Below are 143867 nucleotides of genomic sequence, written 5' to 3'. Positions count from 1 at the left end.
GTTTGAAGCTTATTTCTCACTGCAGATAAGACTTCTTGTTTACAGGCTGATCAACAGGGGCAAGCTGAGCCCTGCAGATAAGACTTGTGTCCTTTCATGATAAGCTTTGGAAGGCATGAATTCCCTCACATAAAGCATGAAAAAAAAATGTGTTGGAGAAGAACATTATTACCTGAAATCATTAACTTGTCAGTAAATGTGCTGTTTATCTGGGGGGGGTTTTAAGCGAGTACCTTATATTAAGGCAAAGCAAAGGCTTAGACTGTGAAAGAATGGAATCAGGAGTGAAGAGTCATCGGGAAGTTTTGGAAAAAACTTTTCAGGCGGCTAATACATCCCATAATTTCTTAATGAGAAAATATTACAGCTTAGGAGAGAACTACATCAAATTATTGACATGAAATAAACATTATAATCATCATTTTACAAGAATTATAGTGTCCCTTTTTTAGAGTACGGTAAGTTGCTTCTTTTATCCACAAAAAATTTAAAGAAACAACTTTCAAATCTATCTTTAAGTGTATATTTAGTGTAATTTATCATCTATCTGCTGCTTTTAATGGAGCTATGGTTAACACAGGCCATTTCCTCTTTGTGGGATTAATCAAGATTTTTTCTGTTCCATCCTATTCATATCACAGAAAAACGTATGCGTTTGAGAGGTTCTGCTACACTTTCAAGACAAAAATGCAAAAGAGTTGACAGTAAAAGAAAATGATTGTAGAAAGAAATTGAGAGGAAGTGAAGGGAAGGGAGATCGGAGACAAATTTGATGACAGATGGCGAAGGATCCCTCCACACCAGTTCATGTTTATAGAGCAACATCCAGACAGAGCGACACCGTCAGGTTCGGTGGAAGAGACAGGAAAGCAGGGAACTGTCTGGAAAACTGCAGGATCCAGCGTCTGTGCAGGAAATTCGGCCAAACTTCACATCCAGGATAAAAACAGCAACTATTCTAGGAAAGTTTTTGATAGTCTGATAATGCAGACACAAATCTTTATTGTCTTGTTGCAGTGGAGCTGATTTTTCCTTCGTTTAGAGAGGGGAAGGAGTTTCTATAATATATACATTCTATAATAAAAGCTAATTAGTTCACAAACTTTGATTTGAATGTAAACATTTGTCTTCTTGCTAATACATACAATGTTCCCTCACTATAACACAGTTCACCCTTTGCTCTTTTGCTCATTTCTTTCAGTGCAATTTTGCTTTTTTTAACAACACAGTGTTCTGCATCTTAATTGGCCGTGGACCTTGTCAATCATTCTCTTCCATGCTGTACCTCTTACACAGAGTGCGTTTGGCTCACCAAATCTACATAAATATTCTATCATGATCAAAAAACTGGATTCTTTTTTTAAGAAGGTTTGAACTTTGAGAGTTTAAACAAGAAAGAAAAGTGTGAAAATGTTCATGTCTGTCTTAGAAAAGTGTACAGTGAGGGGTTTTGCAGCCTTAAAACCTCTGTGCGATAGGTGTGGGTTTCACCTATGGAACAAACCCACGACTCACGCTTTTCCTTCCTACCTGGCCATGATCATTGTCGCACGACTGTTATGAAACACCGTGGATCCGTTTTTCTGCTGGGAATGATGAGATCTTATTTGGCAACCGGCAAACGCGGTCCAGGAAACCTTTTAAGAAAGAAAGACCAAAATAAAGCTTCAAAACAGAGCTTTCTATTTAGGTTAGACAGGAAACACAGACCTGCTGTACCTGTGCTAACTTTCCACACTCTGATGGAAGACGCGTCATTGGGATTTTGAGGGGGTCTTCCATCTAGAATTCACAGAGTGGTTAGTCAAGCGCGTTACAGGTAAGAACCATTGACTGTAAATGAATACTAACAAACAAGTGTGACATCACCCACAGAAAATGACCTGCTTCCACTTCCACAGAAATGCAGTCAATTCAATCGCCATTTTTTCGAGATACAGGGAAAATTTTACAGCAAATAAAAATTAAAAATAAAACAAGAAGAACAACTTGCGATAAATGAAGAATATAGTGAAAAAATTAGGATTAACAAGAATATGTTAAAAAAGGTAGCACAGTAAGAATGGTTATCCTGACAGATATAATGACTCAGTAACATCTGTTTATTTCTCAGTAGAAGTCCATGGGATTTCAGCTTCTTGAAACCAGGGGGTACTTCCTGTTTGAAATGTCGGAGTGGGGTTTCGCCACTCAGTCCAGTTTCCATATCCAGTCAATGGTTAGAACTAAGGTTTTATGACACATTTTCAAACATGCAGCTGCAACAAATGGAGAATGCAAAGATTCTGATGTCCAAAAAAAAAAGTTTGTTTTCAAGCAACGTAAAAAGTCTAAGGGAGCAGCTGAAAGCTTCATCAACCACCAGATGATGAAGAAATTATCAACACATGAACTGCTAAGGTTATAATTTAGAAAAGCTTCATCATTTCTTGTTCTCCATTTCACAAAAGAACTATATAGCTGCTCTGTTTAGTTTAATTGTAAAGGGAAATTTCATTTGTAGGCTGTGGACAAAACAACAAAAAATATCAGATAATCTGATTTGCTGATAAGGGGTTTTCATAAATGCTGTTAATGCCCCATCATCTGACTTTCTACAGAAGAAATAACCCGAAAAATTACCCATCCATCTTTAAAACCAGCTATATCCCTTTAAGAGCTGCTGGAGCTGATCAGAGCTCCTGTTGGAAAAATACCGGGGTACAACCTGAAAAGGTCTGCAGGGCCACACAATCACGCACACTCTTACGCACACCTAGGGACAATTTAGTGTCAGCAATTAATCTATAAAGCATTTTTTTTTTTTGGAGAGTGGAAGGAAACCGGAGAACCCAGAGAAAACCCACGCATGCACACAGAAAGGTGCCAGCAGTGATTTGAACCAGGGTTTCCTCGCTGTGAGTGCCATCCACTGCACCATTATAACAAATATCAGAGATTTTGAGGAGGAAAAAGTGTATAAATACTAGTATTTGTGGGGGGGGGGGGGGGGGGGGGGGGCATTCACACAATGCAAACAATGGAAAACTCAACAACAAAATTGTAAATATACCAAGTTATCTTTGTCAACTACAAATGGAATAGTGAGGGCTCTTCTCCTCTGCATCATGGTTCAGGGGTATGGGGGGAAAGCACCACAAGAGCACTAGAAGAAAAGAGAAGACGGCTTTGTGAAGGCTTTCTGTGAGACAAATTCTAAGACTGTGTGGCTGAAAATCAATAACAATAACAAACGCAGTCGGTTTAAAGACAGGTACTTTAAACTTAACGAAGATGTGATCCAAACATGCAGATTCTGGAGCTCTCCATGTCAAAAACATTTAGGATAACTGTTGGTGGCGCTTATGAAATAAAATAAGAAAACTGAGAAGTTGAATATCAAGCATTTTGACAACCAACATGGCTAAAAATTAAACTAAGATTGGTTAGTTTTGGTCAGCTGATGAATTATTTAAAAAAAAAAGATTTTTTTTTCTTATTTTATTAAACTGCTATTAACGGCCTCCTAGTTGATTCAAAACCATGTGTTGTATTATTTTTAATAAATTTATAAAAACCATAATGGAGCAATCAAATCATGCTAACTAGCCGGAGTGTTACTCTTATATGTGATCGGTCAGAAACACACAACACAAAATTAGCAAACACTAAATTCCTCAATAAAATCTGAACTAATCGCTTGATTTACGTAAATTTTAGCAGAATTGGTCAAATAATTGTGCATAGCTCCAGAAATATCCATATTTCCGATTTCTTTAAGCAACAATATTATTTGTTGGTTTCTTTTGTTTTGTTTTTTTAAGTGGGAAGAAAACTGAAAGTGATTATTCTCAATGGCTAACGCTAGCTGTTTTTGCTAGTCACGTTATTGCTGCAAATCTTTCCGATAGTTACAATAAGCCACGTCTTACCCGGCGTCAGAGCCTCTTTTGATATGTGCACGCTAAAACAAACGTACAACAGCACCCGCCTGCATGCGAATCTCTACTCCTGCACCTCGAAAGCACAAAAAGAACACATTTTGCTGTCCTCCACTCTTCTTCTTCGTCTTCGTCTTGTCTCGTTGTTTGGTGGTTGGCAAACACCGTCATCGCGCATTACTGCCACCACCTGGTCTGGAGTGTGACTCGAACTATTTTACCCATCGACAGTAAAAGAGAACTGGACCGAACGAGAAGGAAAAGTCTGTCCAAAACTTTTTCAAAAACAGACGCATCTCTCAGATCATGTTTTCTTTCGTTTCCTCTACCTCCAAAAATGAAAGAGGTCCATTTTAAAAACAATTAATGGCATATATCCAAGAAAATAATTTTCACGTATCAGATTTATTATACAAGATAATTTATGCCCCATATGTACAAAAGATATTGAAACTCAAAAGCACCTGTTTTATGATTTGCAATTTGGTAACATTTTCTGGAATTATTTATATAATTGGCTTTCAACAAAAAACTCAGTCCCTACATTTTCAAACTTTAACATTCAATTTGGGTACATCTAAAAAAGAAAAGATATTCAGTCTGTTTTTAATAATTTTGTTATTTTAGGTAACATTTGTGTTTATAAATGTTGTTTTATGAAAGAGAAGCAAAATTTTTTTTTGCATTTACAAAACGATCTCCTGCTTTTTTATAAATCCCTTAAAAGCATGAATAATAAGAACGCTATAAAACTCTTCAACTGCTTATCGGTTTATCTGGATTAATGCCTTTGTTGTTGTTTTTTTTTTGTTTTAATAATTTTTGTTTATTGCTTCTTTTAGTTTGGTTTTATATGTCTATTTATATTTATTTTTATAACTTATCCCTATTTTATTATATTGTTATATTGTTATCAAGTGCTGCTTAGACTTTGTTCTAGTTTTTCATTTGTAAAATCCTATGTTGCTTTATGTTTTGGGGTTTGAATGTTCCAAATGGAAAAAATGTAGTGTAATTTGAGATTTTGTCAATAAAATACATAAATAAATAAATAAATACATAAATAAATAAGTAAATAAATAAATAAATAAATAAATACATTCTTTTTAAAAAAAGACTTGACCGAACAAATGTGACGTCGTTCACAGAAAATGGCTTCCTTCCGGCTCCATGGAAAACTCTTTTTAATTATTTTTTAATGTCTATTTTTTTGATATAGTGTTATTTTAAATCATAGTCATGATTTTTTCTAATTAAAATGTTCTGAATATATTTTAGATAACTTATCTGTATGTGCTATGTTAATATACATAATAGAGTTATGTCTGTTTTACATACTTATTAAGTAATTCATCGTTGTCATGTGATTTATTGATACTTAAGGATTCTAAATGACCTGAAACTGTGTTGGTAAAGCATAGATATCTGATACAAAGTTATGAACCAGATAATGATAAATCCTGTAATAAAATGGTTAGGGTAGAACAGGGGTGGGATTATATAAATTCTCTTCCTTCCACTCCCTTTCAAGCAATCTTCGATTTTAAGTCTAATTAACCTAAGTTGAAACATCTTTGTATGACTGATTGTAATGTTCTGTGCATTATTCTTGCTTTGATTGCTTGAAATAAACCATTTCAAATAAATAAAATAAAAAAATTGAAATACTTCGGTTTGTTTAAAGTGGGATTAGCAACAACATGTTCAGAAAAGGTATCAACGCAAAAATGGTTATTCTGACAAACATAATGACTGAGTAAAAGCTGTTTGTTTCTGAACCCTTGTGCTATCCGAGCCACTGTAACGTTGGGAGTTGGGTCATCTAGACCCACTAAACAGTGCTCTGAACCTTTTTTCTTCAATGATTTGTGATCTTCACTGGTGTCCATGGATTACATGAAATCTTTCCACGTTTATCCACCTTTGTCATGGTAGGGAGAACACGTCAATGGTCATCTTGACCCCATTAGTATAGCACAAGGGTTAAAGGAATAAAAAATGTATGAATGCAAATTGTTAGAAACATTAATAACATTAATAAAACACACAATAACATTTTTTATCTGATGATGGAGGACACGTATAAAGAACATTAAGAACATTAAGATTGAAACAGCGTTTCTGAGTATGTCTTTATTTAAACTGTTGAGAATCAGGAGCAGATGAAAAAATGCACCTCTCCCACTAGCTTACAACCTCTCACAACCCCAACCTAACATTATCGGTGCAACAAAAATGATCCAGATGCCATCTTAGACGAGGAAAACAAAGACGTAGATTCTCTTTTCAAAGAATAACCTTGCTGAGGACCAAGTCTTTAGACACATGCATGCAGAGAGGCTTTACCATGTAAACACTTTGTTCTGCCTGGGGAATATTCCATTGTGCATGGAACAGTATCTTGTTTGGGTGTATCTATAGCAGCAAAATGTGTTTTTGTACAAACAACAGTGAGCATGCTGGTACTAAAAGCAGCAGGAATGTCATTTCTTATCTCACTGTCATTTGTGAGTCAATCATTGTAATTACCAGCAGCCACATATCCTGTCTTCATTGAAAAAAATAAAACCCATTTTGGTCAGTTTCAGTTCATCTGTCTATAAGAAAACATGGCACAGCTGGTAACAACACACTTCCCGGGGAGGAATAGATGGCTTTGGAAACTTCCTTCATTAACATCATCAGATATTTTCTTTTGCTTAAAATCAACTTCAGGGAAAACAAACACAGTTGCTTGATCTAAAGCTGAACAGAAGAGTGCAGCAACAACAATCTGTGCATTGTAGAGTAAAACTTTTGTTTCATCAGTTGAAAGCTCATCTCCCTCTAAACGACCAAAGGTTGCTTCCAGCCTTTTAGCTTGGGTGACAAACAAAATGTTTTACTTGTAGCTTTACTTTTATTTCCCTTCATGTCTGTGTGATTCCTATTGACTGCTAATGAAAACTGGACTGAGGGACCCTTCCACCCCAACATTCCAAACAGGAAGTATCTGCTGGTTCCTAAAAAAAACAAAATCCCATAAACTTATACTGCAAAATGAACAGGTATTACTTAGTCATTCTATTTGTCAAAATGACCATTGTTGCTCCGATACCTTTTTTTAAACACGTTCTTTCTAATCCTACTTATTTTTTCATGATATGTTTTCTGTAGCGCAAGTTATTCAAGTTATAAACTGACCAATCAGATGCCTGAATAAAAGTAGGTGGTTTCATGTTGAACGTTCAAAATGTTTGATTGACAGATTTTTCCGAGCCCGCTCTCAGTGGTAGGGGGTGTGGTCTTCTAACAAGCTCACTCCTGATTGGAGAGAGTGATTACCATAGAACCGTTGACTCAGAACAACTCGGACCAATCACTGATTATGTCTGGCCCCAACATGGCGACGGTTGTGTCGTGGAGAAATGGCGACTGAATTGACATCATCAGGTTGAAGCCTGAAGCAAGTCATTTTCTATGGGTGACGTCATACTCACTCGGTCCAGTTCCTATATTGTAATTCTCTTTTGAGGAAGAATTAAGTTCTCGTATTTTACATGAATAACTTTAAAGCAAGTTGATGAAGACGCTTTGTTTTTTTATTGTTTGATGACCTGAGTAGAACCAGCCTCTGAGATAAAGAATTTTATTTAAAATCACTAATTTTTATTCCATTTCTAATATTCTATTCATATTCCATTAAACTGCTTGAGAAGCACAAACTGCTCATTAGTAATTAGATGAGGGGCAGAAAGGAAAGTAGGTCATTGCTTGTCCTTAACCCTTGTGCTATCCTAGGCATTTTATCATTGGGAGTTGGGTCATCTAGACCCACTAGACAGTGCACTGAACCTTTTCTCTTCAATGACTTATGATCTTCACTGGTCTCCATGGATTACATGAAATCTTTCCACCTTTATCCACTTTTGTCATGGTAGGGAGAACATGTCAATGTAAGGGTGGGGTCATCTGAGATAGCACAAGGGTTAATATGTCCTGCAGCAGTCCTGGACACATTTATACCATACTGTTTTCACAATTGTTCTTTCTCACTGTCCCTTTGACAAAGCATTACACATTGCCACATACCCAAAAACTCACCAAAGTTAGCAAAACCTGGTGAAAATTCATTTTGGACAAGTTTAACATTTACGATATCAACTTATTAGGAAATGTGGGCATGGTAAATAAAATACCTCAGTCGCCAAGGAAATCCAAAAATATACTTTTTGCTATTCTTCGAAAAATTACGTAGACCTGATTATCACCACCATGCAACCAAAAAATAAAGCAGTTGCTATGGAGATCAAACTAACAGAAAAAATTTGAATAAAATGTCTTTTCTTCATGAATTTGACATATGCAGCTCTGACCAGGGCGGCAGAGGCAGACAGGAATAGTAAAGGACGTGTAGCAGCTGCTCAGCCATTGAGGGCGGGTCAAAAGGAGGCGGCGAAGGTGGGGGGCAGGTAGCGCCCGTGGGCCATGCAATGTCGCTCACTGCCATAGTTAGTGTTTATTTCCTTTTAATTAAGCGGTGAAGGCCATAATGTTCTGGCGGTGTTCTGACTTGTATACATTTTAGGTAAACTCACACCATGTGGGTGTGTGTGAACTGTAGGGGTGCAGACCATTACACCTGACTGTCTTCTGGATTCTAAATGTGGTCAATCTACCCCCAGCTGGGAGCAAAGCAGCTGAGTTTGATCATAGACATTCTGCAAGCTTTTCCAGCAACTTCATTATGGGACGAGCTGTCAGAGTTGACTTCCTCTTTCTCATTGCTGATCAACTGTCTCCTCTCTGTACATGCAGAGAGTCCTTTCTGCTGTTAGGACTCCATAGCAGAAATATTCAACCAAAAGAAACAGAAATTCTCCAAAAGCTAATGGGGTCAGATACAATTTAATTCAATTCCATTTTATTTGTATAGCCCAAATTCACAACAACAGTCGTCTCAGTGGGCTTGGTAATTGTAAGGTAAACATACAAGCAAAAAGGATCATAAATGCATAGAATTCAATAGGATAATACAAAACTTGAACTAAACAGACTAAACTAAACTGGCATCCCTGCCCTTCACAGAACATCAGAAAATGCTACTATTTATTGTGATGAGGTAGCCTTGTGGTTGTCTCAACATCTACTTGTAGTTATTACCGTCTTGTCACATCAATACAGAGCCCTGGACATGACGTGCAGGTATCTTGTGCGCAAAAATGAGTATTTTGTGTGATTCATATTGTGCTTTTCCAGATGCTCAAAGCACTTACAAAGTGTTCTTCATTCATTTCTTAGAGACTTGGTGATGGGAGGCTACTTGAGTCGCCACAGGTGCCTTGGGTCAGACTGACAGAGGTGGGGCTCCAAAAACACACCTGCCATTTGACCATTTCTAGAATATTCCTACACATTCATACACATAAGGGAAGTCCACACTGGTGGCAGGGAGGAGGACATGTCTTGCCCAAGGACACAACAGATGACTGGAGGAGCAGGATTCGACAAATGGATGAACTGCTCTCGATATAGATGTAATATGCTACATGTATAACTGTTGTCTTTTTCTGTCACTTATGTTTGTGCTTTAGCAATCATTTAAATGCAGATTTCAGTCAAAAATTCGTTCAAATATTTGAGGGGGTGTCTCTTACTGTAAACCATAGAACTGTAAACGTTAGCATGTAAAATTGTGTAGTAAATAACCAAATTTCACATATTTGCACAAACCATAAAAGTTTTTTGGCTTTTTTCAACACAGTATAGTCAACAGCGTGACTCCAACAACATGTAACCTATGAAGACACTAATTTGTGTGCACAAAACGCTAACTTGAGAAAACAATTAATTTCTTTGTCAGGATCCTGTGCAGGGCCCTGTATATGAAATGCTACATATAGTGTAAATTTACTGTCATTGAGAAAAAGTATGAGTGCATTGCAAAGGCAGAGAAAACCAAATTAAACATGTGAACAATAAAATTTAGAGATAAACTTGAAAAAATTATGAAATACACGTGGGATGATGAAGGAGGGAGCTTCAGAGGGCATTTCCAGCTGGTACAGGGAGCTTGGAAACATTACAACCCTGTGGAATTAAGTACAATTCCACTGCCTGAATATGATGTGCATTCCTTTGAAGCAGGAGTGTCAGACTCCGCGCCTCGGGGGACGGATCCTTCTTGTTTTTCAGAAACCTGGCCCAACTTTTACCAAAAAGTATTCGTGATCCTTTTGATTTCATGTTTTACTTCGAAGCCCATCGAGACGACTGTTGTTGTGATTTTGGGCTATACAAATAAAATTGAATTGAATTGAATTGAATTGAACTCCTGCCGATTACTTGGTAATGGGATTACCAGTTGTTGAGATGTACTTGTATTTGCGTTTGGATCATTTCATATTTCCCCTTTCAGTTCATGACGGAGGTCATCTGAAAGCACAACATAAACATCCAAAACATTAAAACAATTACAGATGTTTTAGTCCAATTAAATCCAGATATTTAATTAAGTCCAGATCATGTTGGGCATATGAACAGGAAATTTGTAAAACCCAGACAGAAAAACGTAAACATAGAATAGACATGTCTGAAAATTATGAATTGATTTGTATTTTTAATAGCAAAAAAGTATATTCATTTTAGTCAATTTATATATTTTAAGCTACATTTTGCAGGTGAGGCTGTCTCCCCTGACTGCATGTCACCGGGATTTATCCTTTTCCAAATGTTTTTGTTTATTCTTTTGTCTTGTTACAATTACCGAATATTTTAAATTACGTTTATTCTTTATCACAATTTGCATTGCTTTAAATCTATTTTTGTTCTTAAATTTTTTTTTAATTCTTACTTGTCATTTACATTGTTTATTATGAAAGGTTATATTGTATACGACTCTTGTGTCTAAAGGTGTCTTTGATGTGTAAATCTTGGTTTTGTTTTTTGCAGACTTTTTCATCTCACTGTATACATGCCTCTAAACTGGAGGCGGCAAAAATCAAAATATTTTTTACACAGAGTACAAAACGACTCTAAATCCTACTAAGTCAAATGCATTTAGTCAAATATTTAAAAGATTAAACATTAAACAGCTCAGTATTGAGATTCAAGCTGACTGAATCATGTCAGATTAAATTAAGAATGCAAATGTTGCATGTGGACATACATTGTGGGACAAATTTAGCAAAACTGTATGAAACAAGAAGAAATTTAAACAGAAGTCCAACTTCTGAAAAAAAAAAAAAAAAAAAAAAAACGTTTTATCTCGTATCTTAACACATCCGACCTGCTGAGACGTCACCGAGTTTTGTGAGTCGGTCAAAAACCATACAGCATCAGAGCTTTGGGGATGTTGACTAACCACAAACTAACCCCATTGTGGGCATTTTTCACAGAAGCCCCAACGCGCATTTCTATTTTTATTTAAATGGTGGCCCGCTAGAAAAAAAGGAAAGACCTGAATGGTTTTTTGGGTTTGTTTTGCAGCCTTCACTCTAGTCTTTGCTGCCATGAACTGCAGGTGATGGCAGCTTTTCTACTTAGTTATGATGCTCAATCTCAATAAAGTCACAGGTTCTTGCTGCTTTAGACATGGGGGGGGGGGGGGTAATTTTAAATGTATACATTTAATTAGTGATTTGAGAAAGAAACATCATAAATGCTGAAAATATTGCAGCACCATTGGACTTCAGTTTGGATGTTTGTGCTGCTTCACCACACAGTCGGCCTTTGTTCATGCAGGCTGACCATGTAAATGTTTGTGAATAATTTGTGTGTTCCAGTAAGTCAAAATGAGAGGTGATATATGTCAAAAGACTACAGCACACAAAATTTGCTATGGAAACTAAAGAATTCACATGTCTTCAGTGTTATTCTTGTGTACATCTTAATCATTGGATTTTTTTATTCTTGGGATTTCTTCAGTTAGCCACACTTTGGCAGTCATCCCCCCTCGTTTTGCTCGTACACAACATGAGGTTTATTTGTGCTCCGTTCCACACAAACATCACCTGGTAAAACAGATTTGCAAGTAAAATTAGATTTTTACTTGCAAACGGGTTTTGGGGTTTGTCATGTTCTGAATGCTCTCATTGCGGTCTCCTGTTGTGTTGTAAACCTGGCAAACATGAATGCAGCTGCACAGTAATCTGGAAAGATTCAATAATTCTCTGTTTTGCAAAACATTTTCTGTATTAATAAACAATTTATTGCTTTGCAATTCATTAGGTGTGTAAAGAGGGATGTTCTGGAGTTTCAGAAAACTGCATGATCACAGACATGAACACAGATAAAATGTTGCAAACTACCTTTTAGTCATATGTGCTGTTTAAAATTCAAATGTAATACTAAATTCTAAAAAAAAAAAAAAATTAAAAGTCTTTTGCAGACTTTGTCTCAGTTTTGTTCTAATACTCAGTACCAACCTAAAATGTTTCTCCTTTGAAATACTTTGAAGTTCTAAAAACTTAAAATTTAGATTTTTATATACAGCAAATATAAAACCAAATTGTCCAGTACTTTCTTAGTCCTATTCACTGTAAAAACAGGCCCCATAAAAATAAGTTAGAAAATCTTACCCCATATGGTCTTACCGAAAATTCTTATTTTAAGAAAAAAATACATTTTGTCAAACTAAAATTATGTTGCTACTGAAAAACTTTAAGATTATTTTTCTCGCAAGACAGAAAAAAATGGGAATTTTTCTTGAACAAAAAAAAAAGTCTCTTTACTTTCTTTTTGCAGCGCACATTTCCAATGTCAAGGGTTATCAACATTCAAAACAGGGAATTTTCAACATTCAAATTGTGGTTCCCATGTGATACCGCAGCAACATCCCAACTGACTGGTGTGTGAGAACCAGGATATGAAAACAGAGCAGAGGATTACACCACCGACGGCTGTAACCTGTAACGGCTGTAACATGCTTTCCACTTTCATTTCTATGGCATTAACTTGAGCAGAAACTTCACTTTGAGACCCTATTCAACTCCATGTTTTTTTCCCTTTTAGCTTTTTTATTTTGTAAAATAAAATCCAACTATTGTATTGCATAGATGGAAGTGTTTTCCTTCTAACAGATATTAGCGTTAGATGAATAGGGTTACCTTTTCTGGCAGAAAAAACAACAACACACATCTTATAAAAAATTTTAAAAAAAGATGAAAGCATATTTTTGATTTCTTTATTGAAAGTTGCAACTACAGAAACATCAGGCCTGCTCAGCCTCTGCACAGAGAGGTTTGTGAGTCAGCCTTCAAACACTGCAGTGCATGAACTTTGGCTTTTAACTGACAGATGCTGCTGGCTAACCGCAAAATTTGTTGGTTACAAAGATGGCAGAGAGCAAGACACCCAGAAACTGTTCAGTGAGTGTCTGCAGTTATAACTTTTGAGTATCAAAACATCTGCGGTGGGAAAGGACATCTGTCAGCTGTGACTGGACGCCTGAAATAATCTTCTACTCTTAAAAATGTGTTTGTAATGTCTGTTGTTTTTAGTTTACAAAGCCTAGAAAATGCAACAAATTGTTGGCAATTTAATATTTTTTTTCCTTAAATCTAAATATATTTTTCAACCTTTTTTTTTTTTGAGTAGGTAGATGGAGCATCCAGCCAGATCTTTAGCGTCAGCATTTTGCACGTCTGGGTGGAGGCATTGCAAGGTCACAGGCTCCAGCTCCAGCTCCAGCTTCCACTCCCACTCCCACTCCAGCTGCCGCTCCCACTCCTGCTCCAGCTACAACTCCAGTTCCTGCGACCTCATCTTCAGGAACCAGTGCAGCAGTTGAGGCAGATTTCCTCGCCCGCGTCCTCCCCTCCCTTTTAGCTGAATGAAAAACATTTATAGTTTATGGTTACAGTGAGGAAACTTGTATGTTTATCTCCAAGACGACTACTCTCACAGTGATGCTTCAAGATGTAATCCTCAGATAAGTAATGGAATTTTGTTCAAAGTCTGACCTATCAGGTTATAAAAGTCAGGTTTTTGCTGAGGTCTTAACCTGCGATCCTGGAGTTCAAAGGTAAGATGCTTTTTATAGGTTTAAAAACGTGTTTACTTAAGACCCATGCAGTAGTATCTCACCTGTAGAGCTACATGGTGTTAGAACGGGCTCCTCCTTTGACTCTCCATCAGAGATGGCAGCCCGGATCTTGCGAACCACGTAGCTCCCAGCTGTGACGAAAACAGAACAGTTCAGCTTTAGAAAAGCTGGATTCTCTTTATCAAAATGAAACTCTGAACGGTGCACTGTGTACACACAACGTTTAGCTTTGTCCTAAAAACAAAAACTTACGGTAACAGATATTGTTGTTTTAAAATAGAAACATGTTTCAAACATTTAAAAAAATTATCAATTAAGTGTATTTAGCAACTATGTACAAAGACCCTTGTGAAAATATATCTCCTATTCAACGATGCAAAATGAGTCTGTTCATTCCTGTTTATTCTGTTTACATGACTTTTTTTTTTCCTCTTATCTTCTTTAAGTTATGTAAAGACTATAATATCTCAATTTTATTTATGTATTTATTCAAAATATGCTAAATAAACAATTTAGGAACTACCTTAATGTAAGAAATAATGAAATAAAAGACTTCTCTGTATAAAACCAAGTTAAATTTGTACATTCAAAACTTACAACCTAACTTTGTGTTTATGTATCATTGTACACACGGATATAGCAAATTGCACCTTTTTCTGGAAAATAAATCGTGATATTTATGTAGAATACACTACAAATTAAGTTCTTAAATACGTAATGTAGATAGCACTATACGTAATAAATACATAATAAATATAGCTAAGTGAGAAATCATCTCTTATGTGGTTTCCCGTCCAAACAGGAAGTAAAATATAATTTGTTTGTTTTTCTCTTTAGATTCTCGTTTATAGAAGCTGCATGGAATTCTACTGTTAGAAGATAAGTTAATAATGTATCTACTAACCAAGTATTTTACCTTTTATCAGTAATCACACCATCGTTTGTTGTCTCTCGTTAAGTCCACTGTCTTGGGGACAGTCGTCTTCCTTACTTCCTCATTCTGTGTATTTATGGCTGACGCTTTAAAGTCTCGCGACAAATGATATGTCGCATAGAAAGCTAAAGGCGGGGCTTACAATTTATTTCAATTCTGATTGGCTGAACGCTTACGCACAAAGGCGGATGACAAGCAGGTCTAAGATGAGCAAGTATGACTGTGCATTTTTAATGTAGTTATATTATTTATAGTTTCTGATTACAAATGTTGACATCCTGTTAAACTGTTGCTATTGGAAAATAAATATTCATAAAACAGAACACAGCTTTTAAACAATTTACCTTTAAAATCCACAAGTGATTTTACAATTTTTTCAAATGCGAGATTGTAATCGCATTTAAAAAACATCAGTAAAGTGAACGAAGTATTCATTAAGGATTCAATATTTATTGCGATTTACAGAGCTTCTTTTATTTTACACCCATAACAACAAACATTATGATCAAGTTTCCTTGCAACAAAATGTAGTCATTTGGAATGGAATTACAGTGAAACCAACCTTCTACACATTTTTCACAATAAGACTACAGCAGGTCCTCATACTTTTGTATCTGTATACTCAATATATACACATATGTATTTAACTTAAACAGCATCACACAAAAACCAAGCACGACATATTAGCCAAATAAGTCTTCTTTCATAAATTTATCATCACTTTTACTGCACAAATAATAAAAAAACACAGAAATCAGCAGGGCGATCAGGTGAAGCAAACATGAGGAGCTCAAGTTATGAAGGAATCATGTGAGCTGTGAAAGTAAAGGGAATAAACCCAACAAATATTCTGTTTTTTTTTTAATCTATCAATCACAGCCTCTTCTTTTTTTACATTACCTGTTTTGTTGTTTTCTTTGTTGGCAAAAGAAAGCCCGACACAAAACACAAACATTTACTCTGAAAACAGCGATGATGACTGTGAGAATTTAATCCATCCTGATCTTCTGATTGGTCATCCTATAGATGATGCTGTCATAACCTGGGTCCATGTTCCACAGGTTGTAAGCAATGACGATGACGGCGAGGACCAGCACGATCATCATCCACAGCACTATGTTAAAGATCACTGCGTACTCAAAGTTGTACTTGTAGGCCAGGTTGTACGGGCTGCCAGGGTTACTCTGGAGATGAACACAAACATTAAGTTAATCCAGGGGTGTGCAACCTGAGGCTCTGGAGCCACATGTGGCTCTGTTATGCCTCCATTGTAGCTCTCTGATTAAAGAAAAAGACGAGGATTAACATAGTTTTTGGACTATAAAACAAAACAGATAAGTTTAACTTTATTCAATCCATTTACAAACAGTGAAAGTACAGTACAACTCACTCATCTTTGCGGCTTCATAACTTATCAAAGTTGTACTAAAACACATTTTTGAGCACCGTGTGTCACAAAAGGCCTGTTTCAGGGTGCACTGTTGATATTTGAGAAAATGAAAAGATTTTAAGCGCCTTCTGGGTCACTAAATTAGCTCTGATTTAATTTGAGTTAGTCAGGTTTACAAATTTATAGCAAAAACAGTTCAAGTAATTGTGTAGGGTTTATTTTTTTTTAATCCCAATTGACATTAGACAACCTACTACATTTACTGCATTGAAAGGATCCCTTGTGATACAGGGTCTATTTTATTTTGAAAGGAAGTCTTGGGAAACTGCCAATAGTTATAAACGATTTCATATTAAGAATAAGAAATGTAATTTTCTCTTTACGTTTTTTTTTCATGGCAAGAATTCATTCATATTTATCATAAAAGTAACAATAACATAAATATAAGCTCCTACTGGGTTGGAGACAGTGTGAAATCAACCTGAAAGGGTCTTTAAGTGTTGAAGGTTGCAGGCCCCTGTGTTAATCCATTGTTAAATGAAATGCTGTTGAGTTCTCTGGACACCTTTCTTCCCGCAAGACTTACAATCTGCTTAGATTCCAGGATTGAACGAGACTTCCTGGTCAAAGGAGCTTCAAATGTTTTCACCGTGACAACCTCCACAGCAGCACTGTTGCCATAGAGACGATACATGTCCTCTCCAAACTAGAATGAAAAGAACGTAGGAGGTTAAAATGTGGTCCTGTTGAAGGCTTCTGCATTACCCTCCGGTCCTCCTCGGTACCTTCTGAAGGACAGAAGCAAGGATGGATGTGGCGTCCCGGTACTGAGGAGAGTCTTTGCCATAGACGCGGCTCAGCTCCTCCAGCCCAGACAGCTCCAGTGAGTACAGGTCAGGAGAGTTGTCCTTGGCCAAATGTCGGTGTCTCTGCAGCTGCAGCAAGATGAGATAAAATACATTTGACTCAAAGCTAATGAAATACTTTCTCCATGACTGAAGAAAAGACTGACCAGCCTCTTACCAGAGCTGTGATATCATGCAGCACTTGGACCTCAGACAGGAAGAGCAAATCTGCCTAAGAAAATAAAAGCATCATCAAAGAAGATAAGGTTTCTTTTCCACCCAGCAGGATTTTGGTTAGATGAGATTGTAAAAGTCCCACCCCGATCATCATTAGATCTACTGTGTACTACAGTGGTCTTTTTATTATGATTATTTAACTAAAATCCAAAACCTGTGTTGTTTTCTAGGACATCATTTCTGCAAAGCGGCAAAGGTTCATTAAAAATGTTGCCTCTGAGTTGTGGGCGGGACTGTTGGTGAAGAGTAAGCCCCCCTCCCCATCCCGATATCCATTTGTTTACACGCTCTCCTGCTAGCTTACGGCCCCTCACACCCCAAACCGAACATTACAAGTGCAACAAACATGGCAAACAAGATGGGAGCTATCCAGCTGCACAGTTTTGATCCAGAAACCAGCTCAGACTAGGAAAACACAGACAAACATGGATCTATTTGTCTGCTATTTGATGCATCAAAATGGAGCAGAGCAGGGAGGTTATGCCCCGCCAACTGTAGCTTCTGTGTCACATCCACAAGCTTCTTCAAACAGCATTTTTTCGTCTGCTACCGATTCACAACAATCTGAATAAAGAAACACTCAGAAAAGCAATTTTAAGCTTCATTTTCTTTATATATTTCCTCTATCATGAGAAAAACGCCACAAAAACATGTTAAAGATGCCAAAAACGTGATTTTCATCGGAGTGGGTCTTTAAGAAGACACGGTGATGTGACTTTTAGAAACAGACCTCTGCATTTCTGCTGAGGGAGTTGAGGGGGAAAGAAGTGAGCACTGAGCCATCCTGAGACAGACGAGCCCGGATCTGCTGCAGGGTGACTGGTAGGTCTTCAAACACGGCATTGGCTTTGCCAAGCATGTAAAGTCTCTGAGAAAAAAGAAAAACAAACAATGGGAGGGAAGCACGACCTCCTGGGGTTTCCAAATCTGTTATGACATGAGGCTACCTCCTCGCTGGGAGCCAGCTGCAGCACCACAGGAGTGTACTCAGCGAACGTGGAGTGTACCATCTCTGCAACACTGTCCAGAGTGAAGGCCACGGGCTGTGTGAAACAAAACAAAAAGCCTCAGTAATTCCCATGAAATACCACATTTTTTTGGTAGACAAAACTCCAATGTAGAAAACAGTCTGGCTCACGTTCTCCAAGGGGTAAGAAGCGACACTCTGAGGCAAATCCAGGCTGTCAACTCCTCTCACGACCACCAGGACGTTAGCCCGAGGTCGCTGGAACAACGGACCAGCCTGGAGGCCCGGCCAGGACAGATCCTGCGCAGAGAAAACATTCTGTCAGAAAAAGCAGCTCAGCTGTGGCAAATATGAATGCAAAAATATCAGGGAAAGATTATAAACTGTCAATTGCCTCTTCCACAGAGAAACCCATGGTTAGAGCCACCAAGTCTGGGATCTTCTCTCCAGAAAGTGGCCAGTCTCCTTTCTGAAAAGACAAAAACTCTGGAGCCTGCAGCACTGTCAAGCTGTCCCCCTGGACACCTGAAGGAAACAAGAGGAGGTGTGATTCCGAGAAACACTGGCCTAAAAAAACAAACACATTTGGTTCTTTAAACAGACTGTGAACCGTTTCTATCAGCAGTTCAGAACCCATTCTCTGCTAAATAAATCCCTGAGAGCTCTGGTTTTCAAATCGGATGTATTTTACAACTGAAGTCCTTTTGGTTTTCTTCTCTGTTTTTAAAATCTCCTGAGAATTGATGCATGACTTTTCTAGCCTCTGATTATTGTTCTGACTGCATTTCTCAGAAGTGTGCTGGAAGTATATTTATCCCTAGAATATCCTGGAAACCGTTGGTGCTGCACAGAACACCGACTGTTGGTTTTTTCTTACAAAAACGGTCAAATTCATTCTTTCCTGGCTGAAATTTTGTTCCAAAAAAAAAAAGTTTTCGTTCTTCCTGGTCGAGCATACCAACTAGGTATCTACCACTCTTTACTTTGTTCAATAATGCTGCCAAAGCCATCTAGAAGCATTCGATGAGGATCCAGAGGGTTAGACGGAGGCGGATGATTCACCGTGGCGACTCCAAAAAGGAGAAGCCGAAAGACAAATGTTCTGTGTACTGAGGACTGAATCAAAGTGAATACTCTGATCTAAGCGGGGGGGGTTTCTCCCCTGAATAGCAGAACTTGGTCTGTGTCACCAAACGGAAATAATTTGATTTTGGATTTAAGCACACTGTTCTAATAGTACTAAAAGTGGTTCCTCTAGTTATTTCTCCTTCTATCTCTTTCCAAAATGAATTTCATAGGAAAAAAAAAAAAAAACAGTTGTCCTAAACAAATGATTTTTACTATACCAAATTGAAACTTTGATTAAAATGTCTACCTAAAAACTAACCCAAAGCCTGTTCCTAGAAAAAAATTAATTCCTCAACCACTTGACGTCTATTGATGCAAATCAAATCACTTTGGCTCCAAAAGTACTTATATTTAACATTTACTTAATAGCAAAAACAGTTGAATATTTATCATAGCTGGAAATAAATTCAAGCGTAATGGTAAAAGAAAATGAATCTTTAGATTTGCTAAATCATTATTAAATCAAACCGATTTTTTTCAACTAACACAGCCTGACTGGATAGAGGAAAGGCAAAGATAACACAGTTACTGAACTCTAGATTTATTTTTTTATGTTATTTTATTCTATTTAAATCAGAAACTGACTCTTAAGGCTGGGCAGAAACCGTTAGACACAACAACAATTGACAAATGAACAAAACTATTTTAAAAAGCAAACAAACAAGGATTTAAAAACAGAGATAGAATAAAAAATATACCAAATAGAAAAGATTAAGACAACATATGGTAAGGCTATTAAACTGTAACTGATTCTACGGTATCCACAGCTACAGCAGGGACATAAACGGTGACTTTTCTCCTTAAATCTATGAATGTTGTCCCAATAACTCAGCAGAGGTCACTGGTCCACTCCACTCGTGACATGCAGGATGAATGAAGAGGAACTCGGAGTTTGTCACATGACAGCTTGTTAAAATGAGAAATCCAGAAAAACCCAAACGTCTCAACTGTTTATACTTTTCGGACGAAACCATTCTAGGAATTTTGAAGTACAGTGTTGTGTCTCGTTCTAGCATCTTTAGCGTTAGCTAAACGATAACGCTCTGGTGTGGTGACAAAAGGCTTCATTTATGATGAACCCGGTGGTTAACCAAAAATTATCCAACACTAAAACACGACAATAATACTGACTGAATGTTTTAAGCCTGTGGAAGATGATGAAATGAACCTTCCCAGAAGCTAAACTTGCTATGCTAGCAATGAGTCCCTCGACTTATTTCCGCCCCTTCATCATAGTTCCGCTTCGTGGGGCCACACTCCTACAACCACAATGTCACATTAAGATACGAGATCCTTTAATGGATTTGTATTTTTACCAGCGGTGACGAGGATAAGCGTTACGGCGAGAATGGCTTCCATCCTTACAGAGCTCCTCAGCGACATCTTCTTCCTGCGATCATCAGCTGACCCGCGTGACGCCCAGAGGAGATCACGTGACAGAGAAGCGACAAGGGGAAACTTCCATTCATTTTTAGCTTTACCGCCAGAAAACATTATAGTTTTAAATAAAGATAGTAGGTTAACAAATGTTTTTATACAGGCCAATTTATGAGTTGAGAATGTAGTAATCTGCCCAGCAACCGAATAATTTGAACATTTTATTTCAAGCCTTCCTCCACTTTATCAAACTTCCAACAATTAATACTTCATTCAGATGGGTTAACGTATCATTTAATATATTAAATAATCAATTATTGAACTCATGCATTCATTTGCCCATGTATGCACAAAAGCAAACATATATGAACACATACATATACATACTTGAGTATAAGTATAGCATGTGTACTAAAGACCATGTATGCAGACTGTAGGAAGTATATTGAATATTTCTTCAGACTAAGCTGGAACAGTTCTAGTTCACAAACAAAGAGAGAATATAAAAAGTGAACCGCCTCTTTTAAAGTATAAACTGGGGGGTGGGCAAACTACGGCCCAGGGGCCATAGGTAGCCCATAAAACATCTGGCCCCCCAAACTAGATTCAATTACCGGTATATTGATTATCTTTATCAATGTTTTATTTTCCCTGAAACTCTGGTGTCTATCCATAGACGGTGCACTATAAATACTGTACATTGACCTTTGCTAAGGTGCAAAAAGTTATTATGCGTTCATGTGACGTTGGAATATTTGTTGTTTTTCTAAAGCTCATATGTGTTTTCCAAGTGAGACAGCCATTTTTCATATCATTCCAATAGTACAGGAACGCAGCATTTCTCTAAGTTTGCATTTTTCCCAGAGGGAAAAAAATGCTAATTTAGTCTGGACCATATCAGGTTTTACACCATTTCATTTTTTTAATATATTTTAGTAGGCAAAAAATAACCTCAAAGTGACATTATTGTTTCAACCTTTAATTTTCCTTTTTTTGTTTGCTGAAGCATACTTAAGGATTTTAAGAAATTAACTTTTACTATGCACATTTTCATTCATTCATTCATTCATTCATTCATTCATTCATGGCCGGATGGCCAGGATAGGTTCCAGCAGCCCGTGACCCCAAAAGGGATAAAACGGAAGAAAATGAATGAAATGAATGTTATTATGCACAGTGGTAATGTTTTTGAAAAAAAGATTTTTTATACTTGAATACCTACTCTTGTTGAGTTATTTCCTTCGACGCCAAGAACAGATTCCTTCTCGTTTCATTTGTAAGCTCACATGTTTCAGTGCCATCATATTTCTCCCAAATCACTAATTACAAATCCCAAAGTGTTAAGTATCAATTAAATGTCTCTCTGATCAGATGAATAATGTAGAAAAGCTCATTGGTTCAGACATTAGCAGAAAAGCCGAGCTGCACACACACAGTCATTACCAGGGTTTTTAAGCAGTTATGAAGAAAAATCCTCTTTCTATGAAATAGATGACCACCATGAACTTTATTTCTGTGAAATATCTACCTCTTTATTTTCGCTCGGATGATGTCTATTAATAAACCTTAATAGCTATTTCCATTCACATCTTTAAGCTGGAACCATTCTTCTTGGTTCACTAAAGAGGGAAGGGAGTCAGGAAGGATTTCCATGACTGTGACCTTCCAGCTGCCTCCGAATGTGATGCTGCCCCTTTCTGTTTGGGCTGAAATGCTGTTGTCCTCCTCAATTTGCTGATTGACAGCTGACACCCCTCATCCAAGGTCCAGGCAGACAGGCCTGCAGCAAATTACAACGCCAATTCTGCTCTAACTTTGCTGCTAAATACAACAAGCAGTTGGATCAACTGTTTTTGCCATCGCGGGAAGCACACTTTGTGAGAACTTTAGTCTGTAAAACCAAACGGGGAACAGTTAACATGCTTCTCTTTACTTCAACTGAAGTCTGTGGGAGATAAAGTTCATTTGATGTAAATAGACTCTCAGACATTCTGTCCAAGATTGATCAAATCTGAAACATTTTTTTTGAAAGGGAACATTTGAAGGCAACGGTTTGGTTTAGTGAGCATAACCTGCAGAAAATGAGTGTAACGTCCGTTTTTGGTTGTGCAACATATGTTATCTATAACTGTAAAGGTCTTAACTAAATCCAGAATAGAATTCAACATGAACCAAATGTATAACTTCCCTGTACTTATTTGAAAAATGACTTCTGTTTGTTACGCATACGTAAATGACACTTACAGATTCAAAGGTGGTTATTTTCAGCAGACTCCTGGCCAGGTAAAAAATAAACCCAGATTCGTAATGGTTTGTGGTCATAAAGTTGTCTTTCATGAAGTACTAGCAAACAAAAAGCTCACAGTAAGGTCTCAGTGAAAAAATAAACTGCATCCACTGCTGCAGTTGCAAATGTTGTCTTACAAAAATCAACACTGTCTTTCTGAACAATCAAAAACACATGTCAGGGGTTTTGAAAGGAGAATTTCTGCTTTTTTACTTTCTGAGAAGCACAACAGAGATTTCCTAAAATTAGTGATGTAACAATTATTCGTATACTTGGATATTGAAAACTTATTTCAGAAAGGCTGAGTATGAATATTTACCATGTCTGAGATTGCTGATTTGTGATCTTTATAAATATAATAAAGTGTATTAAAATTACACTCAAGGCAATGAAATTATTGCTCTAAAGTGTTGAATAATGTTGGATTTTAAGTACATAAACTAAAAAAATCAAATGCACTGGAAGTAAATTAAAACTCATGAGTAAATTGTTGGGGAAGGTTCTTATTTTAAAGTAAAACTATCAAGTATTTTTTGTAGATAAAAAACTAGATTGAAGTTCATTTTTTTATTGAAATGTGTCTTGAAAAAAACTATTTTGTTTCAAATATGATCATCAGTTCGAATAAAAAATATAATAAAACTAAAATTAAAGGAATATTACATAAAAAATCTTGCGATCTAATGTGACTGCATGGTTGAGAACGTGTACCAGAACGCGTCTGGAGCTGTGGTCAGAAAACTCTGAGGATGGAAAATCAATGGAGAATATTTTCAGGATTTGTTGTTTAAATTATCCAAAATATTTGGTTTACTGTTGAAGTTAACCAGTAAGTTGACAGAAATGAGTGAAACACAGTTTAAAGCAAAAAATATAATTTCTTATTTTCTAAATCTTAGTTTTTAATTGTTATGTTTTGTTGATTCTGATCTCCTTCTCTAAGTAAAGGTGTAAATGATGGTGGATAAATAGATATTATTAATATTTTCATCCATTCAGAATACAAATATAGCAACTATTCAAACATGTTTATATTAAATTGTGAGAATCGTGGTTTGATTGGGGATTCATTGATATTGATTCATGAATCAGATCAGATCAACACCTAAGTAACCATCCACAGCCTTATTGGGAATGTCCTCCAGAAGAAACTGACTCCATGTCTTTAGCAGCTATGTTATGCAGCTAACTGCTAACTTTCAAGCCTTTCACCACAACCAGACAAATAGACACCACTATGTCAGGGAAAAAAAATATTATTTCGTTGAGTAAAAGTTGAAGAAATTTATAGAAACTCCTTTTTTTTCCTCTTAATGAATTTAGTCTGAGAAATTCAAAACATAAAAAAATGTAGTCTTGGTCTCATCCATCAACACAGAACACTTTTCGACCAAGTTTACCCAAAACGCTTTGCCCCGTAACCAAAGGATTCACACAGAAAAGATTACATTTGTCAAAATTGTATTTTTCAAGTAATTTTTACAGAAAACGCACAAGTTCAAACTTTGATTTGGGTATTTTCTGCTTAAATAATAAATGAACACCAATGGGGGACCTTTCTGTGTGGAGTTCGCATGTTCTCCCCGTTCATGTGTGTGTTTTCTCCAGTTTCCTCTCACCATCCAAAAACATGCTTAATAGCTTAATTGGTGACTATAAATTTCCCCTAGGTGTAAATGTGAGTGTGCATGGATGTGTGATTTGTGGCCCTGCGACAGACTGGCGACCTGACAAGGATGTCCCCCATCTTCGCCAACTAGTGGCCAGAATAGGCTCCAACAGCCCGTGACCCCAAAAGGAACAAAACAAGTTTGTGACAGGAATGAATGTATGACTGAATGAATGAATAAATAAATAAAAGATCCAATTTTATCAACTTTAAATTAATCACATTTAATTAACATTTCTTAGATTTTGTTTTCAAAGGCGAATTGGTAAATCTTTCTTTCTTGCTAAAACTTCCCCAACAGTGCAAAGTCTTTAATGCTCCTTATATACAAAAAAGATCGAATGTATTTCAGGAGAGACAACTTACATTAGCGCATAAAAAATAAACACAAGAGCACAAGAAACATTTAGAAAAACAAAGAAAATGATGCAACCTTTTTTTTTAAAGGCTTCTTTGTTTGCAGCTTATTTTTCACTCTTGGTTTCAACTTTTCCACAGTACTTTGATCACTTGAGGATGAAATTATGAATTTTAAATTTTTTTCAAAAATTTCCCCAAGTACTTTTTTTCACAGAGAAAGGAATTTTAAGCATGGCATTTCTAAAACCTCCTAGTTTTCTTTAGAAAACATAAACTATTTCCACTTGCAAGCAACAGCAGAACTATTTCAGAAAAAAACAAGTATAACCTTAAGCTTAAGAATTGACTTTTTTTTCACCTATTAGACAAACTGTTGTGCAATGATTTGCTCAAAGCTTGTAAAAGAAATCTAAAGCAGAAGATTATCTTTCAATTCACATACCCTATATAAACCTCAGTTCAGCTTTTGGCTGTCACTTGAAAAAACATCACGGCTAAAAACAAAATAAATCAGTTTAGACTTGAGATAAAGGATTATTGATGCTCACAAAGCAGGAGAAGGACATAAGTTATCACAGTGTCAAGAAATGGAGTGAGACCAAGAAATTCAATGAGAGTCACACAATCCAGAACAAGCCTGGAAGAAATAGAAGCCAAAGATTTCAAAGAAAATTTTTGATAAAATTAGTGATAGATGCATCTAAAGACCCCAGAACAATTGCCAAGACACTAGTGAATGAGTTGGACAAGTCAGAAATTGTAGTCCAAAAGAAGACAATTATTAGAGCTCTGCACAGGAACGGACCAAATAAAAACTACCTTTCTGCAGAAAAGACACATTTCAAACCAAACTGAAGTTTGCTGAGGACAACCTGTAGAAAGAACATGCAGACTAGAAGAATGTCCTTTGGTCAGATTTGATATGAGGTCGTCACTTTGTCTTCCAGCATGGCAACAACCTAAAACCTACGGCGCTCCTGGTGAAAGAAAGAACCTTCAGAAGACCAAAGTTACTGACTGACCTGCACAAATCCTCGACTTGAAACCATTGAAACATTTGTGGGGTGAACTGAAGACAAAGGTCCATGCCAGAAGACCATCACATCTGGAAGAGCTTGATGGATTTGCCAAAGAAGAATGGGCTACAGTTCCCATTGATATGGTTTCTGAGACTTGCTTAACACAACAACAAACAGCTGCAGGTTGTGATTCAGGAAAAAAAAGACGCTCAACTGACTACTAGCATCAGGGGGGCTAATAAATTTGTTTTTGTCAAATCCTTTTGTTTGTACATGAAAAGTAAAATAATCCAAGTGTCCAAAATAAAGCCAGAAAAAGCAGTTACAATCAGTTGCTCTGTTTAACAGCACTTGGGGAAATTGTTTTGAAAAAAAGTAATTCTCATAGGAGGACTAATAATTCCATCCCCAAGTGTGTGTGGGTATATTTAAAAAAAATGAATGAATGAATTTCAAAATAAAATTATGAAATGTATAGTTGTTTGATTTTTTTCTACAAAAGATTTCTCCATAAATGATTTAAATTAACAGAGTAATGAGTTGGGCAATATTACAACACATAACCACACATCTCCCCTAAATGTTTTTACCATATTTGACCACTAGATGGCACTGTAGGACCACCAGCATACCAGCAACATGCCGGAGTTCGGTGGCTCCAGTCTCTCATGGCGCCAGCAGTACTGCAACTCCTCAATAGGGGGCAGTGTCGGACCACGTTCATTCGACAATTAGGAAGACTCGCAGGCCCAAACTCCAGATATCAGGCTAATGACACAAAGAAAGGTCAGCTTGGCTTATTTGGTTCGTCTTGCAGTTTGTATATTTATTTTAAAGCAACGTCCTTTGTAAAATATAAATACAAATTATGACATATTTTAATTACAAAGTTAAAACAAAAATGAACACACACAAAAAGTACTTTACTGCAGTAGCTTCCCTGTTATGTACAAGCTCTGTGCCGCAGGGTGAATATCAACATTGTCTTAAAACATTATTTTACAAACAATTTTGCAGTTTTGCGTGTTAAGTTAGTCTGAAAAAAAAAATTCAACAAAGTAGCCCCTGAGGCTCAAGCGAGCACTGAAGTCTGAGGAAACAGAAAAGAAAAGAAAAAAAGACATCATGTGCTTCCTATAAACACAAATACCACATTCAACAGCACAGCCTCAGTACTATTCTGTACAGATACACGCATGCACATGGGCTTTTGTGCACTCACATTCTCCACCCGACACGGCTGCTGCCGTATAAAATTGTTCGGAGGGGAGTGGAAAAAAATATCTTGATATATATATATATTTATATATATATATATAGCGTAAATATTTATTTATACATATATTAATTTAGAAAAATAAGACCATCGTTACGTCTCTTGAGTCACAAACGCGTTGTTCCTCAGTTAAAGGAGAGAAATGTTTCACCAGCCCCTTCCGCCGGCAGCAGGTCAGTCCACCCCACGACCCTGAAGACCAAGATCGGCCGGGCTAAGGCATGTCGTCGTAACCTGCGGGTGGTTCTAAAGCAAACTTCAGTCGGTGGAGGACAAGGTCAGAGGTCAGTAGGTCAAAGGGTCAGGAGGAGCCCAGCTTGCCAATTGCCTTGAGTCTGTCCTTGAGTTTGTCCCCTGGGTGGTCCCAGCGGTCGTCCAAACACTCCAGTGTTGAGCCCAGGAGGGCGGCCAGCTCAGCGCTGTCCTCCACCAGATCCAGCAGCTCCTTGCTGTCCGGGTGAAAGCCCTCCAGCTCCTCTGGGCAGGAGAAGAGCTGCGACAGGGAGGCTTGACGGTAAAACTCCGCCTCGGCCACGGTCACCACCTCCATGTGGGGGAAGGCCTGTCGGAAAGTGCGAGCGGACATCCGCAGCCGCTGAAGCACGTCGGACAGCAGCAACCAGTTTTTTGGTCTGGCAAGGAGAGGAGAGGCGGGGTTAGAAGGAGAGCAGGCCGACCCACGAAGGCACACCTGTTTGTAGGATCAAAGCTCACCCCTGGGAGAGGGACACCTGGATGTTATAGCAGGGCAGCAGAGGTCGGTCGGAGAACTCAAACTCGAACACCTCCCTTTTGTCATCCTCATCTTCGTCGTCTGGGCCCGGAGGGTCTGCCAGGATGTCATAAACGCCACCCTCTTCTCTAGACTCTAACATGCAAAAGAAAAAAGAAAAGGCAGATTTTCCATAAAGATGCCTCTACTAAAACCAGAGCATATTTAAGAGATTTTGTAAGCAGCGGAAGACGCACGCGGAGTGCTGATCAGTACTCACCACACACAGCGCTGCCATAGAATTCCCAATAAAGCCCTGGGTCGTCATCTGAGCGGCCCTGAAGGTCAGCAAAATAATCTGCAGAGAGAGGAGAGAGGCGATGCCTGTTATTCAAGAGCCAGAGCCCTGGGGACAGGCAACGAGGCAAACACAATTGCCCTTGGAGACTACGGCAGAAAAATGGATAAAGAGTACCGAGGAGGAGGAGGGAGTGTCAAGAGGAAAAAATGAGAAGCAAACAGAGCAAATGTTTTTTTTTTCCTTTTTTTTTTTTTGCGGGGGGGGGGGGGGGGGGGTCAGTGGTGATGGGTGGGGTCAGAGGCCAGCGGCTGTACGGCGGGGGGAGGAGAGGGACCGTCTCCGCCGGGTTGGAGCTGGCTCGGTTCAGAGCAGGGCCACAGACGGCTGCCAGGAATCAAACAAGAACCACACACAGCCGCCGCGAGCGCACACACACAAGCACACACCGACAGGCAGAGCGAGCTGGAAGCAAACAAGCACAGGGAGCTGCGGGAGCGCACACACAGACACACAAAGAGCGCGCCGGGGAGGGGTGTGTGTGTGCGCACACGCAGCCGCACATTTGCAGAGTGAGAGCTGGGCTTTGTGCCAGAGCTGAGGCGTGGGGCGTCTGGCGTGTGTTTGGAGGGATTAACGGCCTCCAGATGAGTGGGACCAGGTGGAGGGAGGGCAGCGCGCGCTCATTTTCTCCAGCTCTCCCTCCACTCCGCGCGTTTAAAATTCTGCGCCGTCTTTTCATCGGTCAGCGCCTACACCTGTTTTTTTCTCTCTCTCTCTCTCCTGGTTTTCAGTCGTTTCCAGGTGAAATAAGGCAGCTGGGCTGCAGCGGAAACGCGCGCGCCTGCGCTGCGTATGCCTTCCCTCTGCCCCCTGTACACAGAGCCGTGTTGACTCAAAGCAACTCCAAATATCCAGACCGGCCCTTGCGCGCACCAACCGGCGCGTCAGACTCCAGCCTCGCCAAACGACAAGCGTTTGCATGCAAAAGGAGAGTCTGCTGCCACAGCGAAGCCCGTTTCCGCACGTACGTTGAGCAAACACAGGCGCCGTTGCTAAGTAACCTGATAAAGGAGCTCAGAGGCAGCAGCACGCAGCCCGGCGGGCTGAGCCTCCCTGTCAAACAGGTGGTCGAGGGAGGGAGGGAGGGAGGGAGGGAGGGGGGTTGCCGGAAGAGTCGGGTTGACAGAGATGGACATGCGGAGCTTTAGCCCGGAGGAGGTTTAGATTAAAAAAAAAAAAAAGGTGACACGAGGTCAGGAAGGTTGAAGCCAAGACGGGGGATTCTAGAAGTGGGCTGGTGACCAATCTCAAAAACAGTTTAACCCTTCGCTAAACCCCATGTCAGCTCCCAGCAGGCCACAGCTCATCTGAAGCTTCCTTATGGCTTTTCTAAAGCATTTTCATCTGCATGATCGAGGAAAATTCTTTTGACTTTCAATGCAAACCATTTATCGTATTTTTCAGAGTATAAGTCATACATTTCCTGAACAATTTGCATACTCGGGTGCGACTTGTGTCATTTTTTTAAATTAATAGCAAAGACCACTAGAGGGCACTGTATGTGTGCGTATCAGTATTTGCAACCGATCTCAACATAGAAGAAGAAGCGCTGCACCAGGCATTTGCTCCACACGCATTTAGCCCATGGTGTTCACACTGAACAAGCAGGGAGGGGCTTCTCCTTTTTTTACTGTTTAATAGCACACGTCTGCCCCCTTCAGTTGGACACTTGGACACTTAGTGCAAATTGTCAAGGTGATGCAAATTGCAAATTGGGCACGAAATGGAAACTTTGGTTTATTGCTAGCATCCAATGGCGGATTTGGATTACCATCATGTCAGGGGAGTGGCCTTGGTTCATCTTTATTTGAAAAACAAACACCTTCATCGTCAAGCTCATTGCCATCCATGTCTGACTTCACCAAGTAAACCAAATCCAGTCATTACTAACAAATCCACCCCCGTATCGTTCAAAGTCGGACCTGGTCAAACTTGCATTGGACATTCAATGGCCCTGCGTTTTGTACAAGAGCCCAAAAATGGTTGTAAAAACCTGCAAATTAAAGAGTTTTCTATGCAGAAGCCGAAACTTTCCACTGGAAGAAACCAGGTAAACATTGTGCGAACGTAGCTTTTCACAGGGCTTGGCAAAAGGCCATGGAGGAGGATGAATTCCAGGGATTCAGTGATTTGAAGTGATAAAAAGTTTAGTTGACCTGTTAGCATGTTCATTGTGGTATGGTAATCAGAATAATTGTTGCGCTAATATACAAGATTCGTCCGATGTTTCATGAAGCTAAATAAGCACCAATGTGTTACGGTAGTAAAGCGTGCAAATATTCAGTCCATTCAAGTCATCTTTTCCATTGTTTTGACTTACCCTTCAAGATGAAATGTTGGTTTTTGTTCCCATATTGTGTTAAACAAAATTTCTCCCAAAAGAGTGACTTCCAATCCCAGTTATAGTCCAAAAAATATGGCACTGACAATTCCGACATGAATGCTTATCTAAAATAAGGAATTTGGTCTTAAAAATTGGCTGCTTTGTTTTCTTCCAATTTTGAACTTTGACCACAAAGCAAATCGGTTATATGTCTGGCCAACTGGTCTTTAGTTCATCAACATTCTTGGCGCAAATTCATATAAAACTTCAATTCAAAGCGCCTTTTTATCTTTAAAGATTTAGTGTTAAAACAATTGGGTTTCTGCTTTTTCACTATGTTCTTGTTGGCATTTTTCTCATGATGGAGGACATATTTCAAGAAAATTAAGCTGAAAATTTCTTTATTCAAATCGTTGGGAATCTGGAGCAGACGAAAAAATGCAGTTGGCAAAAAAGGTTACTTGTGGTGTAGAAAATACGCTGGATTGCAATTCTAAGAAAATACATAGATGTTAGCTTTCATTTTTTTACTCAAAAATTGTAAGCTAGCTGGAGAACGCGTAAACAGAGAGCTCTCTGCAACGGAGAGGGGAAGAGGGCGGGGTTGATCGAACCACACCTTTTTTTTTTGAGACAACTGGGAACGCTTTTACAATAGATCAAAAGATGATCGAAGAGGGACTTTAAGGTTATCTCTTGACCTTTTAAGATTAGGTTTTACCTGTGAGGAATCTCTCCATGTTGTCGCTGTGGGTCATTTTGAGAAGACCGCGCCCGGAGTAGGTGGCCAGCGTGGGGTCAGCTCCGTAAGACAGCAGGACTCGCACCACATCCAGGTGGTCGTTCTCCACAGCATCGTGGATCGGTCTAAAAAGAAGACCAAACAAAGAGGCAGGTTTAAATTAATGCTAAACGTGCACTTTAGCATTATAGATCATCATCATTACAACACATGATGTTTGAGCATTTCTCATTCCCGCTTTTTACACTTTTAATTCTGGATGCAATTGAATTTGCTTTGTTTCAGTATACGGTACATGCATTTATAACTTAGATAACTCACACAAGGATTCACTTGCAAACAAATTAGAACCGTGTTTTCACTTGACTAAAATTCATTTAGAAGATTTAGTGTCCAAACGAAGAGGACTTTAACAAAAAAATGAACTCTGGTCTGGACCAAGCAGCCTCGGCGTGAATGCAGCTTTATTCTACATTCAATCATTTTCTGAAAGCCCCTTCATCCAGGTCAGGGATGCCGGGTTTCCTGGAGTCTGTCAACAGGGAAATCACATCCCAGACAGGTCATCGGTCCACAGCTACGTAGTTATGAGTGAGCTTTTCCAGACGCTGAACCAAAGGCTCTAAACTCTACATCTGAGAATGTTTATGCAAGCATGTGTTTCTGTGGCGAGCGCGCGGGTGTGTGCGCTGACCGGGTGCCGTCCTGTGCGCTGCAGTTGATGTCTGCGCCGTAATCCAGCAGGTGTTGGACTATGTTGAGCCAGCCTCGGGCACACGCCTCATGGAGAGCGCAGTAGCCAGCGTAGTCTCTGTGGTTCACCTCGCAGATTTTGTTCTCCAGGCAGTACAGGACCACCTCCTGGAAAAAAACACGCACACACACACAAAAGGGAGAACCAGGTTTAGCACCAAATATTGTTTTTGCATTTTTTTTATGTTGGTGATGGCAAACATAAAAGCACGCAAACGGTCCTTCCTTTACAGTTCCTGTGGGAGACTAATCAGGAAGCGGAGGAACTGAGTGTGTTCCTGCGCCGGACAAAACAGGCAGTCGCACACAAATGCTCCATAATACCAGAGCTGGCGCCAAACACAGAGGAGACCAAGAGTGACTCAACTGCATTTTGTCTGCCAGATTGGGCTTGTGCGCGTCGGTGTGTACGAGTGTGCGCACGCCGGTGTGTGTCATGGTTGGGCCTCGACGCCGTGGTGGCAGCCAGTTACAATGGCTGGACTCTGAACACAGCATAATGGAAGCGGAACAAAGAGATTTGATAGAGGCGCTCAAGAGTGGGGCGCGTTTGCTCCGGTCTAAGGCTGGGGCGGTCGTTTTTATTGGACTGCAGCAGCGTCTGCTGCGATTAAACAGAGAGGACCCAGACAGACAGAGAGAAAATGCCTGGCTGTGCACCGATGCAGAGCCTGTCCAGGTCCAAACGCAGGTTTTTAAACGCTGCACAAGACTTCTTGAAGAAACAACTATCGTTTTAATGTGTGTTATTACGCCAGTGATTTTAAGACGGGTATATCCACACCTCCACGCTCTGTCCTGCAAACAGAGGGGAGAGGAGAGCTGCTCATCTGAACCTGGAAAACGACTCCGAACTTCCATTTCTATGCTAATTCCAGGCTCCCATCTCATCCAAGTGTTTATCTCGCGTTCCCTCTCACTTTCAGAGAGGATGGAGGGAGGAACAGGGGAGGAGAGGCAGGCAGCGGAGGACAGAGGAGCAGAGAAGCCGGGGAGACGAGAAGCAACACCCCGACAGATGACAGATAAATGAATCTGTGAATGAAATCTGCTGGGGCCGTCCTTTGGGCCACAGCTGATAATAACAAGAGATGAAAGGGCGGGGTGTGTGAAACTGTGGGGGGTGGAATGAAAGAAGTGATGCTGGGAACGGATGGAGAGACGAGGAGGAAAATAGGGAAACGCAAACAAAAAAAAAGGAGCGCAAAAGAAGAATTTGGAGGGGGAGACCTGCTGGATGAGAGTCAGGAGGCTGCTCCCCTCTGGGGATTCCACTTGCTCTGTGTGTGACTGAGTGTTAGAGAGACTGACGGGTAGGGAGTGTTGATATGTAGCTTGGCAAAGTGGCTGTCTTTGCACGCACACACACACATATTTGTGTGGTGCCGACAAGCTTATGTGTGCGTGTGGCTGTGGAGGAGGCGCAGCGCTAAACCTCCGGAGCCGTGTTTAATATCGCTGGGAGAGCGCGAGGAGCTTAGCACGAGAGCCCCGGCTTCCCGCCAGATACACACAAACACGCACACACTCCTCCTCCGCAGTAAAATGAGACAACCCCCCCTCCCTCCCCCCACCTCTCTCCCTCCGTCCTCTAATCTCCCTCTCTCGAATGCTTCCCTGCGCTCTCCTGCATCACTCAGACATTTAACCCGTTGCAGCACCGCCGACCGGATCCTCGCACAGAGGATGTGTGTGCGTGTGCTACTGCGATCACATGCTTAGATAAAGCATGACCGCCTTTTCCTGTGCGATCTTTATCATACAGGATCGACTCACCTGACTTTAAAAAAAAAAAAAAGACAGAAAATTTTCCATTTTTGGTGTTTTTGTAGGCAAATTTTTTTAGCTTTTAAGCTAAAAACACTTCTTTAAGATAGGAATACTTGGAGCAGGGAAACCTGATGGAATAAATTATGATAAAAAATACGAAGAAAAGTACTTTTATGAGGGATAGTCGAGCTGTTTTCCATTGACCATAGAAGTATCGCTTGTCATGAGATACCCTGTGTTCTCATAATGCAATTTTATTCTAAACCTTGCTAGTTATCAAGATCTCCAGCGTTGACACTGATTTGCTCGGAAAGTATTCAGACTTTTAGCATTTTCAAAATAATGTATAACAATTTTACGGGGAAAATGCAAAAATAAAGTAGGATGAGGCAACCTTTTGACTTCCGGGTTGAATCACAATTCAAAATGATAGCTACTCGACGTCCGTTTTTAAAGTAACCACAAGGTGGCTTGTAAGTAGGTTGGTAATACGCTTTCCAGTGACCACATCCAATCAAAAGTCAATGTCAAAACTTTGCATTCACACTTAACAGCACAAATTTCTACGACCATTTTAGGTTCTACGAATAAAACATGTGGCCATTGAACGCAAATTGCAGGTAAAACCAGGTTGAACTTAGACCAATCAAGGATTCTGATTTGGTCATGACGTACAGATGGCATCCCTTTTCATTCACGGAAGTATCAACCATTTAAAAATTGATCGCGGAGAAGAAATTAATAATTGTGGTTTGTGTCCGACTGGAATTCAATGAAACCAAGACTTTGATATATCGGGATAGAAAGAAAAAGCCTGGAGCAAGATTCAAGAGATATGAACAGCTTCGACATTTTGCACCAAGCCTTTTCCAACTGAAGGTGATGGGCTAGTAAACAGTAACAAAAGAAGAAGCCCCTCCCTGCTCGTCCAGTGTGAACACCAACAACTTGTTCTCTGCGCCTTTTCGAATGTGCGTCACATGCCGGTGTGTCAATAGCTTAAGACAATAAGTACTCTGGCAAAATTTGAAAAATTTCAGTTTTGACCTTGACGGAATTTGATCTTTTGATTGACAAGTGACTTTGAAACATTCAGGTCTAATGAATTTATTCAATAAATTCTTGGCATGGAGCCAAAACATATTCTTATACAGAGTAGGTCAGAGGTCAAAATTCAAAGATTCACAGACTAGCTGCATTCGCTAGCTAAACTGTGAAAGTGTGGCTGTTTAATAATGTGGACATAGACTTAAATTGTTTCCACATCCTCAGATTTGTTGTTTCATGGATTTGGTTTCAGTCCAGATTGTTCACCAAGCACCATTTTAAAACAAACGCCCAAAAATATGTCAAACCAAGCAAAATACAATTATTTATCATACCTACAAACTAATGTTGTCAAGATCATTCCAATAAGGATTAATCCACTATCTGTTTTGAGTAGGATCTTAAGGTGACCAATGATAGGACAGAGCCACGACTTTTGTGGAGACATCCATGTTGGATTTCTGTATTCTTGGAGTGCCTTGATCCTCGGACACAGGGTAACTTCCCCAGCCTCTCCTAGTTTTCAGAACCACACTTGTGCTGCTTTTCCCTACAGTTGTCATTAGAATTTTCTAAATGACGTTAAGCAAATGTGTTCACTTTGAAGCCATTACTGTTACCCAGCTCATGTGTGAAAACAAGCACCATGTCTTTAATCATGTGTGAAGCTTTTGGTTTGATGTTTGAACTAAAACTACCAGGTAAACCAAACTTGGGGTTAACCCTGTTGAACTCAGAATAGTCTGTGAGGAAACTTTCAGAAACATTTGTTGGGAATGACTTATTGGCAGATGGTTGAGGACTTAATAATTGTACAAAGTTGGATATAAAGTTGGATGTGTTCAGATTAAATTTGGTTTTGGAAGTAACCCAGTAGTTTTACTTTATTTACAAGCTTAAACTCACCTTTAACGATTTTTTTCCAAATAAATTACCATCTGATAGGACCACCTTCACTTTAAGAAAGTGAATAACATCTGAGATGTGGCGCCTAAAACTAAACCTGGTTCTGGTCTGGACTTGGACCAGCCACAGATTTCAGATGGAAGTTATTCATAGGGGTGATGATAAATGACAGACTGCACCTTTACCCCCCCACCCCCAACCCCCCCAGCACCAACACAGAGGGATGAAGACATCCGCAGAAGCTCTCCTCATTACCATTTCAAATGCTCGGAGCGTGCGCGGCAGACAAGGCAGAGCGGGAAAATGAAAGGGGGAGAGATGGAGGACTGAGAGAGTGGGCTTTTATGTGCGCCGGCACGGACTGCAAAACTAAATGAACACGAAATATGCACGGCTCCGGGAGCTGCGCATGGCTGCCGCGCTACGTGCGCATGCAGGATGCGATTCTAGCAAGCTATGGGTTCAACAAAGGCGGGCCCGGATGAAACCGTGCGTGTGACAGAAGGAAGAGCGCGTGCGTGTGCGCGGCGGATCAGAGCAAGTGTTGCTGCGCACGTTTCCTTCCATCCTTATAATCAGAATGCAGGCTGCGTGCGCGCGCTTCTGTCTCATAGGCCCTCCTATCTCCCCTGCCTGGGTGCGATAAGCCTGGAGCTTGCGGCGCTAAAACACCAGCAAGACACGCGTGTGTGTACGCGTGTGCGTGTGTGTTTGTGAGAAGCCGCATGCATAAAGCGGTGTGCGCATGTGTGTGTGCATGGGAGCCCCAGGGGCCTGCCCCGGGCTTATCACACACAGGCAGTGAGAGACGAGCTTCCTGAGAGAGGGAAAGAAGGAAAGGGTGGGAGGGCGCGTGGGTGTTTGCGCAGCGGTCAGCGCCTTGTTTGTGTAGTCTCAGGTTTTCTCCTCCATCCTCCCTCTTTGCCTCTCCACATGAGGAGCGCAGGAGGTGGGGTGGGGGTGGGGGTGGGGGGCGAATGGAGGGGAGAAAAAAAATGTTGGAGGGAGACGCATAAATCAGAGAGACGAGCCAGCTTCTCTGGAGCACGGATGACTGAGCCCTGCTGCTGCGCGTGTCCGTGTGCGCAAAAAGAAAAGTCGGGGGGGAGACGAGAGAAAAAAAAAGGGAAAAAAAACACCCGCCGCTGCTAACCACAGTCACCACGGCACATTAGAGGGCCATTAGAACGCGATTATACCCCCGGTGCTTACCTCTCATTCACACTCCTGCTCTCTCCCATTCAGCCCCGCGCGCATAATCACCGACACACACTCCCCTCATCACCATAAATGCAACCAACACACACAAACAAAACAAAAAACCAAAAAAAACAGCAGATTCCTCTGCTCCTGCGCATTAAAACCGAGAAGATCAATAAATCAATTCGAAAAATCTGTCAACACTGAGGGAGAAACGTTTAGGGAAACACAAGGGACAACATCCAACTTTAATTAAAGGCTTTTCGGAGCAACGGGACTGAACATTCCGCTGGAAAACACACACTTTGCTGTTAATATGCGCGCAGAACAAGAGGATTTTAGGCGCGCGCAGTGCGCACAAAGGCAGAGCAGAAACTCCCGGCATCAGTCTCCCTGTAATGATCGCAGCGATCCCTCAAGCTGCCTGCGCTCGTTTATGTGCGGCTGCATGCGTGTGCGCGCGCGTGAATGTGTGTGCGTCTGTGTCACACTTCGCCTCACGGAAAATTAATGAGATGTGAGAGCGGTGCGAGTGGAGGGAGGGGGGTGCCAACGACAATCTGAGTCACAAAGAGAGGAAGAGGGAGGGAAAAAAAGAGAAGAAGCGCTGAGGGGGGGCGCAGAGAGGAGCACAGCAGAGATGGAGCATCTGAAGGAGGAATCAGGAGATGGAAGGCGATAATACCAAAAGGAATGAGATGGAAGAATCTGAAGAATTCTTAAAAGAGCTGGAGTCAGGAACCAAGTCGAAGGGGAGAGAAAATGAGCTCAATTTAGGAAAAAGAGTGAAATTTGGAGGAAGAGTGTAAAATGTGAGGAGTGAAAGACACAAGGAGGGAGGATGACTCCAGGGGGACTGATTACCTCGTAGCCCAGGCGTGCGGCTCTCTGCAGAAGAGTTTCCCCGGCGTTCTTGTTCACAATCAGCCGCCGAGCCTCCGGCGGGATCGGACGAAAGGCGGAGGGCTCCACAGGGGGGGCCTTGTGCAGCTCCGCCACCTCTGGCAGCGCTCTGCCGTTCGCCTGTGGCTGCAGGGCAGGCGGCGCTAGCGCGGTGGGGGAGCAGGGCTTGACTGGGGAGCATGGATAATGATTGGGAGAGGCGGCTCTCTTCCTCGGAGCGCTGCGCTGCTCAGTCAGCTGAGGAGAGAGATGGGGAGAGAGGAGTGTAAAAGGCGCTGCCACATAGCAGACGGGACACGGCAACACTCAAGGGCGCGAGGATGAACGCGCGCTCGCAAGAAGGTCATGCAGCTGAGAAAAGCGCGTGAGATCAAATGACTTTTTTTTTTTAAGACATTTTTAGGGAAAAGTTTTTAGCATTTGAGTGGATTTTCCACTCAGGAACATCTGTGTTTGGATGGCACATTATTCATCCACGGGAAGAAGAAAAAAACAAAACAAAAAAAAAAGACCCAACAGCTTTCACAGCAAGTGTTCACGCCCCAAACACTGCAAGCTGGCGCACCGCTTTTCCTTTAAACCAACAGAGCCCTGTGAGGCGAGCGCACCAAAGAGGGAGTTGTCTGTCTGTCTGGCTGGCTGGCTGGCTGCGCGTGCGTGAGACAGCGGAGTGCGTGCCCTCTCTGTGGAATTCTGTGCCGGAGCAGCTGTCAGGCTGAGGAGGAGCAGGGGAGGAGAGCAGTGCAGGCAGAAAACGGCTAGCCCCCCCCCCCCCCCCTCCTCCTCCTCCCTCCGCGCGCACCTCCCTTCCCTCTGCTTTTGAACTTCACGCTCTCCTCCACGGCTGCCACATTCCTCACACTCACTCAGGACCGAGTGTGGTGCATAATTGCTCTGGTTTCGTGTGTGTGTGTGTGTGTTTGTGTAGTCAGGAATGCTCCGGCGACATCACATCCCGCGTGGCACTCACCCGCACGCAAAATAGCTCGGATGACACACAGTTGGACAATTAAAGCCAGAGACAAGCACACGTGCACGCAGGGGCCTCCGCAGGGAGCCGCTGAGGGCGCAGGGAGGTCAAAGCTCCAGCAGCCCTCTAAACATTGTAAACATACTTCCTTCCTCTGTCCCTCCCCTCCCTCCTCTTCCCAGCTGCATAATCAGAGGCGCCAACAGGCATACCGAAACAGACTCCAGCACTCCAGACGCCTGCATCCCAGACATCCCATCAGCACTCACCTTTTCATCCTCGGCTACAGCGGGATCGGCCGCAGGGTGAGGACCGGGTCCAGAGGCCGCAACCTCCTTCCTTTTCTCCCGCTCCCTGTGGCTGGTGTGTTTGGTCTTGCATGGCCGCTTGCCCTTGGGTTTGTCCGTATCGCTATGACGACGGAGCTTGAGGGGAGGGGTGCCTCCCATGATGCAGGGCTCAGGGGCCGGGGAGGGGGAGCCCCGCCTGGGCTCTTTGAGGCCACCTGAGAAGGGGTTCAGCGGGTGCTCTCTGTCCTTCAGCTGGCTGCTGGGAAGAGACAAGGCAGCCACTCCTGCAGGAGGGAAAAAAAGGGAGCGTGAACGCACAGTGGAAGAGGAGGACAGGAAGGTATTGCAAGGCCGCCACCCCCCTCCACATCACCCCCTCCATCCTGTTGGTTTATTAATGAGCACACAGAGCTGCCCGGGAGCGCAGTAAGTCTGCCAGCTCCAGGGGAAAAAAAAAAAGAAAACCCACAACAAAAGCTGCGCAAAACGCAGAAACCAGCCTGCATGCGCTGATTCACACAATCAAGGACACTTTTTACACATCTTAAAACAAAAGTCTTCCAATATAATCAAAAATAAATAAAGCCTGACCTTCAGATTCCCAGCGTCAGAAATGAAGCTTATTAGCAGATTTAAAAACTGGAAATTAAAAAACTTCAAAAACCCATTAGGATGAAGAAAAAAAATATTCCGTGCCTAAATAGCCTCTCTGTGTAATCCCTGCTGAAGGAAAAAACCTTGTAGAATCAGATTCTTAACAGACACATGAATGCGTTTATGTGATTAGTGGTATTCTGGGAAAGACTGCAGCCCTGACACTCATGCAGCAGAACAACCACACTCATTGTGAAAGGCAGCGGTTGCCATGGGTGATCTTATCTGGAGAGGTATTTAAAAATCGGTGGCCATAAAGGCCTTTGCCTTCTGTAGTGAATATTAACCCCAAAACCCTCCCGACTTTTCTCCCTTTCCTCCTCTGAACCGTCAGCTTACGGCCCGGGTCTGTGAAAAAGGGAAAGCCTCGGTTTTTTATTAAGTCCCCAACAAATCCCACATCCACTCTCCCTTTGACTCTACTTCAGAGTGGGAGGGGGGAGGGGGGGGGGCATTGATCGCACATTAGTCACCCTACACCTGCCCACGCACATCTCCAGGAGCCACTTCCCTCCCTCCTCTGCCCTTTCATCATCCAGAGCCCACTGAACAAACCCAGAGAGCTGCGGGGCATTTTAGCAGATGGGCCCCCAGGTGACTTTCTGACTCCCAGTTTCCCCTAAAAGAGGAAGACTCCTCTACCTCATTTCCTGCCCCCTCTCTCTCTCTCTCTCTCTCTCTCAGAGACTGCTCTGGGAAATCCCCTAAAGACAGCCCGCTCAACAAGAAAGTGAAACGTGAGCCAAAGATAGATTTCCGTTACCCAGCCTGAACTCAGAGAAGTCAGCGGTTTGTAAGGCTGTGGCGGTTCAAGCTTTACCATTAGGTAGCTTCTCGCAGCCCCATTTCCTGTTGATGTCACTTCTGTGCGCCGCGCTCCTGTCCTCGACCTGACCCGGCCTGATCTTGCGCTGCTGGCTCTGGGCATGGTTCAGGAGCCGCGGGGGCTGGGGCTGGGGCCACGCTCTCTCCTGTTTGATCTGGCGCCCATCAGGGGAAGCGGCGCCCGCAGCAGGCTTGCTTAGTCGCAGCCCCTTCAGCTCAATGCAGACCTTGAGCTTCCTCACTTCCTCGTCGTCGTCATCGTCGTCGGGACTCGCTTCCTCATGCTCATCTGCCAAAAACCGAGACGTCAGAAACAAATCGAGCGTGACCTCGTTCCCATTTAAGCTCCACTGACATATTGTAGCGCACGCACATTAGAAAAGCAGAAAATGGGAGAAAAGGAGCAGATTTACTCGTAAAACCAGAAAAAACAAAGATGCAGAGGAAGGAGTCTCCCCCACTGAACTTCACAGGGTCTTTGACTGCCAGCGTCCAGGAGAGCAAGCTCGATATTGCATGCCAGAGAAGAAAAAAAAAGGAAATCCAAACAGAAGAGGGGAAAAAAAACAGAAAGATGAAAGCAGAAGAAAAGAGCAGCTTTGATGAGGGCGGGTAAGCACAGCAGAGGAGACGAAAGCAGAGAGGAAGAATGGCTGTCCCTCTTCCTCGCGTCTCCCTCGCGCTGCGCTCAAAGGCAGGATTAAACACTTCTCCGAGCTGGCTGCCACACAGAGCGAAACACGGGACGGAGAGCTGCGAGGAGGAGCGCCTTTAAAGACCCACACCGACGAAAATAGTGTCTTTGGTGTTTTTAAACAACCACAGCTCAAATTTGCATTTCTGAGTATTTCTTTATTAAAAGCCGTTGTGAATCAGGAGCAGATGAAAAATGAAAAACCTGTAGGTGTGACGTAGACGCTACAATGGCAAGTCACAAGCTCCCTGCTCCGTTTCATTCTGATGCATCCGCCTCCAGACAAATAGATCCATGTAGGCCTTTGTTTTCCTTGTCTGAGCTGGAAAACTAATCGGTTGGATAGCTCCAACATTGCGCGCAATTTTTGTTGCACCAGTAAATTGATGCTACGTTCACACCAGGCTCAGCAACGTGGTTTCAAGTGGCCACTTCCAATGAAAGGTCTATGTGAATATTCGTACACACGTTTTAGGCTTTTGCGTTCAAACCTCTCGCGTTTTTACAGCCTCTACGTACAAAACACGCGGCCCCTGAACGCATGTTAAGAATTAAACCAGATCAAACATTGACCAGTCGGGGACTTGGATTTGGTAGTGACGCATGTGAGGCGTCCCTTTTTAAATTTCAAAATTGCCAAACGTTTGAAAATTGATCATGGATGAGAAATTAGCAATTGTGGTTTGTGCCCGGCTGGAATTCTACAACATCAAGTCTTTCCACTATATCGGAATAGAGCTGTGTTAGAAAAAACCTGGCGCAAGATTCTCCAGACTTGCACTGCTTTAACATTTGGCACCAAACCTCTTCCAACTTAAGGTACATGTGGTGGTTTCAGCAGCAACAATCCAGTGTGAACACCATATGCTAAACACGGTCACATGTCCATGCTTGGTCTGTACATAGCATTAGGTTGGGGGTGTGAGGGGCTGTAAGCTAGCGGGAGAGAGCGGAAACAGAAGAATGATGGGAAGTAGGGGCAGACCTGTTCCACAGCAAAGGTCCCGCCCACAACTCAGAGGTGAATCTCTAATGAAGTACAAACAGCCTAGAAAATTACGTTTCAAGATTTTAGCTAAAAATGCCATAAATCATAATTAAAAGCCCACCAAGAATGCTTTGAAAATAGATCAAAAGATGATTGTGGTGGGTCTTTTAGGGGGAATTGGGGGGTTCCTTTTAATGAACAATGATCGGGCTTGGAGAAAGCGGTGTGAAAGGTGGCGGTTTGAGATGTGGAGTGGATGTGTGTTGTGAGATTCTCACCCGTGCAAATCCTGGCCCTCTTCTCTGGGTGGGACGCCTGCTCCTCCTCGTCAGTCTCTTCCGGCTCCGCCTTGATGTGTGGCCGTTTTCTCGCTGCTCCAAAGCTATCGCAGGTCTTCTCATCGCAGAGCCCCTTTGATGAGGTGGAGGTGGGGGTCCCGCCGGGGGCCTCCTCGGATTCCCTCAGTGGCCTCTTTGCTCCATGTAGGCTGCAGTTCTGGGCCCCATCTTTGGGACTTGGAGGTAGGGCTTCGCGTTGGCCGCCACACCTCTGGAGAACTGGAACTCTGTTGTTGTAGGTCGGCCGGACACCTGAGCCAAGGATAGGATCGTGACGCACCGGGAGGAGGGGGGAGGTGACAGGGACAAACGAGGAGACAGACAGAGAGGTGGAAGGAGACAAAGAGAGGGTTGGGTGGATGGTGGTGGGGGGGGGGGGGGGGGGGGTGGGGGCAGAGGGAGAACACCGGTTAAGCACCAGCCAGCTTTTACTCTGCTTTAAAGACGGGCCGTAAAAGTTTGATGGGGTAAAGACTTTTTAATCTGACGTGAGCGCACGGCGGCGGCAGCCTGCACCTACACGCACTCTGGAAGCAAAACATCCTGCTGCTACCCCATCCCCTCCCTCCTCTCCCTTCCCTTCATCCCCGTCGACCGCCGCGGCATGACCACACCACGCCCTTCTCACACAGAGCATGACCCCCCCTCCGCGTGCCTCCTCCTGGACTCCCTCTCCCTCCATGCCATAATTAGGCTCACACGTCAGCCCCGGCCTCGCTCCAATACACAGCTGGGCTCCCAGCCAATGCAACCACCCCTCCCCCTCCCCCTCTTTCCGTTGCGCTCTCCCATCCGCTTTCACCCCCCACCACCGCCACCTCCACCCTCAAGCTTTCACTCACGCAATCTCTGCCCCTCCTTTTCCTCCTGCCCTCCCTTTCTATCGTCTCTGCGCAGATAAGCACAAAAGGCTTCTTGAAAATAAAACTCCCCCTTGCCGCCTCCCTTGTGTGCTCATTGGCTTGTATAAGAGTGTGTGCACATGTGTGTCTGGGTCTTCCTATTTTTTTTTTTTAGAGGGGGGGGTGACCCCAGCCTTGCCTGAGCATTTGCAGCAAGTGCACGTCAGCATGCACGCGCAGCTTTTGTATGTGTGTTTGTGTGCGTGTGGTGCTGGATTACTCACCCTCCCTCTCTGCCGGCCTGGTGGTGTGTTGGCAGGACTCCAGCGCGCGCTCCCTGCACTGGCCGTCCGCCAGCTCCCGTCCTGCTGCCGAGGCATACGCGCAGACACCAGCGCCGCTCTCCTTCTCCTTCAGCTCCAGCTCCGAGAACCGCATCATGGCCCGCTGCGCGCACACACACACACACAAACAAACACGCACAGACACACACACAGAAACGCAGGAAGAGTCTGTGAAAACCACTTATCTGCCCACAACGCACACATACACACCTCTCTCTATACCTCAATCTTGCCTCAACAACTACAGAAGCAAAAATATTTAAATTATAATAAAGTGCATCAGAAATCATACTGTCTTTAAAGGAAATGCCAAAGACAACCAACACACGCGCGCACAGGACAAAAAGCAAGACAGGAAAAAAAAAAACAAAAAAAAAAAACAATCACAAGCATTGTAGGTTAGACTACTGCAGCCACTGTGAGTCCATGCGCTCTGGGGCTTAAATCCTGGCATCTCCCTTCCTGAAACACAAACATGGCTAGAAACATATAGATCTAAGGCCTGGAGCAGAGAGGAGATGAAGAGGAGGAGGAGGAGGAAAGAGAGGAGCAGGTGAGAGGAAGGGGAAGGGGTGTGGTAATACAGAGTACAAAAGAAGACAGAGCCCATCAGAGGCATATGTGATAAGAAATGTAAGGAACTGACCTCCCAGTTAGCTGCAGGTTGGCTTATATTACTCCCCTCTCGTGATATGACTTCCATCTAAGCAATTAGAATGGTGGGCTCAATATATCTGTCCAGTATTTCATCGTTTTTACTTTGATGTACTTGTTTCTCCACATTTTTTTAAATCAACACAATAGGTAGCCACAATCCCACAAAATGACAAAAATTAAAGTGACTCAACAAGTCAATTAACACTGCACCAAAGCTATCAAGTCATGTCTAAATCATATAGGTGAAAAGTTGAAAAAAATTAAAAATAAAATCAGAAAAATAAGCAAAGATTTAGCAGCTCGTTTCCCGCTTCCAAAAAAGATCGGACCTCATTTTCACACGTCGATAAATCCAAGGTTTGATAGCTTTGTTGCAGGCGTACACTGACAAGCATGACACACACAAAACCACATTTTTCTAGAGCGAAGGCAAAACACAGACAAAAATGTGCAACTTATTAAGAGATCTGCCTTAGAGCCAGTGGGTAATATAGAAAAAAACATTCCTTGTGTTTCTGAGCTTTGAACATGAGGAACCCCGGAGATAACGGTTCAAAACAAGTAACTCAATCTGTGTGAATGAATGAAACTGGATGAGAGCCAAGTGTCTGGGGATATAGCTGGAACTGTGTGTTAAGGAGACAGGAACTGTAAGCCAATGGCGGCAAGGAGAATTGACCTTGAACAGCAACCAGGCAAAGCAGCTCAGGCCGTCAGAAGAAGGCAGGCTGGGGGAGGATTGTGAGTGGCGTATGGGGGCATGCAGAAAGTCTCAGAGGAACCCCAAAAAAAAGGGCAGCTGTTGGTCGTTAAGCTTACGCCAAGCCCTTTGCTGGCCCTAACCTTCAGGGTTAAGCATAGCCGAAGGCGGCGTGAACCGTGAGGGTGCCAAAGTCATGCTCCTTTGAAGCCACGTCTCTATAGAACAGTCGCCACTAAACGCATGCAGCCACACAAGGACAAGCACGTACAGACAAACACGCACAGATATAACCTCGACTCAGTGAAGGCAGTACCGTTTAACCTTTGAACTGCCCACCCCTGAAACCAGGAGTGATCTCAAGATAACGATAAAACTACAGCCAATACAGTAGCGTGATAGCACGTCCATTACTGTCTACTGTGTTGTAAAATATGTCATGCAGGGTTTGCTCTACAAGCAATTCTGAATGTTGCAGAAAGAGAATAGAGAAGCTGACCCTTATACCCTATATGTTGTTTTTTTATCTATACCCGTCAACCCCACCAACACATGGAACCAAAGAGAAACAGCACGTGACTGGACAGTAATAGAACAGATGTCCACATACTATTGATGTGATCTAATCTCAGACACTACTGCTGCTCTCCATTAGCTTCAGAAGTTTGTTTGCAATGCACTGATGTCCGATCTAGATCTACATTTTGTGCTTGGTTTAACTCGGTTGTATTGTTTGAGCTTCTCCTACAATAGCCTCTGCTACTGCAGCGATAGTACTGCTTTTGGAATTCAGACACACAAAACAGACAATAAAAACCCCCACACCTGAACCATACAGAGAGTGCAACCAAACTTTACAAACATGACCCCATGTTCTGCCCTTATAAGTTATAAACATTGGCCAAGAATGTAAATTTTCACAAAATGAGAGCAGTTTTTAGCTAGAACGTCTTTGAACACTGTTAGTATTCATATGAACCAACCTGTCAGGAACTGCTAACCAGTTTAATCGTCATTTTTTAAAACTTATTTAGGCTGGACTTACTTGCAAAGCTCTTTGTTCGCGGCTCAGCTTGCTGGAGTCGGCAAAAAGCTCAGTGGTGACACATTTGAAGCGGTCGCCAACGTAGCCAGAGGAATTTGCGATTCTTTTGGCCAAACTGGACTTATGAGAGTTCTTTGATGAAGTCTGGCAGCCCTCTTCTTCGTCATCAGCTTCTCCTTGAGATTCCACTAGATCAACGATACTATCCTCCTTTACAGTCTCTTTGCAGACTTTCTCCTGGTCCAAGTCCTTCACGACACAGTTTAGAGTAAAATGAGAAGCTTGGTTAGTCCGGTCTCCTTTGTCCTTGCCAGAGCTGCGCTCCCCTGAGGTGCGGGCACAGCGCAAAGTGCTCTGGTCTTCAACTCCAGGATCAGGGCTTGGGCTCTGCTCCTCTGAGCTCTCTTCTTCTTGAGAAACCTCCCCAGGAGAGGCTGGGGATAAAGTCATCCCAGGACAAGGCGTCTCGTGAGGAAACTTTTCTTTTCCAAAAAGTGTGTCTGGCTGTCCATTGTTGAAGTTGGACTTGAGGTTGGGGTTTGATCCAGAGTGGATTGGAAAATGGTGGGGATTTTCTTTTGGCTTATATTCAGTCTTTGTCAGATGTTGATTACTATGGCATTCATTTTGGTTAGTCTTGGTGCTAGCCTCAGCAGAAGGTTGTTTGTGAACTGAAGGGATAGATTCAACATCTGTGTCTGAGTGAACAAGGTCAATACAGACTATTGTTTCTCTGGATGCTCCAGCAGAGGACAAGCTTTTGCTTTGACTGCCACCCTGTCCTTGTGCTCCAGCTTCCCTGTCAGACTTCACTGTGTTGGTGTCTCTCGTCTCTTTCTCAGCATTATCTCTACCACTTCCAGGTTCTTCCACAGCTCCACGGGACTTCTCCTGTGCTCGAGACTTGTGATTTGTCCGTTCTAGAAGCTTGCATTCAGAGTGAGTCTGCATCAAAGGATGAGCCATCTCCTGTGAGTTATAAGCAAGGTATTCACTGCCTGGACCACCCGGGAGATTGGGGGGGTACGGTAAAGGGTGCTTTGCTGCCAGGTGGGATTGGTATAGGCTGTTGTTCCCAAGCAGGGCTGGGTGAGTGTAAACAGGGCCTTTTCCTGAAATTGGTATAGAATGTAATCCCATGCCATCTGGGATGGGGTAATGCAGATATCTGCTGGCATAAGCCAGACTGTGGTTTAAATAAGCATCATTTTGAGAAAGGTAAAGGTGTCCAGTGGGGTGACTGTTCTCTAAGCACGGTCTCTTGTAGGATGAAACATCTGGAGTGGATTCCCCTCTATTTGTTGCCTGGGAGGGCTTTTCTGGTCCTTCTCTGTGGTGTTCTGCATGACTGGGACTATGTTTGATCCACTCACCATTAGATTTGGGGGATACGGCTCTTGATGATCCAGAGTGTTGAGAGGAGGGAACATTGTGATTGGGCTCTCCTATCCTAGGACAAGACGAGCTTCGTTGCTGATTGACAACTCTCTCTAGACCCTTATTTTTGACGACCGAGGGTGAGGAGCCTTTGGCTTTTGTAGAACCCAGGTCTGCGCTTGGCCTAGGAGAGAGTGGCATGCCTGGTGTGTGCTGAGTGTGGGAGGGAGTTGGGTTTGGAACAACCCAGGAGGAGCGTAAAGTGCTGATCATTTCAGGTCTCTCTGAGACCTTTGAAGAAGTGCTGCTGACCACAGAGTGTGGATGTGAGGCAGAAGAAACTGAAATGTTTTCCTTCAACAGGTCTCTATTATTTTGATGTCCATATCGAGCACTGCTGGGTTTAGAGTCCATCTTCACTGGAAAGTCATTAGCAGATAGTCCGAACTCCAGTATTCTTCCAGACAAGTCAAGGGGTTTCTCTGCTGATTCTTTGGTTGTTGGGGTTTGGTGAACTGGTCTCTCAAAATTGACTTTGGAAGGAGACCTACTGCGCCCTTTGTCAACCCCCACACTTCTGTGCTCATGGGCCCCGTCTCTCTGCCTGGATTTGTGGGGGCTGGGTCGGGCGGGAGGGGACTGTTCTGATGCCATGCTGGTAACTAAGAAAGGATGAGGAATGGATTGCCCTGATGTGGTTGAGACAGATATTGAAGAGGTTGAGCAGGTGGGTGGCTGTCCAATTCTGGCAACTGGCCTTTGCAAATCCAGTGCTTTGTCAAACAGGGCAGATGTGGGAGGAGGCTGGGGGAGGCGAGAAGACAAATGAGAGGAATCAGCAGGCAGACTGTTATTAGTCCCAACACTGGTGCCACTTGTGCTGGTACTACTGGTGTTATTGTTGTTACTAGACGCTTTCCTAGAAGGAGGTCTGCTTGGTCTGCTGCTTCTGTTTGGGGATCGGTCCCTGTCTAAAGCAGGTTGATGGTGTTGCGGATGAGAAGATGGTTGATGAAGCTGCTGTGCATAAGGAGGAGCAACACCTAGTGTCTTGTCTTGGCAGTGCACCAGTGACGAGGGGGCTACTGAGACGGTAGGAATCCTCATGGGTGTAGCCACCAAAGGAGAAGAGATTGGGGCAGGAGGATAAGGGGGCATGTAGAAAAGTCTCTCTGCAGCAGAAGTAGCCGAGGTGACATTGGCCCCTTGGGTAGCACACAGAGTTGGGTAGGGAATGTGCTGGGGAAGATAGGGATTGGGTTGGCTGAGTAAGGAGGCTTTGTACATGTTTAGAGTTGCATACTTTGATGTATCCATGAAGGGATACATGCTCGCTTCGGGGTAGGGGGTCAGCCATGGCATGCGGAGGTAACTTCCACCTGCACTAGCCAATCCAAGTTCTGATGTTTTTTCTCCAGGGCCAACTCTGCGTTCCAAGCCTAGACCTTCAGCTCCGGGTCTGGGAACCAGCACAGGTTTGTGAAGACTTGGATGAGTGCCCTTGTAGAGACCCAAGTATCCATTTGCAGCCTTGCAACTGTCCAAAGAGCCATCAGGCTTGTAAAGGAGCTCCGGAAGACCGTCCCTGTTGTACGTCAGTGGAAGCCCAGCCGCCTCTAAACTCTTCTCTGTTGGCAGCGCTCTGATGCTTGGGTACACAACCCCACTGTGGAGACGAAGGCTGTCATGCAGCAGTGTGCTTCGGTCCAACCCCATCGCGGCCAGGGGCGTCAACCTGGCATCCACCTGCAGAAAAAAAATCATGCAACGTCTTAAATTTCATGCAAAAGCTGATAATAATGAAGTCAAATTATCTGTATAACTGGCACTTGGTGTGATCACAGGGACTTGCCATGTTTTTTGTGATGTGGGCTCCTTGTCTTAGTTCCAGGTTAGTTTGTGCCTCAGCATCGACATCACGAACAGATGTTGCCCTGTGGAGACGAGCAAGAGCGAGCAGTCAGTGCCTTGGCTCTGTCACACAGATGCCACAGTCATTATACACACTGCCACAAAAATGTTAACAAGGCACGACTGTTTAAAAAAAAAAAAAAAAAACCTGCCCAGACATTACACAATAATTAAGAGTTACACAAAACCCAACACGTTAGCCGCCACAATAACACGTGCACTGAGTAGGAATTTTTGTCAGAAAAGATGAAACAAAATAAGGAGAAACTTTAAAAAAAAGAGAGCTATAAGCTCTGTTAAGATCTGTTAAAAACTCTTCATCTGCTTCATTCCAGCTCCCATCATCATCCTATGTGCCCACCCCATGGGCACTGACATGTACAGTGGGGCCAGGTCTATTCAGTCACGTTTCTCTCACAGGTTTTTCCATGCCCTCTTTGACCTGCTCCCTCAGCTGCCTGAGCCAGCAGAGCAAGGCAATCTTATGCATCACAGACCACTTTGGTGGGAGACCATTTACCAGCCGCCAGCACACAAACTCATACCACAACAACTAAAGACTCCTGTATTTAGAAAGGTGCCAACTTAAAGTCCCACTGTGATCATATTTTATCTATTTTCAAAGTGTTCCCGGTGGTCCTCTAATTATAATTATGCCATTTTCAGCCAAAATTGAGAAATCTGTGTCGTTTTCTAGGACATAGTTTCTGCTGAGCGGCAGGAGTTCTTTCGAAATTCACCTCTGAGTCGTAGGAGGGACTGTTGCCATGAAGAAAACCTCAATTCCTGTCATCCATCTGTTTATATGCTCTCCCACTAACCCCTCACAACCTCAACCTAACATTACAGATTCAAAAATGGTGAGCAACATTGGAGCTATCTAGCCGTATAGTTTTGAGCCAGAAGCCAGCTCGGACGTGGAAAACTAAGACGTACAAGTCAACAAGTGGATCCACCAGAATGGAGCGGAGCAAGGGGCTCGTGGATCATTGATTGTCATTTCTACGTCACAAATACACTCTTTTTCCAACAGCAATTTTTCATCTGCTCCTGATTCACAACTATTTGAATTTTAATCCAATTTTTTTTTACATATGTCCTTCATCAGTAAAATGCAACAAGAACATCTTAAAACACAATTTTCATTGAAATTAGTCTTCAATATAATGCATTATAATGAAAGGGGAAAATGCTAAAATGTCCATAATGAGAAAAGACATATTTCATATTCATTTCAGGAATCTACAAAGTGATAACTGATAAATTGCCAAAATTCTTCATTCCAAACGCCAGAGGTGCAAAACTCCGGGAGATGCCGCCCTCTCCAAAGGGAGGGGGGAGGAAGGACAAAAAAGCCATAAAACTCACAAATTATTCAACCATAAATCTGCTGTGTGATTAAGATCCACGGAGCATTGCAGACCCCTGAGCTTGGTCAGGTGCTGTTCCAACCCCATGGCAGGGTGGTCTGCCTAAAACCTAGGGGCTTCATCAAACTGGAGAAATGAAGATTAGTTCGTGCGCATTTGGGAGCCAACCCTTCCATCATCGGAGCCAGCGCGGGCACGCAGTGCGCGACGCAGCGCGCGCGCAAACGGCTGTAAATAGAAAGCGCGAGGCTCCGCAGCGCTGAGAGCAGCAGAGGAAACTCGCCTCCTCCATCATTGCAGAGAGACGCCTCGCTGCCGCGCCGCTGGCACGCCACTTTTATTGCCGTGACCCGGGCCACATTAATCAGCGCGCTGAGAGGCCCTCCACACTGCTTCTCCCAGCCTCAGCATTCTCATCCCCACCCCCACCACCCAACACTGTTGCGGGGCCCCTCCTCTCGACCTCAGCGCCGAGCGGACAGCGCTGCCTCATCAACATCCTCCTCTGACGGAACCGAAACGGCGCGCTTCAAAGAACGTGTGCGCGCGCCACGTGTGCTTTTCACCTACTGAGCGCAGACGCTGTTGAGAAATCACATCTCCCGTTTCCTGTTTTGCGTGGAGCCTCCTCGTTTGAACCGATCCGTGCCTCTGAGCTCAGAGGAAACCGAACCTCAATTTATGGCTGTTTTGATTTAAATGAAAGAGGAACTTAGAAATATTTGCCTGAACGCCCACACAATAGAAAAAAAGCCTTCCTTGTGATGAGATTACTCCTCAAGCATCATGACATTAAGGCGCCAACCTGCTGGGCGCAAACACCTGATGATGAAAACTAATAAAAAAAAACATCATGGTTCGTTAAAAGCTCGCGAAATGAGGCGAGAAATTGCGCATGTGCAGATATCAGATGCACGGAAAACTGTCAAGCAGATGGATGACGCTCGACTTCCAGCAGGGACGTTTAAAAGTGATTGCAAAACTTGCAGCATGGCCGACATTTAGGAAGCATCGTGGTTTGTGCTAAAAACAATCATTTCTTGGATTTGTTTACACGACTTTTTCGATGGTGGCGGGGTAAGGAGATAAAACCCGGGCCGGAAAACGACAGGAGAAAAAAAAGAAAGAGGATTCCACTTAGAATGGAATGACGGAGAGGGGGAGATAAGAAAGGAGTGAAAGGCTCCGAGTTGACGCCCATCCACGCAGCTAAGAATAGTTTGCGCAACCAACAGCTCCTGACGGCCGTCCAATCCATCACACTGATCGGCGGCAGCAGCAGGAATGGAGGGGGGGGGGGGGGGGGGGCTCATAAACCAGCGGCTCCGACTCGCACGACTGAGCAGAAAACCACCGGCTGTGCTTATTTATTTATTTGTTTTTTAAACGGACTAGTTTGCACTTTCGCCTCTCTTCAAACATGACGGACAAGTGATTCGTTTTGAAAGACAATAAAGAAAGAAAGGAGACAAATATCCCTTACTTTCTTCATTTCTTTTGTTTTAAAGGGGGACAGCAACTTGAACTCTCTGTGACCCGCGGTGCGCAAACGGAAACAAACACCGGCCCCGCTCATCTCCACCATGACTGTGGCCTCCCTGTTCCCCCTGCAGCCAGCATAATGTGCGCTCTGTGGGAGTCATGTGCTGCCATGGCTTCCTCTCCCCTTTCAGAGTGAATAATTACATGTGCCGGAAAACCAAAGTAAAAAAATTATATAGATAACATAAAGGCAGTGACATTTTGGTCTCAACTTTAGCGCTTTTTTAAAGTTTTCTAGAGTAACAACACGTAAACTGCACGTCGGCTAAGCGCGCCCCCGCGCTCTTTGTCCCTGGAGCTTTGCCAGGCTCTCTGAAGCGCAGAGCTCCCATCAGCTCTAAAAAAATGCAGTGTGACGCAGGATAATCTCCGCAGCGACGGGGGTGGGGTGAGGATAAACAGGGATTACGAACGGGCGCACGCACACGCACGTAATCATGCACATCCTTAACAGGGCGTGTGCGTGCGCCAAGAAATTCTGCACACGCGGCAGGTGAACAAATCCGAGAATGCGCGCAGAGCGTGCATGGGCCAAGAGTGCTGTGGAAAATGCTGCGCCTCGGGCCACACGCTCCCACAGCCTCACCGCGAGGAGAAGCTGCGGAAGAGCGCACCGGCGCCGTTTTAATTGTTATTGATTATCAGACACGCGCGTGCCAAATGGCCCAATTGATCATCGCAATGAAGAGCTGGTGAAAAGTTGCTCTATGCGAGGTGGTGGGGGATGCGGAGTCCGCGCAAAGCCGCCGCGCGCTCAGGAGGCGTCACATTATCACCGGCCGGGCTGTAAACAAGAGGCCCCCGCGTCCTGCCGGCCCGCTCCACAGCCACATGCAAGTCGGTGCGCGGTTCAGTTGCCCCCTTGTCAACAACGGGGACATTGTGCTAGTCCCCCGCACACCCCCGCGCTGTCACTGGGGCCTGGGCGGCAGCCGCTGAACTGGCTCTATTCATTCCGGGCCAAATGAAGACTAAATGGCTTTTTATGCCACCAAAGGACGCGATTGTAATAGAGATGCGCACGCACGAGTCCACCCCTTTAAATCTTTTTTAGCCTTAATTTGTTGAAAGCATATTAATCATAACTCCTCCCTAATTAAAGTCTTTTAGGAGGCTTGGTTTCTGCCACATCCTTCACACCTTTAGACCTGACGTTTATGAGGCTGGAACATCTAAAAGACTCATACATTAAGCCTAATCTCACTTTGAGAAGCTTTGCAGGGACACGAACCCCACGGAAACGGCAGATAACGCATTCCAGCTTTGAAGGCTGCTGCTGCTGCAATAAACTCATCGCTTTTAACCCGCTGCGCTGCCAAGAGTCTGCGGGATTATGTCAGAGATGCCCGAGGCGGCGGCGTAAAAAACAAACGAGGAGGCGCGATCGAGACCCGGAGGGAGAGGAGGAGGAGGAAGGAGACGGAGGAGGGGTGGGGGAGGGGGGCGCCATCAGCGCTCTGCTGATAAATCAATCTTCCGATAGGCCACGGAGAGGTCAGGGAGCTGAAGGCAATCAGGCTGCTGACATTTAGATTTTAATGGCAGATCCCCAGAATTTAACTCCTCAGCGAGCCCACCCAGATGTTGTTTTTCGTGGTCCTCGCTTCAAAACTTGAGTGACGCAGCTCATGGTTCGTCCCCGAGAGCGAGTGAGGCTGTGAGGAAGCGCGCGGGGGGGGGGGGGGTGCGGGGGGTGTCTCTGTGGGGTAAGTGACCCGTGCGCTCCAGACCACGTCGAAACAAAAAGCTTTGTGGAGCGCTGAGAGACAAGGAGAAAACAGAGAGAGGGGAGGAGCGGGGAGGGGTGGGGGGAGGCTCTCTCGTTTCATCGCGAAGTCCCGGGGGGCCAGCACGGAGCATAGCTTCAATCAAACCGTGACGTCTCCTCCGGGAGCAGCGCAGCGCCTGGAAAACCGATCTGCGCGCGGCTCTCTGTCGTGCCTCTGCTTTTGTTCACACACATCGAGCGCAGCGCCGGCAGCGAGGAGACTGTTTCCCTTTTATTTCTTTTTTTTTTCCAGAGCAGGCGCGCACATCCACGCAAAGACAATAGAGCACTCGTGCCTCTGCGTGGAAATGAAGCGTTTCTCTTCACGAGATTATCCCTCATTTCCTCGCATGATCAGACTCTGTGAGATTGCGCTTTGGGGTTGATAAGAAAAAACGGCCCCGTGATTGTTCAGGCATGTGCTCCGTGCGTGATATTCCCCATGTGGTCACTATTGATTCCAGATTAGAAAAAAAGGACAACCGCGGGGTTAATGGGTTTAAGGATGGGCGGTGAGGTTCTGCCAGATTCTTTTAGGGCCCAGCAGGCTCTCTGGCCGCCCCACTGACAACCACCGTCACACATCACTCAGTATGACCAAAGTCCCAGTGGGGCCGCAGCTGGAGCTGCCTTCACGCAACACGCTGCATTTCCCCACAACTCCCTGTGACGCCTGGCCTCTCGGGTGTCCGTTACAAGCATCCATCCTGACTTTTGAAATGAATCTCACGCGTACATTTGAGAGGAATAAACTCTCAAAGCCCCACCCACTTCGACAGGTAACAAGTCTGGGCAAACGCAGCTTAAGACAGACGCGATAAATCTTCTCATAGACGAAGAAAGAGAAATAAAAAGCAACCCCCCCTCCCTTCTGCGCTAAAACACCTGGAAAACAGCTCAGTCCCCCACCGACTTTGCTGCGCACATCTTGATACGCAAAAACAGGCCGACGCCTTGCGCCAAAAATAAACTAGGCCCCCAGAAAGTGTGTACTGTTTGTTCTAGGACCTTGAGGAAAAGGTGCTTATGGGGGAGTGTGTGCGCGTGGGGGGGGGGGGGGGACGACGCTTTTTTTTGTATGTTAAAATAACTTGGAACAACTTGGAAATGTTTTGAGATATAATTTTACGCAACCTAAGTAAACAAATGTCAGGATTTGCTGCAAAGTCGAAGTCAAGAGCAAGAAAATCTCTATATACCGAAAGAGTTTTATCAAATGCTCTAAAAGCCGAAGTTTTTACGCATCCAACGGGTTTTCCAAACTTATCCAACTCCAGATCCCTTCCAGGTGCCCTTTGCCTCGTCGTGCTAATTAACACCGCCTTTTAAGCCAAGCACAACAATGCTTTTTTCTGCATCAAAACCCACTGAAGTAGCCTCCAACCCCCCCACTAGTTAATCCCTCGCTCTGGTCCGTAAAAACGTCCCAACACGCCGTCCCGCTCCTCCAGTATGTTCGTGAGCTCTTCACCGAGCAGACGTTCGCGCTGCGAGCGATTCTGCGCGAGCCCATCAGCGGCTGCTCGCGCGCACGGAGAGACGGAGCCAGCCAGTGTGAGGCGCATCGATTGTCCTGAGAGCAGACTCTAATTAGTGCCAGTATGGCTCCGGGAACAGGCGGCTGGGATATGAGTGTGAGAGTGCGCGTGAACTCCCCTGCGCGTAAGAACAGGTTCTGACACTTTCATCTGGGCTGCGCGCGGCTTAGCTGCTCGTGAAATGCAGTTTATGTAGCCCGCAGAGGAGATTTAAAGGGTCGTTGATTCAGATTGGAGCGCATCCAACAAGCCTTGCATCTCTCATCAGAGTTAGACAACAACTTTTGGGTGTTAAGCAGAGAAAATCAGCGAGCTGGAGGAAGAGGAACTAGTCTCAAAAGTAGCCCGTTTTGATGTTGTGAGGGGTCCGAGTGGACCTGCTCCGCGGGGAGACGAGCGCCCCTCGGACCCAGAGAGAGCGGGTCGGTGCGCAGCCAGTATTCCCCTGCAAAGTCAGGGTGCGTGCAAGAGCGGAACAACAGTCTGCAGCGCAAAGTCACAGCCAATAACACCTGCAAGACATGAGAGACAGGCAGGGAGGGATGGCAAACCGCCAAAGCGGTTTCCACTAAGCAGACAGGAAGGTGAGCGTGCAGCCTCTCACCCTCAAAACCCCCTCTCCTCCTCCTCCTCCACCCCCAGCACCACCTCTGGGACTGATGAGACAACCGATCAACGTCCAGTCTGTCCAAACATGGCTCCCACACGCTCAGCTGTCACGGCAACACGCACACATCATCCACCCTTGTCCTCCAACTGAACCGTGTGTCAGGAGCATCGCTGCCTCCGGCAGGGCGAGGCTGCTGTCTGTAACCTTGTTTAGCTCAAATGCTCCGTGTGCGCGCACGCGCACGCTCACATATACACTTCCCAGGCGGGGTGCGAAAAGCCTCACCAGTCACCCCCCACCCCACCCCCAACCGAGGAGGAACAACCAAGTTCTCCGGGAGCTCATTCTCACCTTCACCCGGACCGAAGTTATAAAGGACCGAGCACGCGGTGGGACCGCGGCGCGCACGCCAGCGCGGGCTCGCGTGTTATTTATCAACCACATGCCACTGCCCCGCCGAAACGCACAAAGACCACCCTATGCGCTATTCTTAGAAGTGGCCCGATCCTCTCCCCGTCTCCGCAGCACATCATCACGAGCAGACGCGCGCACAAAGCGCCTGTCTGACTAACGAACGGAGCCGTTACGGCGCAGCACGCCTTCTGTCCCCGGGCAGGGGACGCACAGACACATGTTGATGAAAAACACTTTTTGGGCACTTATCATTGGCTCACCTGGTTGACCGCTGAAAGCTCCACTCGTGGTTTCCTACTCACGCCTTGTTCATTCCCTCCCGCGCAAGTTATTAAAGAGGACAGCGGTCCGTCCGCGCGTGCGTGCGCAGACTGGCCCGGTTACGGTCCTGTCTGATGGAGACAGACGACCAAAAGCAGAAGGGTGGAGGGCGAGGTGGAAAAAAGTAAAAGTGTCTAACAGGTTTGGTTATCCCCTTGAAATGAAACAAATCTCACTTTGGAGCCAATTCGGGTGTCCGACTTTCATCTGTCAGCCTGAATTGGAAGTTTTGGGAGCTAAAAGTGTCACTTCCATGAAATACGAAAAAAAAAGATCCCGAAAAGGCAGAAATCCAGCCGGTAGAGGTCCTGTAAGTCAGTGCGCAACGTGAGCCTGGAGCCACAAAGGACGGCACAGGTGGGGAAGTCGGCGGAGAAATTAATTCAGCTCGGCTGTACCTCGCAGCAGCGCCATGTTGGGTTTCAGCGGAGCACGCCGTCCTCGGAAAAAGCCCCTTCCTCCCGCTCGCCGTCACTCCATGCTCTCCCCCTGACGGAGGGGAATCCGTGTGTCGACGCAGGTTTCTGCTCAAGGTTACTCCGCCAGGCTTCGCGTCTCGTCCTGCTTTGTTTCGTCCAGTATATCGCCGTCCGGCCGGAGCACTTGGTTCGCACCGAGGACGCACAGAGCTGTACGGGGAGTGCCGCACGGAATGGATGAACGCCGCCGAGACTGAGCGACTCACTCCACTCCCACTCGCGCAGACTCTACCCAGAAGGCCAGTCGGGAGACCGCAATTACCATAAGCCTCCAGCGCACGGCACTGGCTGCGCGCGCACGCTCAAACGAGGACACACAAACACACACAAGCACACACGCACAAAGGAAAAAAAAAAAAAAAACCTCCGCTGAAACTCCATAACAGGAATCGAGCCGAGGCGAGGTTTTTGAAGATGTTCCGCCAAAAACCAGCCAAGAAAATAAATAAAAATCTGTTTTATGATCAGATTTTGACAAGATTTTCACCAACCAACTTTTTGGTTCTAATGAAGAATGTTAAAATTAATCTAATCTCACCTTTCGATTCATCAGCTGAGGCTGCCGGAATCTATGCAAATGAAGCGTCACTTTAAGTTTCTTGCTTTTTCCGAGCCCACAGATATGATAAATCTGTGAAACACAAGGCAGCAGAGACAGAGCGAGTGGGGGATGGAGGAAGCAGCAGCTCAAGGCTGGGGCACATCTGTTAAGGCTCCCATGTCAAGTCAAGGAGGAGGAGGCTATGAATATCAAGCCTGAGGTGTGTGCATCATGTGCCTGCATGCATGTGTGCATGCGGGCGGGGGGGGGGGGGGGGGGGGGCGACGTGGAAAGAGAAAGGCCAGCAGACAGAGACAGAAGCGGAGTAGGAGTAAAGAGGGAGACTTGGCAGTGGAAGGTCTGGCTGCGCTCGCTGCAGCTGTTGAAAGTGGGAGTTAAAGCAGACAGTCATACACAAATAAGCACAGAGCGCACACATATGGATGCAGTTAAAACGCTAAGCTCATCTCCAAGGCCAGATTGTCCAGAAAGTTGGGATTTTGAGGCTGGAGGGACCTAGAGGAAGACTTTCTGTCTGTGTGAAATGGTAGAAGTGTGCAAAACAACAGATCCTTGGAACAAGTTATTAATTCTTTCCCCCTGATCAAATCTGAGGTGAACTGAAAGTTGCACTCAGACCACAGCTGCTAAACCACAGGACATCAGAGGCTTGAATCGCTTTACCCGCCTCTATATCTTAAAAAAATAATTACTCACAATAAGTTATGTTGTAAGAAACTCAGTGGATGTGACATACACAGTGTTTGTTTCAAGCCACAGTTTTTTGCGATATATTCTATTGTATTCGGTTGAGAGACACGCCTAATTTTAGGTTTTCCATTTAATGATCTTTCTGTTTACAGTGTGCCTTATGCTTATTGGGGCCCAAACCGGAAAATTCTAATAAAAAGCTGCATCCTCCCCAGTTCATTTTTCAAAAGGCCATGAACACTCATCGCTTATGGCCACAGCACACCTTCAGGTTGGTAGTATTCGGTCAGATGTTGCAGGTGAACTTGTCTCAACAATGTCATCAGCAGACTTGTATCAAGACTCAGAACAACTGACAGAGTTTGGGACAAACCCAGGAGTGGAGCCCAGCCAGTGACAGACCAAAACAATGACCAGTACCTGTGGATCTCTGTACTCTGGCATGGTTTAGCAAATGCCACACAGCTGAAGGCCCGTTTACCAGATGTGAGGGTTACTAGGATGTCCGGTCAAACCATTCCCAAACGACTCCACCGCTTTGACTTGAATTCCAGACGATCAAGGCTGGTGACTCCACTGACACCAAGACACCGCCGTGAATGTTTGCAGTGGTCACAAGACCATGTGACCTGGACAATGCAGCGATGGTCTACCGTCCTGTTCCCCGATGAGTGTCGGGTCACCTCGCACAGAAATGTTGCTCGTCAGTGTTGCTGGAGAAGGTGAGGTGAGGGATACACCAAGGTCAACATGGTCCACCAACAATGTCCCCTGACCTGAATCTTGGTCTGGGACCAGCTGTATCCAGTCTCCAGTCTTTTTGACTGGATGATCGCGCACCTCCAAGTGACCTAGTATGTATGTGGAAGAGTGGGACACATTGCCTCAGAAGAACCTCATGAGAAGCACGAGACGTCGCTAACAAGCTGTCAATGAGGCAAATGGTGGAACAATCCAGAATTGGCAAGGTCAATGTTTGTTATTTGGGGCTATTTTTGTTGTTGTCTTAATTTTGGGGGTAATAAATATCAAACTAATGAAAATGGTGTTTCTTCTCATTCATTTTTAGTTACATCAAAGAGAACTTCTACATTTTTCTTTAAAATTCAGACAGAAGAGGAAAAGTGTTCATGTAAATAACAATATCTCTAACTTTTTGTGAGTAGAGTAGATCTCAGATTGTTCTCAGATGCAAAGATTTCTTTGCTTTGGATCAGTAAACTTTAAAGTGATGCATCAGCCAAGAAGTTGGTCCAGTTTCTCTGGGCAGGTTGAACCTCTGCTCGGCTTCTTGATGAGCCCACACTGTAAACGCAAAGAGCTAATTATCTTTTCCCATCTGTGTGTGTTGGTATGTTTTTTTTTTTTTTTTTGCTGTTTTCCGACAACAAAAACAGCCTAAATTAGCAGGCAGACTCCACGCTGTTATCTGATACAGACGGGCTGCATAGTGCATATTTACGTGCATAGAAGGGAAAAAATGCGTTTAAATATGGTGATCCATCGCTGCAGCAGGAAGCTCCTTGAAAAACAAGGGAGAAGGAAAAATCACAGGGAAAAATTAAAGGAGGCTAAGCTTTTGCCACAGGGACATGACCTGACAGGATGATGTGACTCATGCTGGTGTGAACTCTTCTGACACTGCAGCAGGAATGCTGAAAAATGATGTAGCCGATCAGACAAATGGTTGAGGTTTTCTCCTCTTTTGATTAGTATTAAAACTCAAAATCAAGTTGAAATCGTAACAAATGGGTGGACAGCGATGCTTTGGGAGTTTAGTTCAGGTGTAAACTTGGTGTCTCAGGAAGGCAGAAAGTGCTGACAGATAGAATGGAGTGCAACGTGTAACACATGCCATCCAACTGACTCAATATTTTCGTTTGAGGAACATGGCAGCAGATGGAGATGGTTGATGCTTTTTTTTTCTTTGTTTTTTTTTTTTACAAGAGCAGACCTGAGGAAACAGGAATCTTACCGTAAAACTCTGAAAAGGTGCTGATATGTGCAAAAAAAAAAAGCAACACGTCAAACGGAAAATTTTTCACCAAAAGGTCGTCTCATTTAGGTTGTGTGTTCAACATTGAAGAAGTGAAGAGGTCTATCTGTCAGATGAAGACTGCATGAGGACATAATGGAACAATGGGATCATCTAGCAAATAATTACAGTGATGCAAGTTAATCTACAGTAAAACAAGGATTAAAAGGGTAAGTCTAACATAATTAGTAAAGATCTTTAAAGACCCACTCCAATAAATATGGTGTTTTTGGTGTTTTTAACATGTTCTCGTGGCTTTCTTGATGGAGGACATATATTAAGAAAATTAAGCTCAAAATTGCATTTCTGAGTAATTCTGTATTTTAATTGTTGTGAATCAGGAGCAGACGAAAAGACTGTATTTGTTACATAGAAAATACACTGTGGTCCTAAAGCTCTCTGCTCTGCTCCGTTCTGATGCATCCAGTTGTACATGAATAGATCCACACACATGTTTGTTTTCCTTGTCTGAGCTGGAAGCTGAGCCAGAACTGTATGGCTGGGTAGCTCCAATATTGCCCGCCATGTTTGTTGCACATGTTTGGTTTGCGGTTTGGGGGGCTGTAAGCTAATGGGAGAGCATGTAAACAGGTCAGTTGTGGTGACTCTAAATTGTTCCTAGGTGTGCATTTGAGTGTGTGATCCTGCAACAGGTTGACGACCTGTTAGTGTACCTGACCATTACCCAACAGTAGCTGGGTTGGCTGCAGATTGGCAGGTTGGCTGTTATTTGAAAAGGGGCGCAAGTGGGTTCTGGGGGTTTCTATTAACTATTGCCGTCAAAACAATGTATACAAACTTATTATTTCCTCAAAATCATTGCAGGCCAATGAACACAGCCTGCGACTATGACGTCACGCCATAGAAGATCTTGGAGGTCCCGTTATAAACAACAAAGCTCCGACATAGAGCGAGATGATCTTCTAAACGGGCTTTAATCATCATTATGATTATTACTAAGTGCACATTCACTTATAGTTTTTCAAAAGTCCGTGCGGCCAGTGCCTCATACTTGGCCGAACTGACCTGGAAGAAGGGTTAGGATTAGGTTAATACGTACTAACAACACTGGAATAACATCGGGCTTTATTTTGTCTGGACCCGACTTGAAACACAAATTCACAGGATTATTTGCTCAGTTTCTCAGGACTCCGCCCGTCCCAAAGCCTCTCCACTGCTTGGAGATACAAATCTCCCGAGAGACACGGTTCTCCTGAGTCCGACAGCGTGATGGACTGCGGCCCAAAGCTTCCTCCATTGCACACTTTAACTCCCTGCAAGCACAAAGCTACTACTGAGTCCAGTTGCTCTGCTCAGAGACAGGCACATGAAATGTGCACGATTGCGCACATCCGTGCGCACCGTTTAGTTATCCGTGCACAAGGAATTAGTAAACTGTGCGCACAGTTTATCAGATTTTTTATTTTTTTAACCACTGGCCCCTGGAGGGCTCCGTTTAGATTCCAGACAAAAACACTTCAAGAAATGATAAATGTTTTACCTAAAGAAAACCCATCAAAACTCCCAGAATGCAGCAGTCATGGTATTGTGGGTAGAGTAGGAAAACTATGGAAATCCTTCTGAGCATTCGCTTGTCAACAACACTATTAGCTTTTCATGAATCGGTGATGTCAAACAATAGATCCGGAAGACCCGTGAGATCAGTGAAGGCACTGAAACCCATATTCCCTTTTTATAAAGTTTTTATGTTTTAGCTAAGCTTGCTTCGCCACACCGTGCTTGTTTTATAGGGTCAAAGTATTGACAATAAAAATGAAAATAACAGACTCAGCTTTATTGAGCTGCTAAAATTTTAACGTGAACAAATAAAAGCACATACATTTTCACACTTGGCATAAATGTTGGCGCTTTGATTGATTTTCATTCCTCCCTTCATCCATTCTGGAGAAGCTCCTATGTGCAGTTTCTCCACAGATCTGGAAAAAAATATGTATATTGCCTTTGTGCCGTTTTAGCTTTGCTGTGCTGCTATACAGCACAAGGCTGTAAGGCCCATCTTAAAAGAGGCACACTGCTGCAGGAGGAGGAGGCGTTTGTCAACAGAATCGGGAGGGACACCACCATATTTAACCTTGGCGATAAGCGTCTCATAACCAAAACATTTGGCCGCAGTGCACCATATGTCCTTTGTTGCTGGCCAGATTTTTGCAGCCGGGATCCAACCTGGCAACCCTGTGACCCTCCACCATGCGCTGTTTATTGTCAGTGTAAATACTGGTGTCCACGTGGATCGGATGCGCTTCTCCTCTGAACTGTCAGCAAGGAGACGTCGCGTCTCCCATCAGCTTGCTTTGCTCTGAAACACGCGTTATTAATACAAACCACAGGGTCAACAGAGAAGTAAATAATGAAATTGGCCCTGAGCGGCTGAATCATGCTAATATCACGCATATAGCCGCGCCGAAAGGTCAGGAGAGCGCCGGAGAGAGAACCCGCAGCCCACATCAGGTCTTTTTTTCAGCCTCCACCTCTCAGAAGCTGCTGAAGCCAAACAGACCTCTCCATCAGTCACCGGGAAACGAGATTAGGATGAATATTGCTCCTAGAAATCTGCAGGGCAAACCGCATTTGAGGTGCCCGAGACGCCAGCGCGCAGCTGGATCTTCAGTGGCAAAAGAAGAGACACGTCTGAAGAGGCAGGGGTTGTTGCCACCCCCCCCCCCCCCCACACACACACACACACTCCCCCAAGTTTCTTTATGGTGCTTTTGTGGTTTGAACTTGGTGGTCTGAGAACAGCCCCAGCCTTTGATAATATGGTGACTGTGGGGGTGGGGGAACGTGCATTTGACTGCGATCCCTTGGCTTCTTGCTGTCATTTTACGTCCTGTCATGCGTGTAGGTGTGGGTCTTGTAAAAACCAAAGCGGCACGAACCCCGCGCGCACACTGGAAACGCTGCGCTCTGGGAGGTCACAGCGATTCAGCCATCTGCTGCTGCAATCAGACGCTGAAGCGCAAAAAAACAAGCCAGGTTCACATGTGTGCACTCCTACCGCCAAGCTATGACCTCCCTCTAAAAAAAAAAAAAAAGAGGGAAACCGCAAAAACCCCAAAACACATTTTATTTTGAAGTGAGTACCTACTCCGTGCACGCGCACACTCACGGTCTGCAGGCTCAGATTGCAGGAAGCTCTTTGCACGCAGCTCAGTCCACAGCAGCCGGTACTAATCAGCACAATCCACCTGCAGATCGTTATGGATCGCTTACTGCAACTCACACACGCAGAAACTTGCCCGAGCACTCAAACGCACGTACGCGCACGCGTGCAATCAATAGATCTTGCAACGCACATTCTTTGAAGCAGGGGATGTGTGTGTGTGCAGGCGTGCGTGTGTGACTGATTGTGCTTTGTTCCACACTTTAATAATATGCGGTGCGTTTATGACACGCACACGAACACTGGCAGGCACAGTCATGCGCCCCCGCCGGTGTTGTAGGGCTAACCGGTTCCCCACAGGCGCGCCACGCTGCGTTAGCGCGGCCTCACCGGGGATAATTACAGGCTGGCGCGGCAGGGCGAGCGTGGCTCCGAGCCAAACGCGGCTGCTCGCGGAGAGACGCGCAGAGGGAGGAAGAGGCTCCAATAATTGGAGCACCGAGAGGCACGGACCGATAGATTAAGCCCTAATCAATGGGGTTGCTAAATCAATCGAAGCGATCAATCAGTGACACAAAATGCGATCAGTCTCACTTTGTCTCGCTCCGACCTTGAGAGAGAGGGAGGGAGGGACGGGGGGGAGGGGTCTTACGCATGCTGAAATGCGCGGGCAGAGACACCGAACAGTGGCGTCGTTATTCAGAGAATAAAGATGAAAACCTTCAAACGAGGCTTATCTGAGAGGAAGGAGAAGCGGTGGCGGCTCTCAGCGCAGCACAAGAAAGATCCCCCCCCTGCCTCCTCCCCGCGCGCGCGCTCCTCCTCCTCCTCCTTCCCCTCCCCTCGCCCACCCCTCGTTCTCTTTCGTCTGTCGGCCTCTGTCGAGTTCCGCTCATAACCTCGCCACCCACCCTCCCAGTTCCCCGCCTCTCCCTGCTTTCCGCTTCTGGCAGGAGCGCACACACACACAAAGACGCACGCGCGCGCGGGGAGGGAAGCGCACACACAGACGCGCACGCATGGCGCTTTTATAGCGCCGCGACGCGCACTGACATCCGTGCGAGGCGCATGACACACATTGACGCACACACACAGCCAGGCAGCGTCAATAAAAAGCCCAGCGCTGTGAGAGGCCGCCGGCACTCCACTCCCCCCTCCTGCCACTGCGATTAGCGGAGGCTGGCTGGCTGGGGAGAGGCGCCCCTCTGTTATCTGGGGCGGTGGCAGCCTGTGTGTGCGCGCGTGCGCGTTTGTGTGTGCGTAAAGGGAGAGAGAGAGAGAGAGAGAGAGAGAGCGAGCGAGAGCTGGGAAAGAGATTAATTTAACCCTTTGGAGACCGGAGCTCCGCGCTGAAAGCTCCGCGCGCTCTGCTCGCGCAGCAGCCGAGCTCTTATCAGACAGGGCGCCTGGAAACAGGGACATTAACCACACCATTCTGAAGTAGCAGCTAAATATATATACAGGCCGGATCATAGCTACCGAGCTTCCTGGCGACGATTCTAGAAATGTGGAGTACGCACGCACACACGCAGCTTTTCACAGCTGATCTGGATAATTTCAGGGAAAAGAAGTCAGTACAAACCGATGCGGGCCAAAAGTTGTTTTTTTGTGTTGTATTCTATATTTAAAAAAAATACAGTTATAAGATTTGGTGGTATCACAAATTTCGCCAACATTTAGTAAATTTAGGGAAACATTTTGTTCTGCATTAGAAGAATAAACCTTCAATCAGGTGTGGCGCATACTTGCAAGCTGGAAAAGCCTTTGTTTGGTTCACAATTAGTCAAGGTGCTGTTGTACCTTTGAGGGGATTTGTTCAGGTCTGCTCTGAACAAACCATCGCAGAGCCGAGGGCATGGGAAGACAGGCGGAACATAGAACTGGGCAGATTTTTGCTCATATAAAGTCAAATCGCTCTAAAACTAAACTAACGAACTTTTGGTTTATTTGGCTGATTTCGTAAAATTTGTTAGAGGAAAATCTAAATCAAAATGTACAATTATAAAATCGATAGACAGACTCCGATGGAAATTGTGTTTTTAACATGTTCTTGTGGACTTTTTCTGATGGTGGAGGACATATATAAAATAATTAAGCTTAAAATGTTATTTCTGAGTATTTCTTGATTCAAATTGCTGAACTGTCAATCAGGGGCAGATGAAAAATGCAGATGGAAAAAGGCATATATTGCGGCAGAAAATAATCTGGGCGGGCCATGAGCTCTCTGCTCCGCTCCATTCTGATGCATTCACTTGCAGACAAATAGATTCAGGTACGTCTTTATTGTCTCACTTGTGCTGGTATCTGCTTCAAAACTATACATCTGGATGGCTCCAATATTGCTAGCCATGTTTACTGCACAGGTAGTGTTTGGGGTTGTGAGGGGCTGTGAGCTATTGGGATCCAGGGCTTGTACACAAAGAGCTTTCAGCTATGGATGATGGGAAGTGGTGGCAGGGTTGCTCCACAAGAAATTGCTAATCAACTACTGCCGCTTTGCAGAAACTGAACCACAATTGGAAAAAAAAATGGGCTAAAAACAGCATAATAACAATTAAAAGCCCACTGCTTTGGAAATAGCTCAAAAGATTATCAGAGTTGGTCTTTAGAGAAATTAATCAATAAACTTCCTAAAACTAATTTTCCAATCTGATAACTCAAATAAGCGTAGCTCAAGTCACAGTAGTTCATATAAATGGGGCTAAGCAAGAACTCTGGCTCAATTATTCATACTAAGGCTGCAATCTCCTCCCTAACCTTCTCCAGGCCGGATTTTTCTTTGGTTTTAAACGCCCACAGTGGGTGAGCTGGCTTTAGGAAGGGTTATAGCCTCCCCCATCTCCCCGTAAATGCTACCGGGGCTCTAATAAACAGCCTGTCGTGGAGGCAGCGCAGGAGCTCCAACGAGCCAGCCAGCCAGCCAGCTAGCGGGGCCCCCCTCCCTCCCTCCCTCGCTCCATCCCTCCCCCCCTCCCTTGGAGGTGTCTGAGCTCCAGCTTGTTTTTCAGCGCCTGTGCTGCTGCTGCCGCTGCTGCCGCCGTCTCTCCTTCCCTCCACTTCTCCCCTCTGTTTTTGTGCGTCACAGCTAGGTCATGGCCAGACTCCAACAATGGCTCCGGTTTCTCGAGCCTCACGCACGCGCACAAACACAGATCTGACAAATGATAGGGTGGCGAGGCGAGCTAATAGCAGGCAACGCGCGGGCCGACATGCCCGTGGGCTGCACGGGTGTTAAATTGTATCCAATTACGGCGCATGCGACATTATGAGGAGGGAATAATAATTCTTCTTGCGTGACAGGGAGATTCACTTATTTCCACTGGATCTTTATGTGGAGGGGGTTGAAATTGCGCGACTGTGGTCTTCTGTAGGACGCGGCGCGCATATTCCATTAATCAAAATCCTGTTAGCCATATATGGGGAACGCGCGCAAGTTGGACTAATAATTAATATGCATTATTCAAGCAGGTCTTCATGCGTATCCACGCATGTACACAAACACGAGAAGGGCAGGAGTGATGGATGGCTTCCATGTGAAAATGAAATAAACACATCCAGCCTGAGCTTTGTTATGAAATGTATCTCCTGCTCATTTATTTGATCGAGTGCAAATTCCAGTAAAAGCAGCATTGGTGTCAAAAAAAAAAAAGATGCGCGCAGTTCAGGTGTGCAAAATACAGTGATTGGACTTTTAACTGCTGAACAAAGGTGCACTCTGGTGTTACAGACACCCACAGAACATAAAAATGAAAATTTTCCAGTGTTTTTGTGTTTGCCCTTTCAGATCTCAAACAGTCACAGCAGATGGACAGCTTTACAGGACGTGGTAGCGCTGAAGGTTCCATTTAATTTTCCATTCAGAGGGAGTTTTCCTCTTCCATGTCGCAGAAAACCCTTCGTTGGTCACTTGGTTCATTATAGACCCACTCTGATGAAAATGGTGTTTTTAACATGTTCTTGTGGCATTTCTCTCATGATAGAGGACATATAGAAAGAAAATTAAGCTTAAAATTGCACGAGTATTTCACGGTGAATCAGTAGCAGATGGAAAAAATGCAGTTAAAAAAAAGAGCATGTGGCCTGCTCCGCTCCATCCTGATGCATAAATCCGTGTACGTCTTTGTTGTCCTCGTCCGAGCTGGAATCTGGATCAAAACTGTACAGCTGTATAGCTCCAACATTGGTCACCATTTCTGTTGCACCGGTAATGTTAGGTTGGGGTTGTGAGGGGCTGTAAGGTAGCGGGAGAGCGGAAAAACACATAACTCATTTATGGGTGGCGGTAAGTGGGGGTGGGGTTGCCTTGTGCAAACAGTTCTGCCCACAACTCAGAGGTGAATTTCTGATGGGCTACTGCTGCTCTGCAGAAACTATGTCCTACAAACCAAAACTTTTTTTTTTTAATTTCTGTAAAACGGCATAATCATAATTAAAAGACCTATGACCGCTTTGAAAACAGACCAAAAGATGATCACAGTTTGGAATCATCTTGACCCAACTGGTCTATGAAAATCTTAATTTATTTGGTAAAAACTGCATTGTTAATACTTGTAGTTAGTTTTAAGTTTAAAGCCTTGAGACAAACCCAGTCGTGAATGGGAGCATCATAAACTCACATGTTTTTTAAGCTGCACTTGAATCCAAAATAACCACAATCCTGCCAATTAAACCCAAAATTTGTGTCCACATGAATATTTTTTATTCAATTAAATATTAAAACATTTGATTGTAAAGCTCTGACAAAAAGAGGCCAAACTTTTTTCCCCCCCATTTCCTTTTAAGGCAAGTACAAAAATACATGTATAAAACATAAGCAAAAACAGTTCATTGATCTGATATAAATACAGCATGACAAATACGTGTTCATAAAAAATACAAAACAACCTTCAAATGAACAGAGAGGACAATGCGTGACATCAGAACCCAAACACAGTGTCACTCAGAGTCAAAGCAGACTCCTAAAGTTCATGTAAACACGTTAGTCTGGCTAAGGCTGAACTATTCCTGGTTAAACTCTAATCGATAAATCTCCTGCTTGCATTCATTCTGGAGCAGCCAGCGGACAGAATGTTGAGCGAATGGAAACGTTCTGACTGACTCAGAAAGATGGGTCTTCTCTACCCATCTTAGGAGTTAAAGTTTTTTTCTTTTGCCCCGCTTCCCCCCTGTTGGGAGGAAAATTATGCATTGCTAGGATCAATCTAACAGCAGATCTAGATGCTGACACACACATGACTTTAAAGGGCTGCTTTTTTTCCACTCATCTCCTGCAGAGAAGTGAAAAGGTGACTAGCTGCAAGTTCTTCAGAAACACTTTGCAATCATCGCCCTCCGTGGCCGCTTATTAATACTTTTTTTCCCCCTCCACTAGTGTGCAAAAATAATGAAGAACAGGTGACAAAATGGTGCAGAAAATGGTAAATAATTTGGAAATTGTTGGGATGCGGTAGACGCCCTCCCTCAGCATGGGGAGAACCCTCTAAGCTCTGTTGAGCTGGAGCTCTGCTCAGTATGTGTGGTGTGTGTCTTAAGGATATTAAATAGTAAAGGATGGGGATTAATAATGGAACCTGACAGCTCATCTCCGGCTTCTATCTGCCTGACTGTCCCCGCAATCTTCCCTACCATTCCCTCCCTACATTTTGTTTCTTTCCCTCTTCTCGGTTTCTAATCCTCTGTGCTTCTCTCTGCCTGCGACCCTCCTTTGTGCCTCCTTCCTGCAGCTCTTTTGTCTCCCTCTCTGTCTCCTGCTCTCTGTCAGGAACCTCGCCCTTTCAGGGTCATGTCGGGAGAGTAGAAGAGCACGTTGGTGTCGTCGTCATCGCTAGGGTCTTCCAGGTCAGCTTGTGTGTAGCGCACTGCCCCAAGGTAGTACTCGCCAATTTGAGTGCGGTCACAGAGCCGTGACTGTAGAGCCAGCTGAAAGAAAGGCACACACACACACGTCAACTACGCTGACCAACACAAATGCAACAACAGTTGTGCTAAGGTCCACCCCCCCCCCCCCCCACATTTTTTTGCTGTAAGGAAAAAACAAACAAATTCCCATTTAAAGATAAAGATGAGAGTTTTCATGGTAGATTTATTTGACCAGAAACAATTATAACACAAATTCCATTATTCAAAATATTATAAATGATTAACATTTTAACAAGTATTTCAAGCAGGAGCTTGAACGACCATAAGGAATCAGTTCAGGAATAAATCGGAGAATCGTGTCTTTGACCTCAGAGCAGATGGAACCAATGATCCACAAAACAAGTAGAGGACTTAAATGACGGAAATCTTGCAGTGCCCCAAACATCACCCTGCTGAAAAAAACCACTGCACAGGACTGTCAGAAGTTTACTAGTGAAAATGTTGTTTTTGTGGACACAAAATCGAGCAATGTTTGTAGGAGGAGGACTGCTGCCTATGATCTTTAAGACACTATACCCACTGTCAAACATGGAGGTGGAAGGATTATGGTTTTTGTGTGTATTAGAGAGGAGACAACTTCAGCATCAAACAAGAGTGAAAAACTCCTTCATTGATCCAGCTGGGCAAAGGTTCATAGATAGGCATTACGGGCCAACAATTAAAGGTATAACCTCATGCACGCATGCAGGAGTTGACCTGTGCAGGGGCTGCAGGTTTTTGGGTGGTCGTAGAGAAGAGTGGCCGGTTAAAGGTGCATCTTAAGGGGAGTGCAAGTGTGTCTTGCAGTTTCCTTTGAGGCTTGTTGACAATGGAATGTACCATTGTTGTAAATGGTAAATGACGTGTATTTACTATATATAGCGCTTTACTACCTTCTTAAAAGGCCCAAAGTGCTTTACAGTCACAGTCCCATTAACCCATGCACACACACATTAACACACTAATGGTGGCTCCGCCTCCGAACACTGGCATAACTACCAGGAGCAATGTGCAGTTCAGTGTCTTGTTCAAGGACACTTTGACACCTGGGGGTCAAGGCAGGAACCTGTGATTTTCCGATCAGAGGACGACCGCTCTACCTCTGCCCCACGGCCGTCTGCCGTGTGTGGGCATGCAAGTATTCATAAGGCTAATTTAGTTAAGCATTAGTCACAACTTCCTTCAATGCTAGATACGAGTTGTTTGTGGGCAAAAAGATGGGCAAACTTGTACCGTGCAAACAAGAAGCACACACTTATCACATGAACAGCAGGTACGGGCCCCTTGCACAGTCTGCAGGATTTGAGGGGGTGGAGTCAAAAACATGAAAAAATCCGTTTGACAACCATGACAGTAGGACACGCCCACACCCACCCGTCAGGGCAGCTGTGACTAAGCCATAACCTTAATACACTCTAAAGGCCCGTACACACCGGGACGAATATTCGCCAGGCGTTATTCGCCAGCGTTTTTCGCCATGTCTTTTGTGTTCACACCCAGGCGATTTTCGCTGACGATGAGCCGAGCGAACATGCAATTTCCTTCCCTGACATTAGATGGCGTTTAATGTAAACAGAAATACTCCTGTACACAAGGTGGCGCTGCGCAACTTTACGCTTCTTAAAGTCGCTTTTCACTCAGAAGAAGAGAGCAAGTATTTACACGCTTGTCAGAATAATACAAAGAAAACATGAATATTTCAAGCACCAGTAGCTCCAACTGGTGCTCGGTTCGGGGATATTTTAGAATGTCCGTCATTATTTCTTCGGGGCAGTGTAGACGCTACTTGGCGTCTATCTTCTTCGCTGGTATGTGTGCTCAGCAAGGCAGTTTTGTGTTTGAGCGCCCCCAAGTTGTGTTTTACTGTAACTTCAGAAGCTCCAGACACGTGTGCAAAAGCGCCATTCTCATTGGTCGAATAGATTTCGACGCGACGCGTTGAAAAAAAAAAACGAACCCGAGGCGTTTTTTTTTTTGACGCTTTGACGCTTGGAGTTTTTTCGCGTCGGTGTGCACACTCACATTGGTGCACTTTGTTTAGTCACGAGGCGTTAAACGTCGGCGAAAATCGCCGGCGAAATTCGTCCCGGTGTGAACGGGCCTTAAGGCAAGAGAGAGATGTCTAAAAACAGTGCGCTAAGGGCTCAAAGTGGGAGAATCTGTCAAACATTTTAAACGTTCGCCGTGAGATCACCTGATTGGTCAGTTTAAAACTTGAATAACTTGCACTACAGAAAAACTGTCATGAATTAAAATAAAACATCAAAAATGTGTTTGAAAAAGGTATCAGAGTAAGAATGGTTATTCGAATAAATAGAATGACTGAGTAACAGCTGTTTATTTCTCAATAGAAGTCTATGGGACTTTGGCTTCTTGGAGCCAGTGGTACTTCCCATTTGGAACACCAAGCGGAAGAGAGTCACTCAGTCCAGTTCTCTTATACAATCAATGGTCAGCATGTCTCTTGTGAGAGGGAACCCTAACCAAACTATAGAACAGTCTTCAAAAAGACTAATATGAGATCCTGAGAGGAGAAGGATGACATCTCCTAAAAGACAAACCAAACAAATTGAACCAAACTCACATTATGTATCAACAGTTTGAATTGGATGTTTTTTAGAAAACTGAACACAGCATGAGGGTGACAAAGGAGAAATAGTTTGGCCTCAAGATGAATTCTCTTTAGGAAAGACACAGACCCAAAACCTTGAAAGCAGACAGGCATTATCAAATGTTTTGGCTGGGCAGCTTTCTCTTCTCAGGGGATGCCATCTCTCACTATAGTAATGGGATGGCACCAGCATATTTTGCTGGTTCATGAAGCTTTAGTGAACTTTTTTGATATGCGTTCTCTTTTGGATCTAAAAAAGGGATGGACACTTATCTATAAACTCTCTGTAAACTGATGCGCTTCTATCAATAAAAGCTTTGAAACTGAAAATAAAAATCTTCCTCTTTGAAATTCAAATCCCCTTTTTTCCTTATTTTGACTAAATGCCCAAAGGCAGGGAGAGACCAAATAAACGATCTTTCTTTCCTCTGAGAAAGGAAAATTTGGGAAAAACCCTCCAGAAGCTGTGCAAAAACATATGTGGCCTTTAAGTGAAATGCACGAGGAGGGAGGGCAGCACACAGTCCCAGTGTGGTGACAAGCAGAAGGAGCCCAGCCAGGAGTCACCTCATAGTCCAACCCCCACACAGTCTTCTGATCTAAGCAGAGAAGTTCAAGAACAACAAACCAAGTGGGTCCCAGCCTTTGACTGTATATCAGAACTGGACCGAGTTACCCCCGTCCCCACACACACACCACCACCATCCAAATAGGAAGTACCCCCTGGTTCCAGGAAGCTAAAATCCCATAGACTTCTATTGAGAAATAAAAAGTTATTACTCAGTTGTTGTATCTGTCAGAATAACAAATCTAGCTTTGATACATTTTTTAATATCTTTTTGGTAATCCTATTTTTTTAATAATTTTTCTTTACTGGAAATGTTATAAACTGGCCAATCAGATGCCTCGATAAAAGTATGTGGTCTTAAGTTGAACTTGTAAAATTTTTGATGGACTGACTCTCCCTAACACGCTTTCAAATGGTAGGGATGTGGCCATCCATCAAGCTCACTCCTGATTGGCAGAATGGTTGCCATAGACCAGGGGTCGGGAACCTTTTTGGCCGAGAGAGCCATAAACGCCACATATTTTTAAATGTAATTTCCAAAGAGCCATACAGTAATGTAGTGTCTCTTTCCCACACTGAGGCACGGAGACTTAACCTCTTTTAAGGTTCTTTATTCTGGTTACTGCAGACCGCAACAAACGCCGAACAATTAATTCAGCAACTCCTAAATCTCTCCCGCCGAGACGACAGCGCGTCTCCCAACTTTATATTCACCTGCTCCCGCTGCAGCCCTCCCATTTCCCTTATTCGGCCTTTGCTGAACCCCATTGGTCCAAACTACCTAACAACAGGCTGAGCGACAGAACTGAGGGCCAATCAGATCTCTGCTTGACGCGTTCAATGAACTCCAGAACTTTTAACGCGGCCCAACAGCCATCCAACTCAGTCCGCGACAATATGTTTAAAACTAAAAATACAAGTGAATATGTGCATTTGATTTAATTTCAACATTTTTAAAGTACAATAAGTGTGGATTCTTTTTAATAACATCGTTATGCTGTTGCTGATAAATGATGAGTATTTCTCGTGGTAGTTCTGCTGATGGTCTAGTCTGGTTGATCCGTGGTGAGTTTCTGCTTCATGCAGGCGTTGAGACTTTAAACGTGATTTTAGGTTAGTATCAATGTTCTGTAGATGTGAGACAGACTGATCACATGCAGACGGGGAGCCAAACACACACTCACACGCCGCAGTGAGTGACGGGCAGCGGATTTTACGTTTTTACAATACCTGCGCGATTCACCTGCTGCCGCCCCTCCCCCCTGCTTTCTTCCTCACACATCCCGTCCCCGCATCTGCGCGCTCTTTCTCAGAGACGGGAGAGCGCAGTTTTAGGCACGGCAATTCACAGGTTTCCAGCTGGTACAAACTCTGTGAAATAATAGATAATAGTAACTGATAGCGCTGGCGCAGATTTCTCTCTCTAAGCACTGTTACTACTGCGCGCCTCTGGCATCGCATCGCGCCCGAGAAGGACTGGTCTAATGAAAAAAAATATATAATTAAAGATTTGTCTGCGAGCCACATGTGACCATCAAAAGAGCCATATATGGCTCGCGAGCCATAGGTTCCCGACCCCTGCCATAGACTATGTCTACGGTTGCTGCAGTTTTAGACCGACTTGGACCAATAACTGCTCACTGAAGATTCCTGGTTCCAACATGGCGGTGTCCGTAAGTTGAAAAAAATGGCGACTGAATCGAATTCATTACATTGGAACCAGAGGCAAGTCATTTTCAATGGGAGATGTCACACTCACCCGATCCAGTTCTCATATACAGTTAATGCTCCCAGCCAATGAGAGGGCTGGACATTCACAAGGGTTACTGCACCAACTTAGCCATGATTTGTCAAGGGATGAAAATTTTTATCTACTCATGTAAAAGCAAGTGAATAAATAAGTCTTTCTTGCTTTTATTGAGTCTTCCAATATTCAAATAAACCTAAAAATACGTAGACTGATCATCTGTCAGTGGGGAAAGGACCGAAATCAGAAGGGATCAAATATTTGTGGTACGTTTTTAGCGACGTCGAGACAAGCGGGGCTTCGGAGCAGCTTCTTTCCTGCATGCTCGCTCGTATACATGCAGAGGCAGAAGTGAGATCTGAGCTCATCGCAGAGCCGAAGGCGGTTCAGCTGTATGGCTAGAATACAGATCAATATCAGGGAAGTAGCTGGAGGAAGATGGGGAGAGAGAGTGAGACGGAGAGTGCACAGGTGGGAGGGAGATGAAACACAAAGAAGGGCAGAGGAAAAAAAATAATGTAAGAGATATAAATGCCAGAGATGCTGTAACAGGGTACTACGGGAACGGAGAAGACAGGGAAAGAGACACGCAGCACAGACAGACGGAGACAGGCGGTGAAAGAGGAAGAGAAGCCTCAAAGGCTGCTGTTGATGAGAAGAAAAACAGGACACCAACATCAGGAGGCGTGCATGCACCAAAGAAGCAGGACAATCAAAGATATCGGGTCACAAGATCAATGTAAATTAACAACCTGCTGACTTGAAAACAAGCTCTCTAACCAGACGAGGCTGCTCAGTGTAACTTTTGTTTCAGACATAGTGCCTGCTGAATCTGAAGCTTTCCATCTTTCCATCCAGCGATGTCAGGATCGCAATCAAAATTCAAACTGAAGAGAAAAATTTCATCTTTTTGGAGTAAACTCGTGCACGTAGTTAGCTTGAATAGGAAACAAAACCGACACTTATAGAGCAGCAAACAAAAAACAGACAGTCACGTGGGAGTATGCAGCACTTTCTATTTGAGAAAGTTAGCAGTAATTTTAAAACCTGTTGCAGTTTTGTGTCTGAAAATAAATGTTAGGCTGGTTGAGAGTTTACTCACCATGTCTAGGGGTAACACGGAGCCGGTCCTGGAGTCAGTTTGCTCATCTTTTTTTTATCCCCTAGGCTATATCTAGTCTAGTCATCACTTTGAAATAACATCTGATTCATCCTGCCACAGTGCTTTCCATCGGACATGGACATTGAGGTTGTAATGTTACCAGGTAGCAGGACGAACCAATGAAAAAAGGGAAATAAAAGCACCTTTTAGCACCCTTAAAAGTTTGTGACTAAATAAAAAAATGTCAAAAGAACCTGCTTCTTTATGTTCACACATGTAGTTTTTCTAGCTGTTAGATAAATATTTTCAACAAAAGTAGACAATTTCTGCCTTATTCAAAAAAATGTGCACATATATCTCAAAATACTACACGAGTTAATGTGCAGGAACAGTTTTGTGCAATGCCGCTTTATTGTAGTTGACATATAAGCAATAAACTGGTTCTAGAGACTCATAACTTTGGTTCTTTCTAATGAACCTTCTTGTGTTTACTCGATTTTAGGTGAAACCGAAATGGAAAACTGGCAGATTTAGTCTTCATTGAGAGTTCATTTGCCTGGCTAGTCCATTTTGCTTGGCAATTGTAAAGAATTACCCGAACTTTAATGTTGACCAAAGAATAAACATTAGTCTGCTTGAGAAAATTCCCCTTTGTTCAATTGCAAAAAAACAGCCTTGTGCAGAATGCTCAAAAACTTTCTGGAGAATAAAAAGAGCAAGTAAAAAATTATCAGCAAGAAACCAATATACAGCCTAAATGGGAATCTGAAGACACGATCACAAAAAAGTTAGAAAATGTCTTGTGGGTAAACATGGTGTAGTAAAGAGTGCAGGGACTGGATACATTTCATTTTCAACACTGCCCAAAATTGAGAACTTGTTGAAACCAAGAATTTCCATGCAACATTAGGAGGCTTTCACACTCAGATGGTTGGTCCGCTTTAGTTTGGACTGCTCAAGTGTTAATTTTCTGGAGGAAATCTCGAAAAAACATGTCAACGAGACTGTGATGAACCAATCTACAATAAACAAGAAGCTTGGAGGAGCAATTATTATAAAATGAAAGAAATACAAGACCACTGACAATCTCCCTCCACCTGGAGGGCCCAGAACTACATGGGGGGACTGGTCAATGACCTATAGAGAGCAGGGACGCCAGTAACAAAGATTATTATAGTAACACACACAGTTGTCCTGGATTTAAATCCTGCAGAGCTCCAAAGGTCTGCTAAAGCCAGCACATGTCCGAGTCCGTCTAAAGTTATCCAAAAACCACCTGGACAATCCAGACAAGGATTGGAAGAAGGTCATGGGGAACATCATACCCACTGAAGGATGGAGGTGGAAGTATCATGCTTTGGACTGCTTTTTGGACAAAAACCTCCTTCCATCAGTGAAAGCATTAAAGATAAAACATATGTGGATCTTCTTGCATGGCCATCATTCCAAACTTATCCCCCGGGTAACAAAGGAGTGGCTATGTCAAAGGCACTTCAAGGTTCAAGTGTCTTCTAGCCAGTCTCTGGATCTCAATCTACTAAAGCATCTACGAAGGGAGTTAAAAGTCTGTGTTGTCCAAAAACAACAAAAAAAAATCAGAGGTCTTGAGAAGATCTGCATGGAAGAATTGACCAAAATAGCACCTACAGTGCAAGCTTGGTGAAGACGTACAGGAAATGTTAGACACTTATTATTGTTGTTATTGACAACCAGGTTTACATTGCAAAGTACAGAGGTAAACTTTTGTCATTGCCCAAATACTTATTTTCTGCTCCATTTTTCAAATAATACAATGTTATTTCCTGGAATCAATTTTGTACATTTTGTTTCTCACAAAAAATCAAAAAATCTGTCAATCTTACGTTTCAAATGTTTGCTGTGGGGCTTTTGATTGGCACGTTTATATCTTGAATAACTTACCAACATGCAGAGACTGTAGTATGAAAAAATATATCATTAACCAAAATGAAGATTAGCAAGATCATGTTAAAAAATACATTAGAATGGTTGTTCTGACAAATAGAATGACTGAGTAACAGCTGTTTATTTGTCAATAAAAGTCTTTGGGATTTTGGCTTCTTCAAGCCAGCGGGTACTTCCTATTTGGAATGGGAGGAGTCACTCGGTCCAGTTCTCATTTCCAGTCAATGCTTTCACCATTACAATGAGTTAGTGCAGTACTTACTCTACAGTTACCTGAACCAGACTTCTCTACCAAGTGATCAAAGTCTCATGTTCTCAAGTGGAACACCATTCACTTATTAGTCTGCAGCAAAGCTTAGGCTTTTTCATATCTGCCAAAATCGGTATTAGTCCATAGAAAAAACCAATAGCGAGGATCAAACTTAACATTGTGAACGTGCCCTAAAAGATAAAAAAGCACAACTAAATCTGTTAAAGATGCTGAACTTTACCAAGCTGAGAGCAAAAATCAAACTAAATTGTTTTTAAAAATACCTTAAATTAAAATGTTTATCTTTTCTAAGATTACAGAAACAATAATGGTCCATTCGATCCGTCAGGAAGTATTTCAAAAAGTACACAGTCGATGAGGAGATGCATAAGACTGCTCAACGGCAAACAGCAACAGAACAGAAGATAGCAGAGCGGTGAGTCTGGGCTAGAAGAGCTGGGAGGGGGTCTCTTTTATGCGAAAGCACAGATTTGCCGCTTTGAGAGAGAAATGTTTTGACGCTGTCACACCGTCAACACCCCCTCCTTTCCCAAACCCCTCCTCTTCTCCGCCAATCTCACACCTGATGTGAGGGGGCTGCTGGGAGCCGCATGCCAAGATGAATAACAACCGGCCGTTAGTCACGATAGCGCACGAACACACACGCTGCCTGTCTCTCTGCCGCTCGTGTCTCTCCGCCGTCTTCTTTCTCACCTTCCTCTGTTTTTCTCTGACACACGGAAACAGCAGCTTCTCCGTGATTTACGAACACATTGAAATTCAATTTCGCCCCTCTGTCTCTCTCTCCCTCGACACTCATCACAGAGCAACACTGACATTTGGACTGAAGGTCATACCACACATTCCACTCTTCCACGCTGCGCTCGTGACCCTTTATCAGCGCAGTCAGGAAACCGAGTCGGGTGAAAATATGTACGCCTGCTTATGTTGGTATTCCCGCAGACGAAAACCTCAGACAACTCTCTGCTTGTTGTGCAGGAACAGTTCCAGCTCCTATCAACACACGGAGCCAACCAATGTTACAGGATTGATACCCGTTTATGCAGAAACAAATGGCCAAGAAGCTCCATTTGAAAAAGCACAGAACTGAATGATTGGTTTCATTTAGCAACAAGTTGGGTCATCTGACTGCCTGAATATGACGACTGACCAGGTTTTTCATCTCATATGTTGTTTTTTCTCCCATTCTATTCATGATGGGATACATGAGAAGATACACAATAGGCGTTTCTGGCTCGTCACCTACCCAAATGCAGAGACTGTTGAGTGCTCTGTAAAGTCAAGAACTCCCCCCAATCACTGTCTGGTTGACACAGTTTGTCATGACTACCGTCCTTAACGAATCTGGTCAATTTTGGATTTTGTTTTTTTTTAAATACTAAAACTTTTACATTATTATTAGAATTTTACTCCACTGTGCATTGGGGCGGTTTGCAGCCGAGTGTGAAGCGGCTGGGATGAGGGTCAGCACCGCTAAATCTAAGGCCATGGTTCTCGACTGGAGAAAGGTAGTTTGCCATCTCTCGGTGGGTAGAGTGTCCTTACCCCAGGTGGAGGAGTTAAAGACCTTGGGGTCTTTCTCACGAGTGAGGGAAGATCGGAGCGTGAGATTGACAGGCGGATTGGGCCAGCGTCTGTAGTTATGCAGTGGCTGTATCGGTCTGTTGTGTAATAAGTAAATAAATAAACTGTTTATTTATTGTGACATCTTTATTTAAAATTTTTTAACGTATTTTCTGATTTTTTAAAATATTTTTCTATTTTTAGATTGGTTTTTATTATTTTATCTCTACTGTTTCTTTTTGATTGAGTGCCAACAGAATTTCATTGTAGAAATACAATGACACTAAAAATCTTTCAATCTTGTGGTGAAGAGAGAGCTGAGCCAAAAAGCAAAGTTCTCAATTTACCGGTCGATCTTCGTTCCAATACTAACCTATGGTCAGGAGCTCTGGGTCATGACCAAAAGAACGAGGTCCCGAATACAAGCGGCTGAAATGAGCTTCCTCCGTAGGGTGGCTGGGCGCCCCCTTAGAGATGGCGTGAGAAGCTCGGTCATCCGCGAACAGCTCGGAGTAGAACCGCTTCTCCTCCACATTGAGAGGAGCCAGTTGAGGTGACTTGGGCATCTAGTCCGGATGCCTCCTGGACGCCTCACTGGGGAGGTGTTCCGGGCATGTCCCACTGGGCGGAGCCCCCGGGGGAGACCAAGGACACGTTGGAGAGACTATGTCTCTCGGCTGGCCTGGGAACGCCTCTGTGTCCCCCCAGAGGAGCTGGAGGAAGTAGCCGGGGCGAGGGAAGTCCAAGAATCTTTGATTAGACTGCTACCCCGCGACCCGGTCCTGGATAAGCGGAAGAATATGGATGGATGGATGGATTTTTTAAAAATACTTTAAATTATATCAGACAAGAATACAATAATATTACAGGAAACATTAGACTAATTCTAATTTAGGAATTTCACGTCCTTTCCATTGAGAGTGGAAATTGCTAATTAACTCTTTGAAACTGGAGCTTTAGAGCCTGTGTTTACATTCTTTCGACTACCGTCTTCAACAGTTTACGCAATCAACGTATATTCTTTCATTCATTCCTCATCTTCTTAACCATTTTTTTCCCTTTCGTGGTCACGGGGCTGTCCTATCCTGGCCACTTGTGGGCGAAGGCAGGGGGCATCAGTTGATTCTGTTGCTGAGAAAAGCGGCTTTGCCTCGTTATGCAAAACTTTAATAATGTAACGGCACAAAGCCGATATGAAAGCTGGTTTTTTCTCAGCATCAAACTACGTTCACGCCAAATGCGATACACGTGGCAGGTCCGTTATATGGTAATGGTTTTACATTTCAATGTTAGGTCAAAGGGCGGATGCGTTTAGAGGTCCTGCAAGACCATTTGAGTGTCTGGCAGCAGCAGCGTAGGGAGTAGTCTGACTTCAAATATCTGAATATTTGCAAAGAATTTGCGCCCCATCACCCAGTCAGGTACTTAGCTCTGGACCGTAGTGTGTTGATGATTTGGATGGAGTCCAAATCAACATGGAGTAGAATCTGATCGTTCTCCTTCTGAAATTCATGCTATTTTTCTTATTTGTATGGAGGCAATACTAAAAAGGTCCTCCAATTTTAAGCTAATTTTTATCTTTTCCCTCCTTGGACTATTGCAGGACAGCAAGTCGTCAAACCGGGTCACAGAGCGGCCGAATAACAGCTAAAATGCAGTAAAGCTCAACCTCTGAATGATCTCATAAATCCAGACATGACGACGTGTTTCCCAACAGCTCTTCAAAATAAATCTGGGGCCTCATTTATAAACGTTGCGTACGCACAAAAGAAGGCGTACGCCACTCTCTATGCAATAATTGATATTTATAAAAAGCAAACTTGACGGGAAAATGTGCGGTCCTTCACGCAAGCTCTGAACCAGGCGTACGCACAAAAACGGATGAAATGAGAAACGGCGACGCCGTCGGCAGATAGAAGAAACACGTGAAAATCCTGCATCTCATAAATAACATGAAGACTTCACAAAGCAAGTCTTACAATTAACAGCCTACACGAACACCCGTTTGATCGATCAGCAGTGAAACCAAAAAAATAAAAAATCAAACGAAAATTACAACAGAAATTCAAATGAACACATATTTGCAAAAAGAAAAGTGAAATATGTTCTGCAATATTGGCATGTTGTGCAATTCATCCTCATAAATAACATAGTTAACAGAACGAAATAATGTACAAAACTAATATTCTCGTCAAAGTGTCCGTCTGGCGGAGCAGGTGCAATTAGACAGACAGATGGATGGACGTATTAATTGTCCACTGGGGAAAGTTGTTTTCATAGTAAAACATTTCTTCATAAGCTACGGAATTATGGTATTCATGCATATGCCTTTAGTTTGTTTTATTTTTGATAATACAATGTATGGCGTATGTCTCAACCATTCAGAAAGCAACAAGAAATTACATTTGCGCTGATCAATTTCCCATTTCCACGTCGATTATTACCGACATCTGTAGCTTGTCAGATGCAATTAAATGGAGGGAAATAAAATGCCCCATCACAATGCGTAATGACGCACAATGGCTGATCCTGCGCTCTTAGAAGATGTGGCAAGAATTCGGAGTGAACGCATCTTTAGACAGCAAGAAGACTTGCTGGCAAACGAGGACGAGTGGCTTATGAGCCGGTTCCGACTTCCTCGAGCCGTCCTGTTGGAGCTTTTGGGGGGGTGTCACCCGGTGCATCTGGCGCGTCGTGTCCCCCTCCGCCTCCGTCACCACTCCACTTAAAAGGGATTCCCTAATAATTGCCGCCAGCCTCTCATCAAGAGGGGTCAGCTCCGGTGTCGTGCACTGTAGCAGTGAATTAGCCGCGTCCAAACAATGGCACAGAATGCAAATTTGCATCTGGATGAACCCCGCTTCAAAATCAGCAGTTGATTATGTTAACTATGGTAGAGTGACAGTATTTCAAAGAGCGTGTTTTATTTAGGTGTTGCAGACGATACCTCCGGTGTTTAAGGGTAAACCTGCCAACACAAAATTACTAAAGATACATTTGGAAGGGCTCAGAATCAGATCTGGAGTATAAAAATGGGTCAAAATGTTGATTTTTATAAATTATTTAGCACAAATTAACAAAGAATTGAGGTACAGTGCAGTAGTGGAGGCCTTCGAGACAAAATAATAGTAGAAACCGGATTACCAAAGAGGTAAACATCACTTGTACTGACTACAGCTGCAAAGGCCAGCTGTTGGAAGAGTGGTCCACCTGTGTCTGTTATGGTCTATGTTGTGGCTGACTGAATAGAAGGGCGAGTGCTTAAAGACACAGCCTCCAAAAACCAAACAAAGCAGATATGGGTTTGACACAAATCAACATTAAAGAACTACGGCAGTGGCTTCTCCTGGCAATATGAAAAGCTGCAATTCACAGCTGGTGTGCGTGATTCTGTTCAAATTATAGAGGAGGCAAGTGTTTCGAAGCGCATTAAAGGCTGCCAGTGTGCGGTGGCCTTGACTCTGAGCTGTTTTTTGTTTATTCTATGCGAGCTTGCGGTAGTGATTTCCTATAAAGTGCTCTGCTGCCACCAACATTTGCAGTGATAGCCACCAACAAAATGTTTCTGATACTGATGTCCTTTTTGATTTTAACATCAATATGATACTGTATGGATGTAATTTTTGACCTGAACTTTGAAACAGACAACTTTTTTTAAAGTAGGTTTTTCCATTATATAACTGTTAAAGACAGCATTGCCTACACAAAAAAAATTGTTCTGAACGTTATTCATTTAAAAAACGGGTGATAGACTATTAGACCTTCAACAGCAGGGCTAGATTTTCAATTTCATTATTGGGTATATTGAAGAATTTATTTAGGGTTGGTTTTTCTTGTAAGAATTATGATTCTGTTAAATAAAGGGCTGGCTTTCTTCAACCGTTACTATTTCTTATGCAAGAAATATTTTTTACAATAGAATTCCTAAAATATTCTAACAAAAATGTCACAACATGAATCCCTTAAAAAACATCAAATCAAGTCATAAATTGAATTTATGACTATTTATGATTATGATCATAGATTTTGAAATTGCAAATGGATTCAGTATTTTGAAATTCATGTTCCAGACATATTTAATAGGATTATTCAGTTTGCACAATTCTTGATCAGCTATTTTTCCGGACAAAATATAAGTCTTCTGGGGAAGCAGAAAAATGTACAAATACTAAGAAAGTATTCAAATATCACCAATAATTGGGATTTTTTTTTTTGCAGAAAAGTTCCATTAAGCACCTAAATGATGTAACCATAGATTATACTCCCCATTCTGACCAGTAAATTAAGTCTCACATCTATCCAGAACCAAGTTTTGGGCAATGTGGACCCTCCCGTTGGACACTGGAGTAAAGAGACATGGTTTGATGGATTTTTACTAGCAGAATTTGGGTTTAAATCAAAGGTAAACCTCATTCTTCTGATTACATTGTAGCAAATAGGTACAATTTAGGAGGGATAAAAGTAAGGGCCGTTTTTTATGGTTTGAACTTGGTCTCCAGTGAAGGTCAGTCTAAATGATTTGGTAGACCAGGAAGATTTTGTGCTTCCACCTATATGAAACCAGTTTGAGAAAACCCTCATTCTATTCCTGTGGGACTGTGCCTAAGATGACAAAAGAAATTATCTAAAGATATGGTTTGAATTTGGAAAAACACAGCTGGCCTTTGCAGTGCAGATCCTATCAAACACCTCTTGTAGAAACTGGATGGAGACCATGTCTTCTAACCCAGTAAAACACTCTTGAATCTAATGGAAGCATTTAAAGCAGCCAACGAGGGACCTCCTCTATCCGAAAGTAAACAGCTGCTTTGGGTGTAATGGTCAGACATACTTAAAATGTACATGGATGCGATTTTACGAATCTATGCAGTAGGTCTTTCTGATTACAAGGCGGTTCATTTCAACATCTGTCACATGTTGTCAATTACAAACATCCCTCTCAAAAACCATAGAAAATAGCAGCCAGTTCCTCAAGCTTGTTGATCAATATCAGTGACTCAACAATTACTTTTTCATGCAGTGGGAATGGGGATTTTGAAAATTAATTTTCTGCTGTATGATTCACTTCCTCTGCTAATATGAATGGACCGTCTGATTTCTTTCATTGGTCAGGTTTCTTGTCTCCACTGGAAATCGATATGGTTCTCAAGTGCGGTCTGAGGCGCAGTTATGTATTAGCTATTTAATGTTGTTATAAATGCTTCAATCAGACTCAAAGTGTCACAATAGGCCAGGGGAGATACAGTCTAAAGGGTTTGGCTGGTTGTAAACACTGAAATGTTAAAGCCTCTGGGAATGAAAATAGAACAATATTTATTTATTTTTGTTTGTTTATACCAGCCTGATATTACAGGCCAATTTAACATAGCGTTAAAGTGCTTAAACTAGTTTGAGTTTGTTCAAATGTCCCTAAATTGGATCTTTAAACATACAACACAACTTCATATTTGAGATGATGGAGCTGTGACCCTGTGATGGAAGCTTTTGTGGCTCAATACTGATCTGCTGCAACCAATCAAACCTTGAACAAGACATTGAACTCCCCTCAACGTGAGTGCATTTGGGAAAAGAGCGCCGTAAAAGAACTGTATGACTACAAGCCCTGAGAGAAAGCGTGTGATCATTGCACTGTGAAGCACTTTATGGAAACTAGTAGGTTAAAAGGCACAGTTTAAGCGTGGACCATTCACTTCACCTGACAATCAACACTCGCCTTCGTTCATGTGCAGGAACAACCCTTAAATAACCAAAAGAAAGCCAAGCATGAAAAACATAAACACCAATTCAGCCTTTCACTCGTTTGGTCTCTGACCCAACGCATGCTTTGATGAACTTAAACCACTGAAACGAGTGTACGATGAAAAGGAAAAGTCACATTTATGGACTGAATTGACACAGAGTACAGTATATTAGCAGTACTTCTAAATAATTTCGAGTAAGTTTAAATTTTTTATGTGTCGTAAACTTTAAAGTGGTATAATTATGTTTAAAGTTGAGTCCTACAAGAAAAACTATCTAAATAGATATGGATAAAAGTATTTTATACTGGGGGGTTTGGTTCGCAGCAGAGCTAAAATCTGAATTCTGGTGTTGATTCAAAAAGTGATTCCTGACCTGCTGAGTTTACTTCCAACCCTGTTGTGCCTTAAAATATGAGATTCTTTTATTTTTATTTTCAAACACACATTGGCCGATATCAATATTCAAACCTTTATTTTTAATTTAACAGAAATGCAACACAGAAACAAAACTATTCTAAATTCCACTTTGGGATTTGGAAGAGTTTAATTCCAAATAAACTGTTTATTCCACAAAAGGCTTGTGATTCAAACTTTTTGTTTTTCATAACCAAACAAAGTTTATCTTGGAATGGACATTTAACAAAGACAAATTTTTAACACAAATTGTGTTAAAAAAATTGGTTCAAATTGTGGATTTGTAACTCAAAGTTTTATCAATTTGGTATTTTTTCAGTGATACTAACCCCCACTCAGTCTCATACTGTGATAAATATCAGTAGTGGTGTATACAGTATTGAACTGATGTGTCTTTGTGGTGTAAACAGACAGGTAAACTGACAAGTGTTCACTGACAACATATGAAAGTCTGTTGTTTGTGCGCTGATGTGTTCATGGTCAGCATGGCCGTTTAATTTAAGCAGAACTGTTACAGCGATTCAAAAATTTCCATATCTGCCAAACTGATTACTGCTTTTCATGCAATGAGCTGCTGACACCTAGGTTGTACCAATATTTTGTGCATCTGGAGTTCACAACAGCTTGAATGCAGACCAACTGTCCGAAGAAAGTCAGTGACATAAGAGCCGAGCATGTAGAGCAGAAAAAGATCTGGCCACAGCACTTCATGGTCAAAGTTTGCTTTAGAAAGTTAATAATCCTCTCAGGTGATTTGGCTTAGGTGTTTGAAAGTTTTCAGTTATATTTATGGCAGAATTGTCATTAAAGGATCACAACTTTGGTTTAGCTTTTTTCCTCTTAACTGTATAGTTTTCAGTTTATAGCAAAACTAATATTAAAGCCAGAAAGACACTGGCATCCAATCTCTTTGTCTATTACAAGCATAATAGTAGCGAGTCTAAACGTTGGTTTATTATTTGAAAATGTCAGTTTTATCCTCAAAATGGAAACCAACCAAAGTTCCAGCAGCATTTGCAGATGTGGGTACCAACAAAACGCTTCCGAAATGTTGCCTTTTTCTAATTTTTTGTTGATTTTATTAGCTATTTTTGACTCAAATAACTCAAACAGGCAACATATCTTACACTGATTTATTCATTAAACCCATTGCCAAGGCTGTATTAAAAATCAAGCCTTCAATTTCAAGCAACTAAAACTTAACTCTTTCTGAGCAACGCATGCAAAGAGGGTGGTGTATAAAACGATTTTTAGCCAGGCAGGTCAGAGTAGGGGGTTATGAAATGAATTCCAACTTTCACTTGCTAAAGAAACTGCACCTTGAGCCAAAAGAAGCTCGACTGCATTCATATCAGTATGCCTAACACATACAGCCATTTTCTCTTGAGGTACAGTATGCCTACCTCAGTTAGCCTGCCTGCTGTAGCGTATCAGCTGAAAAACTTTCAGGACTAAGCAGGTTTTTTTGAATTTGTTCCAGTTGAGCCAATAGTTCCCTGCATAGCTTGCTAATACTTAAGGATTTTTTGACTAAATGACCAAATAAAACAAGTCAGTGTCAATTTTAGCTCATGAAATAAGCTACATCTGTGGATGCAGGGGGCATCAGGTCACTGGAGTCCAACACGTGTTGCGTTTAAGTGCAGTGGGAACATTTTTCTTTCTTAAACGTCATTTAAAGACCCACTCTGAGGATAAATGTTGTTGTAGCATTTTTGAGGACATACGTAGAGAAAATTAAGCTTAAAATTGCATTTCTAAGTATTTCGTTAGTCAAATCGTCGTGAATCAGGAATAGACGAAAACATGACAGGAAAAAGCTTATAGATGTGACGTGGAAACTACAATGGCAAGCCACAAGCTCCATGCTCCACTCCATTCTGATCTGTCCTAGAAAATGACAGTTTAAAAAAAATATTTTGGTCAAAAACTGGATAACTTTTTACAATAGCTCAAACGATGATCGGAGTGGGATTTTAAGTCAGAAAATTGCATTTGATTTTAATTCCGGTGTTAAATTAGACACAGTGCTGTGCCTACAATATACTGAGGATTCAATATCATAAGTCATATCTTCACTGGTAAAATAAGTCACTAATTTTTCTTTTTTAAAGGGTTCTTTGAGGGTTAGTCTTTGTTAAAGTGTCAGACAACTGAAAACACCAAATATGTCCCACAGATCTACCGAGTAAAACTGAAGTGACCCATAAAAACTTATTTTTTTCAAGCACATGAAAAGCATCCAGTGTGTCCCGAATGTGCTACTAACGTGTGTATATGTGGTTTCTGTACCTGCATGCCGGTTGGGCTCAGGAGGTTCCACCAGTCTCTGTCCAGGCCAAATACAAAAGCATTGGCCAGGCCATGGAGGGGTGCTGACAGGACGTGCAGAAGGGTGAGGGAGAAGGAAGGGTCCTGCGGGTAGAAGGCATTGTGGAGTCTGCGGGACGAGACAGAGAAGTACACATAAACATTGAGTTAATCAGGAAAAGAGGAAGTCGTAAACAAAGATACATCCCACAGCAGAGCTTCAAATGTGAAGACAGAGCGACTGAGCCGACGGAAGAGAGACAGCAGCGCGAGAAACCGAAGGAATAGAGAGCAAGAGGTTGACAAAGCCACAAAAAGAGAGTGAAAGAGAGGCAGAGGACAAGTGAGTGACAGAGTGAGGGACAGGGTTAGTGAGAGAGGTAATGGGAGCAAGTGGCAAAGGCAGAAAAAGAAGGAGCGAGAGAGGGAAAGGGGAGGGCAAAAGAGCGGGCGAGCTTTATATCAGCGTTTAAGAGCCCATTAGGCAGCATGAGACGGCTGGGTTGACACATTCTTGGCTGCTGCTTCGACAGCACGCAGCACTTTACAAGGACAGGGAGATGTGTAGCGCTCAACTGGCTTCCTCTGCTTCATGCCGCTTTCCATCAGCTCCATTTCCAGCTTTTCTGACCACAGTTGTAGCATCTCCAGTGCTTTTTCCATCACTGTACGTTTGATCCAAACCGATCAGGCCCGACTCAGACAAAAACATTTCTGTCTTTCAGGAGAAGTCATTTTCATCTAAACTCATCAGGCTGATCTTCCATTCCGTTCTTTTCAATTTTGCCCCTTTTTGCCTGGAACCTGGAGCACAATTAGGGGAAGAACATGATCTGGTGAGGTGTGCCTGGAAAGTAATGGGTGCCTCCGAGAACGATGCTGCTTAGCCATTAACCCCGGATTAACCCTGTATTAGCGCTGCTCGCTGGGTGAGCCCGCCGCTAATGTCTTTTATTGATCCATTAGCAAGAGAATCAAACCGCATACGGCTCATGGCGTTTTCTGCATGTGTTGTGCTCACGGTGTGCAGTGAAATCCGAGTGACACCTGGGTCAAGGAAGTTACCCACAAACCATTGGTGTTCGCAAAGAAACGAAACTACAGAAAAAAAATAGGATGTATTATGGTCAAAAGGTGTCTCACAAAACTCTACTGAACTCTGTATTTGAAAAAATAACATTTGTTTACATTTTGGAACAAAAAAAACATGAGCAAAAATGGAAAAGTCATTGAAGAAGTTGCGTCTTTCCTTTCCACTGTTTTTTCCTGTTGACCATTCAGTTGATGGAGAATTGAGCTGATGGCCTACTGGTTGAATTGGACCAGTTTTCATGTTCTTATGCTCCAAACATTCTTTGAACTTTGGAGAAACATTACCAGAATTTTCCGTTTTGTAAAAGCCTGAAGCCTAAGCCACAAGCACCCGTACGGGGAGTTGACCCATAAGGGGGCTGAGAGTTTTTTGGGGTTGTCTGGGCCTGTGGAGGGTCGTAGACAGGCATTATAAGGGAGCGTAGGCGTGTCCTGCAATTCTTTTAAGGCTTATACGGCCGCCTCAAGGGAAGTCATGAAAATGGAGCCTACTATTGTCGTATAAGTCAGTGTGTCGTAAGAACACTCACTCATGACGTATGAGGGACGCTGTGTATGGTTCCCTTGTACTGCACTCTAGTCACTAGTACTATGCACATAATGGATCCATACTGATCGTGCCAGCATGCTGCATTCATGCACAGGAGTTCAGGTGATGTGTGCGTGCTCGTATAGGATGCCCACATAAACTACGCTTTGACTGTCTATTTTCCTCAATTTTAACAGTCAGACTGCACGCAAGAAACAGGGCTAACAGGCCCCTTGTGCAGGGATTGGGGGCATAAAAAAATGACAGATCCGTAAGGCATTTTGCATATGAACATTTAACAGTTTAGAAGCAATAAGATTCAATAAAATTGATTTTTTTTTTAAGTGTTTTGTTTCATACCAACATGAGATTCAACAGTCAGAAAATGTTCACTGTTAGATGTCTTTGAAATTACATAGAAATGTAAAAACACATCATGAAGTTTAAAAGCTAAAAGCCTTTAGAGAACACACATTTTTTCATGGTATTTACTTGAAATGACCCAAAGTAATGCCTCATTGTACTCTGCTGAAATTAAGGCTTTCAAAAGTAAAATATTAAGAAAAAAGAAAAAATAATGTTTACATTATAATAATAATAATGGAAATAATTAACATATATTTTAAACTGTTGACAAATCAAAATAGTCAACTATGGTAGATGAATGCTGAACGGATGCAAAGCAGTAGAAGCTAAAATTCCTTTGAAAATTGTAGATTTATTTGCTTTCACTTTGAAATAAACCTTTAAAAAAACAAAAACACTTTGTCCTCCAGTTAGTTCACAAATGGGATAAATGAGGTTCAACGACTTCAATGACTGCTTAATGATTTCAAGTTTACCATCTCTTTAGTTTAAGTGTAGACTTATATTCTGGGTTTTTGTCCCTCTGCAGGTTTGACACTTGACCAACTAGGATAGTGTAGAACTGTATTTTAATAAATACTCTTGTCCAGAGGACAAGAGTGGAGGAAGGGTGGTTATTACAACAACAAAACATGCCAGTGACAGGTAGTTAGTGAAGGAAAGTGCCTATAATAAAATCATTACGATCGAGTAAAAGAAAATCAATGTATTTCAACTGATGTGTTTGGATGTTTAGCTTAATTCAAATCATTTTTTTCATCATTTCTTAGGTTAACTTGCTGAAGTTGCACAATTTTTCATAACAATGGAAGAATCCTGAGCAGAAGGACAGGTAATACGTTAAAAGGTAGGTTGATGCCTGGAACGTACCATTTCTGTTCCACAACATCTCTCCCATACAATGTTAACAGAATACAGACAAATGTGTTAAAACATTTCAAATAAAAGGTAGGGCCAACATTCTTTTAGATTTTAGGAAAATTATTAGATTCTAGAAAGTAAAAAAGAAATTGAAAATTAAACATTTCCATTGTTTAAATAAAATAATAATGGATTGGATTTATCTGCGCTTTTCAAGACACCCAAAGCGCTTACATTGTGTCCATTATTCATTCACTCCTCATTCATACTTGGTGATGGTAAGCTACGGTTATAGCCACAGCTGCCCTTGGGCAGACTGACAGAGGCGTGGCTGCCAGTTCGCGCCTACGGCCCCTCTGACCATCACCGGGATCATTCATGCACATGCACACACCAGTGGAGCCACACTGGAGGCAAGGGGGGTGAAGTGTCTTGCCCAAGGACACAACAACATTTTGGCTGGTGGGAGCGGGGATCGAACCGCCAACCCTTCGATCATTGGACGACCCGCTCAACCACCTGAGCCACTGTCGCCCTACACTATGATTATTTTTACTTATCTAACAAAATTGATCATATATTCAGTTTGAAGTTTTAAAACAACTATAAAATCTCACTGAGGGTCAAAATAAAAAGTTACTTTTGATACAGAATAAGAATTCCTATAAATGTGAAAGATCCAGATCATGTCTGACAGCTACAGAATCATTTTTCTAGACCAAATATGGAAAAATGAATAGTACAAAAGGCTTGATTTTCAGCTCCTACAACTATAAACCTGACCCAGAGCAGTCAGTGCCTCAACAGCCATGAACCTCACCTCACGTCACTGGAACATTCAGTCCAAACTGAAATCAAACCAAATGAGGCTTCTGCTAAACAAGTTCAATTTCAGGAGAAATCCATAGCAGATTTAGGTCTGGTAATAGGATTTGTTGGCATTAGGAGAAACGTCAAACATATTGGCAGGTTTATCTGGTAAAAGAGAGTCTTTCAGTGACAGATGGTTTAAGTACTAAGAAGTCATCAGAGAAATAGACCTAAATATCTGGTTTTAAGGTAATGACGGCAACGCACACAAGGAAATAATGCTAAAGTGTTCAAATGCGACTGAATTAACTAAATAAATGAATATTTAACCAGAATGTGGCGAGACAAACAGTAAAACAAAACTGATGTCATGTGATTGATGTCATTTCCTATGAGAAGAATGCTAGCATGACAGAATAACATGATTAAAAAGGAAAATTGAAGGTTAAATGAACAAATGTGTACCATATTTCTGACCAAATGTGTGTATTTGAATGCCTTTAGCAAATTATTTCCACATTTCCTTGTAGTCTCAGAATATGGCATGAGGGAGTTGGTTCTTGGACTGCAGTTATTTTATGTTTTGATTCAGCTTAAAAAGAAAAAAACTGGTCGCACACCATAGGTGGCAAAGCCTCCGTGCAACTTAAACTATATGTTTTTCAATCCCGGGTACCAGAAGCATCAGTCACTAGCGCAACCATGTAATTATCAACAACCTCACAATCTAATTTCCTTTGCAAATTGCAAGGGAAATTAAAGTCACACAATTACACATTGAAAGGTAGACAGAACAGAACATTTCAAGACAAAAAAAAAAACTCTAGAAAAAAAAAACACAGTGTCCATCAAGAATAATGAATTCTTGCATTCTGGGCTTGATGTATCAGGTGATTCTGGTAAGGACATCAGTGTGAGAACACAATTCATGAATTCAGGAATTAAAAAACTGTAACACCAATTAAATAATTAGACTTCGTCTGCCCCACCTTCTTAAAAAAAATACACACAAAAATCAAAGCAGGTCCACAGGTGTTCAAGTACATTTAACACCTAACATGGACAAGTCTCACATCAAACTGTTTGTTAAAAAGAAGATCTGTAATTAAAAAAATTACAGCCAAAAAGTGATGTCAAACAACTGTTTGTTAAGAACTGGCATCAGGATCCCCTTCCTGAAAAACAGGCTAACAAGTGGGGTAAACTAGCCTAGCTAGTTGAAGAAGCCCAGTGGGGCAGTTTTTCAGAGCCAAGGATTCCATGGTTACCTTTAAACCAAAAGACCACACCTAGATGTACAATAGGTCAAATGATAAAATGAACCAATCGTGTCACTAATAGCACATTGTGTTATACTTTTATATGAAAAAGTGCTTTATAAATAAAATTTGATTGATTCATTGATAAAAGTTAAAACAAAATGTTTATTCGTTAACTGTATATGAGAACTGGACTAAGTGAGTGTGACAACACCCATAGAAAATGGACACTTCTGGCTCTAAGCAAATACATTTTTTTCACAATACGGATGCTGCCATGTTGCATTCGTATTCAACATCGGTACGAAAGGATTGGTCCAAACTGGTCAGAGTCAAGGTTTTGGCGGCAACAACTCTCCACCTGAAATCAGTCTTGGCAGAATCTGTCAATCCAACGTTTCAAACGTTTGACGGGGGGCCAGCTGGCACCACACACTTTTATTGAGGCATTTGATTGGTTAGTTTATAACGTATATAACTTTTACTACAGAAAAAAATAGTAATAAAAAAGAAAATAGGATTATCAAGAACAGGTTAAAAAGGCATCAGAGCGAGATTTATTCTAAAAATAAACATAATAACTGAGTAATAGCTGTTTATTCTGTCTATGGGATTTTTGTGACCAACGGATACTCCCTGTTTGGAACGCAGGGGGGAGGGGTCACTCAGTCCAGTTCTCATATTCAGTCAAACTCCCTTTCACAACTTGTTTGTTTACAAGCCCCCCAGTGGCGAGTTGGTGAACTGGACCAAGTTATTAAGTTATCGCTTTAATTGACCTTTAATCTGAAAGCAAAAAAATTACAACTTTTTCAAAGATGTTCAACTATGGTAATGTACTTAAGTGATTATGTACAATGGTGCATTCAAAATCTCTCAAGAACCATAAATATTTTCCTAACAGCCGGACCCTTTGCAAGCGGTTTTAAGGATGCACCTATAGGTAGGACCCATACTAGTCAACAAGTCTGGTCACAATGGACATGCAGCAACTTGTTTTTGAGGCAACCCAGAAACAGCACGATGCTGATGTGCTAAAGATAAATGTAGAGTCCATAGCTGCAGCGGCTGAGTCACACTAAATTATATAAAAAGGGTTCAGGCCTCAGGAAATGTATGTCAAGGAAAAAGAGATTCATGCCAAAATAAAAAATAAAAATTCCACAAGAGTTTAAAAAAAATTCCACATGGACATGTTAGGATAAACTGTAAGGCTGGTGAATGAAGAGTGTCCACTACGCTCCTTTAGAGCATCCTGTGGGACTTACGGACAGCACGTCTCCATGTAACCTCTGTGTGTCTGAGCCTTTGATAGTCATACAGCCATTCAAACAACATTGGCATTATCATCAGAAGACTGCAGAGTTGGACGTAGAGCTAAGGGAGCTAATTCAGCAGTTAGACATAAAAACTAATGATATTTCATCAATTATAGCAATCCTGTACTGTTGAAGAAAAACCCATACAGACACTAGAAGGAACTCCTGAATAAGAGCCCAAGTTTCTGACCAAAAACTATCTTTCAGAGAAACATTGTTTAAGTCTTGTTCTGATCATCTTTCAAACTATTTTAAAAGCATGCCCAGTTGTTTTTTTATTATAATTACGCCATTTATAGCCATAATTTAAAAAAAAATAGTCGTTTTCTATGACATAGTTTCTGAAGAGCGGTAGGAGAATTTGCCTATGAGTCTTGAGCAGGAATGCTAGTGTAGAGAAAGCCTATCCCCACTTCCCGTCATCCATCTCACAACCCCAGCCTGATATTAGCCATGCATAAAAAAAAAAAAATAGTGAGAAATATTAGTGCTATACAGCTGTACGGTTTTGAATCAGATACCAGCTCAGATGAGGAGAATAAAGACATCCATGGATCTATTTGTCTATGAATGGATGAATCAGAATGGAGCAGAGCAGGGAGCTTCTGTGGCTTAGAGGTTTGAATCATTTGAATAAAGAAATACTCAGAAATGCTACTGTAAGCTTAATTGTCTTTATATATGTTCTTCATCTTGAGAAAAATGATCATCAGCGGGTCTTTAACCGGACCGGCTGAGACGAAATTGAACTTTCAAAACTGGACTCTGTGCTAAAACGGGCCCTTCTCTCTCCTTCCTCCGTTTTCCCATAAAACCCAGTGACAACTGGAGGAGAACAGCACAGATGATTACAGAGATTCGTCTCCAAATCTGCTTATAATCCCCTCTTATCCTCTTTTGCAGGGAGGATTCCAGGTTTATTTGCTATTAATCCGTCTCCATTTGCCTTCCAACAAGTTTTAATAGAGAGAAAAACCACTAGTTGGGTTAGCCAGAGGTTGGAGATACACCTGTTAAGAGACCCTACCTTCTGTCGTGCTACGTAGGGGGGGTCGACTAAATGTCTAGACACATCTTAAAATAAAACCAAGCGCCCAGGCAACGAAGCGTGGAGTGGTGTGTGTCCTGGTGCTCGTCTGAGTGAGGACCATTTCGCAGCAAGGCTGGCTGTTTTCTGGGTTAGCGTACCGCGGTATCTCGGAGGACCAGACCAGCTGCTGCTCACATTCATTTCACTTCCCATTAAAGGTGAAATAAATCAGGAGTCCCCACACAACCTCCTTAGAGACGCAGGAAGCACACACACGCAATCACGCAGAGGAAGTGGAAAGCGTGCAGATTTAAATAAACACGCATGACTGCCTGTGTGCGTGTGTGCCGAAAGGTGTCTACATGCAGCACAACACGGGCTGCGTGCGCTGCGAGTGTCAGAGGGAGAGGAAATGCAGGGGTTGTGTGTGCGCGCCTGCGTGTGCGTCTGCCTTCGTGTGTGAGCTTCTGACAGCGGAGCGGTGAGAGTGACTGGGTCTGTGTGAAGGGGGGCTATTTCTGGCGTCTCTTTTTTTTTCTTTTTTTTTTTTTCCTGCTGCCGCAAAGAAACACGATCGGCGTCCGGGAAACGAGAGCTGGCAGCAAGCAATCATCAGCCTGCCACGCACACACAGACACACACACGCCCGAGCGTGCGCGCTCGCTCGCACACACTAAAGACAGCGCCTCGCAGTGCCGAGCAACACGCGCCATGGCAACGGAACAGCCGCAATTAGAGGCGAAGAGCCTTTCCCTCCATCGAGGGAGAGACGGAGACTAAAATGAAAGGAAGATCGAGCAGGCGAGAGGGAAAGAGAGGCAGGAAAAGGGGGAGGAGAGGGGGCGCAGAGACGAGTGTCAGAGAAACAGCATGGTGGAGGGAAGGAGGGGAGAGGAGGAGAGCGCGATGAAGATGTGGAAATCAGGAGGAGAGAGGTTGAGAAGCGAAATGAGGGCCCGGAGAGCTGGGGAGGAGGGGGTGAGGAGGGGTGAGGGCAAAGGGGAGGGAAAAAAAAAGACTGAAAAGCAGAAGAGGCCAGAGGAGGAAGAGGAGAAATATCCAAAAAAGACAGATTGAAAGACATGAGTGAGACAAACAAAAGAGATTACAAGAGAGAGGAGATAAGACGGAAAAAAAGGCGAGGAGGTTAGATAGGAAGAGATGGGGGTGGGGGGGTGCTGTTTCTCCGGTGTGAGCCGGGCTAATGAAAGATGAATGAGGGAGGCAGCGGTGGGAAGGAGAGTGTGGCTGCGGGCGATGCCTGGCTGAGCTGCTGCGTGTGCGTTTGTTGGGGTTGTGCGTGCGGCGCAGTTGAGCGAGTCTCACAACAGGGAGGATATTGTGTATACAACATCAGGAGCAAATGGTCAACAATAATACACACACGTACGTGCTCATAAACAGCACACTGCTCGGAGCCGCCGCCTGCTACCACCTGTACGCACGCAGTCAATCATTAGCAGTCGCGCGGCGTCTCCCAGCCTTGCTCACTTATTCAGACCCTCCATCTATCACGCTGTCAGTCACTCTTTGAACCCGTCTCTCCCGCCCTCCAGAGTCTCCGCAAAATCCCTCATTCGTTGCCTCTCGCTATCTCTTCCAATATCCCACCTTGCCACTCAGTCAATACCACTTTCCCGCCATCAATTTCCTCCCTCCCTCTGGCAGAGATCACCTTTTTGTTTGCGCCTAATTTGAGCAGCCTCAGAGCGGAGGGAGGACGCACTCCTTCCCAAGAGTGCAATGAGATCAGCCAATACCCCCAACTGCATTTTCTAATAAACAAATAAATGAATCATTTCCATTTGATCTATCTTGTTAATCTCTATGATTTAATGACTTTCCAAACCCAAGAAGTCCTTACACAACTCAAGGTCACACTTTTTCTACGATGTTCTAGTCGCCTCAGAGGAAAGAAAGGATCAAAGCAAAAGGAGATCACCAACTTTTTGCATAGTCAGTCATTACAGACCTCTAAAGTTTTTGTGGCCTTAAGACTCGCCCATGAACAGTGTGAAGAGAGCCTCATGGAAGGAGGTTTCACAGCTGAACAACTGCGTCCATCACTTTGTGAAATGAATAGGTGTTGGACTCTGGAGCGATGCGTAAATGTTCTCTGGAGTAACATCAGTTTCTTTTTGGTAATCTGATGGACGAGCCTGCGTTCCGCGGTTCCAACGGTACTTCTCTGACTCCACTGAGCCAAGTATGAAGTTTGGTGAACAGAGGAAATGGCTGGGAACGGTTTGGAAATGGGCCCTCCTGTTCCAGCAAAACTGCACACTGGTGCATAAAGAAAAGCACATAAAGACACGGATGAGCAAGTTTGGTGTGGAGGAACTTGACCTCAGTTTGGCAGAACGTCTGGCCATGGTAATGTGCTTCTGGGAGAACAGCTAAACATTGTATAGCAAACAAATTTGGAAGGTTTGAAAAGTTTTTCCATGAAAGTTGAGGCTGCAAAGGGTGGGTCATATTAGACCCTATAGATCAGGAAGCAAGGGTGCTCTTAAATTCATAAACATGTAAAAGCAGATGAGGGATACATTTGGCAATGCAGTGTTTATTGCTCCTCATCTCATTAATGATTGGATTTAGGGCATATTCTCACCAGGACTGTTGAGTCCAGACCACACTCTAGTTACCTCGAATCATTTGTAATGTTTGAGTAGGTGAGAAATCTCACTCTGAAGCTATGTTCAAACCGGCCTCGGCAATGCGCATTGAAGGGGCCACTTCCAATGATTAGTTCACGTCAGCGATAGGCAACTCCAGGCCTCGAGGACCGGTGTGTCTGTATGATTTCCAGATATTAAAGTCCTTCTCATGACTGATTACCTGGTTCAGGTGTGTCCAGTCAATTAAATCATGCCAGAGCAGGGTATGTTAGAAGACACGCAGGAATGCCGCCCTCGAGGCCTGGAGTTGTCTATCCCTCATCTATGCAATTGAGTGTAAACGTGCGTTTCGCGCCTCCACATTCAAAACTCCTGCGCTCAATTGTAAATAGGCAAATTATGACGACCGCTTTCCGGCTCTACGTACAAAATGTGTGGTTATTGAACGTGTGTTGCCAGTTAAACTAGCTCAAACTTTGACCAATCGGGGACTGGGATTGGTAATAACGTAAGGAATTAACCCAGACAAAGCGACGGGCCTGATGACTTTCGCACTTTTAAGTACAGATGAACCATGGCCACTCTCCTGACATGAGGCTAGTCCATACTCGCCATTGCAAGGAAAATAGTAATGAACTGAACCGTTTCAGTTTTGTGCCCAAATTTCTTGAGATTAGCGCTGCTTCGACATTTCGCACCAAGCCTCTTCCAACTGTAGGTGGCGGACATGACAAACAGTAAAAAAAGAAAAAGAATCCTCTCCCTGCTTGTCTAGCATGAACACCATGGGGTGTAATGCTGCGTTCACACCGAACGCCATTCATGCATCAAATTTGGGTCTGCTGTCTCTCTTTTGACGCACGTCAGATTCATTGCTTGATACTTGTCCAAAAATGAGTTCATAAACTTGACGCTCCTGACAAATGTGGGAGGGGCCACTGTCAAAAGTTGTTAGCCTTATTGCTACACAGAAGCATTGTCTGTATATCTCATTTGTAGTGCATGGAGGACATGGATGATGTTTTGAGATCAGGTTTATTTATTTTGTCGGGTCCTACAAAAGCATCAGTAATCACGTCTGCACGTCTGAGTTCACCATCTACTGCGGGAGCTGCATCTGAATGACGGCCACTTTCAGCTGTACTTCCATCTCTCTGTGACCATAAAAGTTGATGTGAACCAGTTTGATGACTTGCTGTCCTGCTTTAAGGCCCGTACACACCGGGACGAATATTCGCCAGGCGTTATCGCCAGCGTTTTTCGCCACGTTTTTTGTGTTCACACCCAGGCGATTTTCGCTGACGATGAGTGGAGTGAACATGCAATTTCATTCCCTGACATTAGATGGCGCTTAATGTAAAACAGAAATACTCCTGTACACAAGGTGGCGCTGCGCAACTTTACGCTTCTTAAAGTCGCTTTTCACTCAGAAGAAGAGAGCAAGTATTAACACGCTTGTCAGAATCAAACAAAGAAAACATGAATATTTCAAGCACCAGTAGCTCCAACTGGTGCTTGGTTCGGGGATGTTTTAGAATGTCCGTCATTATTGCTTCGCGGCTGTGTAGACGCTACTTGGCGTCTATCTTCTTCGCTGGTATGTGTGCTCAGCAAGGCAGTTTTGTGTTTGAGCGCCCCCAAGTTGTGTTTTACTGTAACTTCAGAAGCTCCAGACACGTGAGCAAAAGCGCCGTTCTCATTGGTCGAGTAGATTTCGACGCGATGCGTCGAGAAAAAAAAACGAACCCGAGGCGTTTTTTTTTTTTTGACGCTTTAACGCCTGGCGTTTTTTCGCGTCGGTGTGCACACTCTCGTTGGTGCCCTTTGTTTAGTCACGAGGCGTTAAACGTCGGCGAAAATCGCCGGCGAAATTCGTCCCGGTGTGAACAGGCCTTAAGTCAGATGAAAGAAAGAAAAAAGTATGAAATTAGATTTTCTTTTTTTTATTGTTTGGATACAAATAAAAAAGATATCATAAACTTCAGGAGGCGAACAATCAGATTCTCTTCCATGTTGTGTTTGGACTCCACCCGTTGATTATGTCACGAACACGTCACGGGCCAAAGCTGACTTCCTGATAAGTTGACATGACGCGTCTTCTTGTCAATGTTCAGATATTTGAACTCTGAAAACATTGTGCTGCGCAGCAACACCCGAAACGCGCTGCTACCAGACCGCCGGGCCACGCCTTACGTTCAAAATGCGCCACAGGACCTCTGATCATGTCTGTCCTCTGACTTAACATTGAAGCTGAACACCCGCTCCCACAAATTGCATTCGGTGTAAAGGTTGCTTAACGTGGAGCATTTCAAAAATAACAAACAAATTGTGCCCCCCGAAAACGGTTCTGGTTCGCTTACTATAAAACCCTGGTGGGTAAATTATTCAATATAGCAGTCCCTCCCCTCTGGCGCACTTCACCATTAGCAGTCTTGTTGTTTTGCAGATTGTTTCATTGCAAGTTTTTTTTATACTTTTTAAAGTTATTTTTATATTGTAATTTTTTAACAGCGATTGTTTGAATGTAAAACAAAGCAAACCAAGCCCCAGTTGTGTAGTGATTAGGACTTTTGCCCTACAGTGAGAAGCCCCTGGTTTGAATCCCAGCTGGGGCCTTTCTGTTTGGAGTTTGCATGTTTGCCTCGTGCACGCGTGGGTTTTATCCAGGCACTCCGATTTCATTGGTGACTCTAAATTGCCTTTAGGGGAGTGTTTGGCCCTGCGACGGAGTGGCGACCTGTTCAGGGTGTACCTTGCCTTCGCCCAACAGGTTGGCTTTCGGCACAATGACCCTGAAAGGAATTCTGTGGGTTCTGAAAATGGAAACCGAGCTGACAGAATTCTCTGCCTCTTTTTTTTGGATTTGATTCTTCTCCTAAGTGAAGTACGCCTGACTTTATTGCTCCGAGTGCACCCTGGAAATGATCCTGCTTGGAGGAAATGTTTCACGTTCCAACAGTTCCAACTATAAAAGATAGCGACACGCTGAATTTAATGAACAGAAATGATGTCTACATCAAACAGAATAAAGAACAATTTTCGCCTAATCTTTTTAAACTTTCTTTGTAAATGTCTTCAAGCTAATTGACGAGGAGAAATCAGCCTGCGCTGGTTGCTGAGCTGCTTTCTGGTTGCATTCGCCAGGGCAAAAACAGTTGGTTCATTGTCCAATGATAACATGTGATCAGTCACACAAAAGTGAAAAAGCTCCAGTTTGGTAACTTTCTGACTAAAAGTGGAGCAGCGAAAAAAATGGACTTGAAAATCTTCTTATCACTGAGGAAAAATTCATCTAAATAAACCATGATCTGCATTGTACGAGTCTGCAAAAGTTGGAAAACTGGAACTTAATCTGCTTTGATCTCTGGGTCAATTTGGGGATAACCACTTTGGGCTTGACTCCCACTATGCAAACACCCACACAATCATAGATGTCATTTGCATATCTAGTTGCCCTTGTGTGAAAATGTCACTAAACATTTCTACAAGTGGTGTGAAACGTGCAAACAGGAGCGCGCGCACACACAAGAATACAGAGAGAGACCCTGGGGACCAGAGCGGCCAATGTTCACGAACAGAATGAAACCCAAACAATGAGACATCCTGTTTCCTGGAACAAAACACGGCTCAAACTCGGAGTACCAGCGAACACAATTGCACAAAATTTGTTCACATCGTGCGTGGGCCCGATTCAGGTTCCTGCATGCGACTGTGCGTCCGCTGATGCCGCAGGTGGTGCCTTCGAGTGTGTTTTTCTTTTGCACATGGGCTTGTCCGTGTGAGAGGCTGTGGCTAAAACTGTGCGTGCGCGCGCGTGCAGACGAGAGTGCGAGTGGGAGAAAGAGAGGGGAGGAAGGGAGAGCAGATGATAGAGTAGGCTTTAGCGATTCCCTGGAGTGTGAGGCAGCGTTTACGGCACTCTCAGAGCAGCCAGAGTGATGAATATTTAACGACGTGCCTGAAAGAGCAGAGGGAGGGGGAACGGAGTGCGTGCAGGTTCGTGCGTGTTTGTATTTGCAAGCGCTGGTGGGTTGTGTGCCTAAGCAGGAGCGAGGAAGGTTATCTAGCATCTCCCTCACATTAAAGTCTGCGCCTATATGCATGTAGAAAGTATATGGTTTCTATATCGCCACGGGCACACGTTTCTGCACGTCTTTCCGGTATCTACCTGGGAACTTTTCAATATATTTTAACTGCCTTGAGTGAATAAGACGCATATATACATATATAATTTGTGTGTGAATATGCTGCATTATGCAAATGCAGGTATTTGGTTGTATATAACCGCGCACCAGGCATGCTAGAGTCTGTGTGTGTGTGTCCAGCCTCAGCGAGGCAGCACGCAGTGTGTGCGTGCATTGCACAGCGCTGCAGGCCAGCTCTCTGTCAGCTCTCTAAATGGGGATGAATAGTGGAGCGTCACTGCTGCTCAATCAGAGACGGATCGCTACGTGGCCTGCCGCGGTCCCCTGTTACACACCCGCGCCTGACCGAGATGCACATGTGTGCAGACACAGACGCACACACAGCAGGCGCTGTCACATACCCAGCAAATATCATCTGGGCCCCACAGCATCATGTGGCGACGCTATCGCTCAGGCGATCGAGCCATTCCAAGAGCACGGCATCTGACACCGCAGACGTCTCAGACTTGCAGAGGCTCATGTTTTCTGCTCTGATGTAGGTCTTAGTGAGATGTGGAGAAAAAAAAAATCAAATCTGTTGGGGTTTCTTATGTCGCTCCCTCAAAAAAAAAAGGAACTTTACATTAAAATGTAAAATTTTCTGCAGTTATATTAGAGCTGAAGTGAAAGGTTTGACCTGGGTTTCTGTGTTTTGGCGTGGGATCAGTTGTTCAAGAAAACAAAACACTGAACTTAGCAGATACAAACCACACAGCAGCCTACACAGACACGGAGGAAGCACACATCCAGCAGCGCTGAGTGTAAGGTTTTCCGAGACGCACACGGCGAACCAACGGAAGGAAGCCGGAGCAGAAAGGAGAAAGGAGGGAGAGGGAGCACATCCTGGGATGGAGAACGCCGAATACAGTGAGATAAGCGTTAATGTATCCCCCACCCCTGCTTCATCCCTCCCGTTTGGCTCTTTCTTTCTTCCTCCCTCCATCCATCCCTCCCTCCCTCCCTCCCCTCCTCCGCCTCCTCCCCGTTCTCTTTGAGGGATGAATAATAACTGCTGCTCTGAGATTTCCTCCCTCGTTTTTCAAAGTGCAGAACGGAGATGGGGAAGGTCTGCCTGGCCCGGTTTGCACGTGTGCGCACGCAGCCAGAAGCACACACTGAACCACACACAAGACGCATGCACGCTGTCTTGTTCTCGCCGCTAGCCTGGAGGAGGGAAATCAGATCTCCTCCAGAAGGGTTGTGCGGGGGGGGGGGGGGGGGGGCTTAGACACTCGGCAGCCCATACGAAAATCCCCTGCAAGCACGTATAGACACCACAAAACCCACAGAGGCAGCACCGAGGGAAACCAAGAATAACTAGGAGGATGAGAGCTACCTCCTGGATTGACAGGGTGAAGTCAAGGTTACAGACACATGGCCGGTTCAAGCTCCGCCGCCAAGGCCAATTTGCAGGGCTGAAGCACCCTCCTTGAGGCGTGTGACCCTGATTGCTAAAAGCGAGCTGGAAAAAAAATGGGATGTTAGGGTTTCCAGACAAACCCGAGGCAGGAGAAGAAGAGGAGGAGGTGAAGCAGGAAAAGGGTGAAGCGGATTTCTTCCTGCTGCTGCTGCTGGTCAAAACAGGGAGAAGGGGTGCGCTTCCAGCTGAAGAGAGAACGCGCTCTGAAAAACCCCAGAAGGCCATCCGGGGAGGAGCGCTTTCACACGGAGGAGCGGCGCTGCTGAAATCAGCAGCCAGGTTCCGAGGAGAGGGGTTATTTATGCAAACAAGCGCGCACAGTAGGAATCTGACGAGCCTTGTAAACAAACACACACCCACAGCATAAAGTACACAGGGGAGGCGATGTGAGAAACAGACTGTGAAAACTGTAGTTGTGCCCGGGCAGAGCTCACGTGCACACACACAGACAGACACACACACACAGTTAAGGGAAGCTTAAGGGAGAGAAAAAAGGTGTGGGTGCTACTTTTGTGATGCCTAAATGAGGGCATCTGAATGAATGGGGGGTGGGGGGTCGCTAAAATGATGCGTAATGACTTGTCCGTGCGTGTGCGTGCCATTGAGGACGAGGAAGCGTTCCGATTTCAATTCGCAACAGCTGGTGTCGAATTAACACATTTACCAGCGAGCATTTGGAACAGATTAAAATAGCGTGTGACTGCGTGTTTGTGTGACGGCAGATGAGGGGCCAAAAAACAAGAGTGTGTTTGTGCGCGGGAGCGTGCTCCTCCACACGCTGTGGATCAGGGCAGGGAGAAATGGCACGGAGTGAGAAAGAGAGAGCTCTATCCGACGGCTTTAGCTGCTGCCCTGGGCCGTCTCTCTAAGCCCTGTTTAGGAGGCTTTGGAGCTCAGATAAAAATAATCCCCCACTCAGACACACGCACATAGGAAGGGCGTGCGCGCGCACACACACGGAGATTTGACAAAAAAAAAAGAAGAAGAAAAACGCGCACCCGACAGGCGATTGCTCACAGACAGACGAGGAGAAAAAGCGCACACTCCGGTTGAGGCGGACAAACAAGTGTGCAGACGCGCACGCACAGACGGCTGCGCATTCGCCTTGACACAACCGCCCACCTTTACGCGCGCGCGCTCGCTCGCTCGCAGCCAAACGCACACGCGGGAGGCTGTCTGCGGCGCGGAAGCAGAGCACGACGACATCGGCACGGCACCGTGACAAACACTTTACACACTCCAGCACTCAGCAGAGGAGGGGAGAGGAGGAGGAGGAGGATATGAGCCAGGGGGGAGGGACAGAGGTGAGCGAGGAAGGAGAGCCTAACAAATTAATAGGAGCCGGAGATATATACAGGCAGCGCTGGCGAACGGGGGAAGGGGAGGTGGAGGACGACGACGAGAGAGCAATTCATTCCCGTTTTCCTCCACCGTTCTCTGGAGAAAGGCAGAGCGGAGCCGAGCGGGAGCGTATTTGCTCAAGAGAGGGAGGCCTTTGTGTGGCTGAAGGGAGGAAGAGTGGAGGAGGAAAAAAAGAGGTGGTGGTGGTGGGGGTGAAATGAAAACACAGAGGCAGAAAGATGGAAAGCCGAAGAGGAGTAGAAATGTGGAGGCTACAACAAAGACTTTGAGCGCAGGAGAGGAGGCAATAAAGGAGGGAAGGAAGGGAGGAGGTGAGAAGGGTATAGGATGCAGTTTGTCATCTTCATCAGCTGACAGCCCCAGGAGGGAGAGAGAGAGGAGGAGGAGGGGGGGGGGCAACTGGAATGGAGGTGAATGAAAAGAGGGGAAGGGTAAAGGGGGTGGTGAGTGGGAGAGGAGGGGTAATGTTTGAGCCTTTGAAAGACGTTGACCCTGTAATTGACCTGTGTCTCCACCTACATCTCTGCAGCGACAAGCCGAGGTGCTGCAGCTAATCACTTAGTAACCCTGACCTGTCAATCACACCGCTTTGGGTGGGGGGGGGGGGGGGGGAGCAAACGAAGGAAGGAGAAGGTGGTGGTAGGGGGAAGGGGGGGGGACTAATAACGGCGGAGGGGTTATCATTTACCGGACCCCCCCCCTTCCTCCCACACAGCCTTAGCTGATGAAGCCATGGTTTTATAAAAGCCAATAAAATGCTTTATGCTTCCATCACACACGCACCCACACCCACACATCCTTCTTTTTGCTCGCACTGCGACGGCAAAGCTTTGTGAAACTGCGTTCACACCGCCCTCAGCGCCACGCACTCATGCAGTCCCTTCCAATGAAAAGTCTGTGTGAATGCACGTTCCGGGCTTCTGCGTTCAAAACCTTCTCATTCATGCAAGTTTCTATGGCTGTTTTCGGGCTCTGCGTACAAAACGCACGGCTGTTGAACTTGTGTTGACAGTTGAACAAGGTTGAACTTTGACCAATCAGGGACTTGGATTTGGTAGTGGCGTATGAATGGCGTCACTTTTGCCAACTGTGCCAGTGCCAACTGTTTTGAAAATTGATCACGTAAGAGAAATTAATACTCGCAGTTTGTGCCCGGCTAGAATTCTATGACACCAAGTCTCTCATATATCGGAATAGAGCTGTGAGAGAAAAAACCTGGAGCAAGATTCACCATATTTCCACCACTTTGACATTTCGCACCAAACCTCTTCCAACTGTAGGTGGTGGACATGCATCAGCAAACAGTAAAAAAAACAAGAAAAAGAAGCCCCTCCCTGCTTGTCCGGTGTGAACACCATGGGCTAAATGAGTGTTCTTAAAGACGTGCCAATTGGTGTGTACAGCTTGATGATGCGTTCACGCTAATTGCGATCAGTAAATCAAATTCCTGCCTCTTTTGACGCACGTCAAATTTGTTGCTGGATTCTTGTCCAAAAAGATGTTTATAAATCTGACACATGTGGGAGGAGCCAGTGTCAAGAGTTATTAGCGACGTTCACATCGCCCTCGGCAACTTGCTCTCATGCAGCCACTTCCAGTAAAAAGTTGATGTAAATGCACGTTTTGGGCTTCCGTGGTCAAAACTGTTGCGTTCGTGCATAGCATGTTTCTACGACTGTTTTTGGGCTCAATGTACAAAACCCGTGGCCATTGAAAGAACCTTACAAGGTAATCCAGGTTGAATCTTTATACATATAAATATACAAGTTTTTCATATATTGGAATAGAGCTATGAAAGAAATAGCCTGGAACAAATTTTCCACCACTTTAACCTTTCCCACCAAGCCTCTTCCAACTGTAGATGGCGGTCATGCCCTAGTAAAGAATAAAAAAAGGAGAAGCCCCTCCCTGCTTGTTCAGTGCAAACAAATACTAAACTGCGTTTAGCATGTTCTTGAATGCGCCTCAAATCCCTGGTGTGTACACAGCTCGGGAGTTTAGATAAAAGACAGCAAGTCGCTTCTCAGGGCGGGGAGTGTCTGGAATGAGAGCCAAGCGGAGCCGACATGCAAATGAAACTCCTCAGCAGCAGGACAGGTGTGCTGGTTACCTGTTGATGAGGGGGAAGATGGACACCAGCAGGTAGACGGAGGGATACCACTTGAGCGGCTTGATCTCCTCAGCCAGGGAAACCTACGGCAGAGGACAAAGTTGACTGGAGAGCCATGTGGAAAAAAGCAATTTCCATATCAACGCCGGTGCTTGGTCTGGATATCTCGCACAGGCGCGCAGAGAGTTGCTGTCTTAACGGGAAGATCAGAGCGCTGAGGCAAACAACAAAGGCCAATTAAAACGTAATAAAATATTAACCTGGAGATAATGCGCAATATCCACACAGTTATGAGAAGAAAGGGGGATTCCAATTAAACTAGAGGCTAATACTTTGCAGCTATGTGAAGGGGGATGAATTCAATATCTCACAGCCAAGCAGGCAGGAAGACAGAGAGATGCAGCAGCTAAAAGTCGAGGAGGGGGAGAGCCTGGTGCTGGAGAGCTTTTACAAGCCGTTATCTAATTCCCATGAGAGGAGGACTCTTGCGTCCGGAAGAGGCTGAGAAGCGTGGCCCCCGATCGATTTTCTGTGCTGTGCTGCCCCCCCCCCTTCCCCCCTCCTCTTCCTCACCCTCTAGGCTAGGACGCAGTATCTGAGCCAGCGCAAAGCCTTCCTCCCTTTCTTTCTTTCCCTCTCCCTCTTTGACAGTTGGAGCCAGGAAGCATGCCCACAAGCTCTGGTCTCTACCCCCACATGCTGGAAATTAATTACTCACCAGAAAGGCCCTAGGGCGTGCAAGCTCTAACACAGGCATTTTGAACAATTCACGCCAAAATCTAGCAGCATTTTATCTTATATGAGCGTCTGTGAGTTCGGGTGGATTCTAATACAGAAGCCCGTGCCTCAGTGTGTGACAAATGCTGGCTCCGTGTCATAAACTAAACAGGGAATGGTAACTCTCAACCCCTACACGTAAAGGCACATAAGCTTAGCTTTATTAAGGCACTTTCACACTGACAGACGGGGTTGAAATGGTTGGGGAACTCCAAAAACCTTGACATTTGGGTCGTTTTGACAACTGAGGGGACAAAACCACAGCCTACCTGAAGCAGAAAACCTGTAGTTTTCTAGGACAGTTTCTGCAGAGCGGCAGTAGTTCATTTCAAAATTCACCTCCAAGTTGTGGGCTGGACTGTTGTCATGGAGCAACCCCACCCCCCCTTCTCCTCCCCGTTGCCGAGAGCTCTCTGTTTATATGCTCTCCTGGTAGCTTACAGCCCCTCACAACCTGACATTAACAGTGCAACAGAAATAGCAAGGTATATCAGGTGAGGAAAACAAAGACGTACATGGATCAAGTCCTCTACGAGTGGATGCACCAGAATGGGGCGGAGCAGGAGCAGCATATTTTCTATGTCACATACAGTACAGACCAAAAGTTTGGACACACATTCCCATTCATTTGAATGAGAAGTTGTGTCCAAACTTTTGGTCTGTACTGTATATGCTATTTTCTAACTGTTTTTGTCTGCTACTCATTCACAACAATTTGAAGAAGGAAACACTAAGAAATGCAAGTTTTTGATCCTTACTTTACCCTTAATTTACTTGCATGTCCTTTATTTTCAGATAAATGCCACAAAAACACATAACCAGACATTGCCCAACCTTTATTTAATTTAGAACTCTTCCTCGGATTTGCTATGTAGTAGTTTTTTTCTCTCTCTCCGTATCACTACTCATCTTGGTTTTCTTCCTATCTTAAGTCCTTTAAGTCAGTGTTTTTCAACCAGTGTGCTGCGGCACACTAGTGTGCCGTGGGAGATGGTCAGGTGTGCCGTGGGAAATTGCCCTCATCAACTGATCTAAAAACATTTTCCATCTCCAGGATATCAGCTCTTTGTTCATCCAAACAGGCCCTGATAAAACACTGAGTAGTTCTTTGTGTTTATTTAATCCAATAAAGACATTTTGATAAGAATACAGTACCACGACATAGCTGTGGGTTCAGACGTTTTCGGAAAAGTCCGGCCCCTTTAACTGTCTCCACCAATCATTCTTGGAGGCTTTATCACGTCACCAGTCTGACCAATCAGAAATGGTTAAAGTATTCACTTCCTTGTTCTGATTCTGCTCATAAAGTCGCTCAGCTCTTACAAAAATTCCAGCTAAAGCTCGTCTTTAGCGGTGTAGCTTTCCACAGAATCCGGTGTCAGACCGTGCAACAAGTGAACAAAACAAAGAAGCTCAGAGATGCGAGTCTATCTGCGTTCGGCGGCTGTTTGCACTACATCTCCCATGATGCATTGCGTTAAAGTGACAGCGTCTCAGCGCACAATGAATCATCGTTGTTAAACGTGTTGAAACCACAACGAACGCACATCAAACCGTTTTTAAATATTTTAACCTAACTTTTATTACATCTTTTAGAAAAAACAGCTGCAGCTTCCAGCTTTTTCTGCCACAATTATCACAAAAATGCATGTGAGATTGCTGTGGATCAATACAGACTACGAGTTTCTTTCTTTTTTTTTTTTTTTTTGGATGCTGGTGTGCCGCCGGATTTTTGTCAAGGTTAAAGTGTGCCATGGCTCAAAAAAGGTTGAAAAACACTGATCTAGATGACCAAACTCCCAATGTTAAGTAATTCACCTGGATAAACTGCAGTGAACCACACCATCGTTCACTTCCAAGTGACCGATGGCCCGCTGGTGTGAAAACCCTCGCCTTCAGGGTTTTCCTGACTAAACTCAGGGGAAACAAAGATCTCCTTTCACTTTCAAATGAGCCATGGAACAGTTCACTTCAGTGCTGCGAATGCTCCAGACTTTCCATGGACTAAACAGCAGAAGCGAAACCAACGTTAGCAGTGTGCATTAACAAAAAAAAATAAGAAAAAACATCCCAAAAACTAATTAAACAAAGTTGTATAGAAAAATTTGTCAGAAAAATGCCTTACAGTGAGGACAGTAACTTTTTACATGATAAATAAAAAGCTAGCGGGTCAATCTAATTTTCTTCTTCATGTTTTTGTCCACATACTGGTCAAAGCTTGTTTTGGGACTATACTGATCTCTAGTGAGTACCTGCCAAACTATCTTATCTCTCCAGATGGCTTGGTCCACTTCAGTCTTTTGTAAGTTTATAAGAGTTCTATGTGTGATAGCAAACCATAATAAAAATAAAGGTTTTGAATTACCAAACAACTAATTCAAACCAGGTCTATGCCAAAATATGGACCTTGGTGTTGATTATCATGGGAAGCTTTGAGTCTACTGGTCATGGTCAGATCTACCTGTTGTTGGTGTTTCATGAGTGCGATGTGTCAAATAAAAAATATATACAAGTCTGGTTTGATATTACTTAACCATTCCAAAAATTCCAAAAAGGAGACTCTGAATGGAGAATATGACACATCAAAACTGATTAGATGTACAGAGGAGCATTTTTAGAGTGCAAAGACAAGAGGCAGAGTGATGGCAAAGGAGGAGGAGGAGAGCGGGTAAAGTGCCTCGTGTTTCTAATCACAGTCCTCGGGTGTCAGAGGCCTCTACACTGCTCGCGAAGCAGAGGGGAATGAAACCGTAATTATGCGAAGCGGGCACAGCAGTCCCGACGTTAATGACACACACTAGATTACAGTCAGTTATCGGGAGCAACCCCTCCCTTCCACCACCCACAGCCCTCGCCCTCGCTGGCGCTCATTTCAGAAAAAGCCTGCACTAAAAATAACAGCCTCAGGTTTACGAAGGGAATATTCAATCAATGAACTTTGAGGTTGTTTTTCCCCCCCATTTTGGAGAAATATCTAGAATTAAGAGTTTATCCTTTGAGGCCGTGTTTGCTGATGCACACAAGCAGTGGCGGTTTTTCCTATGGGCAATGTGGGCGTCCAGTGTTTCGTCCAGGGCGTTAAACTAGCCAGGACCCAGAGTGGTTTCAACATTTTGAATATGAATAGGATGGGGGTGTAGTGGTTGGCACGCTCGCCTTACATTGAGAAGAATCCCGGTTGGGTCCTGCCTGTCTGGAGTTTGCATGTTCTCTTCGCACATGTGAGAGTTTTGTCATCCCGCCATCCAAAAACTTGCTTCATAGGTTGATTGGTGACCCCCAAAATAGTCCCCTTTGAGCGAATAACTGCTTGTTTTCTGTGTGAACCTGTGATGGATTGGCGAACCATCCAGTGTGTACTTCGTTTTTGCCCCTAAGTAGCTGATAGGCTCCAGCAACCCGGTGCCCCCAAAAGGGTTTGGAAGATGTATGAATGAATGGAAGTGAGTCTGAATTTTATTTCTTGTTGCCCTTTTTAATCATTTTTTATTAAAGCCCAAAAATTGTTCAAAGGCTCAGCCACAAGTCATGCTTTTAACTGAAAGTTGAGGCTCCGTGACTTGCAGAGAAGAGCTTATGAAACCGACCCAAGAGACTTTTGGGAAATATAAAAGGCTGAATGAGATACAAGGCTGGACATACTGATGCACAAACACTTTATTACTAACAGCAAAGCTTGTGTGGACAGGTAAACAAAGTACCAGCTCGCTATTTGCACAGCCAGGTTTGAAAATGTGGGACTTTAAAAACCCTCCACACTTGTTTTGGTTTGTGCTGCCATGGCAGACCACTGGCTAAAGAGGTTGGTCACAACCCCGTGGCTTACTGCGCTAACATCAGTGATGTACGTCAGTGTGCCCACAAGACAGAAAGAGGAGACAACTGTGGCAGCTTGGTCATCGGGACGGGAGGAGGAAAAAAAGAAAAAAAAAAAAGAGAAATTCTCACGGACTTGGGTTCAACATGTGTGAGGGAGATGTGGCAATCAAAACCTATACTAACGGCAACTGTCCTCAGACACCCAACAGGACGAGTTTTCTCTCATTTACACCTGCTGCTACATACTCACGCATGCACGCGCGCACACACACACACACACACACACACACACACACACACACACATACACATGAACCAGAGCCTACTGGCAAGGCAAGCTCAATCTGGGAGGCTGTTGTTTTAAAGCATCACAGCGCGTGCATAAACTCTCATAAATATTCATGGCCATGAACCTGGCTTGCTGCTTTATTCATGCTGTGTATGAGTACAAGACTGGGAGAGAGACAGACGGAAGGAGCGGTGAGAGAAAGGGGGAGGAAAAAGACGGGGGGAAAAAGAGGGAGAGTTGGGGAAAAAAAGATGGAAATGAAAAGAAGTGACAGAGAAAGAGAAATACGGGGAAAGAGTGTGATAAAAACTGCTGCTGACTTATTTACACTCTGTGCTACACACAGCAATTAGCCCTCGTGCTGCTCAAACACATCCATGCACGCACACACACATTAGTGGTGAAGGTTACGGCAGTACAGTGTGCAGTAATTACGACTGCCACTTAGGGGCAGCATCTGCATAACCTTAACCCTAACCTGCCCTCCACACCTTACCTTGCTGGGCGGAGATGCAACAGGGGAGAGGTATAGAAATCTGAGACCGTAGAGGATTGTTGGCTCGTAACTGTCCACACGTCTGGAAGATGCTTTTGTGGGAATCGTAATTAACAATCAAACTTTTAATTAGTTGCTTCTGAATGAGCAAAGAGGTGATGGTTGATCGTCTTGATGGAAAAACTAAACAGGTTCCTTTTTTAAAAAGTTTAGTGAAAGGAGCACAGATGAATCAATCCTGTTTTTATTACGTACATAATAAAAGGCCCAAGCTCATTACATATTACAACCTTTTTGCAAAACCCTCAATGCCCTAAAATATTGAATTTATTCCAAAACCTTTTTTTCCCCCTCAAAAATAAGACTCTTTCACAGGAATATGACTGAAAAGTATGCCAATATACATTAGTCCCTCACTACAAAGCATCCTCATTGACCTTTGACCTTGTCAATCAAACTCCTCTGTGCCGTGTCTCCTGTACAGAAGGCTTTCAACTCGAAAAATCGAAAACAGTCTTCGATGCCAAGCAGATCTTTGTTTTCATTCTATAATGCTGAACTTATTGTGCAACGAAGGTTTGAGCTTTGAAAGTTTAAACAAGACAAAAGAGTGTGAAAATGTTCTTGACTGTCTGAGAAAAGTGTATATAGTGTGTAGTGAGGAGTTTTACAGCCTTAAAGCATCTATTACGTTGCTTTACTTCACCTATCGGTGGTTATTGTTAGATTTTAACCTCTGGCATAAACGAGGAAACATTGTAACCAAAAAACTCTAGATTCATGTTGTGCCACTCTAGGTTCTCTGATGTCTGAGCATTTTTTTCACACTGGTTTGTTGGGTTCACAGTAGTTCTTTGAATCGTCTTATTAATTTGGAAGATATGAAAGTTAATCGGAATTCTATTGCCAGAAAAGGAACTCTGATCTGCCGTAAAACTAAAGCCTTCCGTTTGGATTTTGGTTCTTCATATGTACAAAGAATTTGATGTTGTTTGAGAGAAGAATGCGGGCAGCAAAGAGGAATACAGCTGCTATCCTGGAGCGTTCTTTTGTCATAATGACCTTCAACCAATCAACGTGTTACAGTTAGCTCCGCTCTAACTGGTCTGTTCCATTTTTTATGGACCTAGAACCAATGGGGTCCAAAAATGGTACGATTGGGTCTGGCTCAATGAGTCCATTTTATAATGGACACGCTCAAAATACCAGACTGGGCCATACCGTATACCAGACCAGACTGCTCAGTGGAAACAAGGCTTAAGGTTTCCGTTCAGTGTGCCTTGGTCAAAACTGCTATCACCGGTAGATATAGACTGATGGCGGGCAAAATATGGGAATACCTTAACAGGGAACGCAGCTGGCCTGAACAAAATATCGAAGTCGTAGACCACTCAGTGAGCCTGCAGAGCAGAAATGTTTAAGCACATTTTTCTATTGGCGTGCTGCATGCGACAGGTCGTAGCTAACACTTCACACAAAAGGGTAAAGTAAGGATCAAGTGGATGAGACGCAGGCATTTCATTTTTCATTTTTTTAACACCCCAAATCTTGTGGACTCCGCAAGGAGCCCGTAAGTTCTGTTCACGCGATTATAAGTATACTCTTTGCGGGTTTTAGCCCGCAGACAGCTCGTATCTAACCGTAAGGCAAGTTTAGATTTATGCTTTACCAAAAAACTGAGTGTTGTGTAAGGACACGATATGTCAGCATCACCTGTTTGTCATAAATGCCTGTTACTCACATTAGCCTTACCAATACTTCATGATACACTTACCACTCGCATGTTTCTTGATGTGGCCATAAGAGCCTCAAGGGAAATGCAGACAAGCTGCACTACTTTTTCGTTTTCAATTCAGATTGCTTGCAGCCAGTTTAGGTGGTTCAAGCGTAAAAGTAAAACAAATGAAGTTGAGACATCTTTTTTTTTAACATTTCCTGCAAAGTCAAACTGAAATAGTGAGTCTACTCTAGCATGAAAGCACCAATAAAATTTACCATCGACTCTGTCTCATAGAAAGGACAGATGTTGCAAGCGCCTCCTCTTTTTTTTCCCTCTCTCCCTTTTCTTTGATGCTGACTAATTCCAGAAGGGCAATGGTTTAAACTCCTCTCCATGTGCAAATATACATGGGCAGAAACACAGGGAGGAGCGGAGTCAAGGGGTCAAATTTCTCCCCACTGGGCTTGACACCTACCCAGCGTGAGGGCAACAGCTAATCCCGCCGACACTCTAATCCCCGTGATCTGTGTGCATTTGTGTGTGCATGTTGAGCAGTGTGACGGTCAGATTCCGTACCTTTCTTCTCTCCCTCTCTGGGTTGAAGGTTCCCAGCCAGGACTGCATCTGCAGAAGCAGAAGGGGGGGGGGGGGGGGGGGGGATTATTTGTGGAGGATAAAACGAATTTGTTATTTTGCTTTTCTAATCTGTTGGTTTTTAGTGCCTGCAGAGACGAGCCAGAACAAAAATCAAAGTTGCTATCAAGCCAGGGAGAAACCCCTCCACCCTCTTACACATCCCCCTGCTAAATTGCCAAACTCACACCGGAGTGCAGAGCTTAGAGACACTGGGGAGCGCTTAACTGCTCCTCGCTTCCAACAAAAAGATCCAGCTCACACAACACGAACAGAGAAAGAATAAAATACAGAGAGCTTGCAGAGGAAAGGAGATTTTTTCTTTTAAAAAAAGTGTCAAAGAAAAAATAAAGCCCACATGGCAGATGTGAGATCTTTAAAAAGAACGTGGGAACACTTCTTTATCTTTTTTTTTGCCCTTCCTTTTCGTCCTCTCTCTAAGGGGTGCAGCGAAAATGTCAAGAGACACGCACAGAGATGTGCACATCTGCGCGCAAGACCGGGATTTGTAACGACGAGAAGGGGAGGGTGGGGGAGGGGCAGCAAGAAGTCAGAGGGTTCGTGCAAACCCCAGACACGGGAGGGCGAATCTCCGGAGGTCCAGAGCGAAGCCTCCCCAGCATCCGCCAAACGAGAGGCAGCGGGAACAGCATGAGCGCTAACAACTCCTCTGTGTTCTGCTATTTAGTAACTCCATGTTGCCATGGTTTCTCTGCGCTGACGTGAGGGACATTGTAGATCTGCTGTACGTGGTTGTTCACGGTGGAGAAGGGCAGTCATTTGGTCATCAGCTCAAACCCGATGCCCTGCAGCTGAGAACCATTATCCATCAAAATCATCACATACTGTTTGGGATGTAACCATTCTTTTAAACAACTATTTGATTCATATCATCATTTGTGGTTGACGATACGATTCATAGTTGATATCGGTTAATTTTGAACAATTCAATTCTCTGACCTAAAATGGATCCTGGACATCTTTGGCCAAAACTTCAACCAATGTGACTCAGAGATAAATACCTGGATACTGAACAGTGCAGGTTTAAGTTTTCCAGATTCCTTGTGTTTCTTGCAAAATAATCAAGTGTAAATTAAATATGTACAAACCAACAAGTAAAGAAGAATGAATGGCAAATCACATTCACATTTTAGTTCAGCCCACTGCTGTTTTTCCACATCCAAATAATCCAAAGGGAACATTATTAGAACATTCTAGCACACTGTACGGTCACATGTTGTCTTTGCTAAATACAAAGCGTTTCCACACATTGAACTGTAACGATGGACTGATGAGTTTTTGCTGACATCACGTGTGTTGTCCTCTGTGATGACACGTGGTCATTTTTACGTTACAGAAAAATAAGCCTACCATGTCTCAATCCAAATGGTATATTCCAATATAACTGATTACTTTTGAAACTATTTTATAATGGTATAGGTCTATTCGATTAACTACTTGCCTCAGACAGATTGATCTTGATCTTGTCGGATCGTAGGAATAATCGTTACACCCCTACACACTGATAAGAACTAACAATATCAATAGGTTTTTCGCTAAATTTCCCATGTGTGTTCACCAATTTGCTAGTTTTTCCCAGGCCACAGCACCTAAAGCAGCCCTGTGGCTGACATGTTGATGACTATGACACCAGCAAACCAACCATTCAAAGTCTGTGAAGACTTATTAGCTTTTACTGCCGTCCAGATTGAATGAGCTCCCAAAAATCAAGAGGAGTGGGTGCTGCTAAGCTACAATTTTCAGCAATTTCACCCCCATCTTATCTCAAAGAGGATGTGCAAACTTCTGTCCAGCAAACATCCCACCCCTTTCCACTCAGACACTCAGTTTTTGTCTTTTGTTTTTTTCCTCTGGTGTGCCACCACCTACTCCGCTTTGAACGCTTTGGAAATTATTTCAAGGGAGACAGCCCGCAGCCGAAAGGAGATAAAGCTTGAGCTCTTCATAAATACGACGTGCATGTGTGGGGGGGCCAATAGAGGCAGACTGAAAAAGAGGAGGGGGGGGGACGGAGACAGGGAGAAAATGAGGGGGAGTAATGACAGGGAAAAACGAATGAATGCCAAAAAAAAAAAAAAAAAAGAAGGAAATGAGGAAGGTGGAAGACAGATGCAGGAAGGAGAAGAAGCGATGGCTGAATAGTGTGAGCTGAATGAGTTATGAGACAGGGCTACATTCATTCCTTCTCGTTATCGCAGACCTGATACGGAGCCGTACAGCCTCTTCTCCTTGCCCTGCCCCTCAGCTACCTGCTGCCTGTCTCTGCTGTTGTCTTCCGGCTTCCTCCCTATCTCAGCAAAATCTGCCTAATGCCATCCTTTACTCCATCGCCACCCGCACAAAGAATGCGCTCATTCAAGGGAGCCTCTCATTGGAAGTCTTATGAGGTTTTCCAACCTGCTTCTCCCTCGCCGTCCCTTTGTGTCCTCTGAATCACAACAAAAAAACACACACCCACACTTGGTTACATAAGGCTGGTGGAGTGTAAGGTGTCATCGGATCACGGGCAGCAGCTCCAGTTCTTTACAGCGCTGCCTCTGGACTCCTACTTCCCCATTACAGCGGAAAATTTCAGCAAGCATACCAAGCATGCAGTGAAACTGCAGCTTATCCATAGTTTTAGCTGTAGAAGGAATGAAAGAACAAAGCAAACTTTCCATCAAGTGCAACGTAGTCACGATATTCCCTTTAAATCACTCATTTTACCCAACAGGCATCCCCTTAACCCCAAGATGCTTCATTTCCAATTAAAAAAAAGAACCAGTAACTAATAAACATTTAGCCAGGTAGAGAAAAAACAAATCTAATTCACACAATGGGGTGTCAAGGTTAAAAGTTGTTACTTTAAAGTTTAGCTAACAGAACATTTGTACAGGAACAAAAACTCTCTTATGTGAGTTGAAGACGTTGTTCTGACACGTTTAAATAAGCTAGTTTGAGCAGAAGACAGAAACTAAGCACATCATCTGAAATTAAAAGACGACTTTACAATAAATACTCCTATATGCAGCATTCAAGGAAAATCACGGCTTGCAACCCCTCTCTAAAAAGACCCACTCTGATCGTCTTTTGATCCATTTTAGAGACCTATTCCAATGAAAATGGTCTTTTTGGTGTTTTTAACATGTTCTTGTAGCATTTCTTTACTGGTGGAGGATGTATATAGAAGAATTTAAGATTAAACTGCATTTCTGAGTTTTTCTTTATTCAAATTGTGACGGATCAGATCAGACGAAAACCTGTCGTTTGAAAAAGCTTTTAGTTTTGACGCAGCAATTGAAATGAGCGGGCCATCGTCTCCCTGCTCTGGTCCATTCGATCCATGTACGCCATTGTTTTCCTTGTCTGGCTCAAAACTGTTCAGCTGGATAGCTCCGATTTTTGTTGTACCGGTAATGTTAGGTTGTGGTTCTGAAGGGGCTATAAGCATAAACAACGAAATGATGGAATATCAGCAAAGGGTGAGTTCCGCACCAACAGTCCCACCCAATACTCTGAGGTGATTCTATGTCCAACTATGTCCAAGAAAACCACAGATTTTGGGATTTTGGCTAAAAACTGCATACTCATAATAAAAAAAACCCACTAGGAACAATTTTACAATATAAAAACATAGTTGAAGTGGGACTTTAAAAGCATTCCCAGTAGTCTTTTGATGATGATTTTGCTGCTTTTGAGCTAAATCAAAAAACCTGTGTCGTTTTCTAGAACATGGTTTGTGTAGAGCAACAGTGGTCTATCAGAAATTAGAAAGCTGATAGAAATTGTGGGTGGTATTGTTTGCACGGAGCAACCCTGCCCCCCTTCCTGTCACCTTTAACTGAGAGCTCTCCGTTTGTGCACTCGATCGCTTTTGTGCCCCTTATATTCCCCCAACCTAACATTGCAAAAATGTCAAACTATATAGGACGTATCCAGCCGTACAGTTTAGATCAAGATTCCAGCTCAGACGAGGAAAACCAAGAAATACACGGATCCATTTGTCTGCAACTGGATGCTACGTCACAACTACAATCTTTTCAAATGGCATTTTTTTGTGTGCTCCTAAGGAAATATTCAGCAATTCAATTTTAAGCTTAATTTTCTTTATTTATATTGTCTGTATTATAAGGTCCACTTCAAACCACAGTTTCAAAAAAGAAGTGCATCCTATAATCCGGAGCACCTTATATTTATGAGTTGCAAACAATGTTATTGTAAATACTCAAACACGGTTAACATCTAGCAGTGTTGGACTGTAATTTCTTTTACATGTCTCTGACTTTTTTGTCTCGCCTAATGTGCCTTATAGTTTGGCGCGCTACAACAATTACACACGTTCAAAAATAGACCATTCATTGACAGTGCGCCTTATAATCTTGTGCGCCATATAGTGCAGAAAATGCGGCACATGTCCTCCATAATCAGAAAAAATGCCACAAGAACATGCTAGAAACACTATTTTCTTCTTCTTCATCTTGTGGTTTTATTGGCGGGAGGCACCAACGTGAGGGTGCATTACTGCCACCTACTGTGTTGGAGTGTGGGTCAGAGTGGGGACTACCTAACCAAAAAACACATCAAAAAAGACTATTTTCATCATAGGTTGCCTTTAAGTCAGTTGACCAGATATATTTTGTTATTAAACTGAAAACACGTGACAAAATAATGTGTAATTTGTTTTATGGCCTTCAATCTTTCTTCCAAATAAAAAAACTTCAGATAACTTATAAACTGATGTCTTGTTTAATAAATTTAGCTTTTTTTTTTTAATGAAATAAGATTCTTGTATTTTCCGTTCAATAAGGGTTGATTTTTTGTTGTGATTTTTTGTTGTCATTTGGATGTAAATTTCTGAATTTTACGTGGACCCCAAAGGTGCACACATGCTGAGTACTCACTCTCTTATTGGCCACACAGATGATCCTGGCATAGCAGCAGATCATCAGGAAAATGAGGCTGAAAAGAGGCACGTACCATCTGCAAAACACAAAAACAAGCCATCAGCAAGCTAAAGATGCGGGCAGCACTATGAAAAAATAAATTATCCAGCGTTTTATTTCTTCTGGCCCTTTCTTTGCTCTACTTGTTGACCTGCTTTATTACAACAATCTAATGATGTTTTTGTCTTACCAGCATTAAAATAACGTCAGAAGGTTTAATTCATCACACAGACTTGAGAATTTATGCCTTACAAGGAATGTATGAGGGGATATTTCTGTTTGTTTGAGATGAGGTTGTTCAAAACGTTATAGTTTGAAGAAATAGAAATGGTTTAAAATAAGCCAACTTATGCGTAGTGACCTAAATACTGACACATCATTGTGTTTTCTTCTAAATCTAACACCTATATTGCAACAAACAGCTCTTTTTTTTACCTAAATAAGGCTAATACTTAATAAAACTGTCTTTAGTAGAAGTGGTTCCATTCAAATGTCTTTCCTTTGGAAAATTATTAACACTAAAAAATAATTAAGAGAGGTCTCAGGTCAAAACGGGTTTAGAAAAAAAGAGCTTGATACATTAAAAGACAATATAAGAAGATTTTGACTTCTTTGTTCATATATCTTCAGTATATATTAAAAAGCATTTAAAAAACATTATCCATGTATCTCCATGACCTCTAAACATTTTTTTATTTGCAGTTTTGCTTCTTTGTTTCTTCATTATGCTGTCATTTTAGCAGTGTTTACGGTTTTTACTTTTTTTGCATTAACACTTAAATATTTCTAATCCACATCCATTTTTTTGTACATATCCTTTATATTTTAGTGATGCAAAAAAAAATTGTATTGTAGTGTAAATGTTTTCCTCTTTTGTTAATAGATCTCTTGAAAAGATTCCATCTCCAAACAGCCCAAAAATATATTTTTACAAATCTAATGCCTTAAAAAATGAATTTAGAAGACATTGCTGTTTGCCAGTAATTTATGTCTTGTGTAGGTCAAAAATTAGCACCAAAAAACAATATTATGCTTGGTATTCAAGATAGAAAAATTGTGAAAAATCAAAAAAAATATTAATTCAATAAGAGTTTCTTAGTGTTTGAACATTTAATAAAACAGTCAATTTAGCAGAGGTATTGGAGAGATATTTAAAAAAAAAAAGATTTTGTTTCACAAAAAAATTCGAAGATCAAGGAGCTAAATATTGTTAGCAGTTACCTATTCATCATTAGAAACATGGAGGGGAGTTTTTTAAACCCTGTGTGCTGTTCAAACGTGAATTGTTTGGGTACATAGAACTGAAATCAGTGAAGATAAAATGAGTAAAATAAGGATTAACTCGTCATTTTGAGGCATAAAGTAAAAAAATAAAAAGGCAACTCTAGCTCAGACCTTTAAAGCAACAACCTTGTTTAAAAAACAATTACCTTTACATTTAAGGAAAGTTGACCTCTGTCCAATTAATGCAGTTACATTTCATGCTCAGAATCTATTAAGTTAAACTGAGTAGGATGATCATGTTTAACCTTAGAAACTGGAAAAATCTGGATTTTTTTTTCCAGAAAAGTATTCACCGTCACTCATAGTCAGTGCTAGAAAGGCATAAAACCAAAATACTAATTTAAATGTGTAATTGTTTTTGGGGAGTGGGGGTAGTGCTGCATTATTTCAGCTTTTAGAATTAGAAATCCAAACTCAGAGAAGTTGGCTCATTAACCTCTGACCAAGAGGTTAAAACCTAGTAGGTTCAACCTTATGTTCTTTTATTTCAGCACATCAATTAAACAGATGAAGTCATCTTGAAGGATATTTTCCTTTTTTTTATTATAATCAAATTAGGAGAAAACATTTTGAGTCAAGCTAATTTATAAGAAACATTTGAGGTTGAGGCAGGCTAATAATGTTGACCTTGACTTTAGATTCATTAAGGTCAATTAAACAATAATACAACATAATGCATTGATATTGGCATCAGATTTGATGCTAATTAAACATAAAATGAAGAAAGACGGCCCAATTAAACATTTAATATATTAAGAATTTCAAATAAAGTCTTTTTTTTAATTAAAATACCTGTACATGTGAAAGTAGAGGATATTTTTTTAAGCTATAGGGAGCAGAAAAGACTTGGTACGCCTTGACCCAACTGCACATAGTTTCAGTGCCTTAAAATAAATAGAAAAATGCTTCCAAGGTGACAAAACCAGAAAGAGGCAGCGCTCCTATGGGATTGATGTTTGCCAGTCAGCGAAGCGTGAGTGAATGTCAGGTATTTCTGAGCTTATAAAAAAGCTCAATGAGCAAGAGAAAAGGCATGACGGCTTTGTTGGAGAGGCAGCTTTTGTATTGTGCAACCTCTTGGGAGGTGATGTAAGCTCTAAGGAGTTTCAGCTTCTCTCTATAATCATGAAACAATTCTTTGTCTCACTTTGATCGGCTGATTCTGAATCTACATCTTCTGTGTTTGTTCTCCTATCTCCAGCAGGGGCTGCCCAACCTGGATTACCATCCGGATTCCCTGCCCAACTCCCCACCGATCAGCTGGAACGAGTCCTACCGGGCTTCTGGTCGAGGCTGCACACTGGCACCAAAATCGATGGTTAAAAACAAGCAGGGTGGAAGAACCATGATCTGATGTATTACAGCTTTATTGCTTAAAGACCCACCCTGATCATCTTTTTATCCATTTTCGAAGTGGTCTTTAAATCATGATTATGCAGATTTTAGCCAAAATACAAAAACCTGTGTCATGGCACAGAGTAAGCCTGCCCCCATTTCCCAACATCCCACCAGTTTACAGCCCCTCACACATCCAACTAACCACTACCGGTGAAACAAAAATGGCGAGCAATGTTGATGTAATCCAGCCATCCAGTTTTAAACCAGACTCCAGCTCATTTGAGGAAAACGTACATGAATCTAGTCGTCTACAAGCAGAAGATTCAGAACGGAGCAGAGCAGGGGCTTAGGGGTTGCCGTAGTAACTTGTACGTCACACTTAAAGCCTTTATTCACTGGCTTTTTGGTGTCTGCACCTAATTGACATTGATTTACAGACATACACAGAAATGCAGTTTTATGCTTATTTTCTTTTATATATGTCCTCCAAAAATGCCACAAAAACATTTTAAAAACACGGTTTTTATTTAACATCAGATTTAACCACCTTTATCCAATGGACGAAGGATGCAAAACCTGACAGAGGAAAATGACGAAGAGAAGTTTCAATCTGTGTCTGACCTACAAATGCAGAAGTTCCATCATAAAATGGTTTGGGAATAAATGGCCAACATTGCGCCCTGAAAGTCCTTGGCACGTGCTCTAAAAGCTAAAAACTTTAGATGCATCTCAGAAGACAAATTCTAGGTCCTTGGCCTAATTTCGGTTTGTCCACATTTTCCTTCCATGCCCGAGGACTGACAGAAGCTCACCATACATTATCAAATTAAACCTAAAGCATCCGTGGGAGAGAGATGCTCCATTACATATGATTATGTTTTCACGGGGAGCAGTGCACGTGCTCGTGCACACTGGTTGAATAACAGCACGGGACGGTGATGGAGGGAGACCTGCGCGAGCGTCACCCCAATGTGATTTAATAACCTGCTCTCCGGAATAAACAGCGTCCAATTACACCAGAGCGCGTACTGTTAATGATGGAAAGACGAGCTGGGGGGTGGATGGGTTGGTGGAGAGGGGAGAGGAGGGGGGTGGCCTTTTTAACGATAGTGTAGGGGGCTGAGACGAGGAGAGAATGACGGGCGGCAGCTACAAAGTGCTCTAATTAGCATGATAATGATCTGCCATTAGAGTCCGCTGTGCTCTACAGCTGAGCACTAGCCGGGGAGCAGGAGGGAGACGGAGTGAAAGAGAATGAAATAGAGGCAGAGGGAGAAGATTCAGAGTGGGAAGCGGATGATAAAAAAAAAATGTAAAAAATGAGACATGAATAGAGGTGAGGATGCAAAGGTGGCGGGAAGAAGAAAAAAAGTTGATTTTAGAGACAGGTTCCTGATGATTAAAACAGGAAGATGGAGGGAATCTATGGAAAACGGATAGATAATGCTTCTAACAGATCAACAATGGAAGGCTTGATGAAATACAGATTACCGCAGAGCGGTTCTGAATGGCCTGAAAGTGGCTGGAAGATCATCACAAAAGTGAAGAACTTCGATCGCTCGGCCTGAGCTCACCCCTTCTTTTCAATGAAGTGAAGGATGACGCTTGGATAATAGAGGACTGACTGCTAATGGGGACCTATGGATAAGTTCCAACTGCAGGACCAACCTAAACCATAGTCCAAACCTTTTGGGGTCAGTGTGTTGCTGGAGCCTATCCCAGCTTATTGGGCGAAGGCAGGGTACGCCTCTGGACAGGCTGCCAGCCCATCGCAGGGCCAACCGTTATCAATATTATCTTAGTGTAAAGTCGGTGACTAAGATAGACGTGCAATATCCCTTACAGAAGGAAGGACAGAGATGGAAGGCACTAGTGTGAAAAAAACCTCTGGATGCTTGAATACAAACATCAGAAATAAACAAATTGAAGGATTCACGGCTCTGCTTGTTATAATAAAAGATCTTTCTAGACACTAAAGTGCTTTAAAAACAGGTTATTCAGGGCTGTCTACCGGTACCAGTATGTTTGGTACTGGGCTGCCGAGAAAAGAAAAAAAAACATGACGTACAGTTTTGCTGTTGAATTTATAATCTGATTCTGAAGGAAGTTTTATTTTGAAAAATTACTGGATTTTCCCCACCACATCCAACTCATTATTAGCAAATGTCAAGTCACATATCGAAAATGCATCCATTACTTCCACAAAGTGGCTGCACCAACACCTAAATTGAAATAGTTAAGGGAAACTGGAGGCTTAAAAAAAAAAAAAAAAAAATCAGATCCCTACTTCAACCTCGTACAGACCGGTCCGTGAAAAGATTGTTTTTGCAGTAAATTAGAATTTAAGGAGACCCTATGGCTAAAGGTGATACAGTTAATCTAAATTTGTAAAATGTTCTTATCGTTCAGACCAGAATAGTCCAGCAGACCAAGTTATGACTAGGAAAGGAATGTAGAAAAATGTCACGCCTTTTCTTGGTTTGCTTTGATGTTGCACTTTTCCCACAGGCAGGTTTTATCCACACAGAGCCTCATTTCTACAGACAGCACTTTATGAAGCAGGTGCAAAGGTTCACCTGAACCTGATCAAACAGGTAGACACTAGCCGCGGTTACATGAGTAAAATATCTTGATTGGATCAATGGTCGGATTAGAATTCAACTGTATGCATGGGATCAGAAAAACTGTCTAATTAGAACAAATGTTTACATGGTCTCACTTTCGGTCGGAATAAATCATTTGGGCATGCGTCGCTGTGTTGAAAATACCGGAAGAGGAAATGAGTCCCGATGTAAACAAGCCGAGCGGCTACATACATGTATTTAGCAGCTATATGAGATGATCTTCTAAACGTGCTTTTATTATTGTTATGGTTATTATGAAGCGCCCGTTCGCTCATCATTTAATTTTTAATCTGTGTGGTCAGTGCATTTTTGCAGCAGAACGAAGCCGGAAGAACGGTTAGGTGAAGGTTAACATGCGCCAACAACAACATTTAGCCTGGATGAACATAAAATCCATGCGGGAAATGCTGCAATCTGCATCCTGGCTGCACGTTAATATGTGGGAATAACACCAGCCTTTATTTTGTCGGGTCACGACTGGAAAGACAAATCCACGCGATTGTTTGAATGGTTTCTAAGGACTTAGTGGCATTTCTGCTTTGAAAAGCTCACACACCACCCAAAGCCGGTGTGGAGACATGGTTCTCCTGAATTCGGCTGCTCGTTCACATAGATCTGCTGGACGGATGGCAGTCCGAAGCCTCCCACACCCAACAAAGCATCCTCCCCTCAAACACAAAACTTTAAGCCCGGCTGCTCTGCTCAGAGACACGGTTCGCTCCGGCAGCCACGCCCCGAGCAGCCGCGCCCCGCGCACAGGGAGCGGACGTCAGGGGCACGAAGCGCTCCTCCCTGGCGCCCCCCTCGTGAGGGGTGTCAGAGAAGATAGGAAGGGAGAGGCGAGGAGCCCGCAGGGCAAGGGCGGAGTGCAGAGGCATCCGCGGAGCAGCCGGTCGGTCCTGTTTGAGCTCCAAAGCTTTCTCTGGAGCGAAACATCAGTCTATGCATGACATAAAACCAGAGCAGTAGTGACACACAATCGGAATAAACCGTTTACATGCAACACGATCGCATCAACAATCGGCATAACCCACCTATCTTGATCGGAAAGAAATTTTGATCAAAATGAGTCTGATCGGGGCAGACTATTCCGAACGGCGTGTTTACATTTTTCTTCCGATCAGGCGTTCTTTCCGATTACTTTTGTTCATGTAAACACAGCTACTGCTGTGCAAAAGCAAAGCAAACTAAATCAAGGTTAGAATAGGACTAGGATTCCCCATCCATTCAAAGCGAGTCTTTGTCTGAAAGCAACCCAGAGGTCAGACAAGAATAACATGACAAAGACATGCAGTTATACCTGCTGCTCACTAGGGGGCAATAGGGCTAACCAGCACTAACCAGAGACATAAGACAACAAAAGAATGAAGAATAAGCTGCTTTATACTGCTAATATGCAGTTTATCAAAGATAGCTGTGAGGCACACAAAGTAGTATGCAGTTGTTTCTTTCTAGACTTCCACTTGTTCACATTTGTATTGGGGACCTTTTCTTTTATTGTGTTACTTGAGGTGTATAGCGCCAACTATTGACGGTAAAAAAGAACTGAGTGAGGGTGACGTCACCCAATGGCTTACTTACAATTCCAATGAAAGGAAGTAAATTCAGTCACAACTTTTTTTTTTTTGGCAAATCATCAGTAAGCAGTGATTGGTCCGAGTCGGTGTGAGACAATGTTGCTATAGCAACCACTCTCGCCAATCAGGAGTGAGCTTGTTGGAAGACCACACCCCTACCACTGAAAGCGGACTCAGGAGAATCTGTCAATTTGAACTTTCGATGTGAGACCACCTACTTTTATTCATCTGATTAGTCAGTTTAAACCTTGAATAACTTGCACTAAAGAAAAAAAGAAAAAGAAAAAAAGGTATCAGAGAAAGAGCAATTATTCAGAGCAACAGAATGACTAAGTGGTTTGTTTCTCAATTGAAGTCTTTGAGATTTTGGCCTCTTGAAGCCAGCAGATACTTCCTGTTTGGAACGTGATGGAGGAGAGGTCACTGAGTCCAGGTCTACATACAGTCAAAGGCACTCTCTTCTCTTTTTGACTGGATAGTCTAACTGCATTCACACTGGAGGTAAACAGCACCAGAGTCACTTACAAGTAAACAAAAACTAACAGTTTCTAGCATAGAAGAGTTTACGTTTGGTCCATAGGAGGCTTTAGATGAGCTTTCACACCAAATGAAGAAAACCCATCAAGCAAAACAGCTAATCTAGTGAATTACAGAACAAAATGTGATGGAGTGTCCCAAAAACAAAGGGGAAGTAATGAGAGGAAGTGCATTCAATAAAGCCTGCAGGAAAAATCCACCCAAAAAAGGGCAAATCACAGAAAGGTTGCAAACCATCCCTTGGGGAGACTTGGGTGTTCAGATGGTACAATTTCTAAACGATTTCATGTTTTTCCTTTTCTTTGTCTATTTTTTATTATCCTGGTCTAACCCCGGCATTCCTTTAAAGGAATCTTTAGGGATTCTCAAGAAAAAACTTTTTTTAAAAAGTCTTCCCAGAAAAATTAGCATGGTCACGTCCCGAGAGTTCATTTGGTAATGTAGTTCTCACAGCTGCATGTCAGCAGCACCAACGGGGACTCTTTAGGAGCAGTGACTCAGCTCCCACGTCCCGGCTCTCCCTTCTGCTGACTCAAGGCCTGAAACCCAGCACCTCCATCACACACACAGACGAGCAGAGCTGCCCTCTGCTTCTCATTCTGCTGCCTCTGTCATCCCTCTCCTACGCCCTCCATCTCATCTGTCCCTCCGCTGCCTCCTCTGTTCTGTTGACGCGCTTCGCTGAGCTGTGATGAAGACACACCACAGGGTGTGAGCAGAAACAAGGACAATCTATTTGCCTTCCTTTTTCCCAGCCGTGGGACCCTTTTCCCTTACATTTCCGAGTGACTACCTGCCCCTCTAACTTAACCCAGTAAAAGCACGACCCCTGCTCCTATCCTCGCCTCACCTTTAACACCATAACCTCTGCCTTCCCACAAGCTGTCAGCAGGCTGTGCGTGTTGAGTGCGTCTTTCTTTTTCTCTTGGCGGGTGCTGCCTTGGCCTCTAATCTCTTGTCTGGTTTGATGTAATTAGAGCTAATGAAGATTCCCTGATCCTCTGAGCGGCTCGTCCCCCTGGGCCACAGCAGCGTGGAAAACTAGACAGAGCCGTGGAGCGGAGGAGAGCTGATAAAAGAGACATGGCCTCGTTTAGCACCGCTGATAGCTATGTGTTTTTCTCCATTTGTCTATGTGTGTGTCTGTGTGTGCGCTTATTTGCTTTAAAAGATTGATTCCCCGCTGATGGTGCGAGCGGCAATGTGATTACCTTGGCTCAGACAGGAGCGTGGCGCACAAGTGCGTTTATGTGCGTGCATCAGGGGGATTGGCGGGGGACTTGTAATATTAGGGCCGCCTGCAGAAGCACAACGCAGCGTAGCTGTCTTATGCTACGTTCACACCGTCCTCTACAACGTGCAATCAGGCAACCACTTCCAATGAAAAGTCTATGGGAATGAATGGAAATGTGCATTTGGGGCTTTCATATTCACACATCGCTGGTCACGCTTTTAAGTCCATTTTTGGCATCTGCGTACAAAATGTACGTCCATTGAACGCACCTTGACAGTTAAAACCAGTTGAACTTTGACCAATCAGGTTTGATGGTGACGTATGGATGGGGTCCTTTTTATTTCACTGAGATGCCAAACGTTTGAAAATTGATCATGCAGGAGACATGAATGATTGGGGTTTGGACTCAAAGTCTTTCGGAAAACAGCCATGAAAGAATTTGGGATATTTGCACCGCTTCGACAATTGGCACCAAGCCTTCCAAATGCTCACGCGCTAGTATCTTATAGCGTTAACAGCATATGCTAAAGGTGTGTTTATGAACCTGCCCGCGTTCAGTGCGTTCTTGAACGCACATCACTTGCCCGTTGTGTAGGTAGCATTAAACAGTTAAATGCAAAATCTGATGAGCCCCAAACAGACTGATTCCCGTGCACGCTTATTGGCCCAGCACCAAGAAGGGAAGGACCCCGACAAGGTCCCTTGACACGTAACCCTTCCCATTTCCCCGCAGAGACAGCCCTCCTCCTTTCTTCTCCCCCCCTCATCTCCCTCAGTGGGGGAAGCTTTGATGGCAGCGCTGAAAGGGTCTACTTACATCCCAAATCTCCAGGCTACGTGATCGTCTGTGATCCAGCTGGGGAAAGAGAGAAAGAGAGAAATGAGCGGGTTACAAAGGAAAGGGAGAGCCTGAGCGGAAGCGAAACTTGTGTGACAGCGGAGGGGGAAAGCTGTGCAGCTGCAGCTATTAATAAACCCAGAGTGGAAAGAGAGAACCCAGCCCAGGGATTAAGACTCCGTCCCAATTCTCATTCCACTGCCTCCGCGTCTTCGGCCTCTTGCCGCTCCCTTTCAAACAAATCCTGCACGGCAACCCACCAGAGTGTGAAGAGGAGTTTACTGTGATCAAATTTGCTCATAACTGGCTGTTTTCGAAATGCTATGAAAGTCACGGTAGAGCAAGAACGAGGCCCTGTCTGACAGGAAAGGCTTCTAATGGAAAAAGCGCCGACAAAACAAACAAAAACACCGGACGTTCTCACCACCAGGCTCCTGCGGGACCGTAGTAACCCTTCAGCAGCGGCAAGGAGGCCATGACCAGAGGCGTCCCCCACGCCAACAGATGGTAAAACCTGATTAGAGACAGACATTTACTTCATTATAAGCACACCGGACAGCGAAAAAAAGTAAATAGATAGATAAAAACGAAATCAATTCTCCAGCTGCTCCCCATTGTTGGTGCTGGCATCGAGGTCATTTTTCAGGTGCGGACAAATGTCTATACACCCAGACAGCCAATTACTCACAGTAATACAACCCATAATTACCTTAAGTGTTGAGAAAAGATGATTTTCATGGGAAACATTTGCTTCCAAACTCCAATAACATCTAATCTGACGGAACCGTTTCTGCAGAAAGTGTGTGTGTTTTTTTTTTTTTTTTTGTTCGAGATGTTCGATCTCTTGAAAACTGCGAGGCGACAGCATCAGTGACGGCCTTTTCAAGATATGTGCAAGTGTGTGTGTTCTTTAGTGACTGGGGCGTGTGTGCGGGAGTCGATACTTTATAGAGCGTACAGCGTCGCCTGGTCAATAGAGTGGAAGTCCTCCCCTGACTTGTTCCAAGTACGGTCAATCGAGCCGTAGTGACACAGCTGACAAACGCTCAATCCCCCTCGTGTTGTGCGCCGCGCACACACACAAAAACACGCACAGGCTGTCACTGTATGTCAGCAGGACCCGCTGCGCACCTCTAAGCCCCTGACCTCCCTGTGATGGACAGCCCTGAGAGTGAAAGGGAGGAAGGGGGGGTTGGGGGTGGAGGAAAAAGGTGGCAGAAGGCTTAAATTGAGCGGACTAGTCTGAGGGAGGGAATCCAGGGGGAGGCTGTGTTTGGGCTGAACATGAGAGGAAGAGCGAGAAAAGGAAAACAGGGAAAAAGAGGAAAGCAGGAAAGGCAGAAATGGTAAAATCAGGGCTGCCAGCCCTCTGTGAGAGGAGGACGCGGGGAGGGGGGGTTGTCAAGAAATCAATGTCAAGCGCTAACAGACAGCCCCCTCCAGCACACACACCTCCAGCTCAGGGGGCCTTTGAGAGCGAGATGACGGGGTCCGGAGCTGCGCGCAACATGGGCTTAATGAGGCGCAGCAGGACCGCTCTGCTCTCTGCATTTCACACACGTGCACGCAACGGCAGCAGCAGACTTGCATGCCGCAATATCGCTTCTCGCTCGCCGCCTCAACTACCCCCCCCCCCCCCCCCCCATTTTCATTCCCATCCCTCCGTCTATGGCTTCATCATCACCTCTCTTCCCTCGGAGCTGCAAATTCTTCCTTCAAATGCTCATAAACGCACACACAGGCACACAGAAAGCCTCCCCACTCTCTCTTGCACCCACTTCAATCATTCTTAGATCATCCAGCCTCTGTTCTCCATCTCCTCTGGCGATGCGTTCATTCATAAACCATCACGCCGCGCCATGACTGCGCGTGAGCACGCGGGAATGCAAAGAGCTTGTGGCAAGATTGGGCTAAAGGGCCGACGGGTAATTGCGCATGCATGCAAAGCAGCGATCCCGCCCGCCTGAACGCATAAAGCTTATCTGTGCTGTCAATACATGACAGCTCCACTGACACCTTGCCTTTGCTTGGCTTTGACTTATTAAAGCCCTGCGCTGCTTTACCTCTTTGTGTGCCCAGCCTCAAAAAAACACAAACACATCCTCCTCCTCTTTGCTCCCTCTGGAGGCTTCCAGGCGAACCCATTCTGGCTTCCTGGCGTGCCCCTTCACGCCGAATATAAAGCCGTCTCCTCGTGAGTTATAGCACCATTATACTGTCTGGCTTATTACTAATCAATGCAGGAACACTCCCATGGGTGGTGCAGGTGGAGGCCAAACAGATCCACACAAACACACACATAAAGGTGAGTTGTGTTTGTTTTTTTACCCCCCCACACACCTACACATTGTTTCCATCAGGGCGCTGTGTGCCAGGTAAAGCTGCACAAAAATACTACACACGCAGATTTCACACCGGGGTGGGGGGCAGCGCTCGTGGGGGGTTTGAGCGACAGGAACACGGAGCCAAAAAGCGTGAAGATAGCGGCGCACGCACACGTGCACAGGAAGGCACACTTAACTGCTAACACTCACTCCCATTTCAATTAGAGAGCCGGCTGGCTGAAAGAGAAGAGGAGGAGGAGGAGGAGGAGGAGGAGGAGGAGGGGGCAGCCTGTCAGTGCTCTGTGGGGAGACGCTTACCGCTACACGCCAAACGCACACACGCGTGCAGCCCACGTGCACGCACGCACACACGTGGAGGAAGACGACGCAGGGTATAAACACGACAACAATGAGGGACGGAGAACGCACAACTTAATTATACACGGGAGATAAGAATGGAAATCAATGACAAAATGATCAGTTAGGAAACATATTGTCATGTCAATAACCAAATAAACATTCATTCTTTTTTCCCCCCAAACTAAATGTAATTCTTTTTACACCTTCTTCCTTGTGCACCAACCCATTTCTACCTCTGTTTTTGAATCAAAAATTGGCATTATTTTAAAAGCAACATGGAATGTTTTACACATCACGATAGCTGGTAATAGAAAAACAAATAAATAAATGAATGAAGAGTTCCCTTCTCACATTTCATATCTGTTGGTGCTCATTTCTCTGACCAGGTTAAGGTACAGGTTCAGCGTGATGAGGCAGACCCAGGCCAAGGCACTCCAGTCTGCAGAGGAAAAACACCAAGGTCAAATTACAACACTGCCACACAGCATGCACCCGCAGATGTGTGTGTCCAAACATGGACGTGCGTCTGTGTGACGGTGTGCGTGCATGGATGCATTCCACTTTTCTGATAAATGAAGGCCCATTCTGCAGTAATATGAGAGAGACCTGTAGCTTAAGGTGATGGATGAGAGGCGGGAGCTCGCTGAGAGATAATGATGAACTGTGAAAAAGCAGAGGGAGATTACATGGGAGCGGGGAGGAGGAGGGAGGAGGGAGGCAGGGTGCACGGGTGATGGCGAGCGAGGTGCCGGAGTGGACAAGACCAGGTGTTAAGAGACTGAGAGGTATTATTGGAGGAAAAGAAAATGAAAAATCTGGTCACAGGAGCAGAAATTGAGCTTTCTAACAGCTTAAAATGTAAGGAATCAACATTTAACTGGGCCAAAAATAATTTAAATGTCCATTTGGGGCATTGCAGTTTTTAAAGTGGATCAAACTGTCTAGACAATGTCAGGCAGTTGCAACAGCTGCCTGCTTGGGGGCACTACTGCTTAAAAGCAAGGACTGATATAGGATGAAAAATAAAAAAGGATGAAGAAGAGGACAACATTACTCATTGATTGGCCAGAGCAAAAACATGACCCTTCTATATGGCTTGTTGGCACAGCCAAGGGAAATCTCTCTATATAGTCCTCGGGTCATATATCGACATGTGTCTGTACCATTGACTGTATATGAGAACTGGAGCGAGTGAGTGTGACGTCGGCGAAAGAAAATGGTAAACACTTCTCCTCGTCTGCGTTCACGACACCATTCAGAGACTCTATCAGAACGGTGAGGTTAACCATCTACTGCAGGAGCTGCGACTAAGTGACAGCCGCTTTCAGCAGTACTTTGGTCTCTCTGTGACCCAGTTTCACGACTTACTGTCCCGCATTAGCCCGGGGATGAAATAAAATTACAGGACCATTTTATGATCATCTTGATACAAAAAAAAAAAAAAAATCTTAAAATTCAGGAGGAAAATGTTCAGCTTCTCCGTCATGTGGGGTTTTGGATCAACACATCACGGGGCCAAAGCTGGGTTCCTAGTTTGTTTTATTTACACGATGCAAATTCTTCACCAGATGTTTAAACTCTGGAAAAGCCACGACCCCCAACACACTGCTGCCATTCCGCCACGGCCGATGCTCAAAACGCATCGCAGGACCTCTGATGGCGTCTGTACATTGACTTAACATTGAAACTGGACACACCAACGCGCGTATTGTGTTAGCTGTGAGCTTAGCTTTAGAGATGAGCTACTAGATGATATTCCGCATCACAACACGCGCACATTATTCTCACTTTCTGTTCTTTATTGTGTACCATCATGCCTCTCCTCATATAGAGGAATTCTAGTATTTATTTTTAACTTTGTTTACATGATGTCATTTTTCTCAAAAGCTACGGTTTACACCAGGGGAAGAATTGCCCCTTGGAGTTAATTGTTTTTCCTTTTTCCTCGCGCCTTCTCCTGACCATTTGAATCAAGGCTGTACGGCTCCACACATGAACCGGACCAAGGTTTAATTTTTGAGACTTGAGAGTTTAAACGAGCTTTTATCCGTGAACCGTCACCTTTCAGAAAACAATCTCTAGAACAAACTGCCCATTGGGTAAAAGCACCCCAAAAAGCATTTGGAAGCAGCTTACAGAGACATAAAACACAAATTTCTTTTTATGGTATCATCACAAAAACACGCAATTATCATAAAACCCCTGTCTCATGTAATTAGCTGACTCCTTTCTTTAGCCTGAAAGCTCAGCTTCACCTCTTGTTGTGACACTGCCCCGGCTGCCATCTTCCCCCATTCCAAATGCATTTCCCAAAACCGGATTCATGGATTCAAAGCAACGCTGGGGCATTACGCCTCCATTGTGCGGCGCCGCACAGCAACCGCGGATCTAATGTTTACGCACAACCACTTGTCCTTGGTGTGAGAATCCTCCTGATAAAACCAGTGCGACAACCATGCCATGCAGCTCGCCACCTATCAAACTGTTCACACGTGTCTGCCAGCAAGACCAATAAACCCGGCCTAATAAAAAGTCTTTTTAGCAGCCTGCCTAATTAAAAATCCTTATGCTAATCAAAAGAGCTGTGACTCTGATGCAAGCTTTGCGCAGGCAAAATTCTTCTGCACAAGAAACCGAGAGAAAACTGCTTTCACTTTGCCATGCAGATCTTCCTGATAATCTTTAAGGAACATGGGTACTTTCCAGTTGTCTTTGTGAAAATGTATTTTCCCCAAAACTTGCTTAAAAAAAAAAAGATGCACCTGCAAGCAAAGACAGCACAGTAAGTTACTTTTTAGCTATAAACATAAAAAATATATATGTACTTCTAAGCCCATTTTGTGTTCTGGAACTGTTAAGCCAAAAAAGTTAGAGCAGTGTTATTTACAAAAGGTGATATTTCATCTCCTCATCAGATGTCAGTGTCTGAGTTTTGTTTTTTTTCTTGCTTACTTGCTTCTACTGCAAAAAAAAAATTGCACGACCAAACAATTAATCAAAGTCTTTCCTTACCAAAGTATGTCAGCCACCAGGCTTGGAAGTCACAAAGAGATCCCTCCGGATGTGTCTCACCCTGGGGAATAAAAGGAAAGCATCATGGGAAAAATACAATGTTGGAGAAAAAAAAAAAAAAAAAGATCCAGGTGGGCTTTTAGTGTAAAATGTAATAACTCACCATAACATATGCTACACTGTCGAAGAAGGCTGCTACAGTCAAGCAAAGAATCATCTTCTGCAGCGAGAAAATTAACAACAAAAAACATGAAGGATTCGCTAACAAAACACCTTGAGTGAAAATCCCAGTGCATTTAGACCCACTTAGTGAGAAGGACAAATTATAGCTCAAATGATCACTGATGTGGCTGACAGCTTGGCACATGCTGGTGACAACTCAGTAAAAATACCACAGAGGAGAGACTTTTCCCCATCTCCTCCTGTTCTCTAAGCTCAAAAATAACACACAGCGCCTTATAGAAATTTGTGGGGGACGCGGCGGTGTGCCGCCGTTCTGTTTGCGACAGCGGTGGCTACAATCTGTGGCTGTGGCAGGCGCACAAAGAGGCAAACCAACAGGCACACAGAGCCCTTTATCAATTTGTGTCCGGCGATGACCCTGCCAAGGCTGCGAAAAAAAGAAGGCGAGGAGGATGAGAGAGAAGAGGAGGGGGATGGGAGGACAGAATAATAGCGGCAGGAGGGCCTTGAGAACACTAAAGACTATTGACTGAGATAACCTTTGTGAGTGGATGCAAGAAAAGAGAGGCTTTATGTGGGAGGCAGACGAAGGGGGAGGAGGATCAGGGGGATGTGAGGCCGATCTCCGCAACGTGGTCCCGAAGTAATGGGATCCGTCAGAGCCCTACGTTAAGCTGTCATTTACTTGAGATTAGGAGGATAACATGCAGCACCGCCAAACCTGACAGACCTGCTGGACCAGCTTCAAAAGCACAAAATCTCTCAAAAGCTGCACGCTCGCAGCCACGCCATAAAAAGGCTCCACATTTAAGGAAATCTGGTTTTGGATATAAGATATAGACACAAAAAAAAAAGGTTCCACCATATATTTTCCAAAGTACTTAATTTGAAGATTGAAAACGGCACGAGGAGGCAGTCGCTATCACAAAATGACCGTGAGTCAATTAACTCCCCAATTCATTAATCTGAGCTTTTTAATTGGCTCCAATTATGCCAAGATTTGCTATGGCTAATTGAGCATATTTCCGGTGGAAATGAAGCAAACACAAGTAGAAAGGAGGCGTTGAGACGTGCTGGGTGGTGGGGCTGACATTTACCTGAGCCAGAGACTGATACCGCCGCAGCAGCCAGATCACAAACAGCATAAAAACACTGAGGAAAAGGAAAGAAAGGCCATAAAAACGTTTGATGACAGACAAGGGGCACTTTGAGCATCACAGGCTAATTAGGACCAGATTAATTACAAAACATGTCTGCAGCTTGCTCATAAAGAGTACAAATACTTGATATTGTTTTCATTTTTTTAAAAGATGAAACAAAACTCAAGTGTAAGGCTTTGACTTTTAATCAACACATCTTATGAATCGCCGTAACTTTCCGGTCCAAGTACATTCTAAGAACTACTCTGAATGATTTCCTAAAAAGGAACTAGGCAGGATGTGGCGTTGAACAGACAAGCACCACAAACCGCAGCCCTTAAAACTCCTGAGGAAATAAATCAGCGCGCTGTAGACGCAGCCCTAAAATAAAATAAAAATGTAAAAAAAAACAGTCATCCAGCTCACACAAGCTGATAGCGAAGCTTTAAGTCATGACTAACCCTTCCGTTTGCCCAGACACTCCTCACAGCCAATACTGATTGTGTGAGGGATTACCCAAACCCTGTTTGATAACATCCATTGAAGGGAGTCATGGTGAGGTGTTACAGCCTGTATAGTTTAAAAAAAGCTCAGCTACATCGGAAATATTTAAGTGATTCCGGAAATGCTTTAGCCGCGTTTTTGTTTTACACAAGGAAGAACACTTGGCTTTTCAAAGTTAGTCATTTTACAAGTATCTTTGAGAATTTCTCCCGTCTTAAAGACCTACTCCGATCGTCTTTTGATCTATTGTAAAAGCCAGTGGTCGTTTAAATGAAAAATCTAAAAACCTTCTAGGACATAGCATCTGCAGAGCGGCAGGAGTTCATTCAAAATTTGCCTCTGAATTGTGGGCGGGACTGTTGCTATGGCGTAAACCTACCCTCTTTCCCATAATCCATGCTCTCCTGCTATTATCCAGCCCCTGACACTCCCAAACTAACATTACCGGTCCACCAAAAACGGTGAGCAATATAGGCGCTATCCAGCTGTACAGTTTAGAGACAGATTCCAGCTCAGAAAAAGAAAACAAAGACCTACGAGGATCTATTTATCGACAAGCAGATGCATCAGAATGGAGCGAAGCTTATGGCCCAGCATGTTTTCTACATCACAAACAGTTTTTTTCCCGTCTGTTCCTGATTCTCAACGCTTTGAATAAAGAAATAATCAGAAATGCAATTTCAGGCAAAATTTTTCTCAACGCATGTCCTTCACCATGAGAAAAATGCCACAAGAACATGTTACAAATTCACAATTTTACATTTACAGCAGTGTTTTTTCAACTTTGTTTTTGAGCCAAGGTCCACTTTTTCCTTGATAAACGTTATAAGGAACGCCACCATCAAAAATGTAAAAACAATTAAATCAAAATGTTCACTGTATTAACAATATACAGTTATTCTAATGAAGGTTTGTTGAATAAGAACCGTTTAAACAAAGAAAACGGTATTTCAGATTTCTACTCTACATACTTCTAACTCCTAAACCTGGGCCTGTTTGGATAAACACAAAGCTGATATCCTGGCAATGGCAAATTACCAAACCAGTTAAGTGAATTTGATCAATTTCCCATGGCACCCTAGTGTATCGTGGCACACAGATTGAAAAATACCGAGCTACAGTTCCAGTGGTGTGCTGGTAAAAACATTGAATGGACAAGCTGCAGCAAAGTCAACCACATGAATTCATATCTTCTTAATTTAGTAAGGATCCGAAGATATTTTTAAATAATACCTTCTGAGCTCTAGCTTTGGTAAGGACAATCAATGTAAAGCCTAAACTTGAAAACTCTTAGTTTTCAAGTTTAGGATTCTGTTTCAGTGCTGCAAAACCTGCAAAAAGGTGATGTTTGGTTGGTAATAAATCTTTACTTTATTTATCCCACGAGGGGAAACTTTGTTTGTTATAGTAGCCGTATATAAATGAACAGAAAAGAAAATGTGGGGTAAATGAGGATAACTATAGTTCTTAAGATGTGCAAAAAGAACAACAAAAAAAAAGAAGAAATGAAGAATCTAGTCGTCGTTTTCCAAATTTACATTTGATAAAGTGACAAATACTGCAAAGAAAAGAAGTGTGGTACACAATCTGTAAAAAGATTCACTATCCTGAGTATGTTAGTTCAGAATACTTAAAAAAAATGATAAAAGACAAAAGAATTATTCACCATCCAACTAAGGAGAAGGTTCCAGTGGCTCGCATTATTGATAAAATCACCACCTGTAAATAGGAAACGATCAATTACTCTGCAGCATTTCAATTAGTTGTATAAACAGAAAAGCGGTGAGGAGGCTTGCTCTGTGTTTAAAGATAAATAAAGTTATATAGAAACATTTTTAGAAATTCCATAAACACGTGTGCGAACATTATAATCACAGGCTTAGTCGAAGCTGAGCTGTGTATGTGCCTTTTACCCAGGACTGCCTACTATGTGTTTGTGAACGTGCATGCAAACACCCAACAGACAGAAGTTACCAGAAAAGAATGAACCAGAAGGAAGCAGAGAATCAGAAGAAGCAGAAACTTATCAGTGGATTGCTGACACACAAAACACGCCCTGTGAAATGTTCGAGAATGTCACATCCGGACACAGAGCTGCTCTAGAAGACTATAAACAAACAACAGCTGATAAATCACAGCTGAGACAAATGAAAAACAGATGGAAGACGATATGATGAGGTTAGAGGCTGACACTCACAAGAAATGAAAGAAAAAGAACAAAAGAATGATGAACGAGAAAAGTGCGACTCAGTCCTGCAAGCTTCAGGTTAGTTGATAAGGCCTAAAGTAACTTTGTATGCAACGATGAGAAAGGTGCATTAGTACAGTGTTTTTCAACCTTTTTTGAGCCACGGCATACTTTAACCTTGACAAAAATCCCGCGGCACACCAGCATCCAAAAAAAAGAAAAAAGAAAAAAGGAGAAACTCATAGTCTGTATTGATCTACAGCCCCTCCTCAATCTCACGTGCATTTATGTGATAATTGTGGCAGAAAAAGCTGGAAGCTGCAGCTGTTTTTTTCTAAAAGATGTAATAAAAGTTGAGTTAAAATATTTAAAAACTGTTTGATGTGTGTTTGTTGTTGTTTCAAGACGATAAGAGGAGAGACTCATTGTGCGCCGAGACGCTGTCACTTTAACCCAATGCATCACGGGGGATGTAGTGCAAAAATCTGCCAAACGCAGAAAGACTCGCGTCTCTGAGCTTCATGGTTTTGTTCACTCATTCCACGGTCTGACACCGGATTCTGTGGAAAGCTACACCGCTAGAGACGAGCTTTAGATGTTATTTTTGTTAGAACTGACAGACTTATGAGCATATCAGAACAAGGAAGTGAAGACTTTAACCACTTCTGATTGCTCAGACTGAAGAAGTGTGATTAAGCCTACAGGAATGATTGGGGGAGACAGTTAAAGGGGCGGGACTTTTCCAAAAACAGAGCTGAAGCTGCAGCTAAATCGCGTTACCGTCATTCTTATCAAAATGTTTTTAATAGAATCAAATAAACACAAAGAAAAAAGTATTTTACGATCTTTCCTATTCCTAACTACTCAGTGTTTTATCAGGACGTGTTCGGATGAACACAGAGCTGATATCGTGGAGATGGTAAATGTTGTTAGATCAGTTAATGAGGGCAATTTCCCACGGCACACTAGTGTGCCGCTGCACACTAGTGTGCCGCTGCACACTGGTTGAATTTGAAAATGTCTAAATTACAAAAATTCTAGAATTAGGTGGGTCTATACAAATATACATTTTAAAACAATAAAATAATTAAAAACTAATGATAAACACATCTTTTTTATAATCTTTTTAAAGTTTGAGCTTTTCCTCCATCCATCCATCTTCCTCCGCTTATCTGGGACCGGGTTTTGGGGCAGCAGTCTAAGCAAAGACGCTTGGACTTCCCTCGCCCCCGGCCACTTCCTCCAGCTCCACTGGGGGGACCCCGAGGCGTTCCCAGGCCAGCCTAGAGACGTAGTCTCTCCAGCGTGTCCTGGGTCTTCCCCGGGGCCTCCGCCCAGTTTAAGCTATTTTAGCAAATATAGGTTATATGAAAACTACTTATCAAGAATTTGTGTTCCTCTTTTCCCTTTTCAGCAGGTCCCTTTAGGGCTTAGCACAGCAGATCATCTGCATCTATAAGTATCATCATTTAATACAACAATCAAATAGCAATAATTGATTGAAATTAGTAAAATTTCAATTCCCCTTATACTGCTTCTTTTGTACTTCCATTATTCACTACTTCATTACTGTTATGACTGTATGATTTTTTTTTTCTCTATCTTGTCATGTTTTGTGTGACTAATGTCTGAGCTGTATGTTCTGCAGAGCAGGAACTTACTGAAAACAGTTTTAAACTGAGTCAGGCAAGGTTATTTTTAATCTTTTCCTGGTAAATAAAATTAAAATAAAAGCCAATAAATATGTAAATATCTTCCGTTGAAATGGATTTTCCTCCCTGAAAAATGTTGCAATAAATTGCCTCAAATAAGACTAAACTAAAATACCTACAATGATTACAGCTTCAAACTGGAATCAAGGAGGAAGTAGCTAAGACATCGCAATTATTCTGTTTTGAAGACAGATCTAGAGATATGCTATTTCTATTTTGTCTCAAAGATATGTTACCTGGAAACTGACTAGCAAATTTAGGTTGACAGTAAATGTTTTTTTAGAAATGTTTTCTAGAAGACAACCTTACATAACTAGTTGATATAGTCATACATGAAAATCAAAGTCAAAGACTGGTAATCAGGCAAAACAAAGACTGAGAGGGGAATTTAAGCGGCTCCTAAAAAGAAAGAAGGTCTCAGACGTCTGTCTTCAGGGGTTAACGTCCTGCTTATTTCTTAATTTCTGTCCTTGTAGCTTCTTGGCAAATGCATTAAATCCAGGATATCAACATATACAGGTAAAACAGCACACCTCAGGTTTGACATCCTTTCTCTGAGATCCCATATTATATTATATCTTATATATATTTTCATTTAAACTGCTAATAGTGATGAATTTGGAGACTGATGAGTTAGAAAAACTACCAGCTTCCAGTGGTCCACCTAAACATCTGGCCACATTAATTTGGACTGGCCGGAAGTCACTAATTGTCTGCAGACTTAATCTGTAAACCAGAAAAACCACCTTAAGCCTTATGTAAGATGCTGCAACTAACAGCCAAGAAGTTACGATGACTCACAGCTCAGTTCACAGTTACCATCACATACCATCAAATGACCAGTCTTCGCTGCATCACTAAATTATATCAAACAACCAATTAACAGAAATCATGACAGTTGTGTTTAATTTAGCGGCGTTGTTACTTTAGCTAACAGGAAAATTAGCGGAAATGCTAATAATATAAACGTCACTCTGCTTTTGAACACTTACGCATCGGTAGTCCTCGGACTGTGTGTTAAAGAATACGCAGCGTGATCCGTTGCTTGTTGGAGTAAAAGTCGTAGCTTCCATTTTCAAAAAAAAAAAAGTTCAGACACTTTTTTTTAACCTTAGCATTTGTTGTGTTTTCTTTTAGCATCCCATTCACTTCCTGGCTCTGCCTACCGTGTGCGCTAAAGGACAAAAAGAGTCCGCGTTTGATGATTTTCGCAGGAAGATTATTTTTGTGTTTCTTTTTTATTTAGTTAATGTTTTTTTAACGAAAAATTCTTGCTAAAAATAAAACAATATTTTTTCACATGAATACATTACAATCACAATTTGTTAGATTTAGCCTGCATACAAATAATTGGATTGCATTCTACACTATGGAAAGTGATTAAGTGCTATACGTCCTTTTTTATTAGTTTTGTTTTCTTTGACAAAAATACGTTTTTACAGAAAATACTTAATTCAGATTGGAATATTATGATTTTTGTTTCAAACAAAAGGAAAAATCCCAATAAAAACTGTCTAAATTTTCATAAAGGAAATACGTTGGAAGTCACCTACAGTGTTGGTTTACTGAGCATGATTACATAACAACAGAAAAATTTTAAAAAAGTAAGACTCAATAAACTGACATATTTTGGAAGAGGTAATTTATAGCTGATCCATTTGTTATGACTGCAATAGCATGTAGCAATAAGAATAATTCTGTAGATCTAAAATTCTTTTTAGCAATGTGTCGTTTTAAAATTATGTGATTAGATTACTCAATATTTTGGAACCTGGTGTGGTATGTGATTCATTAGAAGTTATGTGTAATTTTTATGTGGTTATGGAGAAAAAGGTTTTGCAAATTCAGTTTAAAATCCAGCCATGTGTTTTCTACACCTGCTTCATTTTGTTTATTGTTGCATGTATTAACCATGACACTAATTATCAGCTCCATGGTAGACAATGTGATGTTTGTCTCTTTTATATTTTTGATTTAAGTAAATCTGTTGCAGCAGGGGGACCTTGTTTGACACAGGGTGTATTTAATTTTGAAAGGAACTTGTGTGTGCTGCTGTCAAAAGTAAAAAAAAAAAGTTCAAATTGTTATATAGAGAAAAATGTAATCCCATCATAATTCAATTTTGTAAACATTTAAAAGCTGCATTGTAGAAGTGAATAGCTTGATGGCTACAGAAACAAAAATAAAAGTGTTCTTTTCTAAAAGGTGGGGTGGCACTTTGCGGCTCTCACAAGGTTTTGGTCAGTAAGATACTGGAAGAAATGGCTAAATGTATCAACATCAACAATGAAAGTGACATGTGACACAATCGATAATTATTTAATTAATCTATTATTGTCCTAAGCACAACAGCAGCTACTTTGTCACTATCACTGTTTTTTTCCCAAAAAAATGAGATAGACTGCCATTTAAAAAAGACTCATCATCGTTTATTTTTACATTTCTTCCTAAAGCCCACTTTTTTCATTTGGTTTTCATTATTTACCCCTTTTCCTATGTTTTATTGTTTTAATTGTTTATGACATGTGCTGTCTTAACTCTGACACATGCATTATTTTAGGTTTTAACACATACAGGACTTTGGTCAACCTTGTTTTAAAGGCCTTGACAAATAAGGTAATAGCTGCAGATACAGTTTTGCTTTATCACTATTTATCAAAGAATGGTAAGAATTTTTCTAGATGTTTCTGGGTTCTCTCTCCATCCGTGCCAAAAGTTCAGCTAAAGCTTTCCTGAGGCCAAAGCAAACAGGTAATTGAGTCAGTAAGTAAAGAATGATTGGTTATTTAAGAAAGTTTGAACAAGAATTTACAAGGGGACCGACTTACTTTGTCAATATAAAAAAAGGAGACCTTTTAAATCAAATCACAAACATCGTAGCTTAGGTTTTGGTACAATAAAAGCTTTTTTTTTTAAATATACACTTGTGAATAGGAGGAAACTGTACAGTCAAAAGTAAAAAGGGCGTGTTGTGACACTGCAGTCGGGCGGCG

At 43.3% G+C, this 143867-nt stretch overlaps 4 protein-coding genes and 1 long non-coding RNA gene across 12 annotated transcripts in view; all 5 read right to left on the bottom strand.

Annotated features, from left to right (window-relative positions):
* Window positions 1-4165, bottom strand: part of senp7 (SUMO specific peptidase 7) — an 18873-nt gene extending 14708 nt beyond the window's left edge. Inside the window, exons 1-4 of one of the 2 annotated variants that reach the window (XM_011489326.4) lie at window positions 3912-4165; window positions 3053-3145; window positions 1720-1782; window positions 1531-1637 (exon numbers count right to left, since the gene is read on the bottom strand). In XM_011489326.4, the coding sequence (XP_011487628.1) occupies window positions 1531-1637; window positions 1720-1782; window positions 3053-3109 (227 nt within the window). In that variant the 5' untranslated portion in view covers window positions 3110-3145; window positions 3912-4165. Of the gene's footprint in view, window positions 1-1530; window positions 1638-1710; window positions 1783-3052; window positions 3146-3911 lie in introns of both variants that reach the window. The other variant, XM_011489325.4, reaches the window with a different exon arrangement.
* An 8904-nt stretch (window positions 4166-13069) lies between these two features.
* Window positions 13070-14989, bottom strand: LOC144988856 (uncharacterized). The gene is made up of 3 exons (XR_013652907.1): window positions 14861-14989; window positions 13986-14075; window positions 13070-13727 (listed from the first exon to the last, which is right to left on the bottom strand). It is a non-coding gene; the product is annotated as an uncharacterized LOC144988856 (long non-coding RNA).
* A 319-nt stretch (window positions 14990-15308) lies between these two features.
* atp6ap2 (ATPase H+ transporting accessory protein 2) lies at window positions 15309-20912 on the bottom strand. The gene is made up of 9 exons (XM_004081466.4): window positions 20762-20912; window positions 18712-18842; window positions 18489-18617; window positions 18298-18393; window positions 18081-18218; window positions 17292-17345; window positions 17054-17203; window positions 16855-16974; window positions 15309-16062 (listed from the first exon to the last, which is right to left on the bottom strand). The coding sequence occupies exons 1-9, from the start codon at window positions 20826-20828 to the stop codon at window positions 15868-15870; spliced, it is 1080 nt and encodes a 359-aa protein (XP_004081514.1). The 5' UTR covers window positions 20829-20912; the 3' UTR covers window positions 15309-15867.
* A 6042-nt stretch (window positions 20913-26954) lies between these two features.
* On the bottom strand, window positions 26955-58127 carry bcor (BCL6 corepressor). 3 transcript variants are annotated; one of them, XM_023950492.2, is made up of 14 exons: window positions 57288-58127; window positions 49727-49808; window positions 46498-49620; window positions 44742-44798; window positions 44036-44198; window positions 42850-43161; window positions 40885-41178; window positions 39390-39694; window positions 38112-38387; window positions 32266-32432; window positions 31551-31696; window positions 28426-28503; window positions 28148-28301; window positions 26955-28065 (listed from the first exon to the last, which is right to left on the bottom strand). In XM_023950492.2, the coding sequence occupies exons 2-14, from the start codon at window positions 49727-49729 to the stop codon at window positions 27735-27737; spliced, it is 5409 nt and encodes a 1802-aa protein (XP_023806260.1). In that variant the 5' UTR covers window positions 49730-49808; window positions 57288-58127; the 3' UTR covers window positions 26955-27734. The 3 variants fall into 3 exon arrangements, with proteins under 3 accessions (XP_023806260.1, XP_023806263.1, XP_023806262.1); XM_023950495.2 differs by having other exon boundaries at window positions 57747-58124; XM_023950494.2 differs by lacking the exon at window positions 44742-44798 and having other exon boundaries at window positions 57288-58110.
* Window positions 58128-68911: 10784 nt separating this feature from the next.
* On the bottom strand, window positions 68912-142061 carry si:dkey-100n23.5 (cyclic AMP receptor 1). Of its 5 annotated transcripts, none has more exons than XM_011489322.4 (13): window positions 141867-142060; window positions 138641-138693; window positions 136429-136483; window positions 135312-135368; window positions 135149-135209; window positions 132488-132575; window positions 129877-129966; window positions 129432-129470; window positions 119979-120057; window positions 115021-115068; window positions 107344-107426; window positions 88366-88513; window positions 68912-70154 (listed from the first exon to the last, which is right to left on the bottom strand). In XM_011489322.4, exons 1-13 carry the CDS (start codon window positions 141945-141947, stop codon window positions 69993-69995), a joined length of 1044 nt encoding a protein of 347 aa, XP_011487624.2. In that variant the 5' UTR covers window positions 141948-142060; the 3' UTR covers window positions 68912-69992. The 5 variants fall into 5 exon arrangements, with proteins under 5 accessions (XP_011487624.2, XP_020568496.2, XP_020568497.2 ...); XM_020712837.2 differs by having other exon boundaries at window positions 141985-142042; XM_020712838.3 differs by lacking the exon at window positions 138641-138693 and having other exon boundaries at window positions 141867-142053.
* Window positions 142062-143867: the final 1806 nt, after the last annotated feature.

This window comes from Oryzias latipes, chromosome 21 (assembly GCF_053564925.1).
Source record: "Oryzias latipes strain Hd-rR chromosome 21, Olatipes_Hd-rR_3.1".
NCBI classification, from domain to species: domain Eukaryota; kingdom Metazoa; phylum Chordata; class Actinopteri; order Beloniformes; family Adrianichthyidae; genus Oryzias; species Oryzias latipes.
This window is presented reverse-complemented; position numbering and strand designations above follow the sequence as displayed.

Bases quoted from the DNA above. Each gene is read 5' to 3' on its own strand.
- atp6ap2 (XM_004081466.4), bottom strand. From the start codon at position 20,828: ATGTCGCTGAGGAGCTCTGTAAGGATGGAAGCCATTCTCGCCGTAACG. The intron at 18,394-18,488 runs GTGAGCCAGACT...TGTTTCACACAG, and splicing joins CTTCTTACCCCTTGGAGAAC to CCCGTGGCCTTCACTCTGGA. The intron at 16,063-16,854 runs GTAAGTCTTGCG...GTTCATCTCCAG, and splicing joins TCCTGGAATCTAAGCAGATT to AGTAACCCTGGCAGCCCGTA.
- bcor (XM_023950492.2), bottom strand. The intron at 43,162-44,035 runs GTGAGTAATCCA...TCCTTGGCTCAG, and splicing joins CAGGCCGGCAGAGAGGGAGG to GTGTCCGGCCGACCTACAAC. The intron at 32,433-38,111 runs GTAATCAGTCCC...GTTTTTTTCCAG, and splicing joins CCGCACGCCTGGGCTACGAG to GAGGTGGTCCTGTACTGCCT.
- si:dkey-100n23.5 (XM_011489322.4), bottom strand. From the start codon at position 141,947: ATGGAAGCTACGACTTTTACTCCAACAAGCAACGGATCACGCTGCGTA. The intron at 129,471-129,876 runs GTGAGAACGTCC...CTCTTTCCCCAG, and splicing joins GGTCCCGCAGGAGCCTGGTG to CTGGATCACAGACGATCACG. The intron at 88,514-107,343 runs GTAACCAGCACA...CTCGTCCCGCAG, and splicing joins ATCTTCCCCCTCATCAACAG to ACTCCACAATGCCTTCTACC.